Source organism: Agelaius phoeniceus, chromosome 22, assembly GCF_051311805.1.
Source record: "Agelaius phoeniceus isolate bAgePho1 chromosome 22, bAgePho1.hap1, whole genome shotgun sequence".
In the NCBI taxonomy this organism is placed as follows: Eukaryota; Metazoa; Chordata; class Aves; order Passeriformes; family Icteridae; genus Agelaius; species Agelaius phoeniceus.
The window spans coordinates 2,067,390-2,192,897 of NC_135286.1; the positions used below are offsets into that span (position 1 = coordinate 2,067,390).

General features: G+C 61.8%; 5 protein-coding genes and 1 long non-coding RNA gene across 18 annotated transcripts; 3 read left to right on the forward strand and 3 right to left on the reverse strand.

Annotated features, from left to right (window-relative positions):
* Positions 1-4,807: 4,807 nt before the first annotated feature.
* LOC143695592 (uncharacterized) lies at positions 4,808-13,261 on the reverse strand. 3 transcript variants are annotated; one of them, XR_013184972.1, is made up of 3 exons: positions 13,118-13,261; positions 6,192-6,327; positions 4,808-5,928 (listed from the first exon to the last, which is right to left on the reverse strand). It is a non-coding gene; the product is annotated as an uncharacterized LOC143695592 (long non-coding RNA). The 3 variants fall into 3 exon arrangements; XR_013184973.1 differs by lacking the exon at positions 13,118-13,261 and having other exon boundaries at positions 4,808-5,029; positions 5,110-5,928; positions 6,192-12,066; XR_013184971.1 differs by lacking the exon at positions 13,118-13,261 and having other exon boundaries at positions 6,192-12,066.
* On the forward strand, positions 12,814-48,889 carry ADGRB2 (adhesion G protein-coupled receptor B2). 7 transcript variants are annotated; one of them, XM_077189428.1, is made up of 31 exons: positions 12,814-13,028; positions 20,144-20,945; positions 27,211-27,294; positions 28,896-29,060; positions 32,699-32,866; positions 34,835-34,999; positions 35,075-35,176; positions 35,527-35,633; positions 36,276-36,470; positions 36,582-36,650; positions 36,763-36,871; positions 37,609-37,755; positions 38,460-38,535; positions 38,605-38,707; positions 39,593-39,636; positions 41,333-41,459; positions 42,311-42,414; positions 43,039-43,141; positions 43,384-43,534; positions 44,148-44,217; positions 44,370-44,436; positions 44,539-44,624; positions 45,187-45,285; positions 45,943-46,114; positions 46,187-46,282; positions 46,413-46,452; positions 46,592-47,250; positions 47,511-47,546; positions 47,833-47,937; positions 48,080-48,133; positions 48,224-48,889. In XM_077189428.1, exons 2-31 carry the CDS (start codon positions 20,159-20,161, stop codon positions 48,416-48,418), a joined length of 4,485 nt encoding a protein of 1,494 aa, XP_077045543.1. In that variant the 5' UTR covers positions 12,814-13,028; positions 20,144-20,158; the 3' UTR covers positions 48,419-48,889. The 7 variants fall into 7 exon arrangements, with proteins under 7 accessions (XP_077045543.1, XP_077045541.1, XP_077045542.1 ...); XM_077189426.1 differs by having other exon boundaries at positions 12,896-13,028; positions 34,838-34,999; XM_077189425.1 differs by lacking the exon at positions 12,814-13,028 and adding an exon at positions 16,791-18,129.
* A 1,495-nt stretch (positions 48,890-50,384) lies between these two features.
* On the forward strand, positions 50,385-78,861 carry COL16A1 (collagen type XVI alpha 1 chain). 3 transcript variants are annotated; one of them, XM_077189561.1, is made up of 71 exons: positions 50,385-50,685; positions 53,817-53,929; positions 56,181-56,243; positions 56,348-56,465; positions 58,136-58,259; positions 58,342-58,617; positions 59,009-59,089; positions 59,397-59,528; positions 60,115-60,168; positions 61,591-61,626; positions 61,968-61,994; positions 62,708-62,770; positions 62,902-62,943; positions 63,034-63,078; positions 63,415-63,450; positions 63,588-63,650; positions 63,760-63,804; positions 63,893-63,988; positions 64,121-64,159; positions 64,371-64,415; positions 64,910-64,945; positions 65,147-65,266; positions 65,350-65,385; positions 65,465-65,500; positions 65,577-65,651; positions 65,774-65,821; positions 65,905-65,940; positions 66,032-66,085; positions 66,308-66,424; positions 66,510-66,545; positions 66,655-66,762; positions 66,850-66,993; positions 67,081-67,134; positions 67,277-67,318; positions 67,402-67,437; positions 67,587-67,640; positions 68,446-68,514; positions 68,608-68,652; positions 69,441-69,467; positions 69,547-69,612; positions 69,696-69,749; positions 69,823-69,876; positions 69,952-70,005; positions 70,106-70,150; positions 70,237-70,353; positions 70,994-71,029; positions 71,186-71,260; positions 71,380-71,424; positions 71,714-71,758; positions 72,849-72,902; positions 73,003-73,056; positions 73,649-73,702; positions 73,831-73,875; positions 73,967-74,020; positions 74,107-74,142; positions 74,696-74,758; positions 74,890-74,961; positions 75,310-75,363; positions 75,443-75,487; positions 75,696-75,740; positions 75,826-75,879; positions 75,960-76,013; positions 76,110-76,160; positions 76,401-76,490; positions 76,586-76,621; positions 76,726-76,770; positions 76,852-77,040; positions 77,255-77,321; positions 77,424-77,600; positions 78,300-78,377; positions 78,478-78,861. In XM_077189561.1, the coding sequence occupies exons 2-71, from the start codon at positions 53,854-53,856 to the stop codon at positions 78,678-78,680; spliced, it is 4,845 nt and encodes a 1,614-aa protein (XP_077045676.1). In that variant the 5' UTR covers positions 50,385-50,685; positions 53,817-53,853; the 3' UTR covers positions 78,681-78,861. The 3 variants fall into 3 exon arrangements, with proteins under 3 accessions (XP_077045676.1, XP_077045675.1, XP_077045677.1); XM_077189560.1 differs by lacking the exon at positions 50,385-50,685 and adding an exon at positions 52,868-52,995; XM_077189562.1 differs by lacking the exon at positions 50,385-50,685 and adding an exon at positions 52,868-52,995 and having other exon boundaries at positions 65,777-65,821.
* A 684-nt stretch (positions 78,862-79,545) lies between these two features.
* PEF1 (penta-EF-hand domain containing 1) lies at positions 79,546-83,044 on the forward strand. Its single transcript, XM_054648187.2, has 5 exons — positions 79,546-79,646; positions 80,282-80,447; positions 80,996-81,151; positions 81,601-81,744; positions 82,240-83,044. The coding sequence occupies exons 1-5, from the start codon at positions 79,629-79,631 to the stop codon at positions 82,467-82,469; spliced, it is 714 nt and encodes a 237-aa protein (XP_054504162.2). The 5' UTR covers positions 79,546-79,628; the 3' UTR covers positions 82,470-83,044.
* A 2,064-nt stretch (positions 83,045-85,108) lies between these two features.
* Positions 85,109-94,012, reverse strand: TINAGL1 (tubulointerstitial nephritis antigen like 1). Its single transcript, XM_054648185.2, has 12 exons — positions 93,999-94,012; positions 93,035-93,366; positions 92,322-92,385; positions 90,735-90,827; positions 90,539-90,653; positions 89,521-89,644; positions 89,111-89,261; positions 88,262-88,445; positions 87,949-87,994; positions 87,396-87,519; positions 86,220-86,265; positions 85,109-86,105 (listed from the first exon to the last, which is right to left on the reverse strand). The coding sequence occupies exons 2-12, from the start codon at positions 93,354-93,356 to the stop codon at positions 85,965-85,967; spliced, it is 1,410 nt and encodes a 469-aa protein (XP_054504160.2). The 5' UTR covers positions 93,357-93,366; positions 93,999-94,012; the 3' UTR covers positions 85,109-85,964.
* A 2,393-nt stretch (positions 94,013-96,405) lies between these two features.
* On the reverse strand, positions 96,406-119,683 carry KCNQ4 (potassium voltage-gated channel subfamily Q member 4). 3 transcript variants are annotated; one of them, XM_054648078.2, is made up of 15 exons: positions 119,231-119,683; positions 110,128-110,218; positions 109,401-109,527; positions 107,772-107,947; positions 106,805-106,930; positions 106,598-106,735; positions 106,394-106,489; positions 105,430-105,518; positions 104,254-104,409; positions 102,703-102,747; positions 100,925-101,154; positions 100,061-100,163; positions 99,838-99,969; positions 99,261-99,399; positions 96,406-98,378 (listed from the first exon to the last, which is right to left on the reverse strand). In XM_054648078.2, the coding sequence occupies exons 1-15, from the start codon at positions 119,494-119,496 to the stop codon at positions 98,160-98,162; spliced, it is 2,133 nt and encodes a 710-aa protein (XP_054504053.2). In that variant the 5' UTR covers positions 119,497-119,683; the 3' UTR covers positions 96,406-98,159. The 3 variants fall into 3 exon arrangements, with proteins under 3 accessions (XP_054504053.2, XP_077045760.1, XP_077045761.1); XM_077189645.1 differs by having other exon boundaries at positions 106,598-106,708; positions 119,231-119,626; XM_077189646.1 differs by lacking the exons at positions 102,703-102,747; positions 104,254-104,409 and having other exon boundaries at positions 106,598-106,708; positions 119,231-119,626.
* Between the last annotated feature and the right edge of the window lie 5,825 nt (positions 119,684-125,508).

Sequence of the window (125,508 nt, forward strand, 5' to 3'; positions counted from 1 at the left end):
AGGGCAGCGGTGCCACCCTGACCCCGCCGTGTGCCCGGGGTGTCCCCTGGGGTGTCCCCTTGGGAGGACGTGGCTCTCCTGGGAATGGGGAATCGGGGTGGAGGGAAGGGGGTGGGATGCTGGGAAGTGTCCCCAGTGTCCCCAGTGCCACCAGTGCCACCTGGAATGGGGAATTGGGGTGGAGGGAAGGGGGTGGGATGCAGGGAAGTGTCCCCAGTGTCACCAGGGCCACCAGAGACACCCTGAATGGGGGCATTGGGATAGAGGGAAGGGGGTGAGATGCAGGAAAGTGCCCCCAGTGTCCCCAGTGCCACCCAGAATGGGGGAATTGGGATGCAAGGAAGTGTCCCCAGTGCCACCAGTGCCACCTGGAATGGGGAACTGGGGTGCAGGGAAGTGTCCCCAGTGCCACCAGTGACACCCAGAATGGGGGAATTGAGATGGAGGGAAAGGCATGGGATGCAGGGAAGTGTCCCCAGTGTCACCAGTGCCACCAAGAATGGGGAATTAGGATGCAGGGAAGTGTCCCCAGTGCCACCTGGAATGGGAGAATTGGGATGGAGGGAAGGGGGTGAGATGCAGGAAAGTGCCCCCAGTGCCTCCAGTGCCACCAGTGCCACCAGTGCCACCCAGAATGGGGAACTGGGGTGCAGGGAAGGGGATGGGATGCAGGGAGTGATGGGGAAGTGTCCCCAGTGCCACCCAGAAAGGAGGAATTGGGATGGAGAGAAAGGGGTGAGATGCAGGAAAGTGCCCCCAGTGTCCCCAGTGCCACCCAGAATGGGGGAATTGGGATGCAAGGTAGTGTCCCCAGTGCCACCAGTGCCACCTGGAATGGGGAACTGGGATGCAGGGAAGTGTCCCCAGTGCCCCCAGTGCCACCCAGAATGGGGGAATTAAGATGGAGAGAAAGGGATGGGATGCAGGGAAGTGTCCCCAGTGTCACCAGTGCCACCAAGAATGGGGAATTAGGATGCAGGGAAGTGTCCCCAGTGCCACCTGGAATGGGAGAATTGGGATGGAGGGAAGGGGGTGAGATGCAGGGAAATGTCCCCAGTGCCACCAGTGCCACCAAGAATGGGGAATCGGGGTGGAGGGAAGGGAATGGGATGCAGGGAAATGTCCCCAGTGTCCTCAGTGCCACCCAGAAAGGAGGAATTCGGATGGAGAGAAAGGGATGGGATGCAGGGAAGTGTCCCCAGTGCCCCCAGTGCCACCTGGAATGGGGAACTGGGGTGCAGGGAAGTGTCCCCAGTGCCCCCAGTGCCACCCAGAATGAGGCAATTGGGATGCCGAGAAGTGTCCCCAGTGCCAGCAGTGCCGCCAGTGCCACCTGGAATGGGGGGACTGGGATGGAGGGAAAGGGATGGGATGCTGGGGGTGCTGGGGAAGGCTGAGTGCCCCCAGTGCCACCCAGAATGGGGGGTTAGGGTGGAGGGAAAGGGATGGGGAAGGCTGAGTGCCCCCAGTGCCCCCCGCTTTTCTGCCCGGGTGAGCTGCCAGCGCTGCCAGCCACGCTTGGGTGCCTTGACGTGTCACCTCCATCGCGTCTCACTGCAGAGAAGGTTTCAAAACCGCTCCATCAGCTGGGGAGAAAAAAAAAACAAACCAAAAACCACCAAACCGAGCCTTTTCTGCCTCTATCCCGGTGGATAAATGAGCTTTTCCTGGTCCCAGTGCGGGATGGGATTTGCCACTGCCTTCCCATGGCGTCCCCAAAACCCCTCTGAGCTGGAATCTCATCCCGTAGGTTTGGAACGTTGATGGAGGGAGATCCGAGGGGTTTTTTCCCTCCTTCCCAAACCCCTCCAGGCCCCTCCCATTCCCGCCCGGTGCTTCCAGCAGAATGTTTGGGTCTGCCCTGATGGCAGGAGTCGGAACGAGCGAACTCTGCCGGGGCCCGGTGACATCTCTCACTCCGACACCGCATTCCTGCAGGGAAATGCTGGGTTTTGCCTTGTTTTGCTGGTTTTTATCGGTGTTTTTCTTTTCCCCCGCTCCCTTCGCTGCCTCAAAGCCCAGACGGTGCTTTGTCATGGGCAGGAGAGCTCCGTGTGGCCGGTGGGAGGGATGGGGCAGCGCCTCCGCCGGGCAGGGGCTTCAATTGCTCTGTCAGGGGTGAAACCGCCTCTGTTTGGGGCTAAAACCTCCTTATTTGGGGTAAACCCAGGGGGAAAACTCCGTATTTGGGGTTAAACCCTCCTACTTGGGGTTAAAATCTCCCTATTTGGGATTAACCCCCCTATTTGGGGCCAACCAAGGGGCTAAGACTCCATATTTGGGGTTAACCCCCCCTTTTTGGTGTTAACCATGGGCTTAAACCCTGGTATTTAGGGTTAACCCAGCGACTAAGAGTCCATATTTGGGGTTAACCCCCCCTATTTGGGGTTTACACAGGGGTTGCACCCTCATATTTGGGATTAAACCCTCCCTATGTGGGGTAAACCCAGGGGTTAAAATTCCATATTTGGGGTTAACCCTGATATTTGGGGTTAAATCCCCTTATTTGGGGTTAAGCCCTCCCTCCCTATTTGGGGTTAACCCAAGGGTTAAAACTTCATATTTGAGGTCAAACCCCCCTATTTGGGGCTAAAATCTCCATATTTGGGGTTAACCCAAGGGTTAAAACTTCATATTTGAGGTTAAACCCCCTTATTTGGGGTTATCCCCTCCTGTTTGGGGCTGAGTGAAGAGGACAGACCCAACCCACAGAAAATCCACCACGGGCTGGCTTTAGGAACGGCTGGGACTTTCTCCTCCTCGAAATTTGCGTCCAGGGAGGCTCCACGAGCCGGGAAGGAAAGGAAAGGAGATGAAAAAGGGAAACTGAGGCACGGCCAGTGAAATTTGATGTCCTGGCCCCTGAGCCAAATGTCACCGTCACGGCCACTTGACGGGGGCCTAAGCGCCCTGTCCCCGGTGCCAGCAGCATTCCGGGGCCGCCACCTCGGTGAATGAATGAACAACGTGTGGCCTCCGCCGCCGCGGGGCTGCCGGAGCCGTAATTGCTTTTTGGGAGCCGCAATTACCGGGCAATGTTGCGGAACGTGTCAGGGCCTGCGGGGCCGGAGCGCGCTCCCGCCGGGATCCGAGCCCGGCCCAGCCCTGGTGGCAGCTGGTGACACCCCTGGGGACACCGGGACCCGAGCCTGGCCCAGCCCTGGTGACACCCTTGGGGACACCGGGACCCGAGCCTGGCCCAGCCCTGGTGACAGCTGGTGGCACCCCTGGGGACACCGGGACCCGAGCCTGGCCCGGCCCTGGTGACAGCCCTGAGGGCACCAAGGGCACCGGGACCTGGCCCAGCCCTGGTAGCAGCCCTGAGGGCACTGAGGGCACCGGGATCTGAGCCTGGCCCAGCCCTGGTGACACCCCCAAGGGCACCGAGGGCATCGGGACCTGGCCCAGCCCTGGTTGCAGCCCCGAGGGCACTGAGGGCACCGGGACCCGAGCCTGGCCCAGCCCTGGTGACAGCCCTGAGGGCAACAAGGGCACCAGGATCCAAGCCCAGCCCAGCCCTGGTGGCAGCTGGTGACAGCCCCGGGGGCACCGAGGGCACCAAGGGCACCGAGGGCACCGAGGGCACCGAGGGCACCGGGATCTGAGCCCGGCCCAGCCCTGGTGGCAGCCCCAAGGACACTGAGGGCACCAGGACCCGAGCCTGGCCCAGCCCTGGTGACAGCCCTGGTGGCACCGGGACCCGAGCCTGGCCCAGCCCTGGTGGCACCCCCGAGGGCACCGAGGGCACGGTTGAGCCGTGGGTGCTGCTCGGTGGCACCGCCCTGCTCTGAGCTGGGCTCCCTGAGCATCCCAATCCTCTCCTGACCCCACTCCCGGTGGGCTTTGCCCCCAGTAAGAGAAAGGAAAGGATTTGGGAGAGGATGGGGACTGTGATCCTGAGCATCCCAATCCTCTCCTGACCCCACTCCCGGTGGGCTTTGCCCCATAAGAGGGCAGGATCATGGTCCCCATCTCCTCCCAGATCCCTTTCCACATCTTCAGGCCATCAAAGCCCACAAGGAGAAGATTGGGATGCTCAGGATGAGAATCCCCATTTCCTCCCAGCTCCCTTCCCTCTTCTTCCGGGGGGAAAATCCACCTGGAGTGAGGTCGGGAGAGGATTGGGATGCTCAGGGTCACCATCCCCATCCCCTCCCAAACCCTGGAGGCGCTGCCTGGCTCCGGGAAGGTTTTTCCTGCTGGTTTTGGGGTGGTTTGGGAGAAATGTGCTCAGCTCGGTGTGGGGCTGTCCCTGCTCTGGAGGGGGCTGTGGATCCTCCTGGTGGCAGCCAGGGATCACCCCTGGGGTTTGGGGTCCCACCTCCCTCCAGGGCTTTGGATTTTTGGGATAATCCAGTGGGAATCTCCTCAAGATTCCCAGAGAATCCAGCCCAGCCGGGTAGAGGGAGAGTGACAGATCCTGCTGGGAACATTTTTTTTCGGGGGAAAAAACCCCCCCAAAATTCTTAATATTTTTAATATTTTCAATTTTTTTAAATTTTAAATTAAAATACTGAAATAAATAATAAAATTAAAATTATAAAATAATATAATATTTTTATTATTTTCATTATTTTTATATGTTCATATTTTAAATATTTTTATATTTTTAATATTTTTATTTTTAATTAAAATATCGAAATAAATAATAAAATTAAAATAATAAAATATTTGTTCATTTTAACATTTTAATATTTATATACTTTCAATATTTCTACAATTTTTATTTTTAATATTTTAATATTTTAATATGTGAATATTTTAATAGTTTTATTTTTAATTAAAATATCGAAATAAATAACAAAACTAAAATAATAAAAATATTTTAATAATTTTTTAAAAAAATATTTTCCAATATTTTTATTCCTGATCATCCCAGCTCCATTCCTCTCCCGTGGCAGGACACTCACTATGGATTAGCAGAACTTCCCTATTGGAAGCAGCACCCCCTGCCCTGCAGGATGGTGACACTTGGGGACCTGGGACAACCTGGGGACACCTCCCCATCCTCTGGAGAGGCAGCAGGAGCCTAGGGAAGCAGCAGGAGGGCATTTTTGGGATGGAGCTGTGTCCCTGCAGGAGCCAGGGGCTCTGGGGAGCAGCTCCAACCTGTGCCGGGGCCCTGGAACACCTCATTTACCGGGATATTTCTTCTGCTGGAACGGGAGGAAGCAGCTGCTATCTGTACAAACAAAATTAGGCCAAAGGAGGAAAGTAATTTTGTCAAAGAAATGAGGAGATGCATGGGGGAGATGGAGAGGAGACAGATGAATAAACACAATCTACATAGGAACTGATAAAAATTCAATTTCTGCTCACACACGTCCCGGTCTCACTCACACCCTTCCTCTCCTCCTCTCCTCGCGCTCCCCGGCGTTGTCTGCATCCATCTGGGATGTGGGAGGCAAACACAATGATCCTCTTCTGTCTTCAGCATGCTGGAAAATTTTTTCCTTTAATTATGGTGCTTGAATTCCCATCCAGCTCCAGCTTTCTGTCCCGCGCTCTGCCCTGCTGAGCTGGGCCAGCCTGGGAGAGGGGATGGCCCCGGCATGGGGGGGTCCTGGGGGGGTGACCCCGTTCCCACTGGGATCCCAGTACGGGGATCTGGGATTTGGGATTGGGGATGGGAGAGGTGGAAGGAATTGGTGATTCCTGGGAGTTATCCCAGCTCTCCCTGCGGATTCCTGCTGGAGCTGTGGGAGCACAAAGGGCTCTCCTGGATGGGTTTTTAGGGCATTTTGATGTGGTTTATACAAAAAACATCACCTCCAAAATCTTCATGGGCTCACTTGTGCCCCATGGTTAATCTGGAAGCCGGGATGGTGCGCTCAGAGAAGGAAAGATGTTCAGAGGGAAGGACAAACTTGGGGAGTGGGGACTCTGCTCCAATCCCTTCCTGGAGGGTTTGAGAGGCTCCAAATAGAGCTGGGAGAGGAGACAGAGGGTGTGAGGCACCCACATCCCTCCCTGCACACCCAGGTCCCTCCTGCACACCCACATTTCCCCTGCACACCAGAGCATCCTCAGGGGTGCAGGACCTGCATTTTCCCCATTGATCCCTGCTCAGGGGACACCCAGGAGTTCAGACACTGCTCCAATCCCTTCCTGGGGGATTTGGGAGGCTCCAGGGAGAGCTGGGAGAGGAGACAGAGGGTGTGGGGCACTCACATCCTTCCCTGCACACTCACATTTCCTTTGCACGCCGGAGCATCCTCAGGCATGCAGGACCTGCATCGTCCCCAAGGATTCCTGCTCAGGGGACACCCGGGAGCTCAGACTCTGCTCCAATCCCTTCCTGGAGGGTTTGAGAGGCTCCAAATAGAGCTGGGAGAGGAGACAGAGGGTGTGAGGCACCCACATCCCTCCCTGCACACCCAGGTCCCTCCTGCACACCCCATTTCCCTGCACGCCCCCGTTTCCCTGCACACCCCCATGCGCGGGGGCTGAGCTGAGCTGCAGCCCCGTTTCCCTAGGAAACCAAGCAGAGCCCAAAATCCCGCAGGGAAGCGCTGGAGGGGCTCCAGGAGGAGGCTGGGAGAGCTCAGCCCCACTGTCCCAGCGCTGCTGCGGGGACACCGTGACCGTGACCGTGACCGTGACAGTGACAGTGACAGTGACAGTGACAGTGTGGTGGCACTCGGGGACGTGCTGGTGGCAGGCTGGGGGGGTTGGAAAGGGGCATTTGGTGCTGTCCCCACCCGTGATGACCCAGAGGATGCCCTCCTGAGGCACAAGGATTTTGGGGGCTGTCCCTGCCACCCCGAGCCTGGGTTGCTGTTGCCACGGGGGGAATTTTGCTGGGAATGGCCCTGGGTGAGGGGGAGCAAGGAGCGCCTTGTTCTGGGATTGATCCCTGGGGACCAGAGAGGGAAGAGCCTCTCCCGAGGGTGGCAGGGTCACACCTTCACCCTCTGCTGTGCCTCCTCCTCCTCCTCTCCTCCTCCTCCTCCTCCCCGGGCCATTCACACCCTGCCAAGCGAAGCTGCATTTACCGGGGCTGCACGCTCCGAAAGTTGCTCCTCTCCCCTGCAGGCAATTAAAGGGAAGCTATTTCTCCTCAATCAGGCGTATTTGAATATGGAAATGATTTTTAATTACTCAGAGTCAATATCATTTTATCACCCAAATGTGTTTGAACGAGGTTCGCCCGTATTTGCAGGGTGTCTAATAAGCGGAATGCAAATTCCCCCTCGCTCCTCAGGTTCTCTGTGTCCCGCTGAGCCACACGGAGGTGCTGCCCTTTGGAAATTCATTCCCAGGCTCCTGACGGGACAGGGAATCCCGGTTAACCCCTGCCCCGGTGGGAAAATCCAAGGGAAGGGACACGGGGACATCAAATCGCGGCCATCGCCCCGAACATGCCCGGGGTCAGCTCCATGCGGAGCCGGTGACAGCTCGGCAGCCTCAGATCCCCGGCTATTGTCTGCTGATTAATTTGCTAATTATGTTCTGCTTTAATCCGAGGGCCTGGCGGCGGTGTGGAAATGTCAGGCACTTGTTTATGCCCCGGGTTGCTGGCGGCGTGACAAAGGCAGCGTCCCGCAGGTGGCACCGCGCCTCACCTGGCTCTGAGCTCTGCCTCCACCACCTCCCACCGCCCTGGCGCTGCCCCTCTGCCTCAGTTTCCCCCACAGGAGCTGGGAATACCTGGATCCACCCCTCTGCCCGCTCCGGGGTGGGGAGTGCTGGCACCACAGCCTCAGTGCCAGCTGTCACCAGCGCTGTCACCAGTGCTGGGCATGTCCCCACTGCCGTGGCTTTGTGCAGGATTGGCACTGCTCAAAGCTGGCCCTGAATGTCCCTCTGGAGCCATGGGGACATTTTAGACATTAGATTTGGGGCTATTTTAGATCCACACCCAGAGAGGATCGGGCCTGGCTGCTGTCCCTGTGCCTCTGTGGGGCTGTCACCAGTGCTGTCCCTGTCCCCACTGCCGTGGCTTTGTGCAGGATTGGCACTGCTCAGAGCTGGCCCTGAATGTCCCCTCTGGAGCCACGGGGGTTTTGGGCTATTCCAGATCCACACCCAGAGGGGATCGGGCCTGGCTGCTGTCCCTGTGCCTCTGTGGGGCTGTCACAGGGGGTGCAAAGGTGACCAGGGCAGCTTCCCTTGGCTCCCAGTGTCCCCATTTAGGTCTTATCCAGCTCCAGCCCTCTGGGGAGGTGCCACCTCCTCGCTAACAAGGTGACAAAGGACGCGGCTCAGCGCTTTCCCAACATCCAACCTCTGGGTTTTCCTGCTGTGCAAAACCCATCAGGTGTCGGGGTTGAGCTCCTTCCTGCCAGGCTGAGCAGCCGCTGCAGCCGGGCTTTCTGCAGCCCTCATGTTTATTAATCGCCATGAATATTTATGCAAAGTTCCTCCAGCTTCTGGAGCGGCTGCTCGAATGCAGGCGTGATCTGCCGGGCTGGGCAGTGAGATGGCTCCGCTGCAAAAGGGGCTGAGGGTGCCTTTGCTCCATGCCAGGCTGCTCTGGACCAGGGAGGATCTCCCAGGAAGCAGCTGAAGGTGAAAACCCCACGGTTGTCCCACTGGTGTTGTGCTCATCTCTCAGTCCTACAGGCCCAGCAGGGAGATCAGCTCCTTATCTGGCAGAAATTCCTCCAATTTTCCCCCAAATCTCTCCCCAGCATGCCCAGCCTGGCACCTCGGGTCCTTCCTGGTGCCCTGCCCTGTGGCACAGCATCACCTGGCACAGATGGGCAAGGACCAGCCCTGATCCATCCCTGACTGCAAAAAGAGCCTGGGAACACCAGGATGGGGGTGCTGAGCTGAAATCCATCTCCCTGAGCACAGCAACACATCCAGAGGCCCGGGAGCCACTTGGGAAGGGCTTCTGGCCGTGCCCACAGTCTGGAACAACCACAAAGTGAAATTTATTCCATGGCTTGTCCTTCCTCTTGCTTCTCATCACCTCGCTCGTATTTCCTGGGCTTTTCTCCCTGGCCACCAGCGGGAGAAAGCTCCACGTGAAGGTCCCTGGGCAGGGCAGGTCCTTCCATCGCGGTGAGAGCTCCCATCAGAGCAGATTAAATTATCCTGCAACCCCAAACTCCCCTGTTTACGGCTGGTTTTGTTTTCCCGCTGGAGCAATTCGCCGCCGCGTTTACGGGAAGCGATTCCGACAAGCGGCTGTCGTTACCGGCTGCTCTCGGGGGCCGCGTCCCCTCCCGCTTCGCCCCTTCTTCCACCCGAGGTGTTCCCGATGAACCTTTCCGAAAAGCCACAGCTCAGGGGGGACAATCCCTGGGGATGGAGCCCAGCGGGGGCGGGATGAGCATCCCCACCCCCGCGGCCAGGAGCTCTCAACTCTTCCCCGAATCCTCACGGGGGCACAGAGCAGCTGCCACCTCGGTGACTCTCCCTGGCCCTGATTTCTGTGCCAAATGAAGGGGAAACGAGAGCTCTGTGCTGGAAGCAGCAGCGCCGGGTGCCTGGGGAGCCCCTGCCCTGCTCGGCTGTCCCGGTGTGCCCGGTCCCCGCGGCGCTGGAGGCCGCTAATGACAGCGGTGGCACCGGGGACCTCGTGTCAGCCTGGCAGGGTTGTTATGGCCCTAATGGACGGCTCTGATTCCCAGCGAGCCAGAAAGCCCCGGTGTCACCACCTCCGCGCGCTGCTCTAATTACACCCTGCGAGGAGCTCTGCTCAGCCCAGCCCCCCAGCCCCAACCCCAACCCTTCGCACATCCCAGCAGCTCACGGCGGTGAGGAGGAGGAGGATGAAGGCTCGGAGCCTTCACACGCTGGAGGGGGGGGGGGTCTCCATTGCTTTTCCAAGCTGTGCCTGCGGGGCTGGGGGGGTGAGCACGCCCCTGGTTGGGGATTTGGTGGCAGCGGCGGCGCCGGGGGAGGTTTGCAGGGATGCAGCAGCAGCACGAGCAGCTCTGGAGAGCAGCACCCAGTTGTCCTGGTAACAGTGGGTGCCTCCCGCTCCCACAGCTCAGCCCCCCCAGAGCCGGAGCCCCCCAGCTCCTCTTTGCCCTCCCGGGGCAGAGGGGACTGGGCAGGGAGGGGGCACAGAGAGCAGGCACGGCTCCCGGGCTGGGCGGGCAGCAGCAGGGCATGGTGGCCCTGTGGGACAGGGTGACACGAGCCAGGGTGTGCCACAGCTTTGGGGAAGTCCCCATGGGCATCGCATCCATCCTGCGCCACAACCTGTGTGGCATCCACTGTTGCATCCAGTATTGCATCCTGCATCCCGCACTGCATCTCATGTTGCATTCTGCAGTGCATTCCACATTGCATCCTGCATCCCACAGCAATCCCACACTGCATCCTGCATCCCACATTGCATCCTGCATCCCACAGCAATCCCACACTGCATCCTGCATCCCACAGCAATCCCACATTGCATCCTGCATCCCACATTGCATCCCACACTGCATCCTGCATCCCACAGCAATCCCACACTGCATCCTGCATCCCACATTGCATCCTGCATCCCACATTGCATCCTGCATCCCACATCCTGCATCCCACACCAATCCCACACCAATCCCACATTGCATCCTGCATCCCACACCAATCCCACACCATTCCCACACCATTCCCATGCCATGTCCTGCGCTCCTTGCAGGGCAGTGGCAGCCGGTGCAGGAGGTCCCTTTGGAAGTCCCCAGTGCCCTCAGCCGTGCTGGGCTGCTTGGCTGAGGGAGCAAACGCCTCGTGGGAAGCTGGGAATGGCCCGGGGAGCCGTGGGTTTGGGGTTGTTCATCCACAGAGCTGTGCTGAGCTGTATTTACAGAGCCAGGCTCGGGAATATCCTCCAGCTCCAGCGGAGCTAATGCTGCTTTTCTCCTCGGGATAAAGACCAGCCTGAAAAGCTGGTTTGCTTCCTGCCAGCCTTGACCTGCAGGGCACCAGTGCCTGCCTGGGGATGCTGGGTCAGGCACTCAGGGACTGCAGGGAAGCTCTGGGAATAGGGAATGCCAGGAAGGGAAAGAGCTGAGCTCTGGGGTGGATGAGATCCTGCACTTGCAGCAGCACCGAGCTGGATCAGAGCCGGTGCTGAGCCACAGATCCCCAGGGTGCTGCACAGTTGTCCTAGAGCTGCCTGCTGCACTTTCTACCCATGGTGTCCAGCCCGGATAGAGGGGACAGGGGACAGCTGTGAGCTGAGACAGCTGAGAGCAGCCCTGGCAGCAGCAGCAGCACTGGGCAGGATGTGTCCGGCAGAGGTGGACAGGCAGCAGAGGGAATGTGCTGCATTTCCAGCTGCGCTGCTCCCGCAGCCTGGCAGCCAGGCCCTGCCGCATCCTGCTGAGCTCCTGCTGCATGCCCGGGGCTCAGGGGCCCTGACACCCCATCCCCTGCCAGCCAGAGCTCCTGGAGAGCTGCAGTGGAGCCTCTGTGCCTCAGTCGCCCCACGGACCACCAAGATCCTCAAGTTTATCCTGCCTGTGCTTCCCCTCTGGGTGTGAAACCGCAGCTCTGCAGCCCCCCGAGGTCCTGGGGGCCCGGCAGGCTCTGTGTCACCCCCACATGTGCCACATCTGTGGTTGTGGCAGCCCCATTTCTCAGCATCCCTGCGCCCCACACTCCCCTGCAGAACTCCCCGAGGCCTGCACACGTGTGGGGACACACACAGGACACACACGGGACACACACACACAGCTCCACGTGCTTTGCACACGCGTGTGCAAACCCTCACCACCACGGCAGATCCCACCCAGCACTCACACCCCTCCAGCCATGCACACACAGTCACAACCCCCCCGTGCCCGTGCACACCCACTCCACGTGTGTGACACGGCTGGGGGGGGTGAGGTTGGGGACACCCCCCGTGTGCGTGTGCACCGCTCCCCCCCGCCCCCCCAGAGCTGCAGCAGCAGCACCAGAACGCGGGGGTCTCCTCCCCTTGCACACACACGGCGGGGGCGGCGGAGAGGGGACAGTGAGGGGGGGTCCCCGCCGTGCCTGGTACTGTCACACTTGGTGCCCGGTGCTGTCACACACCCGGTGCCCGGTGCTGTCACACTCGGTGCCCGGTACTGTCACACACCCGGTGCCCGGTACTGTCACACCCCGTGCCCGGTACTGTCACACACCCGGTGCCCGGTGCTGTCACACCCGGTGCCCGGTGCTGTCACACACCGTGCCCGGTGCTGTCACACACCCGGTGCCCGGTACTGTCACACACCCGGTGCCCGGTACTGTCACACCCGGTGCCCGGTGCTGTCACACACCGTGCCCGGTGCTGTCACACACCCGGTGCCCGGTACTGTCACACCCTGTGCCCGGTGCTGTCACACCCGGTGCCCGGTACTGTCACACACCCGGTGCCCGATACTGTCACACCCGGTGCCCGGTACTGTCACACACCTGGTGCCCGGTACTGTCACACACCCGGTGCCCGGTGCTGTCACACACCCGGTGCCCGGTACTGTCACACACCCGGTGCCCGGTGCTGTCACACACCCGGTGCCCGGTACTGTCACACACCCGGTGCCCGGTACTGTCACACAGCCGGTGCCCGGTACTGTCACACACCCGGTGCCCGGTACTGTCACACACCCGGTGCCCGGTGCTGTCACACACCCGGTGCCCGGTACTGTCACACCCGGTGCCCGGTACTGTCACACCCGGTGCCCGGTGCTGTCACACCCGGTGCCCGGTACTGTCACACACCCGGTGCCCGGTACTGTCACACCCGGTGCCCGGTACTGTCACACACCGCCCCGCGCCCGGCGCATGCAGCAAGTGCCCGAGCGGCGCGCGCCGCCGCCGCCCCCGCGCCCCCCGCTCCCCCAGCCCCCCCCTCTCCCTTCCCCTCCCCACCGCATCCGCCGCCGCCGCCGCCGCCACCGGGGCCCGGCGCGCTGCGCGCCCGCTCCCGGCCCCGCTCCCGGCCCCGCGCCCGCTCCCGGCCCCGCGCGCTGCCGCCGCCGCCGCCGCCGCGCTCCCCCGGGCGCGCCCGGGCACCGGCAGCCACCGCCGCCACCGCCGCCGCCGCCGCCGCTCGGGGATGGCCAGCCCGCTGCTCGCCGCGCCGCGCCGGGGCTACACGCGCTGCTAACGGAGCGCAGGTAAGGGCGGCCACAACCCGATATCTCCCCCCTCCCCGGTGAACCGGCACCCCCCCGTTATCGGTGAACCCCCCCCCCCTCCCCTCCACCTCTTCCCCGGTGCGGCGGCTCCGCTCCCCCCCCGGCGCGGCGCAGCGGGGGCGGCAGCTCGCCGGCGATGCGGGCTGCGGCGGCCGGTGCTGCCGCTTGGCAGAGCCCCGGTTCCACCGGGGGGATCCCCCCCCGGCTCTCACCCCAACCGCGGCCAACTTTGCTGCCCCGGCGGCGGCGGCGGCGGCGGGGCTGCGGGAACGGGAGTTGCGGCCGCGCCGCGACACCGCGGGTGCCCCGTGCCCGGTGCTCGGCGCGGGCAGCGGCATCCCCGAGTCGGCCCCGGCCCTGCCGGGAAGTTGCGCGGGGCTGCGGCGGCGCGGAGGGCTCGGCACCGGGGCTGGCCGAGAGCCGCGGCGTGCCCGGAGCTGCCGCTCCTTCCCTCGGGGCGCCGCTCCCCCGCTCTCCCGGCGCTGCGATCTCCTCCTCCCGCTCTGCCGGTCCCCCCTCCCCGGTGGTTCCCGCTTCTTCCCCCCTCTGCCGCTTCTCCCCTCGGCTCCGCCGGTTCCCCGGGGACCCCCGTGCCCCCCTCCAGGCTCCGTTTCCTCCCGCGGGGTGCCGGTTCCTCCCGTTAGAACAGTGCCCGGCTCCCACAGCCCCACGGCGGAGGGGCTGCGCGCGTGTCCGCGGGCACACGTGTGTTCCCGGGCACATGTGTGGCACCGCGGTGCGTGCTACACAGCAAGCAAGGCCACGGGTGGGTGCAGGGCTCCCTGCTGGCATCCCCGCTGTGGGCACACGCGTGGATTGTGCCAGCCTGGCCAGCGTGGGTGCTCGGGGGGGTTTGGTCACCCCGCGTTGTCGCCCCTCGGGCAGGCCCCGGGGGCTGCGTGGGCGAAGCCCCGGCCGTGGGTGGGTGGGGGGGTTGTGGGTGGGTTCTCAGCCCTCCCCTGCGTGCCGAGGCTTTGTTCGGTGCCAGCGCGGGGCGGCTGCCGTGCCACGGCACCCGGGGCCCGTGGGCGTGCGGGAGGGCACACGTGGGCACCCGGCGTGTGCCACCGCGGGCACGTGCGGCACGCAGGTGGCAGCCGGGGCTCGGGGGGAGCCGGGGGAGACCTGCGAGCCCTGCGAGCGGTGGCACGGAGCGGTGCCAGGTGCGCCTCCCGCGTGTGCCCGCGCCGGTCACTTGTTGAGGACGGGGGAGGTTTTTGCGCAGCCGGCGCGGGGGGGACTGGCGGCAGCGCGGCGTGTGAACAACCCTTCCCTTTTCTAGGTCATGTCACTGCTGGCTGTGCCGGCTGCCGCCTGGCAGCCGGGGCCGCCGGTGACGCGGGGAGGTGGCCCCGGGGCGGCCGGGCTGTGGCGGGGCGCCCGGCCGGGGGTTCGGTGCGGGGCGCACGTGGAGCCGGTGGCACGGGGCTGGCTCTGAGCTGCGCCGCTGGGACTGTTCCCAGGGCTTGGGGACAGCTCTGTCCCTCCTTTGAAGGCCGTGGCTGAGCTGAGGGGGGTCGTGGGGAGGCACCCGGCTCCGTGGGCTCACACGGGGAGGAGCGGGGTGGCGCAGCTGTTGTCACTGTCACCGTCACTGTCACCTGGCTGCTCTCCAGCCGCCCTCGGCAGGGAGGGTCTGCTCCCCGCTCCCAGCAGGGCTCCTTGGTGATGGCACGGTGGTGGCAGTGGATGTGGAGCTGGCCGTGTGGCAGTGCCAGCCCTGCTGTGCCAGAGCACGGAGCCTGGCAGCAGCTCCTCTCCCAGGCCTGCCCAGTTGCCTGTCAGGCCTTGTCACCGGCCCCAGCTTTGATCCAAGGAGCCAGGATCCTACAAATTTGGGCTGTGCTGGAGAGAAAACGGACGCGGAGCGGGCACAGCGGGATCTCACTCTCCAGCTGGGAGCCGCGTGGCACAGGGGCTCCAGAGCTGGCTGGGACACGCTGCCAGCTCTTCCCAGCTCCTTCTGGTTCTTCTCCACACCTCCAAGGACCTTTGGCAGTGGAATTTTCTCCCTGGAGTCGCTCCCTGCCATGCTGGAGATGGCACTGGGGGAGAGCTCTGCCCTGGCACCGAGCTCACCGCTGTGGGATGAGATGGGATTTCCACCAGCCAGGGTGCCCCCATTGCTGCCACATCCCCACATCCCATGGGGATCTTCAGATGGGATGGGAGCTGCAGGATGGATTCCCCATTTCCTGGAGGAAGATGATGCTCCAGCCTTGCTCCAGCCCTGCGCTGCTGTGATGCCTCCACGCTTCTCCATGGGAATTTGGACTGAGGCCCTGCAAACTCATTTCCTACCACGGGCCCGTCCTCTAATGGGGACGGGGCTGGCTCAGGGCCACCTGGCTCGGTTGCCAAATGTCAGAAGCTCTACAGCTCCTCGCTGCTCACGAGGGCCATCGTGTCCCCCCTGTGCTGCTCCTGTCTGTTCCTTCTTGATGTCCTCCAAGAGCAGGATGGAGCCAGGCCCCTTCTCTCCCTGGAGCACCTTGGAGGCTCACGGTGGGGCTGGATATCATGAGATGATGGGTACAAATAAAAATCCCCTTTTGAGGTGAGAACAGATCCCGCTGCCAGCACTGGAACTCTGAACCCCTCTTTGGAGCCTTCCCGGGTCTCCCAGCCCTCCGGAATGGAGCTGACGGAAAAGAGGGACTCACATCCCAAAGATGTGGAAGAAACTCCTTGGAAGAGGCTGTGGGAGCACCGTGGCTGCTGCAGCTGAGGGGGGGCTGTGACTCCAGGGACCCCCCAAGCCGTGCAGGGCCGGGGGGGAGGCAGCACACGCCGTTCCCTGGCTGAGCAAATCCCCAACCCCGGCGGAGATTCCTCTGTGCTGTCTCCCGGCCTTGCTTTTTGGAGTGGAGTTTTACCAACAGCAGTTAAGTAAAATAAATAAAGGGGCCTGTGCCTGCCAGTGCTCGCGAGGCCGCGCCAGGGATTGGCAGAGCGGCACCATTAATTACAGCTCGGCACCGCTGCCAGCCTGCCGGCTCCAGGAGGGGCCGTGGCAGCGCGCCGGGGAGCCAGAGGGACAAGGGAGACGTGGAATCATGGAAGGGAGGGGAAACGTGCTCCTGGATGCTGAGGGAATTGTGCCAGAGCGGGTGGAAGCAGTGGGAGATCGCTGTCCCCCGCTGGGTGTCTGTGTGTGCACATGCCTGCACACGCGTGTGCCGAGCAGGGATCCGTGTTTTCGGGGGGATTGCAGGGGAGTTTTTCCCGGGAGCGGTGCTGGTGTGTTGGTGGAGGGGCTGGGAAGGCTCAGGACACCCCATGGAGATGCTTTGGGGCAGCTTTGGAGTCCCCGGATGCCTTTGAATGCCGGGGGTTGGAGGGCGGTGGGAATTTGTGGTGCTGCCTTTGTCACTGTCACCTCTGGAGGGGCAGGGATGGCATCCCATGGGATGGAGCCCCACTGCCGGAGAGGGTGGAAGCAGCTGGGAGATCCCTGTCCCCGCTGGGTGTCTGTGTGTGCACACGCGTGTGCAAGCCTGTGCCGAGCAGGGATCCGCGTTTTCAGGCTGGAGGATGGGGTTGCAGAGGAGTTTTCCCCAGAAATGGTGCTGGTGTGTTGGTGGAGGGGCTGGGAAGGCTCGGGACACCCCGTGGAGGTGTTTTGGGGCAGCTTTGGAGTCCCTGGATGCCTTTGAACGGCCGGGGAAGATCCCGAGGATTGGAGGGTGCTGGGAATTGGGAAGAGCCTGGGGATTGGAGGGCGGTGGGAATTTGTGGTGCTGCCTTTGTCACTGTCACCTCTGGAGGGGCAGGGATGGCATCGCATGGGATGGAGCCCCACAGCTCTGCTGTGCCTGTCCCTTTTGTCAGGGAACAGAGGCTGTTCCCTGCTGGATCAACCACCCAGGATGCCCCTGCCCTTCCTCGCTTTTTATTCCTTTATCCTAAGCCATGCTCACGTTAGGAATTTTCCTGCATCAGGTCCTTGGTTTTTTTTTTCCATGGATTTTGTATTTTCTACAGCCTGTAAAAAGAACGGTTGGGTTAAAAACCACATCCCTCCACCCCCAAATCTCCTTTGCTCTGCCATTAATCGTTTCTCAGATTATTGATGCCGAGGGCTTTGGTGCTGCCCATTTATCACTTTTTTGCGGACTGGTCGGTTGTCCTTGGCTTTTCCTGATCACCATCTGAGCTCCTGCCGTGCCGGGATGATGGAGCTGGACGGGGATCCAGCCAAAATCCAGGCAAAACATCCTCAGGGAAACAACCTGTGTGTGCGTGGGGAGCAGTGCCGTGCCGTGGCCGGGGAGAGCCGAGCCGCGGTCGGATCCTGCTTTTCCCGGAGCGATATTCCAGCAGGGATGCAGAGAAACCTCGCTAAGAGCACGGGGGAGCCCGGGCTGTCGCTTCCTCCCGCCCGGCCGCTTTCCCAGCTCTGTGATGGCTCTTTAAAAGCTTTAATTAAAGCTTTAAACCCACCCCCTTCCCTGCGCCCGGGCGGGAACAAAGGCAGATGGAAGGGGCTGGAGCTGGCGCCTGCGGCGGGCGAGCGTGCCAGGCTGTGCCCGCCGTGCTCCGGGTGACATCGCTGTCCCCAGGGAGCACCAGCCGCCCCCAGCGGGGCGCAGGGTGGCCGCCAGCTGCCCCCAGGGACCCGGGTGCTTCATCCCGCCCCGAGCGAGGAGGTTCTGGGGGCAGCGGGGGTGATGCCAGCGCGGCCGTGCCCTGGCACCGCGGCCGGGCTGGGCTCCCCCGGGCCGGGGAGCGCAGACGGTGACGCTGCAGGGCGCCAGGTCCCCGCCGAGCTGATGGCCGGGGGTGATGGTGACCCCTGGGCAGCTCCAGCCGGGTGACTCCGCGGCACAGATGTTAAAAACCTCCTCGGCCCCCTCGCAGATCAGTGAAATATTTTCACTGCAGCGGCAGCGGCAGCGGCGGCAGCGGCGGCGGAGGAGGCTCGGGCGCTGCAGGGAGCGGGGCCGGTGCCCAGCGAGCTCCGGCAGCTCCGGCTCAGCCCCGACCGTGGCTCCGTTCAGGCAGCCGCAGCCCGGAGGTTTTGGGGCTGGGAGGAAGCTCCTGATATCCCAGAACAGCTGGATCATGCGTGCCTGGAGAGGTGAGGCGTGGGCTGTGTCCATCCCCGAGCCTTCCAGCGGGCGGGATGGGTGGAGGATGCGTGGATGGAGGGATGGATGGATGGAGGGATGGATGGATGGATGGATGGATGGATGGATGGAGGGATGGATGGATGGATGGTGCTGCCGGAGCGTCGCTGCTGCTGGCCGAGGGAAGCAAGCACCATCTTGTGTCCCTGCCAGGCTGCGGGAGCCCCAGGAGCTCGCTGCAGAGCAGCAGCGTGTCCCTGCCTGACCTCCTCCTCCTCTCCCTCCTCCTCCTCCTCCTCCTCCTCCTCCTCCCTCCCCCCACTCCCGGCTCTCCCGGAGCAGCCGAGGGGGCCGCGACTCTCGGGGGGACCCCAGCTCCTCTTGGCCGCTCGAGTAGCACCGGTGGGGGATGCCCCGCTCCGGCTGCAGTTGGAATTCGGGGCTTTTGGGTCTCTCCTGTTGCATTTCCTGGGGGCTCTGCCTGGAGACCAGAGGAACCAGAGGGTTTTACTCCGGGAAAGTGGGGTTTTCTTTCACCCCAGATCCCCCTGCTGGCATCGGAGGGATCCAGCCCCGTCTGCTCCTGCTGGATCCCTCCCAGCGCCTCTCCCCCGTGGCCTGGAGGGGGGAACGCCAGCCCCGAGCCCTCCCCTCGGTGCTGCAGGAGCCAGCGCCAGCCTGTTGCATGAGAATCGGGATATTTTTAGCTCTCTAATGTCCCCGGAGTGGCTCCAGCGCAGGCTCGGCCAAGTGTCCCTCCCGATGAGCCGGGGGATGCCCCAGAACCAGCACCTCTGCGAGGGATGGCTCGGGAGCAGGACTTGGTGTTTGAGGGTGACTCAGGAGCAGGACTTGGTGTTTGATGGTGTTTTGGAGCAGGATTTGCTGTTTGAGGGCAGTTTAAGGAGCAGGATTTGGTGTTTGAGGGCAGTTTTAGAGCAGGATTTGGTGTTTGAGAGCAGTTTGGGAGCAGGATTTGGTGTTTGAGGGCAGTTTTGGAGCAGGATTTGCTGTCTGAGGGCGGTTTTGGAGCAGGATTTGGTGTTTGAAGGCAGTTTGGGAGCAGGATTTGGTGTTTGAGGGCAGTTTTGGAGCAGGATTTGCTGTTTGAGGGCGGTTTTGGAGCAGGATTTGCTGTTTGAGGGTGAGGAAGAGCATCCCCCGTGCTGAGCCAACGCTCGGCATCCCCAGCACACGGCTGGGCGGAGACCTCAGCAATTTTGGAATCAACCTCGGCCATGGCATCTGGCCCTGTGGCCACCTCCTGGATGTCCCCTGATGTCCCCAGGGCTGTCCCTTTGCCACCACTGCCCTGGGCACGGGCTGAGTGATGCTGACACGTGCGCGGCAGCCTCGGCCTCTGTAGAGCCGTGCTCCGGGCTCACTTAATAAGGCCACGGCGTGCATTATTTTATTAATGAGGTATTAAAAAGCTGTTCATGGCCATGCTCTGCATTCCCAGAGAGGCATCCAAGAAATCTGTACTGAGCAGTGGCTGCTCACCCTGTGCTTGGTTCTTAGGACAGCTGTGGGGACACCACGCTGCTGGCGTGTCACCGTGCACCCCCAGCACGTCACCCTGAGCTGCCAGCCTGTCCCCACCGTGCTCCAGGGCACCAGGATGAGCTCCAAGGGCTTTTGTAGCCCTGTCTGAAGTTGTTTGGTGGCTCCGTGCCCAGGCTGTGCTTGGCCAGGGGTGAGCTGAGGGTGGGAGGGTCATTGCAGGGAGGACCTGCAGGGCCGGGACTCTGCTCTGGTGGTTTTGGGGTGAAGTCCTCACTCTGTGCTGTGCTGTTCCCAGCCTGGGCACTCATTGGCACAGCAAGGAGTCCCCTGTAACCCTGCAAGGTGGCAGACGGGGACAGGGACCAGGAGGGGACATGAATCAGGAGGGGACATGGGGTGACCGGGATGCTGCTCTCACACCAGCCGGGCTCAGGGCAGGGCACTGACCCCCAGCCCAGCTCCACAGCGGCCAAACCTCCGGGTAAGCCTCTGTCCGTGTGTCCATCTGTCTGTCTGCAGGGCAAATGCCATAGGATGACCGCTGCTGGTCCCCTCTTACTGGCTGTGATTTCGTCTGTCCTGTGGCTCACGCGGGGCTTCGACCCGGCTCCCAGCGCCTGCTCCGCCCTGGCCTCCGGCGTCCTCTACGGCTCCTTCTCCCTCAAGGACCTGTTCCCCACCATCTCCTCGGGCTGCTCCTGGACCCTGGAGAACCCCGACCCCACCAAGTACTCGCTCTACCTCCGCTTCAACCGGGAGGAGCAGGTCTGCACCCACTTCTCGCCCATGGTGCTGCCGCTCGACCACTACCTGGCCAACTACACCTGCGACCCCCGGGGCGAGGCCAGCCCCGCGCCCACCCCCCAGCACCCGGAGCAGCAACAGGAGGAGGACGAGGAGGACGAGGAAGCCGAGCTGGAGCTGTGCGAGGGCACAGGACCGTTCACTTTCCTGCACTTCGACAAGAACTTCGTGCAGCTGTGCCTGGCGGCCGAGCCCGAGGCGGCCCCGCGGCTGCTGGAGCCGCAGGCGCTGGAGTTCCGCTTCGTGGAGGTGCTGCTCATCAACAACAACAACTCCAGCCAGTTCACCTGCAGCGTGCTGTGCCGCTGGCTCGAGGAGTGCCTGCAGGCTCCCGGCGCCCGCCGCTGCGGCTTCACCCACGCCGGCTGCAGCTGCCAGGCCGAGAGCCCCCCGGCCCCCCGGCGCAACGGCACCCGGCCCCCCACGCCCACCCCGCTGCCCGCCGCGCCCGACTGCTGCCCCACCGAGCTGCATCCTGCCAGTGCCAACGAGCTCGAGCTGCCCGAGGTGCCACACGGTGAGCGGGGAGCGGGGATGGGCCCCCGGTGCGGTGATGGGGGTCTCTGGGTGATGCTTGTGATGGTTGGGATGGGTGGGTTCTGCCCGTGCGGGGTCCACGGGGAATGGGCAGGGTGGGAGTTGTGCAGGGGATGGATCCGGCTTGTGTGAGCTCTGTGGGGCTGGAATGTGCCAGATGGGGACTGGGAATGGGGCAGGGAATGGTGAAATGGGTGGATCCTGGGGCTGGAGGTGCCAGCTGGGAATTGGGAATGGGGCAGGGGATCTGTGCAATGGATGGATCCTGGGGCTGGAGGTGCCAGTGTGGCACTGGGAATGGTGAAATGGATGGATCCTGGGGCTGGAGGTGCCAGCTGGGAATTGGGAATGGTGAAATGGATGGATCCTGGGACTGGAGGTGCCAGCTGGGAATTGGGAATGGTGAAATGGATGGATCCTGGGGCTGGAGGTGCCAGTGTGGCACTGGGAATGGTGAAATGGATGGATCCTGGGACTGGAGGTGCCAGCTGGGAACTGGGCATGGGGCAAGGAATGGTGAAATGGATGGATCCTGGGACTGGAGGTGCCAGCTGGGAATTGGGAATGGGGCAGGGAATCTGTGCAATGGATGGATCCTGGGACTGGAGGTGCCGGTGGGACACTGGGAATGGTGAAATGGATGGATCCTGGGGCTGGAGGTGCCGGTGGGACACTGGGAATGGTGAAATGGATGGATCCTGGGGCTGGAAAGTGCCAGTGGGACACTGGGAATGGGGCAGGGGATCTGTGCAATGGATGGATCCCACCCATGCACACTTCTGGGGTAGGATTGCTGCCAGCTGGATGGCATGGAGCAGGGAAATCATGCCATGGGTGAATCCTTCCCACGCACACTCCGTAGGGCTGGGAGGTGCAGCTGGGTGCTCTGCATGGAGCAGGAAAACTGGTGCATGGAGCAGGGAACCCATGGGATGGATGAATCTTCTCCGAGCCTACTCCCATGGCAGGATGGTGCCAATAGGGCACTGGGCATGGAGCAGGGAACCCGTGGGATGGGTGAATCCTCCTTGAGCACGCTCCTTGGGGCAGGAGGGAGCTGTGCATGGAGCAGGGAACCCGTGGGATGGATGAATCCTCCTTGAGCACACTCCTTAGGGCAGGAGGGAGCTGTGCATGGAGCAGGGAACCCGTGGGATGGATGAATCCTCCTTGAGCACACTCCTTGGGGCAGGAGGGAGCTGTGCATGGAGCAGGGAACCCATGGGATGGATGAATCCTCCTTGAGCACACTCCTTAGGGCAGGAGGGAGCTGTGCATGGAGCAGGGAACCCGTGGGATGGATGAATCCTGCCTGAGCATGCTCCCTCAGGGCTGGAAATTTCCAGTGGGACGCTGAGCATGGAGCAGGGAATCCCTGCATGGAGCAGGGAATCCGTATGAGTTCAAATCCGTGGAGCTGCAGCTTGCTCTGCCCTTGCCACGGCCCAGCCATCGCTGGGAACGCCACGGTGACCCCAGCACTGCCAGGGCTGGTGCCACGGCTGCTCTGGCACATCCCACGCACCTCCCTGGCCTCCCTGGCACGGGGCAGGAGCGGGAGCCAACTCGCTCTGCCCTGCTGGAGACGTGGAAAACAATTTGCAGGTAAAATGACCCTTTGCCGTGGCAAATTACCCTTGACTGCTGCAGCCCGGGCGCTTGTTATTCCAGGCAGGGTGTCACGGCCGGGCTATTAACCAGGCGGAATGAGGCCATTTGCTCGTTCCGGGATTGTGGGAACGGCTGAGGATAAAGGAGCCGGCCCCGGGATCCGCCTGGCCCTGGGGTGTGAACGTGTTCACAGGTTGAGGGAAGAGATGAGGATCTGACTCCATGTTTCAGAAGGCTTGATTGATTATTTTATGATATATATTATATTAAAACTATGCTAAAAGAATAGAAGAAAGGATTTCATCAGAAGCTGGCGAAGAATAGAATAAGAAAGGATGATAACAAAAGTTCTGTCTCGGACTCTCTGTCCGAGCCAGCTGGGCTGTGATTGGCCATTGATTAGAAACAACCACATGAGACCAATCCCAGATGCACCTGTTGCATTCCACAGCAGCAGATAATCATTGTTTGCATTTTGTTCCTGAGGCCTCTCAGCCTCTCAGGAGGAAAAATCCTGAAAAAAGAGATTTTTCATAAAAGATGCCTGCGACCCTGGGGTGCTGCCCGTGCCTGCGGTGCCGAGCCCGACGAGGCGATGAGGGGATTTTGGGACACATCTGGCCAGATGTTTTCCCTTCAGCAGCCTCAGGGTGATGTGTGGGCAGGAGCAATCCCCGGCTGGGCTGTGCGGGGTCTTTATCCGGCAGATTAGGTGGCGGGGCCGGGGGTGGGTGTAGAGATAATTTCATTGGGCTTTAGCATTTATTTCAGGAGCTAAATGTCATTACGGGCAGATCCCCCACTAAATCCCTGGTCCCTTACAGCTGCAGGGCTCTAAATCGCCTCATCCCGAGGGGAGCTGCTTGAGCTGGTTTCATTTTTCATTTTATGGGTTTTTTTTCCTGTTTTGTTTTATTTTCCCCCCTTTAAAAGCCACTCCCCGTGGGTGATTAAGAGCCCAGAGCCGGGGTCGGGTGCCAGCCCCAAGGTCAGCCTGGCTGACCCTGTGCCCGAGGGGTGACACCGGTGGTGGCTGGGGCTGCCTGTGGAGAAGGGAGATCAGGATGGGATTGGGAATTGGGATCCCTGATGGAGAAGGAGGATCCAGGATGGGATTGAGATTTAGCATCCAGGATGGGATTGGGAACTGGGATGCAAGATGGGATGGAGAAGGGGGATGCAGGATGGGATTGAGAATTGGGATCCAGGATTGAGAATTGGGATTAAGGATGAGATTGAGAATTGGGATTTGGGATGGGATGGAGAATTGGGATTTGGGATGGGATGGAGAAGGGGGATGCAGGATGGGATGGAGAAAGAGGATCCAGGATGGGATGGAGAAGGGGGATCCAGGATAGGATGGAGAAGGGGGATGCAGAACTGGATGGAAAAGTGGGATTCAGGATGGGATTGAGAATTGTGATCCAGGATGGGATTGAGAATTAGGATCCAGGATGAGATTGAGAATTGTGATCCAGAATGGGATTGAGAAGTGGGATGCAGGATGGGATGGAGAAGGGGGATCCAGAATGGGATGGAGATTTAGGATGCAGGATGGGATGGAGAATTGGGATCCACGATGGAGAATTGGGATCCAGGATGGGATGGAGGAGGATCCAGGATGGGATGGAGAATTGGGATCCACGATGGAGAATTGGGATCCACGATGGAGAATTGGGATCCAGGATGGGATTGAGAACCGGGATCCAGGATGGGATGGAGAATTGGGATGCTCCTCCAGGGGACCCAGCACATCCCCAGGGGTGGCTCTGTGGGGTTGTTTCCCCCACGCCTGGCACAGGGCGCTGGCCCTGGGGGTCTCTGCAGAGCTGGCAGGGCTCAGTGCCACATTCCGCCTCTCCGGCTGCCACGGCCGCAAACTCCGGCTCCTTCTCCAAATTACATTTGACATTCAATTAAAGGCCGGAGCGCCCGGAGGCTCAGTGTTATTGCAGTGCCAGAGCCACGGGGGTGACGCGCTGCCACGGCCGGCCCTCGTGCCACGCCGCTGCCACCGTCCCCGCCGGGTGTCACCGCGCCGAGCCGCATCACAGAGCACCCTTCATGCGGCTGGGGAGGGCCCCAGCTCCCACCTGGCCTCCCCCCAGCCCCCCGGGGTGGAGAATGGTCCCCTTTGAGGGGGATGGATGGTGGCACGCAGGGCCGGGGGCTGAATGGCGCCTGTGAGCCGAGGCTTGGCGGGCGCCCAGCGCTGATCTCAGCGGCTCCTCCGCCGCAGCGACGTGGGGCTGGCGCCCGCCCAGAGCCTCCCCACAGCCCTGACCCCGGGGTCCCTGGTGCCCGCGTCATCCCTGCTCCCCCAGGGGGTTCAGGGATGAGGTTGGAGCTACGTGGGTGAGCTGGAGGTTTGTGGGGTGACTTTGGGTGTGTTTGATGCCCTGACTCCAAGGTCCCCGGTGCCCACGTCATCCCCACTCCCCCAGGGGATTCAGGGATGAGGTTGGAGCCATGTGGGTGAGCTGGAGGTTTGTGGGGTGACTTTGGGTGTGTTCGATGCCCTGACCCCGAGGTGCCCACGTCATCCCCGCTCTGCCAGGGGGGTTCAGGGTTTATGTTCAGCTCCCACCCTGCTAACCCCTTGCTGAGGGATACAAGACCTTTGGTTCCAGCCCTTCTGCCCCAGACCAGGTGTCCCCTGTCTCTGTTCCCCTCTGGGCACCTCGGTCCTGTTCCTTTTATGATACAAATCCACGCTGTATCGAGTCCCATCCTTTTGAAAGGCACTGGGGTGCTGTGAGCTTTCAGAGCCATTGGGGATCCCTGGGATAGCCCTGGGGATGTGGGGAGGGACAGTGACAGGCTGGCAGTGCCCTACCAGCACCGTGGTGACAATCAGAGATCTGTTGCTCAGCGGGTCCGTGACGTTGGGCCCTCGTCCTTTGGGGATTTCTGTGATGTTCAAACCATCTGAAGGGCTCCATGCTCCAACCTGAGAGGAAGCAAAGCAACACAGTGAACCCCCCCATCTCCAATTCCTCAATCCCTTCCTGCATTCCTTAATCCCTGCCTTGCATTCCTCACTTGCTCCCACGTGGGTGGGTTGGAGTTTTGTGGGGTGACTTTGGGTGTGTTCGACCCTGCTGCTCCACGATCCAGGTGGTGTGACCCCTCTGAAGACCCCCCAAAGGTGTGACCCCCCTCTTTTTGCTGTGTCAAGGCCAAGCAGCTCCAATTTTGGGTTTCCCCCACCCCAAACCCATCCCTGCTCAGAAACCAACCCCCAGTGAGGTGCTGCTGGGACAAGGACACAGCCAGCCTGGAAATTCACCTTGAGGTCCTCAAAAAACACCCCCAATGTCCCCAAAATCCCCTCCCATCCTTGTCCCCACCAGCTGTGCTGTGGTGGGGTGCTGGGGGGACCCCAGGGCAGGGCGGGGTGTGGTGTTGGGGTTGGCTGCAGCCTCCTGGTGGTGACAGGCAAGGATTTAGTGCTCTCCGAAGGAAATTGAATTTGGTGTCTCTGTCGAACACAGCCAGGGAGAACGCCCTCGTATATCCTCGGGATTTATGGCTTTCCCCAGGCTCTTGCTGTGCCGTGTGTGATTCTGCTCTGGCGCTCCCAGAGGGGGTGGCCCTGTGGGGAATTCACTGTGGTGGCCCCACAGACCCGCCCTGGGTATCCCCTCAGGGTGCCCAGGTCCCCCCTGTGCCTCCCATGCCCCCGGGAGTTCCACAGTGGGATGTCCAAGGACAGGATCTGAGGGTGCCAGCAGGGAGCCCTGAAGGGTTACCCCGAGTTAAGGCAAAACTCAGTGAATTTGGGGCTTTTTGACAGCACAAGCAGTGCCAGAGCAGGCTGTGCTCCCTGCCTGGGGCTGGGTGTCCCTGCTCTGTGTCCCAGTGGGTGCCACCATGTGCCCAAAGGACGCTGGCAGTGCCAGGTGTCCCCATGCCACCTCCCCTCCATCCTTTGGGGACATGGCTGTGTTTGGCTGGCAGGTGCTTGTGCCATCCCTGGCTGCTCTCCTGGCTGCCACAGCAGTGGAGTGACCACTGCATTTTTGGGGGTGACATCCCTGGGGTGGCACCGATGCTGCTGTCCCTCTTGTCCCCATGGCAGGAGCAGCTGGGATGGATCCACAGGAGCTCCAGGGCCCGGGTTTGGGGACAGGAGTCCCTCTGGAGGACTGGGAGGTGGCCCGGGGGTGTGGGGGAGGCTGAGGGAGGTGTCCCCCTGTGCCTGCAGCCGCGTCCCCCGCCGGGCCCTGCACATGCCAGTTAATTTCACGCCAAGTGCCCTTGATGGATCACTTGTTATTTTTGGTGAGCCGAGCCATAAATTTGTGCCACCTCACTGCAGCGAGCTGATAAGTGGCGACAGGAGAGCGCCTCTGCTTGGCACTGTGGGGACATGGGCACCCTGCCTGAAGCAGGGATGTGGCACCCCGGGCTGGGGTCCAGCTGCCACCCCTGGGACGTTTTGGGGTAGCTGTGACACGTTTGGGGTGCTGGGGGTGTGCTCAGTGATGCTCCACCAGGTCTTGCTCTCAGGGGTGTCAGCATGGGGCCAGGCACCCCTGAATTCACCTGGAATGTCCTGTGCTGGCCTGTCCCCATCCCTGTCCCCATCCCTGTCCCCTGCCCACTCTCACCTGGGCATTTCTCTCTCCTAGGAAATGCAGTCGAGGAGAACCAGAAGGTGAAGACCCAGTGGCCACGGTCAGCAGATGAACCCGGGGTCTACATGGCCCAGACAGGTACCAGGAGCAGGCAGGGGGACACTGGTGACACCAGGCTCGTGCACCTGGGCAGGGGTGACAGAGATGGAGCGACTCCCTTTAGCTTCCTGCCCACGGACTGTCTTAATTCGCTCCATTTATAAATTTTTGCCTCTGCACTTTCCTCTGAGGGTTGTAAAGCAAAAGCAAGAAAAAAAATCTATTAATTGTTTCGTTCAAACGTATTTATTTGGCAAATCCATCTGGGTAATTTGAACGTGCTGCTCCCCCCTCCCCAGCCTCCCTGATTTATGGTCGGAGGGCTCGGAGGCGAGCAGGGAGATGGATGGGCCCCGGCTCTGCTCCACGTGCAGAATTCCCACCACACTCGGCTGCTCACGGGGTTCCTGCCCCACTGGGAGCTCCTGGGTGACCCCGGTGGTGGCCCTGTCCTGCTCCTGTGACAGGGAGCAGCCCCAGCACGTTGTCACCGCCGCGGGTGACGCGGAGCCCACGTTCTGCTTGTCTCCAGGACAAACGGTCCCCTTTGGAGAGCCCTCCCCCATCTATCCCTGTTTAATTTAAACGGATGGGCTCTGCTGCTGGGCTGTCCAAGAGCCTCAGAGACATCATCAACCTTAATAAGAGCCGGTTGTTGTAAATGTCAGCGTGTGACGGGGTGGGGAGAGGGAGCCGCGGAGGGCTGCCCGTGCTGCCTGTGCTGCCCACCCTGCCCATGCTGCCCGTGCTGCCCACCCTGCCCACCCTGCCCTGCTCACCCTGCCCGTGCTGCCTGTGCTGCCCACCCTGTCTGTGCTGCCCACCCTGTGCTGCCCACCCTGCCCGTGCTGCCCACTGCCCACCCTGCCCACCTTGCCCACTCTGTCTGTGCTGCCCACCCTGTCTGTGCTGCCCACCCTGCCCGTGCTGCCCGTGCTGCCCACCCTGTCTGTGCTGCCCACCCTGCCCATGCTGCCCGTGCTGCCTGTGCTGCCCACCCTGTCTGTGCTGCCCACCCTACCCGTGCTGACCGTGCTGCCCGTGCTGCCCACCCTGTGCTGCCCACTCTGTCTGTGCTGCCCACTACCCACCATGGTTGTGTTGCCCACCCTGTCCATGCTGCCCATGCTGTCCACCCTGTCCGTGCTGCCCACTGACCACTGTGCCCACCCTGCCCACCATGGCTGTGCTGCCCACTGCTCACCCTGCCCACTCTGTCCATGCTGTCCGTGCTGCCCACCCTGCTCACCCAGCTCATCCTGTCCGTGCTGTCTGCACTGCCCACCCTGCTCACCCTGTCTGTTCTGTCCGTGCTGCCCACTGACACCCTGCCCACCCCACTCACCCTGTCCCCGATGCCCACTGCCCACCCTGCCCTGCCCACCCTGCCTGTGCTGCCATCCCCTCCCAGGACAGACCCTGTCCCTCGCACCAGCTGCCATCCCGTGCCCCAATCCCTTCCCCACCTCTACCCCAGACCTCACCTCACTGACACCCACACCCCCTCATCCTCCCCTCTGCGCTCCCTGCTGCCACCTCCCTGTCCCTGTCCCTGTCCCTGTCCCTGTCCCTGTCCCTGTCCCTGTCCCTGTCCCTGTCCCCTGTCCCCCGCGGCCTCTCAGGCTCGCTGTCTCCCTCAGGGGACCCCGCGGCGGAGGAATGGTCGCAGTGGAGCGTGTGCTCGCTGACGTGCGGCCAGGGCTCCCAGGTGCGGACGCGCTCCTGCGTCTCCTCTCCCTACGGGACGCTGTGCAGCGGGCTGCTCCGGGAGACCCGCACCTGCAACAACACCGCCACCTGCCCAGGTACGGGGCACAGCAGCGGGGACAGCGCGGGGACAGCGCGGGGCAGCGCTGCCGGCTCCCCGCAGGCGGGTGGGGACAGAGAGGATGCGTTGCTGGGAGGTTTCTGGGGTGTCCCCGGGGTGCTGTGGTGGATGGGAAGGGTGGCTTGGCGTGGTTGTGGTGCCCAGCCTGTGCTGGGATGCTCCGAGTGCTGTTGGCATCCCTCCATCCTCTCTCGGGGAGGTGCCTGGGATGGGTGCCTGCACCCTGTGCCCTGTCAGGGGTGCTGGTGCCAGGGATTTACCTCGGGATCTCCTTTCCATCCTCTCTCCTGGTGAGCTGTGGGCTCCTCCTGGGTGTCCCCGAGGCTTTGTGCTGGAGCCTGAGGGATTTGGAGCGTTCCAAGGGGTTCCCCTTGACGTGGGGCAGGAAGGGGCTGAGCTGCTCCGTGACTCGAGCAGGATGCTGAGGACCTCCTGTCTGTCCATGGTGGTGTCCGTGTGTCTCATGTGGGACACAGGAGGGACCTCAGGGTGCCACAGGGGCAGCCACACTGCCCTGTCCTAATCTGGGGTGTTTCAAGGGGACATTTTCACCCTCGGGACATGCAGTGTCCATACTGGGGAGTGCAGCCCTGTCCTGGCACCCCGAGGACATCAGAGCTGGAGGAGGAGCATCCTTTAGGCTGGAGCATCCTTTAGGATGGTCCCTGGTCCTTCCCTGTGGATGTGAGGGGCAGACGGTGCTGGGTGTGCTGACAGGGATCAGGGTGACCCGTGTGTGTGGCTTTGGGGGGACACGCGCCGCCAGTGCCAGCACCCCACAAGGGAGGCTGGAGCATTGCTGCCAGCTCAGGGATTTGGGATAGCAAATTCGGGAGCTGTGCCCAGCTGAGTGCTGGGGAGGGCACAAGGGGTCTGCTGTGCCAGGACCCCTCGGTGCCAGGGCTCCCCAGAGGCTGGAGGGGCTGTGGTGGCAAAGGGACAGCCCTGGGGACATCAGGGGACATCCAGGAGGTGGCCACAGGGCCAGATGCCATGGCTGAGGTTGATTCCAAAATTGCTGAGGTCTCCGCCCAGCCGTGTGCTGGGGATGCTGAGCGTTGGCACAGCACGGGGGATGCTCTTCCTCACCCTCAAACACCAAATCCTGCTCCAAAACCGCCCTCAAACACCAAATCCTGCTCCAAAACTGCCCTCAGACAGCAAATCCTGCTCCCAAACTGCCCTCAAAAACCAAATCCTGCTCCAAAACTGCCCTCAAACAGCAAATCGTGCTCCTTAAACACCATCAAACACCAAATCCTTCTCCAAACTGCCCTCAAACAGCAAATCCTACTCCAAAATTGCCCTCAAACAGCAAATCCTGCTCCTTAAACACCCTCAAACAGCAAATTCTGCTATCAAACTGCCTTCAAACACCAAATCCTGCTCCTTAAACACCATCAAACACCAAATCCTGCTCCTTAAACACCCTCAAACACCAAATCCTGCTCCTTAAACACCCTCAAACAGCAAATCCTGCTCCCAAACCGCCCTCCAACAGCAAACCCCCCCTGGGCTGTGCTGTGTTGCAGCTGCTGGCGCGTGGGAGGAGTGGTCCCCGTGGAGCCTGTGCTCGGTGACCTGCGGGCGCGGCGCCAGGACCAGGACGCGGCGCTGCGCGGCCCCGCGGCGCCCAGGGAAGGCCTGCGAGGGCCCCCAGCTGCAGGCCAAGCCCTGCAATATCCAGAGCTGCCCCGGTCAGTACCTCCCTCCTCTCCCCACGCTCCTTCTTCCCGCTGGGAATGCCAGGAGATGGTGCCAGCTGAGTGCCAGGGCTGCTGGTGTGGATGGGTGGCACAGCCACGGGCTGCTGTGACACTCGGTGTCACACCCTCCTGTCCCTGCTGGAGATCCAAGAGGAAATTTGGTGCTGTTGGCTGTGCCGGGGTCTCAGGACCCCATCATGGGCAGGGCACCAGAGAGGAGGTGGCTCCTTCCCTCCCCTGTGCCGTGCCTGGCACTGGGGTGGCACAGGGACATTGTGGGGCACAGGGAGGTGACAAAGGGGGTTGGCTGAAGGGTCTGCCTGCACACAGGTGGCAGTGCCACAGCTGTCCCTTCCTCCTGCGTGCCACGAGTGTCCGTGGTGGCGGCTGTGGGGTTTCTGTGCTGATGGGCAGGGATGCCATGTCTCAGATGTTGTCCCTGTGGGGACACCACGTGTGACATGGGGCAGCTGGAGCAGGAGGGAGCGCGGGAGCTGCTCCTGCAGCAGCTCTGACAGGGATGTGGCACCCATGGCACGCAGCTTGGGCCATGGCTGTCCTGTGGAGACGCTGCTGGGTCTTGAGATTGGCAGGGAATGATGCCAGGGCTGCTGGATTTGGTTGGAAGTGATGCCAGGGATTCTGGATTTGGCAGGACTGATGACAGGGATGCTGAATTTGGTTGGACGCAATGCCAGGGATGCTGGATTTGGTAAAAAGCAATGCCAGGGATGCTGGATTTGGCCAGAAGCGATGACAGGGACGCTGGGTGTGGTTAGAAGTGATGCCAGGGCTGCTGGATTTGGCAGGACCGATGCCAGAGACGCTGGGTTTGGTTGGAAGCAACACCAAGGCTGCCAGAAACGCCAAGTTTGGCGCGAGCAACACCAAGGTCCCCACCCTGAGCGTGTCCCTCGTGTCCCAGCCGGCGCAGGGGCTGGTCCCAGTGACAATCCCCCCTCCCAGCACTGCCTGTCCAGGACGAGCTGGCACATCTGTGGCTTGGACCCATTGCCCAGCGAGTGCAGTGGGAGCCGACACCTGTCAGAAAGCAAGGCAGCAAATAATGGATCTGACTCCACTGATATCAGAAGCAAAATTAATTGCTTTATTGTGCTATGTTATTCTATACTATATTACACTGTATTACACTGAATCTGCCAAGCACTCAGCTCCACTTAACTGCCCAAAATCTCCTGATTGTCTGTGACCGTGTTCACAGGGGTCTGAGGATGAGGGAAAAGACGAGGATCTGACTCCATGTTTCAGAAGGCTGATTTATTATTTTATGATATATATTGTATTAAAACTATACTAAAAGAATAGAAGAAAGGATTTCATCAGAAGGCTGGCTAAGAATAGAATAGGAAAGAATGATAACAAAGCCTTGTGGCTCGGACAGAGAGTCCAAGCCAGCTGGGCTGTGATTGGCCATTAATGAGAAACAACCACATGAGGCCAATCCCAGCTGCACCTGTTGCATTCCACAGCAGCAGATAATCAATGTTTACATTTTGTTCCTGAGGCCTCTCAGCTTCTCAGGAGGAAAAATCCTAAGGAAAGGATTTTTCATGAAAAGATGTCTGCGACAAATGTGAATCCCAGTGGGAAGCTGTGCCTCGCTTTCCTCTGTGAAGGGAAAGTGAATCCCCACAAACATCCTGGGGAAGCTGTGCCTCGCTTTTCTCTGTGAAGGGAAAGTGAATCCCCACAAACATCCTGGGGAAGCTGTGCCTCGCTTTTCTCTGTGAAGGGAAAGTGAATCCCCACAAACATCCTGGGGAAGCTGTGCCTCGCTTTCCTCTGTGAAGGGAAAGTGAATCCCCACAAACATCCTGGGGAAGCTGTGCCTCGCTTTTCTCTGTGAAGAGAACCGCGGCTACAGACGCCGCTCTCCTTGTCCCCGCAGTGGAAGGGCAGTGGCTGCAGTGGGGCGCCTGGAGCCGCTGCTCCGTCACCTGTGCCAACGGCACCCAGCAGCGGACGCGCAGGTGCAGCGTCTCAGCCCCCCAGGGCTGGGCCGAGTGCCGGGGGGCCCACGCCGACGCCCGGGAGTGCTCCAACCCCACCTGTCCCAGTAAGGCCCCGCGCGCTGGGGGGGAGAGGGGGAACGGCACCGCGCACCCAGCACGGGACACGGACAGGGGAACAAACAGGGACACGGACAGGGGAACAAACAGGGACATGGACAGAGGAACAGGGACAGGGGAACAGGGACATGGAGAGGAGGACAGGGACGTGGACAGGGGACAGCCACAGGGGAACAGGGACATGGAGAGGAGGACAGGGACATGGACAGGGGAACAGGGACACGGACAGGGGAACAGGGACACGGAGAGGAGGACAGGGACACGGACAGGGGAACAGGGCCATGGACAGGGGAACAGGGACATGGACAGGGGACAGACACAGGAGAACAGGGACACGGAGAGGAGGACAGGGGCAGGAGAACAGAGACATGGACGGGGAGGACAGGGGCAGGGGACGGCAACATGGACAGGGACAGGGGGACAGCAATGCCACCTCTGGGACCATGATGGGGACAGGGGGACAGCAGTGCCAGGTCCAGGACAGGGACAGCGACACAGGGACAGGGGACATGGACAGCGACGAGGGGACAGGGACATGGAGAGGAGGACAGGGGCAGGGGATGGCAGCACGGACAGGGACAGGGGGACAGCAATGCCACCTCTGGGATTGTGATGGGGACAGGGACAGAGGGACGGAAGTACCACATCCAGGACACAGGGACAGGGGACATGGACAGCAACAAGGGGACAGCAGTGCCACCTCCGGGACAGGAACAGTGACAGGGGGACACGGACGTGTGTCACACAGGATGACAGGGGCAGCAACAGTGGGACAGGGACAGAGGGACACCCCTGGGGGTGGGGATGGGGGGATGGCAGTGCCACCCCCGGGAGGGGGACACGGGGACAAGGACAGGAACTGGGACAGGAGGGTCCCAGTGCCACCCCCACAGTGTCCCCGCGGTGTCCCCGCGGTGTCTCCGCAGTGTCCCCGTCCCTCCCAGCGCTACCAGCTCGGGGCCAGGGGCCGGTCCCCACCCCCGGGAATTCCTTGGGAATTTTTCGGGAATTGGGGGGGTCCCCACGGGCTGGGGGGTCCCGGCTGGGCCTTGGGGTGTCCCCGCGGTGTCCTCGTGGTGTCGCGGCTCAATAAAGGTCCCTGTGCCTCCGGAACTGGGAATACTGGGAATTTCGGTGGTGCCAGGGATCACCGGGCACGTCTCAGCTGTAGGAGCCGGGGGTTGGCACTGTCCTCGTCATGGGCCGCGTTGGGGACCCGTCGGTGCCAGGTGGCGGCGGGTCCCGCCGTGCTTTGGGCGTACAAGCACGAGGGAGATGTCACCGTGCACACGGGGCTGGGGACAGCGCTGGGCATGGGGACACCAAGCAGAGGATGGACCATGAGGTCCTCGTCCTGTCCTTTGAGCCGCTCCTTGTTTGTGGGAGAAGTGGTGGCACCGGTGGCAGTCACAGCAGGGGAGGTGGTGGCTGTGTAAGGTGGCTCTTTCTACACTTCCCACAAATTTCTCCTGAGGCAATCCACAATATTCAATTTTGGGACAAAGCAGGGCATGAATTGAGAACCTTGGGAAAGTCTGGGAATGCGTCTTCAGCTAAATTCATGTTGTGGAGTCGACAAGTTCAAGCAGCCTTGCTCAAACAAAGGGAAATGGAGAAAAAGCCAAATAACAAGGAATGTACATGGATGGTGGCAGGGAATGAGGGGCATCTGCAGCAGGATGGGCATCATCTGCAGCAGGATGGGCATCTGCAGCAGGATGGGCATCATCTGCAGCAGGATGGGCATCATCTGCAGCAGGATGGCATCTGCAGCAGGATGCCAGTCTGCTCTAAAAGGGATTTGAGATTTCAATCACTGATCAACGCATTTCACACCCCGCGGGATTGCGGCTCACAGCGCGTGGGGCAGCGCCGAGGGTGCCCCATCCCTGTCCCCACGGGTGCCACTCTCTGTGAGCAGAGCCAGTTGTCCCACAGTGTCCCCATCCCCACAGCAGACAGCAAATGGGGTCCTTGGAACCACTGGAGCCTCTGCTCCAAGACCTGCGACACCGGCTGGCAGCGGCGCTTCCGCATGTGCGAGGGCACGGGCATGCAGGGCTACCCCTGCGAGGGCACCGGCGAGGAGGTGAAGACCTGCAACGAGAAGAAATGCCCAGGTATGGGGTACCCCCCACCCCACAGCGCCCCTCGCCCCACATCTGGGCTGTGCTGATCCCCCCTTCCCTCCCCAGCCTACCACGAGATGTGCAAGGATGAGTACGTGATGCTGATGACCTGGAAGAAGACGGCTGCAGGGGAGATCATCTACAACAAATGTCCCCCCAACGCCACAGGTGAGCCCAAATGTCCCCAGGGCTGGCACAGGGCAGGGGGTGGTGGGTGGCTGGGCACCCCAAACCCCAGGGGCAGTGGGTGGCATGAGGGACAAATGGCCCAAACCCCTCTGGCCTGGAGCAGAGTGCGGGGTGTGGGTGGCATTTGGGTTGAGCTACCCCAAAGCCCCAGGGGCAGGGGGTGGCATTGGGGTCAAGGCATCTGGAGCAGGGCAGGGGGTGGTGGGTGATGCTGGGGTCAAGCACCCCTAAATCCCCTGGCCCCGGAGCTGCACAGGGGGCTGTGGGTGGCATGGGGGTGCCAGGGAGGGGATGGCAGTGCCAGCCCCAATCCCAAATCTCCGTCGCAGGGACTGCCAGCCGCCGGTGCCTGCTGAGCCCCCACGGGGTCGCCTATTGGGGTGTGCCCAGCTTCGCCCGCTGCGTGTCCCACGAGTACAGATACTTGCATCTCTCAGTAGGTGCCCGCTCTGGCACGGCCCCTTCTGTCCCCTGTCCCTGTCCCTGGGGCTCTGTCCCATCCCTGGTGCTCCAGGAGCCACCTGACCTCATTGGCATGGGGAAACTGAGGCACGGCTCCGTGGGTGGGCAGGGAAAGGGGGAAATGGTTCTTGGGATGGGAAGGTTCCCTCAGATCCCCACGGAATCCCCTGTGGGGTGGGAAGAGGGATCCCATCCCAGAGCTGGAGGGGGGTTCTGGTTGGAGCTGTGTTCCTGTGTGTTTGGGAAAAGGCTTTTGGGATGGGCAGGATGCTGGCGTGTTTGAGTTGTGTTCCCACGGGTTTGGGAAAAATGTGGACAATGACCCCAGACCCCATGGATGTCCCCAAACATCTGTGAATGTCCCCAGACCAACCTGGATGTCCCCAAACCCCTGTGAATATCCCCAGACCCCATGGATGTCCCCAAACCCCTGTGAATGTCCCCAGACCCCGTGGATGTCCCCAAACCCCTGCGGACTCCCTCAACCTGCACATCCTTGCACCTGCCTTAGTGAACTCCGCAGTGTCCCCCGGGGCTCTGGGGACAACAAGGGACACTCAGCACCGCTGTGGGGTGGTGGCAGCCAGGTGACACCGCTGTCCCCTCCCCGTGCCAGCTGCGGGAGCACCTGGCCAAGGGCCAGCGGGTGCTGGCAGGGGAGGGCATGTCCCAGGTGGTGCGGAGCCTGCTGGAGCTCATGGCCCGCAAGAGCTACTACAGCGGGGACCTGCTCTTCTCCGTGGACATCCTGCGCAACGTCACCGACACCTTCAAGAGGGCCACCTACATCCCGTCCTCCGAGGACGTGCAGGTAGCGGGCAGGGGGACGGAGAGGGTCCCCCCAATCCCCGGGGAGGTGGCGGTCTGTCGGTCGGCTGGTCCGTCGGTCTGTCCCCAGCCCCGCTGAGCCCCGTCCCCGCAGCGCTTCTTCCAGGTGGTGAGCTACATGGTGGATGCTGAGAACCGGGAGAAGTGGGAGGATGCGCAGCAGGTGAGTACAGGGGTGGTGGTGGCAGCTGGGATGTCCCCACCACGGGGGTGTCCCCACCACGGGGGTGTCCCCACTGTGGTGACAAATCCGGAGCTGCTCCCATCTCCCGCAGGTCTCTCCCGGCTCCGTGCACCTGATGAAGGTGGTGGAGGACTTCATCCACCTGGTGGGGAATGCGCTGAAGGCTTTCCAGAGCTCCCTCATTGTCACTGACAACCTGGGTGAGTGGCAGGGTGTGACAGTGCTCACAGGGGTCTGAGGATGAGGGAAGAGACGAGGATCTGACTCCATGTTTCACAAGGCTGATTTATTATTTTATGATATATATTATATTAAAACTATACTAAAAGAATAGAAGAAAGGATTTCATCAGAAGGCTGGCTAAGAATAGAATAAGAAGGAATGATAACAAAGGTTTGTGGCTCTCTGTCCGAGCCAGCTGGGCTGTGATTGGCCATTAATTAGAAACAACCACATGAGCCCAATCCCAGATGCACCTGTTGCATTCCACAGCAGCAGATAATCATTATTTGCATTTTGTTCCTGAGGCCTCTCAGCTTCTCAGGAGGAACAATCCTAAGGAAAGGATTTTTCATAAAAGATGTCTGTGACAGCAGGACGCATGTGGAGCCATGATATTTTCTGAAAAATCCTTTCCTATATATATTATATATATATATTATATATTATATATATTATATATTTTATATATATACAATGTATATTATATATTATATATTATATATTATATATTATATATTATATATTATATATTATATATTATATGTTATATGTTATATGTTATATATTATATATCTATAAAATAATAAATCAAGTTCAATCCGAAACACGGAGTCAACATTCTCACCTCTTCCCTCATCCTGGGACCACCACCACCCGAGTGTGGGGGCCTGAGGGGACCCAGGAGCGGGGAGGTGACCCCGGTGTCCCCTGACAGTGACCAGCATCCAGCGGGAGCCCGTGTCGGCCGTGTCCAGCGACATCAACTTCCCCATGCGGGGCCGGCGGGGGATGAAGGACTGGGCCCGCAGCTCCGAGGACAAGCTCTTCATCCCCAGGGAGGTGCTGAGCCTCGCCTCGGCAGGTGAGCGGGGAGAGCCCAGCTGTGGGCACATCTGGCGGGGCGCGCACAGCTGGAGGCGGGAATCTGTCCACCTGAATGCTGCTGCACGGCCGGGACAGCGCACAGGTGTGTGCTTGCACATCTGGAGCTGTGCGTGGTGGGAGTGTGCAGGTGTGCGCATGAACATCTGGCTATGCACAGGTGTGTGAGCCTGCACATCTGGAGATCAATGAGTGTGCACATCTGGGAGCATGCAGGTGGGCGCACAGGTGTGAATGTGAACATCTGGATGTGCACAGGTGTGTGAGCCTGCACATCTGGGAGTGTACAGGTGTGTACACATGTGAGAGCGCACATCTGGGAGGTGTACATGCTGGGAGTGTGCACATCTGGGACCGTGCAGGTGGGCACACAGGTGTGAATGTGAACATGGTCCTGCACATCTGGATGTGCACACTTGTGTGAGCCTGCACATCTGGGAGTGTACAGGTGTGTACACACATGAGAGTGCACATCTGGAGGTGTCCACGAGTGCACACCTGCTGCAGATGTGGGCTCACATCTGGCTCCCATTCACACCCCCGTGAGCTGCACCCCTGGGCGTGTGCAGGTGACCACGTGTGCTCTCGAGCCGTGTGCCAGCACACATCTGGGCGCACATCTGGCCTGCCCTGCGTGTCCCCTCCCATGTGTCACCCAGCCTGTGGCTCTCTCTGTCTCTGCAGAAGCCGAGGAATCGTCGCACTTTGTCATCGGGGCGGTGCTGTACCGCACGCTGGGGCTCATCCTGCCCCCGCCCAGGTGAGTGGCGCCGCCCGCCGTGTCCCCTGCTGTCCCCGGGCCTGTCACAGCCCGTGTCACTTCCCGCAGGAGCCCCCTGGCCGTCACCTCCAAGGTGCTGACGGTGACGGTGCGCCCGCCCACCCGGCCCGCGGAGCCGCTCGTGCTGGTGGAGCTGTCCCACATCATCAACGTGAGTGTCCCCTCCCGTGTCACCAGGAATGTCCCTTCCCATGTCATCAACGTGAGTGTCCCCTCCCGTGTCACCAGGAATGTCCCTTCCCACATCATCAACGTGAGTGTCCCCTCCCGTGTCACCAGGAATGTCCCTTCCCACATCATCAATGTGAGTGTCCCCTCCCATGTCACCATGAATGTCCCTTCCCGTGTAATCAACGTGAGTGTCCCTTCCCTTAGTATCATGAATGTCCCTTCCCATGTCACCATGTTCCCATTCCCATGTTACCAGTGTGTCTCTCTCCCATGTCACCGTGAATGTCCCTTGCCATGTCACCAATGTGGTGTCTCCTCCCACGACATCAACCTAAGTGTCCCCCTCTGATGTCATCAGTGTGTCCCCTCCCCATATCATCAGCCTGTGTCCCCCCTGCCACGTCTGTGTGACTGTTCGTGTCCCTCATCATCACTGAGTGTCCCCTCCCATGTCACTGTGAGCGTCCCCCTTTGTGTCATCCACACAGGTGTCCCTTGTCCCACATTGCCATCGTGACTGTCCCCTCCTGTGGCGTTGCCCTTCCTCATCATCAACCCTCCTGTGCCATCAACGAGTTCCTTCACCACCACCATGAGTGTCCCCTCCCACGCCATCCATGTGTCACCCTGCTGTCCCATCACTGTCCCATCACCGTGTCCCCTCCCAGTGCCATGTGGGTCCCTGTCACTGCAGGCACTGAGCCAGGCAGGGACCAGCAGCTCCCAATTCATGGCACGGTCCCTGTGCCCACGGTGGGGACATGCCACCCCTGAGACACCCAGGGAATGTCCCCAAGGGGTGGCATGTCCTTCGTGGGGCGGGGACAGGGCTGGGGGCAGCTCTAACCTGTCCCTGTGTCCGCAGGGCACCTCCCACCCGCAGTGTGTCACCTGGGACTACTCGAGGACGTGAGTGAGGGACACGGGGACACGGGGACACTCTGGGGACAGGCGGGGCTGGCAGTGCCGGGGGGCTGCTGGGGGAAAGGGGAGCAGGGACTGGGAACAGGGATGGGGATGGGGACAGGGAGGGGAGCAGAGATGGGGGAATGGGGATGGGGACAGGGAACAGGGACAGGGAGCAGGGATGGGAACAGGGATGGGGGAATGGGGATGGGGACAGGGACAGGGAACAGAGATGGGAACAGGGATGGGGACAGGGAACAGAAAACAGGGACAGGGAATGGGGATGGGGACAGGGATGGGGGAACAGGGAGCAGGGACAGGGAACAGGGATGGGGGAACAGGGATCAAAACAGGGACAGGGAACGGGGACGGGGAGCAGGGATGGGAGCTGGGATGGGAACAGGGACAGAAAGCAGGGATGGATACAGGGATGGGGGAACAGGGATGGGGACAGGGACAGAAAGCAGGGATGGGGACAGGGATGGGGGAACAGGGATATGGGAGCAGGGATGGGAGCAGGGATGAGGACCAGGGATGAGGAGCCAGGACCATCCTTTGCCGCATCCCAGCCCCACTGGCACGGGTGAATTGAGCTCCCACGGGATCGATGTGGCCCCGGAGCCGCTGCCAGGCTGCCAGATGTGATTTGTTAGCGCTGGCAGGAATGAGGGAAAGTAGGGCAGGAAGGGGGGCGGGCAGCGCTGCGGGCTGGGGGAGGGCACTGCCAGCCCCCCTGCCCAGGTAGCCACGGGAACCCCACAGTTTGGGGTCACTGGTTCCGTTCACCCCCCAAAGCGGTGCAGAGGTGTTGGCTGTGATGAGCATGGCAGGTCTCAGCCCTGCCCCAGGGACGGTCCCCAGCTGTCCCACAGACACAGTTCCCGGTTTTCCTGACGTGCTGGAAGCTGTGGCTGCTCTCCCAGGGCGTGGCAGTGCCACCCCACTCTCTGCCCCCTCACTGGGGACATCCCCTGGCAGGAGGTGTCCCTGTGACAGGAAGGGTCCCCAAGGTGGAGAAATCCCTTTAACAGGAAGGGTCCCCATGGCAGGAGTGGTCCCTGTGACAGGAAGGGTCCCCAAGGTGGAGAAATCCCTTTAATACGAAGGATCCCCATGGCAGGAGGGTCCCCAAGGGGGTGGGTCCCCATTAAAGGGGGGTCCCCATGGTGGAGAGATCTCTCTAACAGGAGAGGCCCCATGACAGAAGGGTCCTCAAGGGTGGGAGGGGTCCCCAAGGCTGGGAGGGGTCCCCAAGGGTAAGAGAGGTCCCAAAGACAGGGGTCCCCATAATAAGGGATCCCCATAATGAGGGATCCCAAAGACAGAGGGGTCCCCATGATGAGGACCCCATGGAGGGAGGGGTCCCCATGGAGAGAGGGAATCATCGCCCCCCTGGGAGGGGACACAGGTGCCAGGGGGCTCTTGGGGCTGTTCCTGCCCGTCCTGGCACTGCCCAGCCTCTCTCTGTGATGTTTCTTCCCTCCCAAATCTCTGTGGGATGATTGAACCCGAAGCCTTCCAGGGCAGGGATGGCTTCACCCCTGTCCCCAAGCTCGGGAGGGTCCCCTGGCAGTGCCCCCTCGGTGCCCTCCCCCTGGGCAAGGCCAGGAAGGGGTTAACTCCGGAGAGGCGCGAGGGGCTGCCGTGTGTTTGATCATTTCAAATTGCTCTCCCTCTGCTCTCTCCTGCCATTAATCAGGGATGCTGGCTTGGGAAACTGGGACACGGAGAGCTGCCAAACCCTGGAGACCCTCCCGGCGCACACCAAGTGCCAGTGCCGCCAGCTCGCCACCTTCGCCGTGCTCGCCCAGCTGCCCAGAGACCTGGTAGGGGACAGGGACGGGCTGGGGACAGCCACCAGCCCACTGGGGACACGGGAGGTGGCTGGGGGGTGACCCCTGAGCTGGGCAGGGGTGGTCCTGAGGGAAGGTGGGGATGGGCACGGAGGATTTCTAGGATGAGCTGGGCACTGGAAGGTGGGGATGGCACGGAGCATTTCTAGGATGAGCTGGGCACTGGAGGGTGGGGATGGGCATGGAGCATTTCTAGGATGAGGTGGGCACTGGAGGGTGGGGATGGGCACGGAGCATTTCTAGGATGAGGTGGGTGCTGGAGGGTGGGGATGGGTGCAGAGCATTTCTAGGATGAGGTGGGTACTGGAAGGTGGGGATGAGCACAGAGCATTTCTAGGATGAGGTGGGCGCTGGAAGGTGGGGATGGGCACGGAGCATTTCTAGGATGAGGTGGGTGCTGGAGGGTGGGGATGGGTGCAGAGCATTTCTGGGATGAGGTGGGCGCTGGAAGGTGGGGATGGGCACGGAGCATTTCTAGGATGAGGTGGGTGCTGGAGGGTGGGGGTGTCCCCAGCAGCAAGGGAAGGGTCCCAGCACCCCCAGCACCCCCAGCACGCCCAGCAGGGTGGGATTGTGTGGGCAGGGGCTGCCGTGGTCCCTAGAGCTCAATACAGGGCACTGCTGTGTGCCAGGAGGGGAGGGGGCACCCATTGCTATTCCTCCCGTGTCCCCTGTTGGCACGGAGCCCCCTCTGGCTGTGCCACCGCTGCCACCGACCCCTTCTGGCACCCGGGGGGCCCCAATGAGGGGCTGGAGGGCACAGAGGGGCTGGCAGGGAGCAGTGGGGAGGGCGCTGGGCTCAGCCTGTGTTGTGTCCCCCCCAGGCCATGGACCCCTCGGGGACGCCGTCGGTGCCACTGATGATCGGCTGCGCCGTGTCCTGCATGGCCCTGCTGACCCTGCTGGTGATCTACGCCGCCTTCTGGAGGTGACCCCAGGGCACATGGGGACATGGGGGGCTCCTGGAGCCTGGGGCTGTGTGGGGAGGGGGTGGCAAAGGGGGACAGGGCACCGGGGAAGGCTCGACATCAATGGGATTAATGGGAATGGAAAATCTGGGTGGGAGAAGATGCCTGGGACTGTCCCTGCCCCAGGACAGTGCCCACCCTGTGGCAGCATGGGACAAGGGATGGGGACATGGGACAAGGGATGGGGACATGGGACAAGGGATGGGACAGGGACAAGGGACAGGGACAGGGACAGGGACAGGGACATGGGACAGGGATATGGGACAGGGACATGGGACAAGTGACAGGGACATGGGACAAGGGGTGGGGACATGGGACAAGGGACAGGGACGTGGACACAGGACAAGTGACAGGGACAGGGACATGGGACAGGGACAAGGGACAGGGACATGGAACAAGGGACAAGGGACAGGGACAGGGATATGGGACAAGGGACAAGGGACAGGGACACAGGACAAGTGACAGGGGCATGGACAGGGATAAGGGACAGGGACATGGAACATGGGACAAGGGACAGGGACAGGGACATGGGACAAGGACAAGGGACACAGGGACAGGCTGGCCCCACGCCGCTCCTGCCGCAGGTTCATCAAGTCGGAGCGCTCCATCATCCTGCTCAACTTCTGCGTCTCCATCCTGGCTTCCAACATCCTCATCCTCGTGGGCCAGTCCCAGATGCTCAGCAAGGTGGGTGCCACCACCCTGCCACCACCCTGCCACCACCCTGCCACCTTTGGCGGGGTCCCAGGCCACTCGCCTGGTCCCCTGCCGGCTCCCAGCTGCAGATTGGATTTGGATTAACTCGATCCCGGGATTAAATCCCCCGCGCCCGCCCCTGGCTTTGACACAAACCTCGCCGGGCGTGGGGGTTTAACCACCGCGGTGCCAGACACGCTGTCCCTGTGATGTCCCCGTGTCCCCCCCTGCAGGGCGTGTGCACCATGACCGCCGCCTTCCTCCACTTCTTCTTCCTCTCGTCCTTCTGCTGGGTGCTGACCGAGGCCTGGCAGTCCTACCTGGCGGTGATCGGCCGGATCCGGACACGCCTGGTCAGGAAGCGCTTCCTGTGCTTGGGATGGGGTAAGAGCCCGGCCTGGCTGGCAGGGGGGCACCCCTCACCTGTGCCTGGTACCCCCCAGGCTCATCAGTGTGACCGTGTTCACAGGGGTGCGAGGATGAGACGAGGGTCTGACTCCATGTTTCAGAAGGATTGATTTATTATTTTATGATATATATTATATTAAAACTATACTAAAAGAATAGAAGAAAGGATTTCATCAGAAGGCTGGCTAAGAATAGCATAGGAAAGAATGATAACAAAGGTTTGTGGCTCTCTGTCCGAGACAGCTGGGCTGTGATTGGCCATTAATTAGAAACAACCACATGAGCCCAATCCCAGATGCACCTGTTGCATTCCACAGCAGCAGATAACCATTGGTTACATTTTGTTCCTGAGGCCTCTCAGCTTCTCAGGAGGAAAAAATCCTAAGGAAAGGATTTTTCATAAAAAATGTCTGCGACACATCAGAGGGGAAACTGAGGCACAGCAGAGGAAAGCACACCCAGGTGTCTCAGCTGTGGCACCCTGGGGAGCTGTCAGAGGAGCTCCATCGCTGTCCCCACGCCTGGGTCTGGCACAGGGGGGACAGTGCCACCTTCCTCCAGCTTCTCCAGCCCTGTGTCCCCTCTCCAGGGTTGCCAGCCCTCGTGGTCGCCGTCTCTGTCGGATTCACGCGGACCAAAGGCTACGGCACAGCGAGCTAGTACGTGGGGACAGGGACCATGGGGTGGGGACAGGGGACACAGGGTGGGGACAGGGGACACAGGGTGGGGCACGGCGGCTGCTGCGGGCTGGCTGGGAGCAAGGGACAACCACAGTGCTGTCCCCTGACACGCCACCCTCTGTCCCCTACAGCTGCTGGCTCTCGCTGGAGGGCGGTTTGCTCTACGCCTTCGTGGGACCCGCTGCTGCCATCGTGCTGGTGAGCCCTGGAACCCCCCAAAACCCACCCTGGGGGGGGCTCATGGCAGCTGCTGCCGTGGGCAGGGGGCTCCGTGCCAGCCCTGAGCCCACCCTCCCGCAGGTGAACATGCTGGTGGGCATCATCGTCTTCAACAAGCTCATGTCCCGCGACGGCATTTCAGATAAGTCCAAAAAGCAGCGAGCTGGGTAAGTGCCCTGCGCCCCACGAGGGCGGGGGGGGGTCCCCGGGGCTGGCCCCCGACCCCCACACCCTGCCGGGGGCTGAGCATGGGGTGCCCAAGCAGCGGGCGCGGGCTGGGGCAGATTTCATCAGTGGGCGGCGGGGCCAAGCCCGGGGTGAGCACAGCCCCTCCTTGTCGGGGGCTGCTGGAGGGGCAGAATTTGGGGGGCAGCCCCTCGGGGAAAGGGGGGGGGGTCCGCAGGCCGCAGCCCCCCCTCCGTGCCCGCCCCCTCCCCTGCCGCTTGGCCACCCCCCCTCGCCATTAACAGCCGCCGCCCTCGACTAACCCGACGCTCTCTTTCTCTTTCTCTCTCTCTCTCTCTTTCTTCTCCTCCTCCCATTTGCTTCTTGCCTGTGTCCGTCCATCCCTCCATCCATCTGTCCGTCCATCTGTCCATCCTCCCCGCCCTCCTGCCTTGCTCCATCCCTTCTCCCCGTGCCTGCATCCCTCCTCCTCCTCCTCCTCCTCCTCCTCCCCGCGTGGCCCGGTCCTGGCCGCGGGGCGCCGGGGGGGCGCTGGGCTCGTAGCTCCAAGCCCCCCCCGTGCGGCAGCCTGCTGCTGAAATGCACCAAGTGCGGCGTGGTGTCCAGCGCGGCCATGACCTCCGCCACCGCCAGCAGTGCCATGTTAGTGCCCGTCCCGCGCCCCCCGCCCCGAGCACAGCGCGGCGAGGGGGCTCTGGGCATCTTATGGGGCGGGCTGGGGGTCCCCGAGGGGAAGCAAGGAAGGAAGGAAGGAAGGGTGACGCTGTGTGCTCGGGGCGGGGTGTCCCATCACGTCTGCATGGCATGGCTTCCCATGGCAGGTCACCTCATCGCTGGGGTTGGGGGGCTCGTCTGGCCTCGGGGTGGGGGGGCAGCAGCTCGGGATGTCCCCTCCTCCTGGAGCGTGGCTGCCAAAGTCCCTGCTCACAACACAGGCAGCCCCAAAATTTTCGACTGAAAATATAAAAAAATCAAAAAAATCCCCTCTGTGCTGTTCTGGTGGCCGTGGGAGGGTGGCGGTGTCCCCCACGTCCCCCCAGCACCCTGTGGCTGTGTGGGAACAGGGACACACCCGGGGGGCTGGAGCCCGCAGATCCCCTCAGCCCTCAGTTCCCAGCCAGCGCTGGCTTGGGGACACCGAGGGAGAGGGGACAGCTGTGTCACACAGCCCCGGCCGTGCTTGCGGGGCGCGGGGCAAAGCTCGGGGGGCCGCTGTGGGGAGGGGGGCGATGCTCGGGGGGCTGTCCCAGGGCAGCCCCACCCCGTGGGCTCACCCCGGCCCCTCTCTCCCTGCGCCAGGGCATCGCTGTGGAGCTCCTGCGTGGTCCTGCCTCTGCTGGCGCTGACCTGGATGTCGGCCGTGCTCGCCATGACCGACCGGCGCTCCATCCTCTTCCAGGTCCTCTTCGCCGTCTTCAACTCCGTCCAGGGCTTCGTCATCATCACCGTGCACGGCTTCCTGCGCCGAGAGGTGGGGGCGGCGCCGGAGGGGCGCCGGGGGACAGCCCTGGCCGCGGGGCCGTGACCGGCTCTGTCCCCGCAGGTCCAGGACGTGGTCAAGTGTCAGATGGGGGGGTGCAGGAGCGAGGAGAATGAAAACTCGCCCGACTCCTGCAAGAACGGGCAGGTGCAGATCCTGGTGAGTGGGTCCCCCCCTGGAGACCCCCGCCGCTGCCCGTGCCCGGCCATGGTGCTTCATTTCCCCGTCTCTGTCCCTCTCTTTCTCTCCTCTCTGTCTCGCTCTCTCCCTTCTTTCTGGATTTTTATAGACAGATTTTGAAAAGGACGTTGACCTGGCGTGTCAGACAGGTGAGCTCCCCTCTGTTGTCACCGTGCCACACCTGGGAGGGACAGGCAGCACGAGCCGGGGGTGGGGGGGGTCTCTCCTGTGCCCCCCACCCTCCGTGGGACCCTCAGGGCCGGCTCTGACCCCACTCCCCGCCCACAGTGCTGTTCAAAGAGGTGAACACCTGCAACCCCGCCACCATCACGGGCACCTTGTCCCGCATCTCCCTGGACGGGGACGAAGACCCCAAGCTCAACACCACCTCGGAGGGCGGCCTGGGCTTCTCCAGCCTGCCCGGGAACATCCCCCCCGCCAGCATCCTGGTGCAGGTGCCCAAGATGACGCCGAACGTGGTGGCGGGTCTGACCGAGCTGGGCGAGCCGCCGGCGCAGCAGCTGGGCCTGGAGGCGCCGGGTCCCGTTTACCTGTGCACCGAGAGCAGCCTGAGGCCCCTGGAATACGGCTGGATCCGGGCTCCCGAGCCCCCCCGAGAGAGCGATTACATGATGCTGCCCCGCCGCACCGGCAGCCTCAAGCCCTTCCCCCGCGAGGAGGGAACGCTCGGTGCCGGCGCGGAGGAGGCGGTGCCCGGCGGGACGGGGCGCCCGGCGGCCGAAGGGGACGCCTATCCCGGCTTTGTGGCCGTGGATCACGTCAATGTGAACCTCAACCAGCCCTACGCCACGGTGAAGGCGCCCTACGGCCTCCAGTTCAAGCAGCACCCCACGGTGAGGCAGATCCTGGCCTCGGAGCTGTCGGAGCGCAGCCGCACCATGCCCCGCACCGTGCCTGGCTCTGCCATGAAAGTGGGGTCCCTGGAGGTGAGCGGGGGGCTGGTGCCCGTGTGTGGGGAGGGATCCGTGTGCCCGGGACACGAGTGCACGTGTAGGGTTGCATGAATTCCCCCTGTGCTGCCCCCTGGCCATCCCAGCCCTGGTGGGATGAGCTCCATGTCCCCGGCCGGGCATGGATTGGGGCTGGCATGAGCCCCTAAACCCTGTTCCCCCTCATCCTGGCCCTGCAAAGAACTTTCCCTTTTCTTCTCCATCTCCTGCCCTGCTCCTGCCTGTCCCCCTGCCAGAGGAAGAGGTTGCGGTACTCTGACCTGGACTTCGAGGTAAGTCCTGCCATGGAGGTGGCACCGGTGCCACCGTGGGGGACTGATCCAGGTTGTCCCCACTCCCTTTGCTCCGCGAGCAGCTCCTGAGCTCTGAGGGGTTTAGACCAGGCAGTATCAAACGTTGGCTCTGGATTCAAACACCCACGATGAGCCTGGAGCGGGCTCTGCTGCTGGTCTGGGGTGCCCCAGGAAGGCAGGGATGGGGACAGGGATGGGGACAGGGGACAGTGCCGAGGGACAGCGGGCAGAGCCGATGGCCACAGGCCCTGCTCTGCCCCCGCAGAAGGTGATGCACACACGGAAACGCCACTCCGAGCTCTACCACGAGCTCAACCAGAAATTCCACACGCTGGACCGGTACCGGGCTCCGTCCACCGGCTCCTCCAAGGTGAGGTCCTGGAGGCCCCGTCCTGCCCTGGTGTGCACCCTGCCAGCCTTTTCCTCCTCCTCCTGCATGGACTGTGGCACCCCGGGGACACTCAGGGCACCCAGGGGCGCCGCCGGGGCTGAGCGCTGGGGTTTTTCTGCAGCGAGAAAAGCGGTGGAGCGTCTCCTCGGGCGGCGGGGACAAGAGCACGGCCAACGTAAGTCCTGGCTCCCCCTGGGGGTGCTGTGGAGAGGGCAGGAGGTGGCAGTGCGACAGAGCCTGGCCACAGCTGCCCCTCACCGTGCAGGATGTGACCAGCCCCGAGGAGCAGCGGCCGAAAGCTCCGGCAGCGCCGCCCAAGCCGTGGAGCACATTCAAGGCGATGACGCTGGGCTCGCTGCCCAGCGCCCAGCGGGACCGGCTGGAGCTGTGCAGGGCAGACTGGGACAGCCCCTGCGCTGGCCTGGATGCGGCCGACGGCGATTTCCAGACGGAGGTGTGAGCCCCGGGGGTGTGAGCCCCGGGGGTGTGAGCCCCGCGCCCGCCGCCGCCGCCGCCCCGTGCGCGGCCCCGCTGGTTTTGCTCCGTGCTCCGGGGCAGCCGGGGGGTCCCTGTCCCCCGACAGAGCCGCCTCCCACTCGTCCTCGCGCGGTTCCTCCTCCTGCCACCCCCAGGACGCGGGTGTGGAGGGGACCCGCGCCCTCTCCCCCCTCCCCAAAATGCTCACCCACGCTCACGCCTGCACCCCAACCCCCGGGGCAGGACCGGCCCGTGGAGGCCCTCAGACCTTTGTTCTTTTCTACCGGGATGTTTCTTCACGCCGTGCACCGTGTGCACGCGAGCGGCCGCCCCCCGGGACCCCCCCCGACCCCGGGAGCCCCGCGGCCGCCCCCTCCCAGCCCTCCCCACCGTCCCCCACCCCACGGGGCAGGTGCTGTCGTTGTTGGAAATAAAAGTTCACTCTCTGTGGTGCCGTGGGGCCGCGGCCGCCGCCTCGTGTTTCGCCTGGGGGTGGCTGTCACCCATTGTCACCCATTGTCACCCAGTGTCACCCATTGTCACCCATTGTCACCCTGCTCTGCCTGCACCCCCCTGCCCCAAAAAATCCCGCCCTGAGCAGGGCTGATCCTGCACCCCCCGTGCTGCAAATGAGCGCCTGATCATGGGAGCCAGGAGTGGTAATTATAGAGTAATTAATCTGTGAGTAAATGAAGGAATTTCGGAGGTCATCACCACGTGGAGTCGCTCCAGGTGGGCTGCACAGCACTGTGGGAGCTTCCAGGCATCCAGAGATGGAGGTGGGAGCTCCAGCGGGAGCAGCAGCTGAGTGTGGGAATGCCCAGAGCAGGAGCTGGGTCAGGACAGCGCTGCTGGTGGCTCCGGGCACATCTGGGATGAGAGATTCGGATCCATGGTGGGACCGCGGCACCAAAACCCTCCTGCTGTGAGTGCCACGGCTGTGCCGTGGTGGGAGCAGATCCCTTTCCCTCTGGGAAAAGCCTCCTGAGCTTCCTGAGGGCTTCCCTTGGACAGGACAGGCTTGGGAGGAGCAAAGGGCACAGGCCAGGCTGGGCTGGTGGCCACTGACCATGGGACAGGACAGGGCTGGGACACTGGGACAGGATGTGACCCTTGGAGTGGGGGTCCCCTCCCCAGCCCCCCCCAGGGCATGGAAATCCCAATTTGATAACCCAGTTCATCCCAGCAGTGCCCAGTTCAGGTCTGGGGCTCTGAAGAAGCCATTTGGGTTCCCACGTGGTGATGGGAGTGACGAGGAGGGGGTGGAAGGAGCCAAATTGTTCCACTGCCCCCTCCTCAGGGGGATCCAGCTGTGTGGGGAGGGGGCTGGCACAAGCACAAACATTTCTGACTGCCCATGCCAGGGGTCAGAATCACGAGTGGCAGATCCTGGCACAGCCAGGGGCTGCTGTGGGGCTCCCAGCCCCATGGAGGGTGCGGGTCAGGGGCACCATCCCCTCCTTGGGGTGTCCCCCCCTCGCTGGTCCCTGTAATTCTGCTGGAAAATTCTGCTGGAAATTAATTCTGCTGGAAATTAATTCTGCTGGAAATTAATTCTGCTGGAATTCTGCAGCCACATCCTCCAGCTCTGGTTTCTCAGAGCTGCCACGCACTGGGATCCCCCTGCCCGCCCCCCCTGCCCTGCTTTGGGGGATCCGGGGCCTGCTCCAGATCCCCTCCTCTCCTTTCCCAGCCAAACACAGCAGCGTCAGGGTTTCCTGGGGCATCTGTTGGCAATTAGCAGCTTTTATTACTCATGGAGACGCCAGATGGGGCGAGGGAACGGAGCCCGGGCCAGAGGCACTCGTGGAGTGTCCCAGCATGAGGGGACAAGGGACAGCCCCCAGCCCTGCTGGACAGCGGGGACAGGGTGGGTCAGAGCAGATCCCAGAGCTCTGGAGCCGCTTTCCATCAGCCGTGCTGAGTCCCCCCAGTGCCAAAAATGTGAATTTTGGGGGGCGGAAATGATGGAGAAGCGGCTCTGAGACTGCGCGGCCGCGGGGGGAACGGGAGCTCGCATCGGAGCTTCTCCCTCCTCTCCCCGTGGAAGAAACTTCACCAAAAAGAGGCAAAAAGTGCTGTTCTAGCACCGTGGCTACAGACGGCCCAGGGAAACTGGAAAGAATTCCTGCAGCGCTTTCCTTCCTGGCTGGAATTAGGCAGGGAGGAGCGGGGAATTGTGCCTGGATTGGAGCAGAAATTAATGCTGAGCCGCTGAAGCCCTCAGTCCTGCCAGACAGGGGGTACGGGGTGAGTCAGAGCAGATCCCAGAGCTCTGGAGCCGTTTTCCATCTGCAGCTCCCATCGGAGCCGTGCTGAGTCCCCCCAGTGCCAAAAATGTGAATTCTGGGGGGCGGAAATGATGGAGAAGCGGCTCTGAGGCTTCTCCCTCGGCTCCCCGCGAGAGAAACTTCACCAAAAAGAGGCAAAAAGTGCTGTTCTAGCACCGCGGCTACAAACAGCCCTGGGAAGCTGGAAAGAATTCCTGCAGGCGCTTTCCTTCCTGGCTGGAATTAGGCGGGGAGGAGGGGGGAATTTGTGCCTGGATTGGAGCAGAAATTAATGCTGAGCCTCTGAAATCCTCACCGCAGGAATTCCCTCCTGTGCCTTGCCCAGGCCGGCAGCTGCCTCTGAGCCAGCGCGGTCCGGACGGCGTCATCCCAACCCTCACTCCATGGATTTGGGGAGCCTTTCGGGGGAGGGCTGAGCTCGGGGTGAGACGTGGGGAGCCCCAGGGTAACAAAACCGCCGCGTTGCTCGGAGGCAAAATTGTCTCCAGCCCCGAAATTGCCGGGCTCTGCTCCGGCTCGTGTTTTTTGGCAGGCGGCGCGGCAGTTTCTTGGAAGCGCAGCGCGCCTCTGCTTTTTCCATGATGGGATGGAGGGTGGGCAGGGGCTGCTTGCTGCAGGATCCTGCTTTCCATCCCCCCGCTGGGCGCCGCTCCAAGCCCGAGGTCTGGGGAGGCGGGATCCGGCTCCTTTCTCCCTCTGGAAATGCCGATCCCGTGCTCTGGAACAGCCAAGGGAAGCAGGAGCTGCACGGAGCCGGGGTTTTCCACGCCGCTGCCACCCCTGGGGATGTCGGGGTCGCTTTGTGCCACCGGGCTGGGGACAACGAACCCAGGGGAGCAGCCTGGGAAGTGAGGGGAGCTCCATTGTAAACCCTCCCAAGTGTTTTGCGGATAAATTGAGGGTCCTGGGAGATGAAGAGGATGGGACGAGGCTTCATCCCTGCTCTGCTCTGGCGTTGGGGTGGGATGTGGGGCCAGTTTTGGGGCCGTGCCCTGCGCCCACAGGACACACAAACCCAAGTTTGTGGCCCCAAACAAAGAACAGCTCGAGGAGAACAATCATCCCAAACGAGAGAACGGAGGAAAATTAGCTGTGTTTTCGTTCCCACTTGCTTTAATTACCCTTAATTACCTCAGCAGGCACCTCGCGGGAGCGTTGTCACCACGTCGCCGGGACTGGCTGGGCTTGCCCACGACAGCTTATTTACTGCCTGTGCACAAGCAGCAGTTGTTAATTAGCGACTTTATTGAGATCCATGCGTCCCTCACGCGTCTCTAAAGCTGCAGCCTGAATAGATCCATCACAATTTGGGAGAAAACGCAGCTGGGCCATCCTGAGGGTCCCTGTGCCGCCCCAGCACGGTGACACAGCCATGGCGATGCCAGAGGATGCTTTGCACCCTCCAGATCTAAAATTGCACGAGCTGAGCTCGTTCCCTGCCTGTTTTTGGGGGATCAGGGCGGCCTGGCACGCACGGGAACGGAAGGATGGGGCAGCCAGACCCTGGGGCAGCATTCCAGGCTGGCACATCCCGGCTGGCATGGCCGGGATCCCTCCAGGGCTTGGCAGGGCTCTGGGAAATCAGCAGGACGCGGGAGCGGCGGCGGTGCCAGCGGCAGGGATGGTGGCAGCGGTCCCGTCTCGTCGCTCTGACCCCGGGCACCTCGCCCTGAGCCAGACTGTCCCCAAGCCACCGCCGAGGCTCAGGGAGGGGACAGCAGCTCCGTGTCACACGGCGGGATGGCCTCGGGGGGTCTGCCCGGAGCTGCTCCCGGGGCCGTGCCCGTGCAGGAGCATCCTTGAGGGACACCCTCCTTCCTTGGGGACACATTCTGGGCAGCGCTGCCACCAGCGCTGCCACCCCCGGGTGCCCTCAGCTGCCTGTGGGCAGGAACAGCCGCTCCACAGGGGGGACAGCCAGGGAATGGGATCCCCCCCAAATCTGGGATTGGGGCCGGAGGGGGGAAGGAGGGCGGGGAGGGAGCGGAGGCGCTGCCGGGGGAGGCGCCCGGAGGAGGAGGAGGAGGAGGAGGAGGAGGAGGAGGAGGGCGGGGATGCGAAGGCGGCCCCCCGGGTTTGGGGGGGGTGCGGGGGGCGGGCAGCGCTTGGGGGGCGGCTCGGGCTCCCCCCGCAGGGAGGCGGGGAAGGCGGCGGGGGCGGCGCGGCGGCTCCCGGTGTCCCGCACTGCACCGGAGCTCCCGGTGTCCCGCGGTGGAGCTGCCGGTGTCCCGCACCCCCCAGAGCCCCGTCCCCGCCGAGCCCCGCGCAGGTGAGCCCCGGGCAGCGCCGCACCGGGGACGGATGGAGCCCCGGCCCTGCGGCGGGACGGGACGGGACGGGACGGGACGAGGGGGATTCCCCGTTAATCCCCGGCGTTAATCACGCCCCGGGGCCGCGGGGACCCGCCGGTGCGGAGGGTGCGGCGCGGGGAAGGCGGGGAGCGGCCGGGGGGAGCTGCGGGGGTGGGCGAGGGCAGTGCCAGGCCAGCGGAGCCGGGGGGCAGCACAAGGGACAAGCGGTGAAGGGGGGTGGAGAGAAGAGCTGGGGGTGCCAGGGAGCCCCGGGCAGGCAGGGCAGGGGTGGCCCCGCTGCCGGGGGTGCCGGGGTCTGTGCGTGGGTGAAGGACGGGGATGTCCCGCTCCGGCAGCAGCTCCGGAGCCGAGGGTGTCCGTCTGTCCCGGCTCCGGGCCCTGCTGCAGCCCCAGCTTGCCTCGTGGCAGGAAGCAGGAGGGAGGCCAGGTCGGGGTGACCTGCAGGGACACCCCCGGGGATCCACACGGGACCGGGAGATGGAACGGGAGGTGCTGAGCCCTTCCCGGGTGGGTACACCCGGTTCCACTCTGGGGAGCTCCAGTCACTGAATTTCTGAGTGTTTGGAGTAAATTCGGGTGCTGGCCTTTGACACCCAGGGATGCTGGGATGCTGTGGCTTGGGCTGGGTGTGGAGCAGAGGGATGGGGACCACAGTGACCCCCCAAAACATCACCGAGCCATGGCCAGGAGGGTCAGTGCCACTCCATGCTGGTGGCTTTCCTGGTGTGGGCAACCTCGTGGGCCACCAGGTGCCCATCTCGGGGTCTCTCCCTTGCAGGTGGCCCTGAGGGCCCTGAGCCTCTGCCACGGGCACCATGAGTGGTCTCTGGGCCCTGGTGCTTGCCGGGCTCCTCAGCGCCTGCCAGGGGATGGAGCTGCTGCCAGCAGAAGGTAAGGACCAGCGGGGGCTTGGGAGCCACCTCCCTCCTCCTCTGTCCCTGCCACAGCTGGGTCAGTGCCAGGGGTGGCAGGGCAGAGATGACAGACACTGTGAGCTGTGCCAGCACCCGAGTGGTGGCTCCAGACTGAGCTCCAGGGCTTTGCTCAGCATCCCCCGTGGGCAGGGGGCCAGGGAGAGCGGATCCGAGTGATCCCAGCTGTGGGGAGCCAGCCTGGGACACCCCAACACCGCCCCCACAGCCTGGCCATGGGCAGGGATGGATGGGGCTGGGCCACTCTGGGGACACTCGGTGACAGCCGGGACAGGGCAGGGTGAGGATGCACGGAGCTCCCGAGGGAGGTTTGGCCATGACCCACACCGTGGTGGAGGGCTGGGGGGGGTCCAGGTGCAGCTGGGGACACGGGGACGGCGGCTGAGGATGGGAAAAGGGATGGGAGCAGGGATAGGGAACAGGGATGGGGAAATGAGGATGGGGACAGGGAACAGGGAACAGGGATGGGGGAACAGGGATGAGAGAACAGGGATGGGGAAATGAGGATGGGAAAAGGGATGGGGAAACGCGGATGGGGACAGGGACAGGGAACAGGGATGGGAGCAGGGACAGGGAACAAGGATGGGAGCAGGGATGGGGAGAGGGATGGGGGAATGGGGATGAGGACAGGGACAAGGAGCAGGGATGGGGGAACAGGGATAGGAATAGGGATAGGGAACAGGGATGGGAGCAGGGATGGAAACAGGGACGGGAACAGAGATGGTCCCGGTGTGGGATGAGCCCCGGGGCCCCGGGGGAGGAGCCACTGGAAGCGACACCGGGGTTGCATCAGGCTCGGAGGGGGTGGAGCGGTGGCTCGGCCCGCGGGGTTTCCCTGGGAGGGGACACTGTCACTGTCACTGTCACTGTCACTGTCACCGTCACTGTCACTGTCACTGTCACTGTCACTGTCACTGTCACCCGCTCCTGCTGCCCGGCACGGTGTGGCCTCGTGTGTCCTGGCCTTTCCTAAGGGACAGAGGGTTGGACAGGCGGGATTTTCCCTTCCCAGGGCTCGGAGAGGCTGCAGAGGGATGGCATGGGGTGGTTTAGGCTCCTTGGTGTCCCCTGCCCTGCTGAGGGTGATGTCAGCGCCGGCGGGAGGGGACACTGTCCTGGCTGTGACATTCTCTGCTGTGACATTGGCCCAGGCATGTCCCCACATCGCTGCTGGCCCCTGGTCAGCCTGGGCCACAAGCCACGGTGGTGCCAAGCTCCTGACAGAAGTGGGGAGGGTCTGGAGGGGGTCAGAGCCCCCCAGGAACATCCTAGCAAGGGGTGGGAGAATCTTTGGTGCCCATCCTGCTCCAGGGCCGCTCTGCATGGAGACAAAACAAATCCTTCCCTCCCCCCTTGTTTACTCCTTTATCTCGCACCTCCCAACATCTGGCGCATCTGGAGGTGGCTCGGTGCTGCCGGGGCTGGGATTTATCCCTGCAAGCAGCAGCAGCACCCCCGTGACCGCTCCTGACACGGCATTTCCTGCTCCTCAGCCTCGGGCTGGACCCTCACGCCTGTCCCGAGGGCCACCGGCTCCGAGCTGTCACCGGGAAGGGGCAGGAAGGGACAGATGTCGATGGCGCTGTGGGTGTCCCTGGCAGCCGTCCCAGTCTCCTGATGCTGATTGCAGCCGCGGGGCTGTCTGCAGGCAAAGCAGCCAGGGCTGGGAAAGCCTTTCACCTGTGGGAGGCAGCAGCGCCAGCTCTGTCCCCTCTGAAGCTCTGTCCCCTCCCAATCTCTGTCCCCTCTGATGCTCTGTCCCCTTCCAAGCTCTGTCCCCTCTGAAGCTCTGTCCCCTTTGATGCTCTGTCCCCTCCCAAGCTCTGTTCCCTCTGATGCTCTGTCCCTCCCAATCTCTGTCCCCTCCCATCTCTGTCCCCTCTGAAGCTCTGTCCCCTCCCAGTCTCTGTCCCCTCCCAAGCTCTGTCCCTTCCCAATCTCTGTCCCCTCCCAGTCTCTGTCCCCTCCCAATCTCTGTCCCCTCCGAAGCTCTGTCCCCTCCCAGCTGCTCCTGGAGCACTCCAGCCTCCTCCTCCCCACTCCCGCGATTGGGGTTTGCTTGCTCAGCGCTGCCTCGGGAAGCTGGGGCTGGCTCCTGGCAGCACCCCCAGACGCTGCTGGGCTTGGGGAGCTCTGTGCGGTGCCACCCTGCTCGTCCCACCGTGCCTGGGGACACGGCAGTGACAGTGATGTGCTGGTTTGCCTCACAGGAGAGCTGTGCCCGCCGCTCTGGGACGAGGATCTGGCTGGGGACAAGTACGAGAATGTCACAGGTAAGGAAAGGCCCTCTCAGGGATCCTCTGACACCCCAGGATGGGCTCTGGGGACTGTCACCTGTGCCAGGGCCAGGTCTCATGTCCCCTGCTCTGTCCTGCAGGTTTTAACCTGGTTAAGAGGTTCGACCTGCTGAAGATCTCGTCGGTCAAGAAGATCCGCAGCGCCCGGGGGCCGGTGGTGCTGCGCCTGGGCACCGTGCCCCTGGTCCAGCCCACGCAGTGAGTGACCCTGGGTGACCTTTCAGGTGGCCTTGGGTGACCTGTGGGGTGGCCCTGAGTGACCCTCAGGTGACCCAAAGCTCCTCCAGGTGTAAATTTGGGGTCTGGGTGCAGCTGGGTGTTCACAGGGGTCTGAGGATGAGGGAGGAGACGAGGATCTGACTCCATGTTTCAGAAGGCTTGATTTATTATTTTATGATATATATTATATTCAAACTATACTAAAAGAATAGAAGAAAGGATTTCATCAGAAGGCTGGCTAAGAATAGAATAGGAAAGAATGATAACAAAGGTTTGTGGCTCGGACTCTCTGTCCGAGCCAGCTGGACTGTGATTGGCCATTAATTAGAAACAACCACATGAGGCCAATCCCAGATGCCCCTGTTGCATTCCACAGCAGCAGATAATCATTGTTTGCATTTTGTTCCTGAGGCCTCTCAGCTTCTCAGGAGGAACAATCCTAAGGAAAGGATTTTCCATAAAAGATGTCTGTGACACTGGGTGGGCTTTGCCCTTAGCTCGTGCCAGGGATGCCAGGCAGCTCTGTGTCACCTGTGGGGACACTGAGGACCCCGAGGCTGCCCCAACACCTTTCTCCTCGAAAGGAAACCCCAGGCTGCCAGGGCTCTGCTGGCTGGTGGCCAAGCCTTGCGCAAGCAGGGCTCTGTGGCTGCTCTGTGGTTGCTCTTGGCAGAGCCTGTGGGGTCCGGACGAGCTCCAGAGGCTCTGAGCAGGCACTGCCGGGTGTGTGGGGCTGCTGGGGGGCACACGGGGCCTGGCCCTTGTCCCCTCAGTGCCCACGGTGCCAGGGCTGGCAGGGATGGTGCAGCGTGGCAGGGCGGGAGCAGATCCATGTCCTCGGGAGCTGCTCCTGCAGGAAATGGCTGTGGCGTGTCCCCACATTGCCCCGGGGCTGGCACAGAGCTGTGCTGGGCATGGGGCTCTCCAGAGGGCCAGGAGATCCAGCCTGGGCAGCCAAATCCTTGGATGGCTGCGGGATGGATGGTGGAGAATCCAGGCTGGTGTTGCTCTTGGCTGGGGCATCCCAAATCCAGCTTTGGGGAGTCTGGAGATGGGCACAGCCCAGGCTGTGAGGTCCCATGGGTGCCCACCCACCTCAGTGCCCTGTCAGGGTGTCCCCGTGCCCCATGGAGAGCAGAGGGCACCGCTGGCCCTGTCCCAGTGCCCATCCCTTGGTCCAGCTCCAGAGCAGTGGCTTGGAAAGCTGCGGGTGCGGAGCCAAGGCTGGGAGCGGAGCGGAGCCCAGAGCAAATATTTCCAGTGGTTGAATGGGCTGTGGGAGAGCTGGGAAAGGCTGCCTGGGCCTCCCTGGGGATGATGGATGCATTTCCTGCCTGCCCTGGGACAAAATTTTGGGATGAGAGCTGCAGCCACACCAGCAGGGGTGACACTGCGGGACAGAACCCACTGTGATGCCATCTGGGGTGCCACCAGTGGGGACAGCTCCTGGCAGGACCCATTGGGGTTGCTGGGGTGGTGCCACCACCTGAAAGTGCCGTGTGGATGGGTGCCACCAGTGGGGACAGTTCATGGCAGGACCCATTGGGGTTGTTGGGACGGTGCCACCACCTGTAAGTGCCCTACGGATGGGTGCCACCCTCCTCGGTGCCAACTCCGTCCCCAGAGCACCCCAAGAGCTGTCCCCACAGGCAGGTGTTCCCGCGGGGGCTGCCCCCCACCTTCACCCTGGTCCTCACCTTGCTGCTGAAGAAGAACAGCACTGGGGAGCACTGGTACCTCTTCCAGGTCACCGACCGCCAGGGATACCCCCAGGTACACCCCGGGGACATGGGGGGACGCCCCAGGAATGAGCAGGAGCTGTCCCTGAGCGCGCCGCTGTCCCCTCTGTGCCCAGCTCTCCCTGTCCGTGCACGGCCCCGAGCGAAGCCTGGAGTTCCAGGCGCGGGCACCGGGTGCCAGCTTCGTCAGCGCCACCTTCGCGGGCAAGGCGGTGGCGTCGCTGTTCGATGGGCGCTGGCACAAGGTGGTGGTGGCCGTGCAGGGCCACGCCGTGTCCGTGCACCTGGACTGCGCCTCCATCGCCTCCAAGCCGCTGGGGCCGCGGAGAGCCCTGGCACCCGAGGGCAACGCCTTCCTGGGGCTGGACGCCGTGCGTGGCACCCCGGTCAGGGTGAGTCGGAGGGGTCAGCGCCACTGAGTGCCAATGGGTGTCCCTGAGTGCCACTGAGTGCCACTGAGTGCCAATGAGTGCCCCTGAGTGCCACTGAGTGCCAATGAGTGCCAATGAGTGCCCCTGGGTGCCACTGAGTGCCAATGAGTGTCCCCGAGTGCCACTGAGTGCTCCTGAGTGCCAATGAGTGCCCCTGAGTGCCCCTGAGTGCCACTGAGTGCCCCTGAATGCCAATGAGTGCCCCTGAGTGCCAATGAGTGTCACTGAGTGCCCCTGAGTGCCAATGAGTGCCAATGAGTGCCAATGAATGCCAATGAGTGCCAATGAGTGCCCCTGGCTCTGCCCGCGGTGTCAAGGCCACCCCTGACCTGTCACCCGTGTCCTGCTGCAGTTTGACATCCAGCAAGCTCAGATCTACTGCGACGCCGAGCTGGCCAGGCAGGAGGGGTGCTGCGAGATCTCGGCCAGCGGGGTGAGTGCCCCTCAGTGCCACTGAGTGTCCCTGAGTGTCCCTGAGCGTCCCTGAGTGCCAATGAGTGTCCCTCAGGGCCCAGGAGTGCCCCTGAGTGCCACTGAGTGCTCTTGAGTGACCCTGAGCACCCCTGAGCACCCCTAAGTGTCCCCACCCCAGCCGCAGACCCTGGAGCTGCCCTGTCCACACTCAGGGTTTTCCCCACAGGGGAAACTGAGGCGCAGCGAGGGCAGGTCTGTCCCCTTTGTGTCACCGCCTCGTGCTGCCCATCCTCACGCCTCCCTCTGACCCCGCTGTCTCCCTGCAGTGCCAGACAGAAACGCCCAAGACCCGCCGGCAAGCGGAGCTGATGCAGAGCAGCAACCTGATCGAGATGGTGCCGCAGCCCGAGGGCAGGGTGTTCACCCGCTGCTTCTGCCTGGAGGAGCCGCTGGGCACCGTGAGCTCTGCCAGTGCCACCCCGGCCCCATCCCAGTCTCCATCCCAGTCTCCATCCCAGTCTCCATCCTCACCCCGTGGCCATCCCGGCCCCTGTTCCCATCTCCATCCCCATCCTGGATCCCCATCCTGGCCCTGTCCCTGTCCCCGAGCTCAGCTCCATCTCCATCCCCAATCTCATCCCAGTCCCCATCCCTGTTTCCATCCCCATTGCTATCCCAGTCCCCATCCCAGTCCCCATCCCATACCTGGCCTGGTGCAGCCACCTTGCTCCAGCCCCTGGAAAATCCTTCCTTACTTTTTCCACCCAGTTTGAGGCTGGGGAGGGAGGGAGGGAGAGAGGGAGGAGTCTGTGACCTGAGGGGACAAGGGACAGGAAGGTCCCACCTGGACAGGGAGGTCCCACCTGGGCAGGGAGGTCCCACCTGGGCAGGGAGGTGTCTGTGACCCGAGGGGCTGAGGGACAGGAAGGTGCCACTGCTGCCTCCTCCTCCTCCCTGGCTTCCTGAGCAGGACAAACCCAGGATTCACGGACAGGCCTGGGATGCTCCAAGCAGGTGCCAGCACCAGCTCTTCCCTCCCTGCAGGAGCCGGGCAGAGCCTCGGGAAGGAGCAGCCTGAGGGACGATGCCAAGGACAAGGTGAGCGTGTGCCAGCCCTGCTGCCCTTCCAGTGCCACCCACGGTGCCACCCTCTGTCCCACACCCAGGCTGGCTCTGTCCCTGCCAATCTGGGATCTCCCAGCGCTGCAGGGACGCCGTGAGGAGCAGCTGCTCTGCTCCCCCTGAGCAGGGATTGAGGCCCCACTGGCTCCGTGCTGCTGCTGGAGCCATCCCAGCTCTGGCCAAGGGCCTCTTTGTTCCCTCCGAGCGACTCCAGAGCACTGCCAGAGCTGGGAAATGTCTCCAGAGCTCCTGTTCCTCATCCCTGAATGTTTCTGGGATCCCTCATCTCACCACAGGGATGTCCCAGGGTGCAGACTGGGGTGGGTGCAGATCTCCAGAGCTCCTGTTCCTCATCCCTGAATGTTTCTGGGATGCCTCATCCCACCACAGGGATGTCCCAGGGTGCAGATTGGGGTGGGGGGTGATACATGGTCTCATAAGCTCTTGGAGATCTATTTCACACCCAAGATAGCTCAGCTAAATTAGAAGGTATAAAATCAGCAGGGTGGCTTCTGTGGGAGTGGTGGAAACAAAAAAGTTTTAGTAAAAGGCAAAATAAAATAATTCTTTACAGAGAAAAACCAAGCCAGGTGCAAAAGGTTCTTGCTCCTGGTAAAACACCTCACAAAAGCAATTAGTTTATTTGTTCTCTTCTTTTTCTAGTAAATTGCTCAGGCACTTTTTTGGTTTCTGTCCAATTGGCCATCCTTAAGTTTGAGGCGAAGTCCCCCAAGTCCTATGAGGTGTCTTTTCAACTAATTAAGGAGAGAAATTTCTGAGCTTTTTTAAGGAGACAAAAGATCGTTTTGTCACTCCTGCAGAGGGGCTGGAGGTCTTGGGGACAGAGCCACATCCTGCCTGTCCCCAGTCCCTGAGTGTCCCCAATCCTATGGATGCTGTGGGTTTTTGGATGCTCTGGGTTGGAGTGCTCTGGGGTTTTGGGGGTGCTGTGATGTTTTGGATGCTGTGGGGTTTTGGGTGCTGTGGGTTTTGGGGTGCTGTGGGGCTTGGGGCATTGTGGAGTTTTGGAGTTCTGTGGGATTTTGGGGTGTTCTGGGGTTTGGGGGTGCTGTGGGGTTTTGGGTGTTGTAGGGTTTGGGGCATTGTGGAGTTTTGGAGTTCTGTGGGGTTTGGGGTGCTCTGGGGTTTGAGGGTGCTGTGGGGTTTTGGGTGTTGTGGGGTTTGGGGCATTGTGGAGTTTTGGAGTTCTGTGGGGTTTTGGGGTGTTCTGGGGTTTGGGGGTGCTGTGGGGTTTGGATTGTTGTGGGGTTTAGGGGTGCTGTGGGGTTTAGGGGTGCTCTTGGTCTTTGGGTGCTCTGGCATTTGGGGTGCCTGGTGTTTGGGGTGCCAGGGGCAGGGCGTGCAGCTGCCCCAAGCTCCCATCCCTGTCTCTTCCAGTGCCCTCCCTGCTCGCCCCAGGTGGCTCCAGGAAATGTGAGTGTGGCACCGGCCATGGGGACCCCGAGCTGGCCAGGCTGGGCTGTGACCTGGGGGTGGCAAAAGCCACTGGGGTGCTGTCACCAGCCCCCCACGACCCCACGGCTCCTCCAGGCCCTGCAACATCTGGAAGGCCCCTGATCCTTTCCAGATGTGGCCCCATTCCTACAGCAACCTCTGGCTGGGGTTTGGGGGGGATGGCAGGGGGTGGCAGCCATTGGGATGCCTCATGCCCCATGGTGGCACTTGGGGACAGAGTGCTGGGACAATGGGAACTGTGCTGGGCTCAGGGCTCTGCTGCTGCCACCTCGGGGGACACCTTTCTCCTGTGTCCACAGGTCACCCTCGGTCCCCCAGGTCCAAAGGTTGGTTTGTCACCTCCCAGGACACCCAGAGCTCCCGCAGGAATGTGGGGATGCTGAGCCAGAGCGTCCCTGCCCGGAGCTGTGGGCACACAGGGGGATGTGGGGACCCTGTGTCTGTCACCTGTGCCCATTTCCACCCATCCTGTGCCCACTTGTCCCCCTCCCTGTACCTGTTTGTCACCCACCCTGTGTCTGTTTGTCCCCCACCCTGTGCCTGTTTTTAATCCACCCTGTGCCCCTTTGTTTGTCACCCACCCTGTGCCCATTTTTCACCCACTCTGTGCCCATTTTTAACCCTCCCTGTGCCCGTTTGTCCCCCACCTGTGCCCGTTTGTCCCCCACCCTGTGCCCATTTGTCACCCACCCTGTGCCCATTTTTAACCCTCCCTGTGCCCATTTTTCACCCTCCCTGTGCCCGTTTGTCACCCACCCTGTGCCCATTTTTAACCCATCCTGTGCCCATTTTTAACCCTCCCTGTGCCCATTTTTCACCCTCCCTGTGCCCGTTTGTCACCCACCCTGTGCCCATTTTTAACCCATCCTGTGCCCATTTGTCCCCCTCCCTGTGCCCACTTGTCACCCACCCTGTGCCCATTTGTCACCCACCCTGTGTCCATTTTTCCCCCTCCCTGTGCCCATTTTTCCCCCACCCTATGCCCATTTTTAACCCACCCCGTGCCCTTTCCCTCCCTCCCTCCCTCTCTCTCTTGCAGGGCACCAAGGGTGAGCGGGGCCTCCCTGGTGCGGCGGGTGGCAAAGGGGAGAAGGGTGACCGTGTGAGTGTCCCCGGTGTCCCCGTCCTGCCTGTCCCCTCCTGCTGGCTCCCTGGCACACAGGGACGCCCTGGGGGTGCCCCTGTGCCCCCAAAGCCCCCACCCTGTCCCTGAGCCGCCTCCCCCCTCCGCAGGGCATGGACTGTGTGCGCACCCACCCCGATGGCCCCGTGCAGGTGAGACCCCCCAAACCCTCCCCAAAGCCCCTCCCCATCCCTCCCTGCCCTCTCACCTCCTCCTCCTCCTCCTCCTCCTCTTCCTCCCAGTGTGCCGAGGGGCCGCGGGGTGAGAAGGGGCAGCGTGGGCAGGTGGTAAGTGACGCTGCGGGGACACTGTGGGGACATTGCAGAGACACTGCGGGGACATTGTGGGGACACTGTGGGGACACTGCGGGGACACTGTGGGGACACTGCAGGGACACTGTGGGGACATTGCGGGGACACTGTGGGGGTCCCCCTGCCCTGGGATGGGGTGGGGGGTCCAGCTCTGCGGTTCCAGCTCCTTGTGGGCATGAGAGGAGCAGGAGGTGACCCTGCAGGAGCCCACCTGGGCACCTGCATGAGACCACCTGAGCACCCACTCAAGCCCACCTGGGCACCTGTACGAGCCCACCTGGGCACCCTCTTTGTCCCCTTTTTCCCATGCAGGGACTCCCAGGCCCAGCTGGCACTGAGGGGCAGAAGGTGAGTCCAGCCCACCTGGGGGTCCTGGCATGGCAGGAGGGACACCTGGGATGGTGGCAGAGATACCAGGACCTGCCAGTACCAACCTTGGGTGACACCACGGGTGACACCAGAGGTGACATCTGTCTGTCCTGCAGGGCCAGAAGGGTGAGAAGGGTGACGGGGGCCTACAGGGCAAGCCCGGGCGCCCTGGGCGTGATGTGAGTAGTGCTGGGGGGTACCTGGGCACCCCTGGGCACCCCCTGGGCATCCCCCAGGCCAGGGGGGTCTGGCCACAGGAGCCTTCAGACCCCACTCCCCTCCTGGCAGGGCCGGCCCGGAGAGATCTGCGTGGTGGGACCCAAGGGACAGAAGGTACCAGGGGGGTTTGGGGGTGACAGGGGGGATATGGGGCACCTGGTGGCACTGCCAGCACTGCCACTCTCCCCTCAATGTCCTGCAGGGTGACCCCGGCCTCGTGGGACCAGAGGGTTTGGCCGGTGAACCAGGACCCCCGGGCATGCCAGGCTCTCCAGGGGTTGGCATTCCAGGGAAGCCGGTGAGGAGCCCTGTGCCAGGGTGGTGTCCCCACGGTGGCATTGCCATGGGACGGGCAAGGTGCCACCCCACAGCCAGAGCTGGCTGGCCAGGGCACCCCAGCAGGGTTCACACCTCCCTTTGTCCCTTTCAGGGTGACCCTGGTGGCCCCCCAGGTCCGAAGGGAAAGAAGGTGAGTGCAGGGAAAGGGGTCCCAGGTGCCCCCCAGTGCTGGGAATCCCATCCAGAGCTGGATCCACCAGAGCTGAGCTGCAGCCTCAGCCACTGTGGGTGGCCCAAGGACCTGGCTTGGGGGGCAGGACACCCCCAGAGGGACAGGGATGTCACACCCAGGGCTGTGGTGTCCCCTGGCTGAGCTCAGGATTTCCCATCTCTGGCTCCAGGGCAGCCCGGGAGCTCCTGGACCCGGAGGATCGCCTGGGACACCCGTGAGTAGCAGAGGCAGGAGCCAAAGCCGGGGTCAGGGCCGGGTTTTTGGCTCGGGGTTGGGGCTGCTTGGCCAGAGAGGGGCTGGGATCAGAGCCCAGGAGCTGAGAGGGCTTTGGTAAATGAGGGAACTGAGAGGACTTTGGGAAAAGTGGGAGCTGAGAGGGATTTGGGAAAAGCAGAAGCTGAGAGGGCTTTAGGAAAACTGGGAGCTGAGAGGGATTTGGGAAAACTGGGAGCTGAGAGGGATTTGGGAAAACTGGGAGCTGAGAGGGCTCTGGGAAAAGTGGGAGCTGAGAGAGCTTTGGGAAATGAGGGAGCTGAAACGGCTTTAGAAAAAGCAGGAGCTGAGAGGGCTTTGGAAAAAGTTGGGAGCTTTGGGAAAACCGGGAGCGTTGCTCGGGGCCGGGATCACCCCGCTGAGGGTGCAGGGTGGCACTGCTGGAGCACAGCGTGGCCTCCCTGGAGCAGCCCCGTCCCTGCTTTGCTCCTGCAGGGTCCTCCCGGAGCACTGGGGCCGAAAGGAGACAAGGTGGGTGCAGTGACGGGGTGGGTACGGTGACACACAGTGACACAGTGGGTACGGTGACACCACGGGTACGGTGACACCACGGGTACGGTGACACCACGGGTACGGTGACACGGTGGCCACGGGCACATCCCCCGGCCCTGGGGCTGCCTGGGACGTCCTGGGGGCCACCACAGGCTCTGTGTCACTGCTGTCACCGGGCAGGGCGAGCCGTGCCAGGCGTGTCCCACCGAGGGGACGCTCGGTGCCATCGGAATTCCCGGGATTCCCGGCCAGCCGGGGCCGCGGGGGGAGCCCGGAGCGCCCGGCAGGGACGGGATCTCGGTGAGTCTGAACCCGATGGGGATGGGGGGCAGAGCGGTGTCACCTCAGCATCCCTGATGTTCCCTCTGTTTCCCCTTTCCCAGGACACACCCGGCCCCGCAGGACCCAAAGGGGACAGGGTAGGTGACACGGGCTGGGCTGGCTTGTCCCCACCTGGGGGACACCGAGCAGCGCCCATCTCCTGCTTTTCCTTCTCAGGGCGATCCCGGCATCCAGGGCATGAAAGGCGACAAGGTGAGTGTGTGACCCTCCGTGCCACCCCTTGCTCGGCCACTGCAGCCCCTGAGCTGTCCCCTGCTGTCCCCACCAGGGGGACTCGTGCCAGCCCTGCGATCATCTCCGCGTCCTCGCCGCGCTGCGCCTCGAGGGGGAGCCGGGGCTGCCGGTGAGCGGCGGGGAGGGACCCCCCTGTCCCGGGCTGGGGTTGGGACCTGGGTGTTGTCACCTGGGCAGGGTGACAACCTGGGGTGCTCTGGGTGCCGGGACAGTGACCACACGTGTGTCCAGCAGGGCCAGGAGGGGCTGTCCGAGCTGGCCGGGATCAAGGGTGACAAGGTGAGTGACCCCTGTCCCCTCTGGACATCCCAGGCTTGGCTGATCCCGAGCCTAATTCTGATCCTGGCCCTGCTCTGTTTCAGGGGGACAGTGGCCATGTGGGACCCACGGGCAGGCCGGTGAGTGGGGACACTGTGGGGGTGGGTCTGGGATGTCAGAGCTGAGTTTTGGGGACCGTGGTGTCACCTGTGCTGTGGATGCTCCGTGCAGGGAATGCCAGGAGAGAAGGGAGACCCAGGTGTGAGGGGGCTCAAGGGAGAGAAGGTGGGTGCAGCACTGGGGACACCCCTGTCCCTGCTCTGTCCCTGCCCTGTCCCTGCCCTGTCCCTGCTCTGTCCCTGCCCTGTCCCTGCCTTGTCCCTGCTCTGTCCCTGCCCTGTCCCTGCCCTGTCCCTGCCCTGTCCCTGCTGAAATCTGGGCTGGAGAGGTCAGGGGGCCGTGTCCAGGTCCCCAAGGCCACCTCCCAGCCAGGATGTCCCCCTGCAGGGTGACCAATGCGGGCAGTGCCCTCCCACCCCTCAAGCCCTCCAAGGGACAGCGACAGTGGTGGCAGTGCCGGGGCCACCGGGTGAGAGGGGTCCTGCTGGCCCCTCGGGCAGAGCGGTGAGTGCCCCCCGTGCCCCCCGTGCCCCCCGTGCCCGTTTTTGGGGGGGATGCCCCACCCTGACCCCTTGCTGCGTTTCCCCAGGGCAGACCCGGCGAGGCCGGTGACAAGGGACAGAAGGTGAGCAGAGGGGCTCGGGGTGGCTCAGCGGTGACAGAGGGCACTGTGACCTCTGTGTGTCGTGTGTCCCCTCCCTCCCCACGCCACCTTTGTCCCCTCTCTTTGCCAGGGTGACGCTGGCAGCCCGGGGGACCCGGGCACGCCGGGCATGGCCGGTGTCCCGGGGCTGGCGGGTGAGCCTGGCATCAGGGGACCAGCTGGTCCTAAAGGTGACAAGGTGAGGACAGCCCCAGTTCTGGGCAGCTGGACCCTGTCCCTGCAGTGCCACCCACCCCTCTGTCACTCTCCTGTCCCCTCCCTGCAGGGAGAACCATGTGAGCCTCACCCCGCCATGCTTGGGCACCTCCTGGACGCCAAGGGCATCCCAGGAAAAGCTGTGGGCATCCCGGGAAAAGCTGGGCCCAAAGGGGAGCAGGGCCCACCGGGCATCGGGCAGCCTGGCAGACCCGTGAGTGTCCCCTCCCCATGGCCACAGAGCCCCATGGCCACAGAGCCCCTGGCACCGTGCCCTCGGGGTGACCCTGCTGTGTTTTAGGGCAAGCCGGGGCTGCCGGGGGTGCCGGGTCCTGCCGGGCCCAAGGGGCTGCAGGTGAGTGGGGTGCAGGGGTGGGGTGCTGGGGACAGCTCAGCGTCCCCTCTGTGTCCCCAATGGGGTCCTGGGGACACCTCAGTGCCCCTCTGTGTCCCCAGTGGGGTCCTGGGCACACCTCCCTGCCCCTCTGTGTCCATAGGGTGAGCCAGGACCTCGGGGGATCAGCCAGCCAGGACCACAGGTGGGTTTTGGGGTGCCTGTGCTGTCCCCTGCTGTCCCCTGCCGGGTGGCTCTGGTGCCTTTCACACCCTCTGCTTTCCCCAGGGAGACCCCGGGAGCCCCGGACCCCCCGGACCCCCTGTGAGTAGAGTTTGGGGTGGGCTTTTGGGGCGCCCAGCCCTGGCTGATGGGGTCACACCCCTGCCAGCCCTCTGTGTGCCTCGTGGTGGCTCTGGGGACAGCATTGTCCCCGCCATGGGGGGGGAACCAACACCCTGTCCTGCCCCCAGGGCCCCCCAGGACCGCAGGGACCCCCGGGGATGGCAGCAGAGAAAGGTGCCAAGGTAAGGGAGTGTCCCCCAACCCTCAGTGTGCCCTCGGTGTGTCTCCTGTCTCACACAGGAAGGCAGGAGCCTCCCCTGAAATGGAGAATGTGAACCCTCCCCACCCCTCTGAATTGCTATAAACTTTAAATTAAGGGGCTCTCAGGCAAAAATATGAGAGCAGGAAACAACAGTTCTTTAATAGGGAAAGGAAAAAAAATAAAAGGATAAAATAAACAATGCGGTGAACTAAAGCAACAGTGCCAGAGTCAGAACCCAGCCTGACACCCTGTGGGTCAGGCTGTTGGCAGCAGAACCATTGGAATTGTGGCTCAGCCCTCCTGCAGTGCCAGGGCTGGTTCTGCTGGAGCAGGGATCCTGGAGAAAGGTGCAGTCTCTGCCTCTGCAGATCCAGGGCAAGAGGCAGCTGCTGTTCCTCTGGGCAATCCAGTGCAGAAAAGCTGTGCTGGCGTTCCAGAATCTCCAGATTCTATCTGGGTAGGAATGTTTGAAATCTCCAGATTCTATCCAGGTAGGAATGTTTGAAATCTCAGATTCTATCCAGGTAGGAATGCTTGGCTCCTCCCTCTGGGCTCCCATCTGCCAATGGGATGCTGTAGTTCTTATCAGCCATGCAGGGACATTCCAGAGCTGTTAACAGCAGGTGTCCCCTCCCGAGGGAGGAGTGATTGTGGTCACTCAGAGAGAGATAAGGCAAACTGCCCACTTGACCAAGGCAATCTGCCATGCAGATGGTGATAGAAAACATCTTGCATTGCAATCTTCAACACCCATGCTCCCCATTCCTGCTGTCCTTCCTCTGCAGGGCTCTCCGGGCCCCAAAGGTGCCACGGGACCCCCTGGGCCACCAGGGAGCAGCATCACAGGGCCACCGGTAGGTCCCGCCCTGGGGCTGGGCAGTGCCACCCTGCTGGCACCTTGATCCTGGTGCAGCCAGGCACTTCCCTCACCCTCCTCTTCCTCGCAGGGCCCCGAGGGGCAGCGGGGGCTCCCTGGCTCCAGCGGGCAGCCGGTAGGTGAGGGGGGTGCCAGGAGGGGGTGCCAGGGGTGTGGGGGGTGTGACAGTGGTCACAGGGGTCCCAGGATGAGGGAAGAGACGAGGATCTGACTCCATGTTTGAGAAGGCTTGATTTATTATTTTATGATATATATCATATTAAATAGATATATATAATATATAATATAATATATTAATATGTATTATATTATATATAATATATATTTAATATATATTATAATACATATATAATTCTATAATAATATTATAGACTTATATATAATATATAAGTTTTATATATCATATATTTAATATAATATATTAAATATATAATATAATATAATATAATATAATATAATATAATATAATATAATGTAATATAATATAATATAATATAATATAATATATATTATATTATAACTATACTAAAAGAATAGAAAAACTATACTAAAAGAATAGAAGAAAGGATTTCATCAGAAGGCTGGCTAAGAATAGCAAAAGAAGGAATGATAACAAAGGCTTGTGTCTCAGACAGAGAGTCCGAGCCAGCTGGGCTGTGATTGGCCATTAATTAGAAACAACCACATGAGGCCAATCCCAGATGCACCTGTTGCATTCCACAGCAGCAGATAACCATTGGTTACATTTTGTTCCTGAGGCCTCTCAGCTTCTCAGGAGAAAAAATCCTAAGGAAAGGGATTTTTCATAAAATGTGTCTGCGTCAGGGGGGCACTGGGGGTTGCCCTCACTGTGATTGGCCATTAATTAATGCCCTAACACCCATCTCTGTTTCCCTCTGGCAGGGGGAGAAGGGTGCCCAGGGAGAGAAGGTGAGTGGGGGTGTCCGGGTGGAGCCATGCCCCCCGTGCCACCCCAAACCCGCCCTGCCCTCACCCCCTGTGCCCACAGGGAGACCCTGGCGAGTGCTCCTGCCCCTCCAGCCCCCGCCAGGACCCCAGCTACAACGGGATGCCGGTGAGTGTCACCCCCCTGGCACCGTGCCACCCTCATGGGCACCCCCAGCCCTGTTCCACCCTCTGGGATTCTCTCACCCTCAGGGAGCACCAGGATTATGGACTGGGATGTCCTGGCAGCCCCAGCCTGGCCCTCAGGTCGGTGCCACCCCTGTCACCCCCTCACCCCTCACCCCTCACCCCTCTCTGATTGGTTTTTGGGGTCTTTCAGGGCCCTCCTGGAGCTCCTGGTCCCCCCGGGCCGCCCGGTGCCCCCGGTCGCCAGGTGAGCGCTGGGAGAGGGGAGCGGGGCCCATCCTGAGCTTTCAGGGCAGGGTTTGAATATTCCCCTGGGATTTAGGGAATGCCAGGACACAACGGCCTCCCCGGACTGCCTGGACCGGCTGGAGACCTGGTAGGTGGTGGCAATTCCCGTGGCAATGTCCCCCTGTCCCCATGGCGGGGACAATCCCTCCCTCCATCCCTCCCTCCATCCCTCCCTCCCTCTCTTCCAGGGACCTCTGGCCGTCATGGCTGAGAGGAACATCGAGGTGCTGAAGGTGAGAGGGTGGGGACGGGGTCACCCTCCTGCCTTTGGGGACCCCTCAGAGCACCCCCTGACTCCCCTTTCCCCCCCCTTTTCCAGACTCTCTGCGGGGACTGTGCCCAGCTGCAGGCAGCCCTGGAAGCTCCCGAGGGAGTGGAGGGGGAGAAAGGGGATGGGGGCATGCCAGGCGCCCCTGGCAGCGAGAACTGTGCCAGGGTGAGTTTCTGAGTGGGGATTTGGGTGCCAGGATGTGCGGGGTGGGGTTGGAGAGACGCCCCCAAGTCCCAGGGAATTGGATTTGGTGGCAGTTGGGGTGGAGGGGGAGAAAGGGGATGGGGATGAGGGAAGAGATGAGAATCTTGACTCCATGTTTCAGAAGGCTTGATTTATTATTTTATGATATATATTATATTAAAACTATCCCAAAAGAATAAAGAAAGGATTTCATCAGAAGGCTGGCTAAGAATAGAATAGGAAAGAATGATAACAAAGGCTTGTGGCTCAAACTCTCTGTCTGAGCCAGCTGGGCTGTGATTGGCCATTAATTAGAAACAACCACACGAGCCCAATCCCAGATGCACCTGTTGCATTCCACAGCAGCAGATAACCATTGTTTGCATTTTGTTCCTGAGGCCTCTCAGCTTCTCAGGAGAAAAAAAAAAATCCTGGCAGAAAGATTTTTCATCAAACGTGTCTGCGACACCGGGGAATTGGATTTGGTGGGATTTGGGGGAAGTGCCGCCCTCTGGGGACACTGGCCCCTCTGGGAGCGTGGGCACAGCCCCAGTGAGGATCCCAGGGAGGAGGGACAGGCGGGTCCTTTGTCACGCTGGGTGACTCCGGGGCTCTCTTGCAGTGCCTTGCGCAGTTCCCGCGAGCGGAGGAGGCGCGGGTGAGTGGCAAGAATTAAATTGTTTAACCAGTCCTGGTGCCCAGGGACGGCCCCTGCTGGGCACCCAGCACCGTGGGGGCTTTGGGGAGGCTTGGCAGGGCTCAGCGTGGGTGGCAGCGCCATCCCGGTGTCCTGACGTGTCCCCACCCTCCGCAGGGTGACAGCCCTGACTGCGCGGGTCACCCCGGGCTGCCGGGAGCGCCGGGGATGCCAGGAGAGCGAGGAGAGCAGGTGGGTGAGCCCCGACCCATCCTCGCCGGCCAGCCCAGCCCTTCCTGGGCGCTGTGCCACGTCCCGTGGTGCTGTCCCCACCTCGGTGGTCACACCTGGCACCTCCATCCCCACCTCAGGGCTCCCCAGGGCTGCGTGGACCCCCAGGACCACCCGGACCCATTGTGAGTACCCCTGCCCGGGCTGGGGGGGGTCTGGGGGGCTCAGAGCCCCTCAAAGCAAAGGTTGCCAAAGGGACCTGGCACCCTGCCCTGAGGCAGAGGGCCATGGCCGTGGTGAGGTGTGACATGGCACGGCACGGATGTCCCCACGGATGTCCCCAGGGAGGCTGGAGAAGGAGGTGACGCTGCTGCCAGCCCGGAGGTGGAGCAGGAGCTCTGTGGCACCCCCAGGGCTCAGGCCAGGCTCCCCAGCTCCTTTTCCAAGCTGTGACCTCCCTGTTTCTCCCCTCAGGGCCCCCCAGGCTTTCCCGGAACGCCGGGCGCCCCCGGACTGCCCGTAAGAACCCAGCACGGCTCCGCTCTGTGCCCCTTGTGTCGCTGCCGCTTGGTTTGGCTGTGTCCCCTGTCCCTGTCCCTGCTGGGGACAGCCCAGCACAGCTGCCCCTCCCCTTCCACTCCATCTCCATCCCACCATTCCCACTCCTCCATCCCAAAGCAGGGGGTCCCGGCGGGCCCGGATTTGTCTGGGATGATTTGGGGATGATCTTCCTCAGCTCAGGGACCTGGTGGTGGCACTCGCCACCTGCTGGGTCCCCTCGGCACCGCGGGAGCTGGTGTGGCTCCAGGGAGGTGCCACCTGGGCCAGGTGACCCTGTCACAGCTCCCCTGATGGCCACCAGGGACACCAGGAGGATCCCGTGTGTGGCCTGAGCTCCTCCTCTGGTCACTCCTGTGTGGTCACTCAGCCTCCACCTCCATCTCCATCTTCATCTCCATCTTCATCCTCACTTCCACCTCCATCTCCATCTTCATCTCCATCCTCACCTCCACCAGCATCTCCATCTTCATCTCCATCCTCATCCTCCCCTCCACCTCCATCTCCACCCTCCTGCTGCCCCCTGCTCCCTGCCCACAGGAGCCGGTGGCGGGGCTGTGCCGGCGGCTCTCGGAGGATCCCGCGCTCCTGCTCGTGTCCCCTCGTCCACTAATGTCACCGTCACCCCAGGGCCTCTCTGGGGCTCTCTGTGGGCCGTGCTCTGCGGTGTGCCAGCGTGTCCTGTCCTTCTCTGTCCCCTCGGTGCCACATCACCCCACTAACCCACCCCGTGGCGCCCCAGGCTGTCCCTGTGTCACCCTGGGAGGACGGGGGGCACCAGGCTGGAGCTGAGGGCTGCAGCCAGACCTGGGCACCCCACACAGCCCCCCCGGGGCTGGCATTTCCATGGCACCAGGGTTTGAGCGTCCCCACCACGCCTGGGCACCCACCCCGGTGCCCGCAGGGGTGGAGGGAGCCCAGGCAGGTCCCAGCAGGCTGGCAGAGGTCACCGAGCCCACGGGCTGTGCCCAGGTCCTGCTGCCAGGTGGGCACAGCCCTGGGAGGGGCTCTGGGAGGACCCCCCTGCATCTCCTCTCTTCTCCCCACCAAGGGTCTGCAAGGGGAGCGTGGCCCTACCGGGCTGGCTGGAGCCAAGGGGGAGCCGGTGAGTGCTGTGGGACCAGGGGACAGGGGGACACTGGTGGCCCGTGGGGTGGCACCTGGCCGGGGCGCTGCAGGTGCTTCAATGTCATCCTCACACACAGGGACCTCCAGGACAACCTGGATACCCCGGGGCCACGGGGCCCCCCGGCCTTCCTGTGAGTACTGGGGGGACCAGGCAGCCCCTGCCAGCCCCCATGCCCCAACCCGGCCTCAAATCCCAGCCCTGCCCCAAATCCCATCCCTGTGCCATGTCCTATCCATGCCCCATATCCCATCCCTGTGCCAATCCATGCCCCATATCCCATCCCTGCCCCATATCCCATCCCTGTGCCATGCCCTATCCATGCCCCATATCCCATCCCTGCCCCATATCCCACCCGTACTCTATATCCTGCCTGTAGCCTGAATTCCTCCCGTAACCCAAATCCCACCCATGCCCCAAATCCCATCCCTGCCCCAAATCCCATCCCAGTGCCACGTCCTATCCATGCCCCATATCCCAAATCCCACCCGTACCCCAAATCCCACCCATGCCCCAAATCACATCCATACCCCATATCCCACCCGTGCTCCAAATCCCACCTGTACCCCAGATTCCCCTCATGCCCCAAATCCCTCCCATGCCCCAAATTCCCCCCATGCCCCAAATTCCCCCCATGCCCCAAATCCCACCCATGTCCCAAATTCCCCCCATGTCCCAAATTCCCCCCATGCCCCACATTCCCACCCCTGTCCCTCCCCTCCCAGGGCATCAAAGGCGAGCGAGGCTACGTGGGTCCCCCCGGCGAGAAAGGGGAGCTGGTGAGTCCCTCAGGGCCCCGCTCTGGGGGCAGTGGGGCCGGGGGCTCCCCCAGGTGCCCCCTCTCCGTGGGCACCGGGGCTGGCACCTCCCATCCGCCTCCACCTGATCCCATTCCCGTCCTTCCCAGGGACCCCCCGGCATGGATGGGCTGCCTGGTCCCGTGGGGCCAGCGGTAGGTGCCCCCCCCGGGGGCTGTGGGGAGGGAGGGGGGTGGCTGGGGGGGTTTTGGGGTGCTCCCACCACCCCATCCCATCTCTTTGCAGGGTCCCAGGGGTGAGCGTGGGCTGCCAGGAAGCGCCGGAGAGAAGGGGGACCAGGTGAGTGTCCCCAAAGGGGACAGGACCCCCAGGAGCCCCCTGCTCCATGGGCTGTGGGGTCCAGCTCAGCTCCTGTTTCTCCTCAGGGTTTCCAGGGCCAGCCTGGCTTCCCGGGACCACCGGTGAGTAAATCCCACTGGGAATTCTGAGTAAATACCACTGGGAATTGAGTAAACCCCACTGGGAGTTCTGAGTAACCCCATTGGGAATTCTGAGTAAATCCTGCTGGGAATTGTGAGTAAATCCCACTGGGAAGTCTGAATAAATCCCACCAGGAATTCTGAGTAAACCCCATTGGGAATTCTGAGTAAACACCATTGGGAATTCTGAGTCAATCCCACTGGGAAGTCTGAATAAATCCCACCGGGAATTCTGAGTAAATCCGACTGGGAATTCTGAGTAAACCCCACTGGGAATTCTGAGTGCACTCCATTGAGAATTCTGAGTAAATCCTACTGGGAATTCCAGCACCCTGGGAGATAGATCTCATTCCTGGCTGTGTGTCCCCGTGTCCCCACAGCACCAGGGATGGGGGGACAGGGGGTTCCACGAGGGCGACACGAGTGGGATGAGGAGCAGGGAGCAGCCCCAGATCAATCCCATAAAATCAAGCCGGGAAAGAGAGGGATTTATGGGCTGGGATCCCCCTTCACTCAGCACCCCTCTGCTCTCTAGGGCCCTCCTGGTTTCCCAGGAAAGGTTGGTCCAGCCGGGCCACCAGGGCCTGTGGCAGAGAAGGTGAGTGCCACCTTCAGAGAAGGTGAGTGACACAGGTGCCACCAGGCAGTGGCTCTGTGCTGTCCCCGCCTGTCCCTCGGGCTGGGACCGGCTTTGGTGGCCCTGCCTGTGACCTCCTGTGGCTCTTGCAGGGCAGCGAGGGCATGCGGGGCCCCACGGGGATGCCAGGGCCCCCCGGGCCCCCTGGACCCCCTGGAATCCAGGTATGACCCCCCCATGTGTCACCCTCAGGTGCTCCTGGGAGCAACACTGGCTGTTCCCATCCCCAGGGACCTGTTCCCACTCCCTGGGGTCTGTTCCCACTCCCTGGGGTCTGTTCCCACTCCCAGGGATCTGTTCCCATCCCCAGGGATCTGTTCCCATCCCCAGGGATCGGTTCCCATCCCCAGGGATCTGTTCCCATCCCCAGGGGTCTGTTCCCATTCCCTGGGGTCAGTTCCCATCCCTGGGATCTGTTCCCATGGCCTGGGGTGCCCTGAGCAAGTCCCTCAGGCACCCCCAGAGCTCCCCAGTGCCACCCTCCCTCTGTCACTGTCACCTTGTCCCCACAGGGCCCTGCTGGCTTGGAAGGACTGGATGGCAAGGATGGCAAGCCAGGGCTGAGGGTGAGGCTGGGTTTGGGTGGGGGGCAGCCACCCTGCACCCCCCAGGACACCCCCAACCCCTGTCTCTCTCTGTCCCCAGGGTGACCCCGGTCCCCCCGGGCCACCAGGGATGATGGGTCCTCCGGTGAGTGACAGCCCTCCTTGTCACCTCTCCCTAGTGCTCCATGCCTGGCATGTCCCTTCAGCCAAGCCAGGCTCCCCTGAGCCAGGACTGTCCCCTGTCATGTTCCTGCTGACACCGAGCTCAGGGTGGTGGCCCTGGACCAGCACTGCAGGGTCAGGGTCACCGGGCATCACCTTGGCACCCCCACCCAGCTCTTTTCTCTCTCCAGGGCTTCAAGGGCAAGACAGGACACCCAGGGCTGCCAGGACCGAAGGTGAGCCCTGGTGATACTGCCTGGTGACATCCCCAGGGACCTCAGGCCTGGCCAGGACTCCCCTCACTGTCCCTTCTCCTTTTAGGGTGACTGTGGCAAACCCGGCCCCCCGGGCAGCGCAGGCCGGCCGGGAGCTGAGGTGAGCGAGGCCTGGGTGACCCCTGGCACCCCCTTGCCACCATCCCCTCTTCCTCCTCATCCTCACCTTGCCTTCCTCAGGGTGACCCCGGACCCATGGGACCCCAAGGCCGGCAGGGACCCCCAGGGCTCATCGTAAGTCTCTGCCTCCATCATGGGGGGATCCATTGGGGACAGGGAGTGGGGACACCACCTGTGACCCGCAGCTGACCCCCCTGTCTCTGTCCCCAGGGTCCCCCTGGCAGCCCAGGACAGCCAGGGCCCGCTGGCCTGGCTGGGGTGGTGAGTACAGCCAGGACTGGAGCTTTGGGGTGGGGATTTGGGGTTTTGGGATCCCCTGATCCCGGTGCTCCTGGTGCTCCTGGTCCCTCCTCCCCGCAGGGGCTTTGGGGTGGGGATTTGGGGGTTTGGGATCCCCTGATCCCAGTGCTCCCAGTCCCTCCTCCCCACAGGGGCTTTGGGTTGGGGTTTGGGGGTTTGGGACCCCCTGATCCCGGTGCTCCCGGTCCCTCCTCCCCACAGGGGCTGAAGGGTGAGCGTGGCTCCGTGGGCGAGCGGGGTCTGCCGGGAATGCCAGGACAGCCGGGACCCCCGGGACACCCAGGACCACCGGTGAGCACAGCAGGACCCTGTACCCTGGAGCGTGGGGACCTCGGGGGTGGCCCCGTGGTGTCACCACCTCATGCTGCCCCTCTTTGTCCTCGTAGGGAGAGCAGGGACCGGACGGACCCATTGGGAAGGAGGTGAGCAGGGTTCTCTGGAGCCTTTCTGCCCTGCTGGACACAGATTTTGTCACCCCCTGGCCTGGGTGGGGTCACACCCCTGTCACACTGCTCCTGTTTTCCAGGGACCCCCAGGAAAACCGGGCATTGCAGGCCCAGCCGGACAGAAGGTGAGGCTGTGACACCTGGCAGTGCCACCACGGCCACCGCAGCTGTCCCAGCACACCAGGACTGACCTTTCCCATCCGCAGGGTGACGCTGGAGCTCCCGGCGAGCGCGGCTACCCCGGGGAGAAGGGCAGAGCTGGAATGCCCGGGGGGCCGGGCAAAAGCGGCTCCATGGGGCTGGTGGGGCCGCGGGGACCCGCGGGGGAGAGGGGACCCCCGGGCTCGCCGGGCCCCGCGGGCAGCCCCGGCCTGCCGGGACCCCCGGGCATGATGGTAAGGACAGTGGGTGGCCGTGCTGGGGGGCAGGACGATGTCCCTGTGGCGGGCCTGGTGGCCGTGTCCCCTCGTGTCCCCTCACCTGTCCCCTCACCTGTCTCCTTGCATGTCCCTTTGCGTGTCCCCTCGTGTGTCCCCTGGCGTGTCCCCTTGAGTGTCCCCTCCTGTGCTCCTGGCGTGTCCCCTGGCGTGTCCCCTCGTGTCCCCACAGGGAGACGTGGTCAATTACGACGAGGTCAAGCGCTTCATCCGCCAGGAGCTGAACAAGATGTTTGATGGTAACGGGGGAGGGGGTGGTGACCCTCCCCGTGTCCCCACCCTGTCCCCACCGTGTCCCCGCCAGCTGAGCTCGGTTTTTGTCCCCATTTTTGTCCCCGTAGAGCGGATGGCGTATTACACCTCCCGGCTGCACTTCCCGGTGGAGATGGTGGCGTCCCCGGGCAGGCCCGGTCCCCCCGGCAAGGACGGGCTGCCCGGCCGGCCGGGACCCCCCGGCTCCCCGGGGCTGCCGGGGCAGATCGGCAGAGAGGGGCGGCAGGGCGTGCCGGGCATGCGGGGTACGCGCTGCTCCCCGGGGCATCACCGGTGTCCCTGTGGTGTTCCTGGTGTCCCCAAAGATTTCCTGCTGTCCCCATCATGTTCTCGATGTCCCTGGGGCATTCCCGGTGTCCCTGTGGTGTTCCTGCTGTCCCCATCATGTTCTTGATGTCCCTGGGGCGTTCCCGGTGTCCCTGGGGTGTTCCCGGTGTACCCAGGATTTTCCCAGTGCTCCTGGGCTGTTCCCAGTGTCCCCATCGTGTTCTTGATGTCCCTGGGGTGTTTCCAGTGTTCCCAGGACCTTCCCGATGTCCCTGGGGCATTTCTCAGTGTCCCTGGGGTGTTCCCATTTTCTCCATCATGTTCTCGATGTCCCTGGAGTGTTCCAAGTGTCTCTGGGTGCTCCCAGTGTCCCCAGCATGTTACCAGTGTCCCCATCATGTTCTCAATGTCCCTTGGGTGTTACCAGTGTCCCCAGTTCATTCCCAGTGTCCCCAGTTCACTCCCAGTGTCCCCAGTTCATTCCCAGTGTCCCAGGGCTGTTCCCAGTGTCCCCAGTTCATTCCCAGTGTCCCCAGTTCATTCCCAGTGTCCCAGGGCTGTTCCCAGTGTCCCCAGTTCATTCCCAGTGTCCCTGGGCTGTTCCCGGTGTCCCTGGCACTGGGATGCTGTGACTGTGCCAGGTTCTCACCCCTCCTCTCCCTCCACCTCTCCCCCAGGTGAGCCGGGTGCCAAAGGAGAGAAAGGCGAGAAGGGCGTGGGGCTGATGGGGGACAGCGGCCCCCCGGGACCCCCAGGTGAGCCCCCTCCCTCTGCCTGGCCCCCAGCCCCACCCTGACCTTTGCTGCCACCCCCTCACCGTGTCACCCCACTTTTCTTTCGCTCCATCTCTTCCAGGTCCCCAAGGGCCACCAGGCTACGGCAAGATGGGTCCCCCGGGCCCCGTGGGGCAGCAGGGCATCCCCGGCATCCCCGGCCCTCCCGGTGCCACGGGGCAGCCGGGCAAGACGGGGCACTGCAGCCCTGCCGAGTGCCTGGGGGCTGTGCCCATGGAGCAGCCGCTCTTCCAGCCCAAGAACGTCAAGGGTCCCTTTGGCTGAGCCCCCCGTGCCCCCCGAGCCCCCCCAGATTTGCTGTTAATATTGTTCATGTTGTTCCCCCACTGTGCCGGGGCCGTGCCCGTGGTGGGGGGCTCAGGGCTTGTACAGGCAATGGTGGGGGCAGGTGGATCCTGCCCCGAAAATACACCTGTGAGTGGACATGGGTGGGTCTGTGCCTCATCCCCTGCCTGTCCCCAGCCTGTCCCCAGCCTATCCCCACCCTGTCACCAAGGGATGCTGCTCGGGCTGGTTCTTGGGCCACTCTGGTTGGGGACATGGTGACCCTGAGCTCCCTGGGATGGATGGGGGAGTGCCAGTCCTGATGCCAGGGGATCCTGGTGCTGTCTCAGGGCAATCCCAGCCGTGATTTGGGGGTATCCCAGCGCCGTTCCTGGGGAGATCCCGCTCTCATCCCAGTTCCAGATCTGGGATGGGTGGGATCCCAGCCTTGCCTCTGGAGGAATCCCAAACTAATTCCCGTGGTCTTGTGGGGATGCCAGCCCTACTCTCAGGCTGACCCCAGCCCTGCTCTTGGATTTTCTGGAATCCCAGAAAATTTTGCCATCCCAGCCCTGCTCCTGGAGGCATCTCGGTCCTGCTGCCAGGGGAATCCCAGCCCTCATTTTGTGGGGTCGTCAGCCCCATTCCCGGGCTGATCCCGGCTGATCTCCCGGGGAATTCCAGCCCCATTCCCGGGCAGATCCCGGCTGATTCCCGGGGAATTCCAGCCCCGCTCCTGGCTTGCTCCCAGCGCTATCCCCGCTCCCGGTGGGCCCCACCCCGCCAAGGCGCCGTTGCCGCTTTAAGGCCTCCCTCGGGCGCGCGCTTCCCGCGCGTCACCGCTCTGCCTCCGCCCCGCCCAGGGGCGTGGTCACAGGCAACCGTAGCCAATGTGTGCGTGGCGGTTGTGTGACGTCATCTGGGCGTGGCCGGGGCGGAAGACCCGCTATGGCGTACCCGGGGCAGGTGCGGGACCGGGACGGGGACCGGGACCGGGACGGGGACCGGGACCGGGACCGGGACCGGGATCGGGATCGGGATCGGGATCGGGATCGGGATCGGGATCGGGATCGGGATCGGGACCGGGAGCGGCGGCGGGGAACGGGAACGGGAACTGGGACCGGGACCGGAGGAGTGGGAGGGGCGGCAGGGACCCCGACCGGGACCGGGGGCAGGGAATGGGGACCGGGGAGCGGAACCGGAGGGGCAGCGGAGAGTGGGACCGGGGAGAGGGACCGGAACCCGGAGCGACGCCGGGAACCAGGGACCAGGGATTGGGACTGTGACCGGGACTGGGACTGTGACCGGGATCGGGAGTGTGATCGGGACCGTGATGGCGATCCGGACTGTGACCGGGATTGGGACCGTGACCGCAATCGGGATCGGGATCGGGGTCGGGACCGTGACCGGGGTCCGGACCGTGACCGGGACCGGGATGTGACCAGGGCGGGGGTCGGACCGGGGGCTGGTCCGGAGGTCGGACCGGGGGAGGCGCGCAGGGTCTCCAGGGTGAGCGACACCAGCTCCGTCCCTGTGCCTATCCCGGTGCCCGGTGCCCGGTGCCCGGTGCCCGCCTCACACCGGCTCTGTCCCCTCCCCAGGGCTACCCCGGCGCAGGACAGCCCCCCCCGGTCGGGCCCTACGCCGGGGCTCCCTACGGCGGGGGGCCACCCCCGGGACCCTACGGGCACCCCCCGCCCGGGGGCCCCTACGGCGGCCCCTACGGCGGCCCCCAGCCCGGGCCCTACGGCGGGCCGGCCCCGGGAGGTGAGTGCGGGGGTCTCCGGTACCGGGACAAGGCGGGGAGAGATGGGGTTCCCAGCCCGGTGCGGGGTCGGGGGGCTGGGGAGTCCCCACCCCGTGCCCGGGTGGGGGTTGAGGGGGTCCCCAGCTCAGCAGAAGCCACCACGAGGATGAAATTGGGTGTCCCGGTTTATTATTTTGAAATCCTGGAGGAGGAGGAGGAGGAGAGGGAGGAGAAGGAAGAGGAGGAGGAAAAAGAAAAAGGGGAGGAAGAGGAAGTGCCAGGCAGCCCTAAAACTTTCACCCCACACCAATCTCCCGGCGCTGCCGGCTTTGTGGGGCAGCACCGTGGCTCCCTGTCCACCCCAGAGCTCCACCAGGCTCCGGTTCCCAGCCCATTCCCGGCTCCAGCTGCTCCGTGCCCATCCCAGCCCTTCCTGCCCCGTTCTCCCGGAATTTTACCGGGCTGTAAATCCCGTGGGAGGAGAAGCTCTGCCTGGCCCTGGGAGCCACCCCCACCCGTGGCCTGTCCGAGGGGAAGGTGACAGCTCCGATGGCCTCTCCCCAAGCAGGGAATGCCCCCCCAGGGGTGGATCCCGAGGCGTTTTCCTGGTTCCAGACGGTGGATACGGATCACAGCGGGTTCATCTCCGTCAAGGAGCTGAAACAGGCTCTGGTCAACAACAACTGGTCCTCGTTCAATGATGAGACCTGTCTGCTCATGATCAGTGAGTTTGGGATCTCCTTCCCCTCTTCTCATCTGGTTTGGTTGGATTTGGGGTGAAGCCCATCCTGGCAGAATTCTCCTTTTTCCCTGGGTATTGTTCCTGGCTGGAGCTGGGCAAACCAAGCAGTTCCCAGTGGTGCAGGACACAGGTGAAGGGCCCAAAATCCTGCTTGGGAAAGGAAATCCCAGCTCTGCACAAGCCCCAGATCCCAGAAAAACAGGGAGGAAAGGGAGGAAAGCCCAAAAAATGCAGAGATTCACCCAAAGCTTGCCCCAACCTCAGCTTTTGGTGCCGATTCTTACCAGCCTTGGGGCTTGAATGGTCCTGGACGATTGCAGTCCTGGTGAGGGGGATTTTTGGGATCAGAGCAGGATTCCAGGGAGCCACGGCGTGGATCCCGAGCTCCCTGGAAGTTTCTGCAGCTTTTCCACTCCCTCCTCCCTGCCCAGACATGTTTGACAAGACGCGGTCGGGGCGCATCGATGTCTACGGCTTCTCCGCCCTGCTGCGCTTCATCCAGCAGTGGAGGAGCCTCTTCCAGCAGTATGACCGGGACCAGTCCGGCTCCATCAGCTTCAGCGAGCTCCAGCAAGGTGGGAGAGGGGCACAGCCACCAGCCTGGCCCCTCCAGGCCCCCCCCATAAGCACTGCCAGGCTCTGTTCCCAGCTGGGAACTGGAATTCCTGCTGGAGTGGTCCCTGCAGCCAGGCTGGAGGGCTCTGAGGTCCTGGGAGGTTTCCTTGGGAATTGTCCACGGGATAAACCAGGAGCTTCTCAGGGGACAGGAGGTGATGAGCTGCAGCAGGGGTGGGGCACAAAGTTCCTTCAGGAAGCTCAGAATTCCCCCTCAACGATGAGTGGCTGGAGCCTGGTTTTTGGGGAGGAGCTCTTGGGTGTGTGTGAAAGGGAAAAATGCCTGGAATTTGTGGCTTGATTCCTCTGGAGAGCCCTGCCCATGCACACCCTGAGTGGGAAGTGTGGGAAGGGGGGTGGGAGTGGGAGATGGGGTGTGTGGGGCATGGGACAGGAGGACACAGCCACTCCCTCTCCATTTGGGAAGGTTGAATCCGAGTTTTTCTTCCTCCCAGCTTTCTCCCAGATGGGCTACAACCTGAGCCCCCAGTTCAGCCAGCTGCTGCTGGCCCGGTACGCCCAGCGTTCCCCCAATCCCAGTGTCCAACTGGACCGGTTCATCCACATCTGCATGCAGCTGCAGAGCCTCACCGACGCCTTCCGGGAGAAGGACACGGCCATGGTGGGGAACGTCCGCCTCAGCTACGAGGATTTCCTCGCCATGGTGGTGACACGGATGCTCTGACGTCCCCACTCCAAAGGCTGGTGACTCTGGAGCTCTCCAGAAGCTTCAGCCGTCCTCATCTTCGCTGTTGGATGATGCTGAGCCCCTCTGAGAGCTCCCCCTGGGGCCAAATTTCCGGCTTGATCCACCCCAAATCCTTCTGGGGTTTTTCCTGGCTCGGATTCCTTGTGTCCGTTTTGTGGGAGTCAGGGTGAATCCCACGCCAAACTGGGATGGCCAAAGCAGCTTAGATCCCATGCCAACCCCAAATTCCAGCTTCATCCCGAGGTGCCTGCAGCAGAACATCCCCGTTTCGGGGAGGAAGAGCTGAGCCTTGGGTCTGGAAGCAGCAGGAAAAGGGGAAAAGTGAGGACAAAGCTCCTTCCTTCCCTCCCTGAGTACCCTGGGAGCGCATCCCACGCTGGGGATGCTTTCCTGGGGGTCTCATCCCTGTTTTTCCAGGGGCTGCTGGAATGGGATGTGCTGCTGCAGCCCCATGGGATCGTCCCCTCGCTGTTGCCAATCCTGAAGCCAAATCCAGACAAAGTTCAGAGCTCAGTTTTTCCAGCTTTGGAATAAAATGTGTTCTGCTCCGAGTGCTCTGTGGTCTCTGTGTCCAGGGGGGGCTCCAGGGGGCGTCAGGTGCCTCCTGTCCCCTGTGGTGGCACCAGGGGACACGTCCCATTCCCTAAAATCAATTCCTAGGAGTTTCATGTCCAAATATAGAAAATAAAGAATCGGGGGAGGCTCCAGAGGCACAGAAAAATCCCATCAATGCCGGAGTTTTCTTCCCGAGTGATGAGCCTGGAATTTACCCTGAGGAATCTCCAAGAGATGAAAAGTCCAAAGGTCTGAGATGAGCAGGAGGAGCCCAGGCTCGGTGTTTTCTGTGACCTCGGTGTTTTCCAGCCCCGGGCAGGACTGGCTGTTCCCAACCATCCCCGAGCATTCCAAGGATATTTTCCCCTGAGCATTTCCAATATTTCTGTTGAGTCAGAGCTCAGCCCTGCTTGGGCTTGAGGCAGAGGGGTTGTAAATACATATAAATATATTTATATGTACACATATATTTATAAAAGTATAAATATCTATTTCATAGATGTATGTTATATATTTTATACATGCATATATGTATTTTTAATATATTTTATGTGCTATATATATATATAATACATATATGTAAAATATATATAAAACACATATAAATATATTTAAAAATACATACCTGCATTATATATATGTATATATATTTACATATAAACACACATACAGTATACATACACTGGTGTACATATAAATACATATATAGGTGTGTATAGATGCATATTTTTACCTATAAATATATATATAGACTTTTAAAAATATATATATATGCATGTACATATATAGGTACACATAAACATATAAAAACCTGTTTACATGTATATATACACATGTAAATATATATAAAGGAATGTGTTTATATATATATTTACATGTGTATATGTAAATACATAGACACACGTTTTGTATATAGTATATTAAATATAAATTATATATAATATATATTATATTTTATATCTTATATAATATACATAATATATATTATATACTATATCCTATGTTATACATAATATATAATACATAATATATATTATATATTTTATATTATGTATATTATAACTGTGTTATTACATGTGCATATATACACATATAAAAATATATACAGGGTGGGTTTTTTTGCATATGTACAAATATACAGGTATATATACACACACAGAGATGTATATATATATAGACATATTGATACATATATCTAGATATATATTGATATATATATATAGATATACAAGGGGTAGTGTTCACGTCTGAACACAAACAGCCACCTGTATATATATAGATATATATATCTAGATATATATATAGATATATAGATATAGATATAGATATATCTATACACATCTGTATCTCTATCTATACATAATAGAGATATTTTTTCATATTTTAAAATATATAAATATATAAATATATAAATATATAAATATATAAATATATAAATATATAAATATATAAATATATAAATATATAAATATATAAATATATACGCGCCCATCCCTGCAGTTGCACGCAGCCACCACCAGGTGGCACCGCCCTCCACCCTCTGAGTGTCCCCTGCGGGGGGACCCGGGGGTGACCGAGGGAGGGGACGCGGACAGGGACAGGGACCGCCAGCAAAACGGGCCTTTGGAAAAGGCGACAACAGCCCCAGCGCCACCCCAGGGAGGGCGCGGGGTGGCTGCGGGGACACGGGAGCTGTGGGGACAGCGTGCATGTGGTGGCACATTTCACTGTGGTGGCACTTGCAGCTGGCATTTGGCCGCCCAGCTGCACGGTGGCTGTGGTGGCACAGCTGGGTGCGGTGGCACAGCTGGGTGCGGTGGCACAGCTGGCCGTGGTGACATAGGTGGCAGCCATGGTGACATAGGTGGCGGCCGTGGTGGCCCGAGTGGCCGCGCGTGGCCAGCGCTGGCCGCGGTGACCGGAGCGGCGGGGCCGGAAGGTGGACAATGAGCGGGGCCTTATCTCACCCCCCCAGCCCTTCCCGAGGCCACGCTGGGCCCCCACACGGGGGTGACAGGGGCCACGTGTCCCCCTCGCAGCACTGAGTGCACCCTCTGCGCTCTGAGGCTTCCATAACTTTATTTACAAACAATAAAAAGCAAAATAAATACAAAAAAATTGTCTTAAAAGAACAGCCCTTGGGTTGGGAGGGAGGGGGCTGTGCTGGCTGCGTGGACCCCATTTGTGCCCCCCAGGACACGGGGACACCACGGGGCTGAGCCCTCCCTTGTCCCTGCTGTCCCCCAGGGGGGTGGCAGGGCCATAGCACCATAGGGACGGGCTGGGGGGGACGGTGGGGACCCCATCCTGGCGACACCCAGCCCTGGGGGCTCAGGGGACCCCCGCCACGGGGTTATTTCACCCCCAAACTCCAGCGCTGCCCTGCTGGGGGGAGCTGCTGGGGCCAGGACGGGAAGGGCAGGAATATGGGAGGGAAAAGGGGGGGGAAATCCCACAGCCGGGATTGGGGAGGGGGGGTGCAGCTGCCTTTGAAGAGCCCCCGGCCACCAGCGCAGCCCAGCCGAGCCCCGGGGCAGGGGGGATTAGCGGGCAAATCCCATGGGAGACGGGAGCAGCCCCCGGGGCACCCCCCTCGCACGCCCCACTGCCCCCAGCCGCTGTGTCAGCACGGCGGAGACACGCAGCCCCTCCAGGGGACACGGGGGACAGCGCCAGTCCTGGCCAGGGGACAGCGCCAGCCCCTCCAGGGGACAAGGACAGCCCCCTCCAGGGGACAGGGACAGCCCCAGTTCCTTCCAGGGGACACGGGGGACAGCGCCAGCCCCTCCAGGGGACAGCGCCAGCCTCCTCCAGGGGACACGGGGGACACGCAGCCCCCTCCAGGGGACACGGGGGACAGCCCAGCGTGCTGTGAGCTGGGCGGGGCCGCGCTGGGGACATCGGGGCGGGGGGGGCTCACTTGTGGGGCATGTCCTCCATGCTGACGCGGCCCCAAACCCCCACCACGAAAGTCTCCACCTCGCACTCGTTGATGCCGCGGGCGATGCGAAAGTGGCCGCCCTCGCCCCACGCCGTGCCCCACGAGTTGGCCGCCGTCTGCAGAGGGGACAGGGGACACGGTCAGAGCGGTGACACCCCCGCCAAAAAAAGCCAAGCATGGGTGCAGGGAATGGCAGCGCCCCCGTGGCTGAGCGTCCCCCCCAAACTCACCCAGTATTTTTGGGTCTGGCCATCAGGGAGCTGCTCCTCTCCCCACCTGCAGAGGGACAGGACAGTGAGGGGGGACCCCAAGCTCCCCCAGACTTTGGGATCCCCCCAATCACCCCCAGACCGTGAGGTCCTCAAGCTCCCCCAGACCATGGAGTCCCCTCCAAGCACCCCCAGACTGTGGGGTCCCCCCCAAGCACCCCCAGACTTTGGGGTCCCCCCGAGCTCCCCCAGACCATGGGGTCCCCCACAAGCATCCCCAAACTGTGGGGTCCCCAAGCTCCCCCAGATTTTGGGGTCCCCCCAAGCTCCCCCAGACCATGGAGTCTCCCCCAAGCACCCCCAGACTGTGGGGTCCCCAAGCACCCCCAGACTTTGGGGTCCCCCCACCCAGCACCGTGGTGGGATTGGGGCACGGGGGGGCTGACCCTGCTCATTTCCTGCTCCCAGCACCTCCCCAGGGCCAGGCCAAGGTTGGGACATCCGCTCCCGGAATAGGGGCAGGAATCTTTAACCACGGCAAGAGGAAGGAAACAGCACAGGGCAGATCCATCCCCTGCCCGGGGTCTGCACCTCCAGACCCCCCCTTTTCCAGGGTGCTGAGCATCACACTCGTGTCCCTTGTGCCACCATTCCCACCCCTGCTCCCTTTCCCAGCTCGGGGACACCCAAAGGGAACATTTTGCCACCCTGAATGGGATAGGATGGGATAGGAAAGTTGTGGGGTGGGATGGGAAGGGAGTGGGATGGGACAGGACAGGATGGGATGGGGCAGGAAGATACGGGACAAGATGAAATGGGAATGGGACAGAATCAGATGGGATGGGATGGGTTAGGGACAGGATGGGGCAGGACGATATGGGACAAGATGAAATGGGAATGGAAGAGAATTGGATGGGGTGGAACACAAAGGAGTGGGGATGGGATGGGATGGGATGGGATGGGATGGGATGGGATGGGATGGGATGGGATGGGATGGGATGGGATGGGGTGGGGTGGGATGGGGTGGGATGGGATGGGATGGGATGGGATGGGGTGGGGTGGGATGGGGTGGGATGGGATGGGATGGGATGGGATGGGATGGGACGGGACGGGACGGGATGGGGTGGGATGGGGTGGGAAGGGGTGGGAAGGGGTGGGAAGGGGTGGCTCACCCCCCTGTGAGCCCCCCAGACCTACCCAGTGATTTTCACCGAGTGGGTCCCGTGCCTCTGGTGCTTCGGCCCCTTCCCCTCGGCCACGGGCGTGTGCCGATAGATCCCGCTCTTGTACATGAAGAAATCCTCGTGCACCTCCAGGATGGCTGTGGGGATGGCCAGAGGGTTTGGGGACACTGCCCCTGTCCCGAGGGAAGGGGATCTGTGTCCCCGTGGGCACAGAGGGGTGTGGGGGCATCGCATTCCAAACGGGAGGGGAGGCAGCAGCTGGAGCCTCCCCGGGGCCATGCAGAAACACTCCCAGGAGGTTTCAAAAAGCACAAATAAAGTTTAAACAAACGCAGCTGCCAAGGCGGTGATTAAATCTCAGGAGTTAATGAGCAACCCAGTGCCCGCCGGGGTGGGCAGCGTGACGGGCACTGGGGCAGCCCCGCCCGGGCACGCAGGGGGAGCAGCTCAGGGGGGTTCTGGCTGCCACCTCAGCTCCCCCAGCACGGACAGAGCCGTTTCCCCCTCCTACTTTGTCCCCCCGACCTTTTGGGGTGCACAGAGAGGTGCCCCTGCCTCCCCCATACCTTGCACGGGGCCGTTCTCCAGCAGCTCCTTCATGATCTCCTTCTCCTGCAAGCACAGAACAGGGTGGCACCGGCTGGCAGCGGGTGGCAGCGAGGCCGGGACCCCCGGCATTGCCCTCCCCAGCCCCGGGGATGCAGCAGAGCAGCTCCAGCACCCACAGGCGGCTGCTGGGGAGGAGCCGCTCCCCGCGGGCTCCGCAGCGGGGTTTTCCCAGCCGCATTCCCAGCCCCGGTTCTCCCAGGTAAAGCAGCCCGAGCCAAGCCCCCTCCCGCTCCCGAGGGCTCCCGCTCCGCCCCCGGGCCCGGCGCTCACGCTGGAGGAGAGGCGGTAGGCGGGGGTGGACTGGTAGATCTCGTTGGAGTGGGTGCGGGGGTTGGGGCAGCGCGCTGTCGCCTGTCGCTTGCCCCGGCCCGTGGAGCGGCTGTGCATCATGCAGGGCGGCGCCGCGGGCTGGCTCTGCTGGCTCGTGAACGGGTAGCACTCGTCTGTCACCACCCTGGGATGCAGGAGGGGAAGGAGCGGCTCCATCCTCATCCCAAACCCCACTGTCCATCCCCATCCCAAACCCCACTGTCCATCCCCGTCCCAAACCCCACTGTCCATCCCTGTCCCAAACCCCACTGTCCATCCCTGTCCCAAATGCCAGTGTCCATCCCCATCCCAAACCCCACTGTCCATCCCCGTCCCAAACCCCACTGTCCATCCCCATCCCAAACCCCACTGTCCATCCCCATCCCAAACCCCACTGTCCATCCTGCCCTGGCAGCCTCATTCCCCAGCTGTCCAAGGCACAGGATGAGCATGGGGATCCCATCCCATCCCATTCCATCCCATCCCATCATGTTCCACCCCATCCAATTCTCTTCCATTCCCATTTCATCTTGTCCCATCCCATCCCATCTGATTCTTTCCCATTCCCATTTCATCTTGTCCCGTATCTTCCTGCCCCATCCCATCCTGTCCTGCCCCATCCCACTCCCTTCCCACAACTTTCCTGTCCCATCCTATCCCATTCCATCCTGTTTGGTGCCCTCCCCTCCAGTCCCATCCCATTCCCATCCCATCCTGTACCATCCCCTCTTATTCTCTCCTATTCCCATTTCAGCTTGTCCCACCCCATTATCCCATTATCCCACCCCATTATCCCATTACCCCACTCACCCCCTCCTGCGCAGGTACCACCAGGCTCCGTCCAGGCGCCCCCCGCTGCAGCCGCGCTGGTTTCGGGTGTCACAGGACAGGAGGTTTTGGGGGGACAGCGCGGGGGTCATGTGGCCCATGGAGTGGATGGAGATGCGGTCCGAGGCCACGGCTGGGGAGGAGCCGCGGCTCAGGGGGAGGCGGCTCCGTCCCTGTCCCCGCTGTCCCCACTGTCCCCAGAGCTAAGAGGGACGTGGCTCTGCCCCTGTTCCCGCTGTCCCCGCAGCTCAGGGGGAGGCGGCTCCATCCCTGTCCCCGCTGTCCCCGCAGGTCAAGGGGAGGTGGCTCTGCCCCTGTCCCCGCTGTCCCCGCAGGTCAAGGGGAGGTGGCTCTGTCCCTGTCCCCGCTGTCCCCGCCCCGCCGCCCCTCACCGGCCGTGGAGAAGGCCCAGGAGCCGGCGCAGTTCCCCTGGTCCAGGGGCTCGTGGATCATCCCGGGCCACTTCTCAGCAGCGTCGAAGTGACGCGGCAGCACCTCATTGGAGTCCATGTTCATCTGTGGGGCAGAGATGGGGGGCTCAGCTCACCGGGACCCCCCCAGCTCCTCCTGCCACCCAACCATCCTCTGAGATGGTCCCCAGTGAGCTTTAGTGTCCCCAGCCCTGCTCCTCCTCCTGCCACCTCTGAGCAGTGTCCCCACCCAGTTTTGTGTCCCCCAGCCCCACTGTGGGACCCCCTGTCCTCCTCCTGCCACCCCAGCCATCCCCTGAGATGGTCCCCAGTGAGCTCTAGTGTCCCCAGCCCCCTATGGGACCCCTCAGGACAGGGATGTCACCCTGAGAGACAAAGATTTGGGTTCCCCGTTATCCCAGAAGGGCCACACCCCTCAATATCCCCTAAATTTGGGCTCCACAGCCCCAGCAGCTCCTTAGAGAGCACCAGCACCCCATGTCCCATCCCAGAGCCCAGCAAGGCCCTCGGTGGCCGCCCCGAGGGTGACCCAGCCCCTCAGGGTGGCCTCTGGCCCTGCCTTTCCTCCCTGGAGCGGGGACAGAGCCCCCGCCCTGGCCTTCCTGGGGAGGACACGGCCACAGCTGCCCGCAGGAAACGCCTCTAAAATTAAACCTCGGGCTCCAGAGCGCGGGGCTGGGGGTGCACCAAGCCCTGCCAGCACCCCGGGGACCCCCGGCGGGTGCCCAGCCCGGGTTTGGGTGCGGGCAGAGGCAAAGAGAGGCGGCTGTGCTGAGTCAGCAGCGGCGGGGCCGGCGTTCCGATGGGAAACCAGCGCGGAGGAGAGGGGGAAAAAACAACACTGGCAGCCCGGGGATTGTCCGGGGGAATTTGCTGAGCTGCTGTCTCCAAACACGAGGGCTGCCCTGCCTGCCCCCCTGCTCTGGGAGCCCCTTCCCAGCCGTGGGCGTGCCTCAGTTTCCCCCCCGGCGGCACTCACGTGCATCTCGTTCATGTTCATGACGGTGGGAGAGGGACGGAAGGTGCCCAGGCGGTGCCGGATCCCGTCCTCCAGGGTCATCCCCCAGAACTGGCTGTAGTTGGCGGCTCTCCAGCTGCGCGGGGAGCGGGGACACGGCTCAGGGGTCACCCCGAAAAGCACCGAGGGGTGCAGCATCCCTGTGCCCGCTCCTTACCCGTAACTGCCCCGGTTGACGGCATCGATGAGCTCCCCATCCATCAGGCAGGCGTGGTCCTCGCACTGCCACTGCCCGCCGGGCCCGCAGGTGCTGCAGAGGGGACAGGCGGCGAGAAATGATGTCCCCAGGGTGACCGGGGGGACACTGGGTGGGCGCTGCCCCTCCCAAACTGGCTGCTTCTGTTAGGGGTCACCAGAGCCTGGCACCTCACAGCGGGGTGAAGCTGTGGGCAGCCCTCTGGGTGACACTGAGTGGCCTCTGGGTGACACTGAGTGGCCTTTGGGTGACACTGAGTGGCCTCTGGGTGACACTGAGTGGCTCTGGGTGGCCCTGGGAGCTGCCCCAGCCCCCGCAGGAGCCCCGAGGGCAGCCAGGCCATGGGACAGAAAACCTGAAAAGCTGCCAGGGCTGCAGACATCAGAGAGGGGCTTGGACAGCAGCCCGGGGCTGGGGGTCAGGGCTGGCTGTCCCCATGGGTGACCCACAGTGACCAGGGCACCCCATGGGGACAGCTGGGCCAAGGGGGGCGCTCTGGGGGTGTGGTGGGTCCCCAGGGGAGCCCCGGGCTGTGCTCCCCCCGTGCACTGAGCAATGCTTGGCATGCTCAGATCCCGGCACATTTCCCTTTTATGGAGCTGAGCGAGGCCGTGTCCCGCCAGACCCCCCCATCCCGATCCCGGGGCAGCACCTGGATTCCAGCCTTCCCCCATCCATCCCTGAGCGCTCCCGGTGCTCTGGGTGACACCTGGGGGCTTGGGAGCACCTCAGGGTGCCACACACACCCTGTGTCACCCCGCCATGGGTTTTGTCCCCTGGTACCCCCCAGTGGGACCCCAGCAGGGACAGGGGTGGGGGTGACACTGCAGAAATTCCTCTTCTCCCAGCACCAAGTGTGGGGAAGGAGGGTTTGGGAGGGTTAGGAAGGGAAGAGATGGGTCAGAGATGCTCCCCCAGCAGCAGAGATGTGACATCCACCTGCGTGGCTCGGGGACATTCCCAGGGGAACGGGGACCTTCTCCATCCCTGAGTGCTCCGTGCCACGATCCCGGATAAACTCCCCAGAGCGGCGGGGAGGCTCGGGCTGGCTTTTCACCCGCAGCCCCAGCGCACACACACATGTTCCCACACGTGCCCCTGCCCACGCCCCAGACGCTGCCTTTGATTTCCGCTTATCTGCAGCAGCATCGCCCCTCGGGCTGCAATCCTCGTCTCCAATCCCCCACCTCCGCATGCCAGCAATACCAGTACAGGAACAGCAGAATTCCCAGTTAACCCCGAGCTCCGGGAGCGCCCGGCAGGAGGCACAGCTGGCACGGAACCCCGGTCAGGCTTGGGCAAGCTGGGCTGGGACCAGCGTGGCCAAAACGCCCCTTGGGCAGCGCCGGGGCGAGCGGCTCCCACGCAGGCGTGCGCTGGAACCCGGGAGAGGCTCAAGGCCCTTTTTGGCTCCGGATTTGTTGGAGCAAAGGCATTTTGGCAGCAGCTCTCGCCACCCAGCTCGGGCCTCGCTCGCTGAGGTTTACGGGAGCATGACACCTTCCTCTGGTGACATGCTGGTGACATGCCACAGGTGCCCGCACTCACCACAGGTTGCAGTTCTCCCGGTACGTGGCTCCCGTGGGATAATTGTGTCCAGCACGGGCACAGCCTGCAGGGGAATGGGAGAGCCCCTGGTGAGTGCTCGGGGTCCCACCAGCCCCCCAAATTCCCCCAAATTTCCGGGGGGGGGCAAACCAAAGGGAAAATCAACGCTGTTCTTAAATCCAGGCTGCACCTTGGCACCCCAAAGTTCTGCTGGGGGTCCGTGGGTGCAGGGCGGCAGCCTGGCTCGGCGCCGGGAGGGTTAAATGTGCTCAGCCTGGCGGGACAGGGGATAAAGGGGCCGGTTGTGCCCGGGAGCTGGCTCTGCTCCGCTGCTGGGACTTCTGAGACTGCCTTGTGCTGGGAGCCGGGGGCTGCCCGTGCCCCCAGCTGCCGGCAGGGTTAAGCCAGGGACAGCATCTGCCTGCCCCAGACGTGACCGGGCAAGCTGGGGTGGTGTCCCCTCATGTCCCCCTTTGTCCCTGCTCTGCCTGCGGGCACTGATGGGAACGGGCTCTGGGATCACCGGCCGCTCCCACACCTCTTTTTGAGGGAATCTGTCCCCATCCCGGACACTCTGTAGGAGCTCCCACAGCTCCGAGGGCTCTGGGGCAGCTCTGCAGCGAGGGCAGGACCGCGGGGTGCCACATCCATCACCCCGAGGAGCAGCAGCAGCAGCACCCCAGGGCTGAACCCCAGCACCTGGGTGCACTCACCGGGGGCTTTGGGGAAAGGGGCTGGAATTCCCAGGCAGTACTCCCAGAAGTCGGGGCAGCAGTCGGACACGGTGCGGTTGCAGAAGAGGTCGCAGTAGCAGAGGGTGTCGTGGTAGGGCACGGTGCAGCCGTCGTCGCGGCCGTGGCAGCACACGTCCCCGCGCTGGCAGTAGGAGCCGCCCGCGTCGTAGACGCCGTGCTGGTACAAACCGGGACCCAGCTCCCGGCGGGCGCGGACCCGCGAGGACAGGGCCACCCGGGCCACCTGGGCCACCTGGGCCACCAGCCAGAGGCACAGCAAGGCCCGCATGTCCCCGCTCATGTCCCCACACCTGCGGAGGGACGGCGGTGAGGGCACGGCGGGGTGGGCGCCGCTCCCACCCTGCCCTCCCCAGGCTCCTCAGGGCATTCCGGTTTTGTAACTGCCCTTGTGACCGCGCAGCTCAAGCTCCAAAACAGCCTTTCCTTCACCCATTCCTTCACTCCCGGCTCCAAAACCAAACCCCCACGGGAAGGGGCTCCCTGGACACTCGGGGCGCTGCCCGGGGCCGTCCCCAACGCCACCCCCAGTCCCCACCGCGGGCAGCGCCATGAGCAGCCAAATCTCAGCCCGCGGGCTTCGGGGGGTGATGGGGGACCCCAAAACGGGGCGGTGGGGACAATCCGGGGGCACACGGGGAAGGACCCCCTCCTGCCGCCTCCGTCCCGCCGCCGTGCAGCCTGGGGGCTCCCGGGACCCCGATAAAGCGGAGAAGGTGACCCAAAACCCCGCGGGGACCCCAAGGGTGGCACCCCCCTCCCCGTTCCCGGCCGTACCTGCCGCGCCCGCCGCGCAGAGACCCCGGCAGAGGAGCGGAGGGTCCGGGGCTGGATCCCTCACGGAACTCATGGGGCGGGACCCCCGTTCTCCTCCAGCCTGGCACCCCCCCAGCCCCACCGCGTCCCCCCGGAGCCCGTGCCGTACCTGCCGCTCCCGCCGCTGCCACCGCCCCGCGCCCGCCGCCGGCCCCGCCGCTCCTTATAGCCGCGCCCCGGCCGGGGGGAGCGGGGAGGCGCCGAGACAGCCGCGACCGGCCCGGGGCGGAGCGCAGCGGGGCGGGGGTCGGGCCTGGGGCTGCAGAGAGGAGCCCCGAACCTGTGGCCCGCTCTGTCCCCGCGGGGCCGGGGTATCCCCGGTTCCTCATCCCCTCCTCCCGGTGCCCCCCGGCAGTGCCCTCGCCAAATGGGGGGGGGTCCCGGCTATCGGGGCAGCCCCCCCTGCTCCGTGCAGGGCCGGGAGCTGTCCTCGGGAGCTTCCCCATTGCCCAGGTGTGCGCAGAGGAGGGGAGGGGGCTGCATTCCTGCCCCTTCCAGGGGTCCAGCTGTGACGGGGACACCCCAGGCCAGCCCAGGGCACGGGGCTGGTGTCACTTGGGTCCATCAGCGCCCAGCCTCGCCCTCAGGGACCACAACAGGGGGGCTCTTGGCCACCCCCGCGGCTCCAGCACCTGCTGCGGGACCTCGGCCGCCCACGCGGGGCTCCGGCTGTCCCCGCCCGGCCGGGAGCGTCTCCAAAGGATTCCTCGAGGATGCCTCACGGCAGCCAGGACGGGAGCACCGCGGCGTTCCCCGGGCGGCCACGGGCCAGGGGCTCCGGGGGGATGCCGCGGCCAGGGTGGGCTTCACGCCGGGCCAAGTGGGGAGCACCGAATCCCTCCGGGCACGGGGGCTGCCTGCTCCCCGGGCTGCTCTGGGCGCCTGCACCGGGGTCCTGTGGAGCCCCCTCGGCAGGGAGCCCCTGTTCCAAGCGCTCTTGGAAGGGCCTTTTCCTGTGAGCGCGTCCTTGGGCAGCGCACGCAACGCGGAGCTGGAGCTGCGCAGGAAGGAACTGAGTCCAGCCCAGTCCGTCTCCAGCATGACTGGACTCGCAGGAATCCACGAGTGAGTCACGAATTCCCCCAAGACCCCCGGAGAACAAAGCAAAGCCACTGGCACAAAGGACATCCCCGGCCGCTGCTCTGTGTCCTTGTGCCCCCGCCAGCTCCCTGACAGCTCAGAGACGCCGCGGGAGCAGCTGAGCGTTCCCGTAACAACCCTGTCCCCCTGCCAGCTGATAAGAGAGAGGCGCAGAGCGGAGGCGGCAGCGGCGACGGTCCAAGTGTTTGGAGCATCCCCTCACCCCGTTCCTGCGGCTGGGCTCCGGCGGGACGCGGCCAGCTGGCCCTGCCAGGTCACAGCTCGCTCTCTGTGTCACTCTGCGCGTCCCCCCGGCGGGGAGTGGCAGCCTCGGCACACGTGGGGTAACCAAGGTGGAGAGGGACAAAGTCCTGCCGGGGCACCTTGCGCCCGTGTGACGGCGGGAGGCAGAGCCGAGGCTGGCACAGGGCCCCTGTCCTGCCTGTGCCACCGTGCTGGGGGAGGGACAAGGTGCCAGCATCGCGTCCCCACTGCTCAGAGCCACGGGAAGACCCCACAGCCGGCTGGCTGTGAAGACCCCACTGCTGCAGGGGTGAATCCCCCCAAACCCACCCGGGAAAGCCGCCCACCCCTCTGGTGGGTGGTGCAGTGCCCCCCAAAGCCAGCCCCCCACGGATCGCACCCCACACATCGTGCTCTGAGCGGAACCGGGCTGCTGGAGCCCCCCCGAGCCCCCAGCCCCGGGCAGGGCAGCTCTGGGGCGCTGCCCCCGCAGGGCTCGGCTCCGAGGCGATCCTGGACAGGATTTCTTGGCAGGAGGCAGCCAGGAAAGGCAGGGACCGAGCCGCGGCCAGCGCCGGCTTCCTCCCCGGCCAGCGGCACGGGAAGGAGCCGCCTCAGCCCCAACATCGCTGCAGGACGTGCTGTCCCCGGGGAGTGAAGCTTTGCTGTCCCCACAGGGGTCTGGGGGCGCCTGGGGGAGGGGGCTCCACCCTCACCTCCCTGGGGTGGCCTTGGGGACATCGCAGCGATGTCGTCATTCGAGGGGGACACACCAAACAGGCAGGGGGGGCACAGCCCTTCCCGGGGCAGCGACCTTGCCCTGTAAGGTGCCAAAAAATCAGGGCACGGGTCCTTCTGCAGTGACACCAACCCTGCACCCCTGCACGGACAGGAGGGAGCTGGAGCTGCGCTCTCAGCCCCATCTCGGTGGCTTTAAGGGGTCAGGGAGGCGTCCGGATATTTGTGTCCCCTGCTGGACATTTGTGCCCCCTGGCCGGACATTTCTGACCCCTGCTGGACATTCGTGTCCCCTGCTGGACATTTGTGTCCCCTGCTGGTCATTTGTGTCCCTGGCCGGACATTTGTGTCGTGTCCCCGTCCGGTCATTTGTGTCCCCTGGCCGCGGCTCGGTGGCAGGGCTGCAGTGCCACCTCTCGGGAGACAGACGGCAGCAGGCGGGCGGCCTCTACTCCAAATTTTAATGAAACAAATAAATTAATAAGTTAATCAAGTGAGGTAACTACCGCTGGCTCTGGGCGGGGGGGATCTGCGGGGCCCAGCCAGCCCCGGCAGGGGGGTTCTAAAGGGTTAAAATTCCTGCGTGCGGCTGCGGGCAAAGCTGTCACATTGTCACATGCACCTCGCCCAGCGCTGTCCCCTGGTGGGCACGGCCCGGGCACCCGCGGGATGGGGGGGTTCGAGCAGCCCTGGCACGGCCCGCGCTGGCCGCATGCACCGATGGGGAGAGGGGACGAGCAGGGTCGGGCACGGGAGAACCTGGAGCAAATCCCGCTGTGCCAAACGCAGAGAGGGGGAGCGGTGGGAGCAGCCCAGGACAGGTCCTGGCACTGTGGGGTGACCACCGAGCCCCCCTGGAGCCGCTTGGGCACAGCGCGGGAGCGGTGGTGGCGCTGCTGTAGGTGACATGCAGGGACACCACCACCCTGTGGCAGGTCCCCTCCAGGCCCGGCCCGTGCTCCCCGGACCACAGAGGAGACAGGGACGGGGACAGGGACAAACTGAGCACCGCAGGACCCAGCCGGGAGGGAATCCCCTAAGCAGGAGCAGGGGCACAGGGGGAGGGACGATCCTTGGGGACAGCGCTGTCCCCACAGCCCCTGCTCAGCTTCCTGGCCCCAGGGCCACCCTCGGGTGGAGGTTTCCCCCCAGCCCTGAGCTCTCAGGGCCTCCAGGGCAGCACAGTCCAGCCCTGGGAGCTGGCAGGGGGTTGCTTATTGCCTATGGCCCCTCGGGTTGCTCTTCCCAGGGGTGTTGCATATTAAGACATTATTGCATAAATATATATATATATATATAATCTATATATATATTGCCCTGGGAGCATGCACGGGCAGGCAGAAAGCTCTGCTGTGCTTCTGGAGAGGTGCAACCTGGGCAGGGGGGACAGTGCCCTGCTCCCCACACTGGGGACCCCCAGTGACTCGGGTAAAACCACCCTGGGTCGTGCCCCCACACCCCTGCACTGGCAGCAACAGGGAGATGGGACCTTGCATAGCTGGTGGTGGCCCCGGCTCAGCTCTGGGGTCCAGGCAGGACCTGTCCTGAGGGCTGGGGATGGGGTTCAAACCAAACCCCAGGGGATGGGGCCAGCCCAGAGCATCCCCACCACAGCTGGGGAGCACCCAGGACCCCAGAGCTGGGGGGGTGTCATCCTACAGGAAGCCAGGAGCACCCCAGGAACATCTCAGGAGCATCCCAGGAGCACCCCAGGAACGTCCCAGGAGCAACCCAGGAACATCCCCAGGAATATCCCAGGAATATTCTAGGAGCATCCCAGGAGCACCACAGGAACATACCAGGGGCATCCCAGGAGCATCCCCAGGAGCATCTCAGGAATATTCCAGGAATATTCCAGAAGCACCCCCGGAATGTCCCAGGAACGTCCCAGGAACGTCCCCAGGAGCATTTCAGGAATATTCCAGGAGCACCCCAGGAACGTCCCAGAAACATCCCCAGGAACATCCCGGGAGCGTCCCCAAGAATATTCCAGGATCATCCCCCAGGAGCACCCCAGGAACGTCCCAGGAGCATCCCCAGGCGCCCGGGCTGGCCATGCCCCAGTGCCACCCTGCCACAGCCGTGTCCCCGCAGAGGAAGACGTGGTTCAAGTAACGCCCTGAGTGACAGCGAGGGGACAGCAAGGGGACAGCGAGGGGACAGCGCCCTGGCTCCCCCATCGCCCCGGCTCCATCCCGCTGCCTCCTGCTCAGTCCATGTTGGCGCTGGCCGACCTGGAGCTGCTGAGGGTCTGTGCAGACGCGGAGATGTCCTCGTGCTCCGCGGGGCTGTGATAGTCCGAGGTGACGTCGGGCTCGCCGGGCGGCGCCCGCACCGCGGCCAGGCTGAAGGAGTTGCTGGAGCCCTTGCGCAGGCACTGCGAGTAGAGGCCGAGCAGCAGGTCCAGCTTGTGCTCGATGGATTGCACCTGGCAGGAACGAGGATTGAGGTGGTTTAGGGCTAGGACGCCCCCCTGGTTTGTTTGGAATCGTTATCTTGGTTTTTTTAAGGTTTTCTAAGCCTTCTGATGTTGACGTTCTTGTAGTGAAATTTCTCACACGCTTTCTGTAAATAACTCATTGTTTTGCATTTCTTTATATAACTTTCTTTATATAGAAAGTTGATGGACTGTTGGTTTGACCAGTGTCATCGGAGAGGTGGCACTGTCACCCTCCAATCCCCTGTCACTCTTGGAAAACTATAAATGTTGGAGTCAGAAAATAAACTTCCCTTTTCCTTTACCTTGAGAAAGCGGTGTGAGCTTGTGTTCTTTCGTGTCCTATAGCAACAGGAATGGATTGGAGGATGGCAAATAGGAATGATCATTCGGGTTTGATGTGTGGAGGAGTGACCAGTGGGTTGGCTGGTGTAAAGTTTGCTGGGTCACCCAAGAGGCTGGGGGAGAATAGGGCCAGGGAGACGAGTAGGGAAAGTACCGGTATGAACCCTAGAATGTCTTTAATGGTGTAGTCTGGGTGGAAGGGGATTTTGTCACAGTCTGAGGGGGTTATTTGAGCCTGTTTCGTGGAGGAAGGTGAGATGGACGACTGTGAGGCCTATGATGATGAATGGGAGGAGGAAATGAAGGGCAAAGAATCGAGTTAGTGTAGGGTTGTCGACAGAGAACCCACCTCAGGCTCATTTGAACTAGTGTTTGCCCAGTGTAGGGGACGGCTGAGAACAGGGGTGTGATTACAGCAGCCCCTCAGTGACCCCCGGCTCAGCCAGGCCCAGCCCCGCGGGAGGGGTGGCAGGGGGCTTGGCTGTCCCTCCCAAGGGACGGTGACAATGCTGGGTGTCCCCTCCTGACCTGCCGCTCCACCTTGACCACGCGCCCCATCATGCTGAGCTCGTCCACCAGCTCCGCCTCCAGCGCCGGCTTCTCCCCCTTCTCCCGAACCTTCTTGTCCGCTGGGAGTGCCCGATCCCTGCCCACGATCTGGTCCACGCTGGCAGGGAGGGAAGGAAGAGCCCACCCATCACTGCCGAGACCCCACCAGGGAATGGCCCAGGGTGGGGAATGCCCCAGGGTCGGGAATGGCCCAGGGAGGGAAGGAAGGGGCAGAGCCCTCCCATCACTCCCGAGGGCTCAGGACTCCACTAGGGAATGACCCTAGGAATGCCCCAGGATGGGGAAGGAAGGGGCAGAGCCCATCCATCACTCCCAAGGGCTCAGGACTCTAGTAGGGAATGACTATGGGAATGCCCCAGGGTTGGGAAGGAAGGGGCAGAGCCCATCCATTTCTCCCGAGGGCTCAGGACTCCAGTAGGGAATGACCCTGGGAATGCCCCAGGGTGGGGAAGGAAGGGGCAGAGTCCATCCATCACTCCTGAGGGCTGGAGACCCCACCAGGGAATGCCCCAGGGTCACCTGCAGGGCACCTCACCGCGTCTGCAGGCTCTTGATCCTGCCCAGCATGTCCAGGTGTCCGGCCGAGTACTGCTCGATGACATCCTTGACGTCATAGGGACGCAAGGTCTCCTTGAACTTCCTCTTGGCCACCAGGAACTTCAGGATCCTGCAGGGACAGTCGGGCTGGAGGCACGGACGGGGTGCCCAGGGTGGGGGGCTCTGTGCACGCTGGGGGACACGGGAGGGGACAGTCTCACCTGACAGCCCGGATCAGGGTTTTCACGGCCGGCATGATGTCCTCGAAGGTCAGCTCGCATGGGGAGCTCCTCTCCTCACCGCTGTCCTCTGGTGGGCAGTCGGCTGTGGGTGACAAGAGGGGGCGGATGGCAGAGCCCCAGGGCTGTCCCCAAACCTGCAGCCCCCCCAGTGTCCCCCAGGGGCTCACTGTTGAAGATTGCAATGCAAGATGTGTTCTATTACCATCTGCATGGCAGATTGCCTTGGTCAAGTGGGCAGTTTGCCTTATCTCTCTCTGAGTGACCACAATCACACCTCCCTCAGGAGGGGACATTGCTGATAACAGCTATGGAATGTCCCTGCATGGCTGATAAGAACTGCAGCATCCCATTGGGAGATGGGAGCCCAGAGGGAGGAGCCAAGCATTCCTACCCAGATAGAATCTGGAGATTCTGGAACACCAGCACGGCTTCTGCACTGGATTGCCCAGAGGAACAGCAGCTGCCTCTTGCCCTGGATCTGCAGAGGCAGAGACTGCACCTTTCTCCAGGATCCCTGCTCCAGCAGAACCAGCCCTGGCACTGCAGGAGGGCTGAGCCACAATTCCAATGGTTCTGCTGCCAACACCACACAGGGTGTCAGGCTGGGTTCTGACTCTGGCACTGTTGTTCTAGTTCACTGCATTGTTTATTTTATCCTTTTATTTTTTTCTTTTCCCTATTAAAGAACTGCTATTTCCTGCTCCCATATTTTTTTTTGCCTGAGAGCCCGTTAATTTAAAATTTATAGCAATTCAGAGGGGTGGGGAGGGTTCACATTCTCCATTTCAGGGCAGGCTCCTGCCTTCCTTAGCAGCCTCCTGGCTTTCCCAACACGACCCTCACCCTCAGTGGGTGTCCGCGGTTTGAGCCTCAGCGATGCTCGGAACCGGGTGCGGTCGTTGAAGCTCCAGCTTTTCTGCACCTTGCTGGGGCTGGAGGCCTCGGGGATGTCCTCGGTGCTGGGGGAGCGGTGCAGGGGCGGGCCCAGGTGCTGCTGCTGCTGCTGGCGGCCGCGGCCGCCCTGGCGCTGCGAGCTGCTCAGCCGGATCCGCTCCTTGATGGCCATCTTGTTGCTGCGCGGGGACAGCGGCGTCAGGGCCGTGGGGACAGGGACAGGCACGGGGTGGCCCCTGTTTGAGGTGGGGGTGGCCGTGCTGAGCTCACAGAGAGCGCCCAGCGGGTGATGGGGCACCAGGAGCCAGGTGGTTCCTTCTGGGCAGCTCTGGGGTTGTTCCTTTCAATCCCTTTTTTTTTTTGGTCCCAAGAGCAGAGGAAGGAGGTGACAGACAGGGAGAGAGGGGACAGATGGGTGTGGCAGCAGGGGACACGCGGCAGAGCCACCGCCGAGCTGAGCAGAGCTCTGCTCCTGCTCCATCCCTCCAAACCCAGCCAAGCTGCTTCATCCTCCTCCTCCTCCTCCTCCAGGCTCTGCTCCTGCCCTACCGCGAGTTCTGCTCCCAAACCCAGCTGCAATTTCGGGTTTTGGGGGGGAAACACCAGGCATTGTTTATGCAGGACCTACTCAAAACCCCCAGATTTTGTATGGTGAGAGACCCCAAATGCAGCTCAAGGGGACGCACGGGGAAGGACCCTAAAGCTGGGGAGGGCACGGAGTGAATCCCACACCCTCTGCAGGACAGGATCCATAAAACCCAGGTGTTTGGGGAGGTTCCTGGATTTCCTCAGGCAGGGCAAGGCAGGGATAGAGGCAGCGTCCTGGCAGGGGTACAGGGAGGGATTCAGGCAGGGTCTTGGCAGGGAAATAGGCAGGGATGGAGACAGGGATACAGGCAGGGATACAGGCAAGGTCCTGGCAGGGATACAGGCAGGGATTCAGGCAGGGATTCAGGCAGGGATTCAGGCAGGGATTCAGGCAGGATTCAGGCAAGGTCCTGGCAGGGATACAGGCAGGGATACAGGCAGGGTCCTGGCAGGGATTCACGCAGGGTCCTGGCAGGGCACGGGGCTCCCAGCCCTTCCCTGTGCTGGCAGGGGGGGCTGCCACACATCCCACACATTCCCAGGCTGGGAAGAGCTGTGTCCCGGGAATCAGGCTGCAGCACACAGCTGGGATTTATGGGATTTATCCAAGTGCTGGAGGTGATTGCCACCACCCCGCTCCCATCCACATTACAACGGGGAAACTGAGGCAGTAAGGGACAGCGGGACGGCTCAGCCCGGGCCATGCACAGCCTCCCTGCCCTCAGAGGGACCCCCAGTCCAGCCTCCACCCCTGTCACGGTCCCAGCCCCGTCCATGCCGCAGGCACGCAGGCAGGCGGTGCATCCATGCATCCCGAGGCTCTCAGCAGGACACGGTACCTCCTTCTCCACGTGCCCCACGTCTGCAAGAGCCTCCTCTTACCACTAAAGATGGGGCTGGAGGGGCAGGGCCAGGAGAAGACACAGGAGAAAAGAGAATCAGCCCCGGTGGGCAGGAGCGGAGCGTCCCGGGGCCACCGCCCGCTGTCCCCGCGGTGCCACCGCTGCGAGGGCAGGATGCTCGTGTAGGTCCTGCATAAACACCTGGGCGCCGTCTCGGCTCGGCCAGAAGGATCTGGGGACAGTCCCCGAGCAGAGGGACCGCGCTGGGGGCTGCCCGCGGCCGGGGGCGAGCGTTACCTGAGGCGTAAACACCTGTGGGGCTGCGCGTCCTCCTCATTCCAGCTTGGGGAGGGCGGAGGGATGGAGAGGAGGAGGAGGAGGAGGAGGAGGGTGAGCGGGAGAGGGGAGGAGAGAGAGAAGATGAGATGTTATGAGAGGTGATGCTCGCGGGGGGACATGGGCGGGCTCAGACCCCCGAGCGGGCGGGGGGGTTCGGTCCTTCCCCTGCCGGTTCCTGGTTGGTCACAGAGCCCAGGGCGGAGCCCCCCCAAACCCCGAACTCACCTGGGGGAGCAGGTGCCGCTCATCCCCACAGCTGCACGCTCAGCCCTGCTGATGGGGCATCACGGGGGAAACTGAGGCACGAGGCCTCTCCCCACCTAACCCTGGCGCTGTCCTGGGGGGTGGCCAGCGTTGGTGGCACCCTGGGATCTCCTCTTGAGGGCACAGGGGACAAGGGACACGGTGCAGAGCAGCCACCGGCAGCAGCAGCAGGGCAGCCCCAAGCCCTCCCTTCTCTCCTTATGGGCTCAGGGAGCCCTTCCCAGCCCCAGGCTCTGGGATTGGCTCCTTCCCAGGCTCTGGGATTTGCTCCTTCCCAGGCTCTGGAATTGGCTCCATCCTGCCAGGATGGCACCGCTGCCCCTCCCAAGGGGTCTCCTGCCACTCTCAGTTGCCCTGTGCCACGTCCCAGGGTCACGGCCACACAGAGAGGGCAGCGAGGTGACCTCACAAAGGTCAAACAGCCCAGAGGGTCCCCTGGGATCAAATCTGCCCCTTCTGGAGCTGGAATGGAGCTGGGTGTCAGAACTCAGTGCATCCCTCTGGGTGTCCAGAGTTGCCAAAGACCCCGTTGGGGGGCTCAGAGACCCTGGCACACAGTCCAGAGCACCTGGGGATTTGATTTTGACCCCTGGAGCAAGTTACCAGCTTTGTATGAGGACCTGAAAGTCACACAGGTTTGAATAGTGCAATAACAAAATAATCACAGGGTGAAAATGTAGATTTTAGGATTTTTGGTGTGGGGGTTATGGGGACAAGATGGAGGGACCTGGGCGTGTCCAGCCTTTCTCCTTCTTCTTCTTGTTCTCCATTTTCTGCAGTGATGTTGGCACTTTGGGGTTGGTTTAGAGTAGAAGTGCACTGTCTAACACAGGTGATAGGCATTGGGAATTAAGTGTAAATATGTTCTATGTAGTTTGTAGTATAAAAGGACAACACCACCCTTGGGGCGGTCACAGTGCCTGTGGCTGCCCTGCTGAGCAGACCTCGGCTGGGCAGAAAGAAAATTTTATAGATAAGAATTAATAAACAACCTCAAGAGTGAAAAGTGAAGAGTCCAAACCCTTCCCTCTCGAAGCAGAGACACCCTGCACATCTCAGGGCAGCAATTAACAACCAAAACCCAAGGGCTGGGAGCAGCAGCAGGGGTGCCCAGCACCAGGGGGAGCAGGGACACTTTGGGGTGGTGGCACTCGGGTCTGGCCTGGCAGTGACAGTGACATCTCAGGAGGGCACAGAGGAGACAGAGCAGAGAGGAGGGAGAACACGGGGGCTGCCCCCTCCTACCTTTCCCCTGAACACACGGCCAGGCTGAAGCTTTTCTGGGCAGGGGTGGAGCAGTGATAGGGTGGTGGGGCTCTGTCAGGCCATTTTTTCACCTCTGAGTTCCTAAATCCTCCGTTGCGGACCCGGTGCAAGTGGTCAAACATAAGGACCAGCTCTCTGAGGTCGGGGTGAAATAAAAACGGGGAGAAATTAAAGTTTCCAAAGCAAACAAAACCAGCAAAGCGAGGCTGAGCAGCGCTGGGTCCTCCTGAGCGCAAACCAAAGCAAAACCAGAGGAAAACAAAACAACAAAACAAAAAAATCAGAATTCTTGTTCAAAAGATGGTTATGGGGCTGGGGAAGAATCCTGGGACAGGATTGCACAGAAGGAAGGGCTGGATGTGCTGAGAGGGATGGATCAGGAAAGGACAAATCTGGGACGGGGTGGGGACATGGGGACCTGTCACCATCAGATCCTGGGCTCCAGGCAGAAGGGGAAAGCTCAGACCCAGCAGGGATGGAATCTGGCTCTGTGTGAATTCCACTGCAGGGAACACAGCTCCTGGCACAGCAGGAGAGGCAGCAGAGTCCCCAGAGATCCCCAGGATCTGGGGTGATGCTCGGGAAGCTGGGACTCAGGGCTGTGGATGTTGAAAGCTCTGCCTTTGGAAAAACTGAGAGTGGGACAGAGGGATGAATTTGTCACAGGGCCAGAGCAGGGCAGGGATTGTTCACAGGGATGTGAGAAACCCTCAGGATCTGGAAGAGAAGTCTGGAAAACCTTTGGGAAGCCTTTGATCCACCCACAGTGCCAAAATCCCAGGGATCACGGGAGGGGCATGGTGCAGGCACGGGACATGGGGCTCCCACTGGATCCCCCCATGTCCACACCTGGAACCAGCTCCTGTCCTGCTGCAGCTCCACCACCACAACCGTGGGGTCCCCGAGGCACCACCCCATTCCCTGTGCTGCTGGAGGAAGGCTGTGGATGGAGTGAGAGGGGATGGGACGGGCGCTGTGAGGATGATGAGGATGAAGGGGGCTCCTTCAGCAGACTCCCATCGTGGGAAGGTGTGGGCGCTGCTCGACCCCACCGAGCTCCTGGGGGTTCCACAAGGTCCCTCCCGGTTTCCCAGGCCGTTCATCCCCGCGGGGAGCCCCGGGAGCCGCCCAGCCCTCTCCCCCGCTCCCGCCTACCTGAAGGCGGGCAGGAGGCTGTCGTAGTAACACCAGGTGGCCGTCAGGTAGCCCCGGCTGGCGTCCGTGGAGTACAGGCGCCAGGCAGCCTGCAGGGAGCGAGATTCCCGGGAATCCGGGTTAATTGGGACGGGAGAACCCTCCCGGACCCCTCCATCCATCCTGGCCCCCGCAGGCGGCAGCAGCCAACCCGCAGGATGCCAGCGCTGTGTCACAGACGTGGTTTCTGAAAAATCCCTTTCCTTAGGATTGTTCCTCCTGAGAAGCTGAGAGGCCTCAGGAACAAAATGCAACCAATGGTTATCTGCTGCTGTGGAATGCAACAGGTGCATCTGGGATTGGCCTCATGTGGTTGTTTCTAATTAATGGCCAATCACAGCCCAGCTGGCTCGGACTCTCTGTCTGAGCCACAAGGCTTTTTTATTCATTACTTCTTTTTCTACTCTTAGCCAGCCTTCTGATGAAATCCTTTCTTCAATTTTTTTAGTATAGTTTTGATATAATATATATCATAAAATAATAAATCCCTAAATAAAATAAATATTAAATTAATTTAATATTTTGATTTGACTTTGATTAATAATTAATTAATATTTTGATGAAATCCTTTCTTCTATTCTTTTAGTATAGTTTTGATATAATATATATAATAAAATAATAAATCCCTAAATAAAATAAATATTAAAAATGAATGAATAATAAATAAATAATAAAATAATAAATAAATAACAAAATAATTAAGAATAAATAAATTTTATAATGAAATATAAAATAAAATAATAAAACAATAAAAACCTTCTGAAACATGGAGTCAGATCCTCGTCTCTTCCCTCATCCTCGGACCCCTGTGAGCACGGTCACAGTGCTGGATGTGGGGCCGGGGGTTTGGATGGGCAGAGCAGAGGAGGGGACAGCAGAGCATTCCTGGGAAGGGGTGGGGTGGGACAGGCCAGCCCTGCCTCACCTGGATCAGGTTGGCTGCTGGAGTCCTCCTCTTCTCAAAGTGCTTCTGCCGATGCTGCTCCTGCACTTTAAGGGCAAAACCGGAGCCCAGGATCCCCTGGGGACAGGAGGGGACAGGGCAGTGAGTGCCAGCACAGCCTGGGCCCCACTCAGAGGCAGCTCTGCCCCTTTCCCCCCTGCTTTGAGCTCTCCCAGCCCTACTCACGGCGGGCAGGGCGAAGAAGGAGATGCCGAGCAGGGCGAATCCGGCCGCCAGCATCCGGCCCAGCCACGTCTGCGGCGCTTTGTCCCCGTAGCCGATGGTGGTCAGGGTCACCTGCCCGGGAGCACAGCAGCCGGGGGCCTGCAGGGCGCTCCCCCAGCACGGCCCCGTCCCCTCCTGTCCCCGGGGAGCCGCGGGGGCTGAGCTTACCGTGCCCCACCACAGGGAATCGGCGTAGGTGGCGAACTGCACGTTGGCGTCCTTCTCAGCCAGGTAGACGAGGAAGGAGGCGAAGATGAGCACCAGGAAACCGATGTACCAGGCGGTGATGAGCTCCTGCAGGGCATGGTGAGGCTCAGGGGGATGTCCCTGGGTGGTTTTGTGTTGTATTGTGCTAAATAGTTACTTATTTGTTTGTTTTGCACTGGGCGATTGGAGATTTGCGCTGAGTGGTCTTTGTATTGCACTGAATTTTATGTTATAAGTTTATAAGTTTATTTTATATCACAGGAGTGTCAGTCACCTCTCCTCCCCTCCCAGCACTGTCTGTCAATCCTGGCATTCCAGAGGGCCTCGAGTGATTGGCAGATGCAAAGGATGCCCTCTACCCCTGGGGGGCATTGGGCCATCCAGGTGTCCTTTGTCCCTTTGTCCCTCCCCTCCTGTCCCTGCTTGGTGCCTCCCTGCCCCTTCCCTGCCCCTCTCCCCGGGGTTAAAGGAGCAGCAGCCACGGGCTCAGGGAGTTCTGTTGGAGCTGGTGCTGCATTCAGAGGCCTGAGGGCCGGAATAAAGCTCTGGATCCAAACCCTCCCTCAGAACTGACTCCTTTCCTTCACCATCCCCTTAAAGCTTCTCTGCCAGAGGGAAACCCCAGGAGCAGCCCCTGTTATGGGGGGAAGCTCCATCCCAGCACCACCAGAGCTCCTGCAGGCCTGGACTTGTCTGCAGTGCCAACTGCAGCACCCAGGCAGGCAAAAGTGTCTGTGGGGTGAAACACCACACACCCAGCCAGCCCAAAGTGTCTGTGGGGTGAAAACACCACACACCCAGCCAGGCAAAAGTGTCTGTGGGTGAAACACCACAGTGCTGCTGTTTGGTTCAGACACAGGGGCCAGACAAGCCAAGGAACCTCCCATCCACAATATTGGTAACAACAATATCTTACAATTTTTCTCACCTTGCTGTGGGCGTAGACGACGGAGCCCAGCAGCTTCCAGGTGCCGCCGCGGCGGTCCATGCGCACCATGCGCAGGATCTGCAGGAAGCGCATGCTGCGCAGCGCCGACGTGGCAAAGATGTTTCCCTGCGTGCCCGCGGCGATGACGGCCACCGAGGCGATGAAGACGATGAAATCTGAGGGGGCAAAGAGGCTCAGGGGGGGTACGTGAGTTATCCAGAATTCCACCCATCAAAAATCGAAGTTGTCGTGTTGTGGTAACGTGTTGTATTGTTGATTTATTATTGTGAGGTTGTCATGTTGTATGAATGTGTTGTATTGTTAATTTATTATTGTGAGGTTGCCGTGTTGTACTAATGTGTTATATTATTAATGTATTATTGTATTAGCTGGTAAAGGGTTTGAACATAAGTCCTGTGAAGAGCAGTGGAGGGAGCTGGGGTTGTTTAGCCTGGAAAGAAGGAGGTTCAAGGGTGATCTTAGCACTCCACCACTGCCTGGAAGGAGATGTGAGGACACAGGAGTCTGTTTCTTCTCCCAGGCAACCAGTGAAGGATCAAGGGGAAATGCCATGAGAAGCTCAGAGGAAAGAGTGAGAAACAATTCTCATCTTAACCTGCTGCACCTGGTGTTGTGCACATGAGGAATGTGTTATGGAGATTTATTTACCAAAGGGTGATTTCTTAATTGGCCAATGGTGACGGTGTTTGGATTCAAGAACCAATTAGATCAAAACTGTATCAGACTGTCTGTAAGGGTGATGGGTTTCTCAATTAGTACATTAAAGTGATTGATCAGCCTTCTGAGAGTCATGGAGTCAATGCTAATTATTGCACATGGTTTTTCTCTTTGTCCCTGATCCCTTCAGCACGCTTTGGAATAAACCTTCACTGAAATACATCGTACAAAAACCCTTCCTGTCCTTCCTCTGCTGAGCTATCCACGTTGTGTGTGTGTGCATGGACTCGAAATGGCTGCTCTGGTGGCCTGACCCTGAGCAGCTTCTGGGGGAGACACCTCAAAGAAAGTTGCAGCATTTCTACCACCCTGCCACGCTGCAGCAGAGAGAGCTGGTCGCACTGGCAGACCGTGTGGTGATAAGCTAGAAAGTTTCAAACTTTTCTGGATTTCTCCAAAACTGAAGCTGCTGGCAACTAGGACCCTGGAAGTCCTTAGAACCCCAAAAGTCACCTTCAAGTAGATACCCAGACCCTGAGGAAATCACTTCTTTTCCCCATGGAAAATGACCTCTGTTTGTGGCCACTCGCCCTGGCAGACCGTGCAGTGCCAAGCTAGAAATTTGCAGACTTTTCTGGATTTCTCCAAAACTAAAGCTGCCAGCAACTAGGAACCTACAAGTCCTTAGAGCCCCAAAGGCCACCTTTAAACTGATACCCAAACCCTGGGGAAATGACTTCTTTTCCCCATGGAAAATGGCCTCTGCTTGTGGCCACTCGCCCTGGCCGACAGGACAGCGCTTAGCTCGAAACTGGCAAACTTTGCTGGATTTCTCCAAAACTAAAGCTGCCAGCAACCAGCACCCTGCAAGTCCTTAGAGCCCCAAAGGCCACCTTTAACCTGACCCCAGAACCCAATGGAAATGAGTTCTTTCCCCGTGCCAGCCCGTACCTATCACGCAGAAGGGTTTCCTGGCGAAGCGGAAGCGCCCGCGCCAGCCGCGGTAGCGGCAGCAGCAGCCGGCGGCCCACACGCGGATGATGTACTCCATGCCGAACACCACGATCATCACAAACTCCTGCCAGGGGGAAAAAAAAAAACGGGGGTAGGGAGAGTGGAGGGCTCCGATTTGATGGGGGAAAAGCGAACGGGGCTGAGCGCGGCGCGGGACGGGCGCAGCAAGGCCGGCGGAGCTGCCCCGGGGGATGAGGGTGATGGGACGGAGCTGTCAGGGCTGTGCGGGAATCGCTGCTCTCTCCTCCTCACCCCGAGCTGGGTCCTTTTCCTCCTCTGTCAGCATTGTCCTCCTACCTCTCGCACAAACAAGCCCCCGTTCTGCTTACTCGCAGGAAAGTCACAAGGACCTTCCCAATTTAGTCTCCGTCACTCGGGAGAAGTCCCTGCGTCAGCTCTTTCTGACAGTTTGGGGGAAAGTTGCCTTTTTTAGCCCCTCGTGCCCTGCCTGTTCCAGCGGTTTTTGCTCGGGGAGACAATGGTGGGGTGGAGAGACAATGGTGGGATGGGCTCTGGTGACACCCACGGCCAGGCCACCCCCGAGGTGCCATCAGCTACTCGTGATGAGGTCACAGGGGCTCTGTCCGTGGTCTTCCCCGATTCTTTTAGGATATAAAGCGGGGAAAAGAAATCTGAGCAGCAGCCCCGCTCGTGCATCACTCACCAGGATGAAGAGGCACTCGTTGGCCAGTTTCTGGTGCTCCTGGATGGTGGAGAAGACCGACAGCACCAGGCAGCTGAAGACGAGGAGGAATCTGGAAGGACAAAGTGTCAGTGGGGGCACAGGGACAGCCAGGAGACCCCAGCCCACAGTGCTACCCCCCTCTCACAGCCTGAACCCCCAGTCAAGACCTCCCCAGGCCGTGGCAGAGCCACTGGGGACACGTTTTGCCTCTAGATGGTGGCATGGAGCCTTTGGGGAGCCCAGGAGCTGCCGTGGGGCTCGGTGCCAGCTCTGCTGCAGCCCTGCAGCTTCTTAATTAAAGGCAGGGAGGGACACGGGGGGTCCGGCACTGTGGAGGGCCCAGGAGCTGCAGGAAGGGCACCAGAGCTGCTCAGCACTGTCCCCAGCATCACTGCCACTGTGGGGACCTGCCAGCAACGCCTGGGAAGTGTCAAAAAAAGGGGAAAAGTCCCCAGGAACAGCTCTGAGGCTGCTCCTCCCCGAGCGCTCAGGCACGAGGGGCTTTGGCCCATTTAAAGTAAGGAGGGGAATTAACAAAATAAAAAAAAAAAAAAAGAAAAGGAAAAAAAAGAAAAGGAAAAAAAGAAAGTCGACTCTGAAGCTGAAGCAAATGAAACCTCCAAAAATACATTTTTTTCCCCTGATCCAGCGATTCTAAAAAAGGAAAGCGGAGGGCTTGTGCCACCGGCCCACGTGACACAAAGGGCCACTCACTGCTCTGTCACCACTGCCCTGGGTGGCACTGGGGACCATGGGCACACCAGGGACCATGGGCACACCGCCCTGGCTGGCACTGGCACAGCCTGGCTGAGCCCTGGTGGCCCTGGCACCTTGGTGGCACCCATCTCAGCCCCATGGCTGTGTTCTCATGGTGACAATGCCCAGGGGCCACCAGGGGTGGATGAAATGTCCCCAAGACAATAATGAAGACCCAATGGGGAAGGAGAAATCTCCTCAATTAATCTGGGGGTTTCTGGGGGCTCATCCCCCCCCTCAGGAGGACATTCCCATCTCTTTGTGTTGTTGATGTGGGATTTTTGGGCAGAATCAGCTGCCTGGGCCATCAGAGGGGTGAATCCTGTCCCAGCTGTCCCAGTGGCACTGGGAAGGCCCCAGGGGACACAACAGAGAGGGGCTGATGCTCTGCCCCTCAGTGGGACCATCCAGGACCCCTCCCCACTGACCCCACAGCCCTGTGTGGGGCTGGGGGCTCTCAAACCCAGCCCTGCCATGAGGGGCATGAGGGTGGCACAGCCTAAAGGGGACCTTCTCTGGGTCCTTTTCCCCAAAATGCTGCTGGAGGTGGGACCCACAGCAAAAAAATCCTCAGGAATGGGAGAAGGGCTGGATGCAGAGCAGGGAAGAGGGAGAACTGGGGCCAGGAAGGGGCCAGGGGTGTCACAGCCGTGTCACCACCCTGTCCTCCCTGTGCTGCTGCTCTCCCGGGCGCTCCCCAGCCGCAAGGCAGAAGGTTGGAGCCAGCTCCTTCTCCCTCTGAATTATTAATTGGGGTTTTTTTTTTCCTCCAGCACAGCAGTTCTGGAGTGAAACCCCACAGGGAACAGCAGCACCCCTGTGGCACGGGCAGGAGGTGCCAGGCTTTGAGCTGAGGAGCAAAACACGGCCCAGGGCAGAGCTCAGAGCTTGGAGCATCATCAGCAATAAAAGATTACCCAGGCAGGATTTAGCAGGCAATTACACGGGCAGCGAAGCACAAAGCAGAGGAGAAGGCAGAAATCTCCCAGCCTGCAAAGATTTGTGCCCCTTCTGCAAAGATTTGTGCCCCTTCTGCAAAGATTTGTGCCCCTTGCCTCACGCAGAGAGCCTGGGCACATGTGGGGACTCTGCTGTGGGTGGCCCTGGCCCTGGAGCACCACCGTGATGGGGTGGGGAAACCTCCCCGGAGTCATCCCGTAGGATTTGGGGAAGGATACAGGCAGGAGAGGCCCCACGGGGCTGGCTGGGAAAGGAACTTTCTGGGAACACATCACCTGCTAGGAATTAACTCGCAAAGCCTGGGCAAACGCCCCGTCCCGGCTGCCGGCAGCGCTTAAGCGGCTTAGGGAAGGGTCAGATGCCTGAAGGCAGCGAGGGGAGCCAGGAACCAGCGTCCCCCGTCCCTCCCGGGCAGGAATTCCACTCTACCAAGCACCCAGGGGCGATTTTTACACCCTCAACCCTGCACCGACACTGGCAGGGCTGTCCCTGTCCCTAACCCTAACCCTGTCCCGCTTTGCCCTCGCCCTGGGGTTGGCATGGGGGTGACACCAGCCCTGGCAGGGCTGTCCTGGTCCCCACTTTCCCAAATCCCTGGGGGTGACACCAGCCCTGGCAGGGCTGTCCTGGTCCCCACTTTCCCAAATCCCTGGGGGTGACACCAGCCCTGGCAGGGCTGTCCTGGTCCCCACTTTCCCAAATCCCTGGGGGTGGCACCAGCCCTGGCAGGGCTGTCCTGGTCCCCACTTTCCCAAATCCCTGGGGGTGGCACCAGCCCTGGCAGGGCTGTCCTGGTCCCCCAGTTTCCCAAATCCCTGGGGGTGGCACCGGCCCTGGCAGGGCTGTTCTGGTCCCCAGTTTCCCAAATCCCTGGGGGTGGCACCAGCCCTGGCAGGGCTGTTCTGGTCCCCAGTTTCCCAAATCCCTGGGGGTGGCACCAGCCCTGGCAGGGCTGTCCTGGTCCCCACTTTCCCAAATCCCTGGGGGTGGCACCGGCCCTGGCAGGGCTGTCCTGGTCCCCACTTTCCCAAATCCCTGGGGGTGGCACCAGCCCTGGCAGGGCTGTCCTGGTCCCCCAGTTTCCCAAACCCCCCATGGGATGGCAGTGCCAGGCTCCCATCCCAGCTCGCTGCTCTTCCCACCCTCCAAGAGGAGCTGGAAAAGCCAGGAATGCTGGCAGGGGAATGGGGAGGGGGCAGAGAGAGGGACAGGAGCTGCAGGGCTGAGGCTGAGCTGGTTCTTCACCTGTCCCAAATAAAATTCCCATCTCCAGCCCCATCCCCACGGGGTTCAGCACGGACACGGGGACAGGACCCAGCAGGAGCAGAGCCCGGCCCCAGCAGCAGCGAAACCTCCCCAAAACAATAATGAAAACCCGGCAGGGAAGGCGAAATCTCCTCAATTAATCTTCATTAGGGTGGGCTTTGCCATCTGCTGCCGCCCGAGCCGGCCCGGGAACAGGTGAGCTGGGAAAGCTGCTGAGCTCAGGGGAAGCAGGGCCAAGTCTGCGTGGGCAGGCGGGCACCACTTGGCTCCCAGTGCCCCCAAAACACCGCTGGGCAAAGGGGCTGCACCCCAAAACAGCCTGGGATGAGCCAAAGGAGTGGGATCCTTGGAGCTGGTGGGGTGGGATGGGGCAGCACAGCCCTCCCAGGATTCATCCCCAAAGCCCCGGGGTTGGCACGGGGGTGACACCAACCCTGGCAGGGCTGTCCTGGTCCTTGCTTTGCCCACGCCCTGGGGTTGGCATGAGGGTGATACCAACCCTGGCAGGGCTGTCCTGGTCCTTGCTTTGCCCACGCCCTGGGGTTGGCATGAGGGTGATGCCAGCCCTGGCAGAGCTGTCCTGGTCCTGCTTTGTCTTTGCCCCACAATTGGCATGGGGGTGACACCAGCCCCATCAGGGCTGTCCCGGCCCCACTTTTCCCACTTTGCCCTCAACCCGGGATTGGCATGGGGGTGACACTGACCCTGGGAGGGCTGTCCCGGTCCCTGCTCTGCCCAAATCCCCAGGACTGGCACAGGGGTGGCGCTGGCCCTGGCAGGGCTTCCCTTGTCCTTGCTTTGCCCTCACCCCGGGGCTGGCACGGGGGTGGCACCAGCCCTGTCCCGGTCCCGCTTTGCCCTCACCCCGGGGTTGGCACGGGGGTGGCCCCAGCCCTGTCCCGGTCCCGCTTTGCCCTCGGGGATGCCCCGGGCAGGGGCACAGGCAGCGATAACTCAGCGCAAGGCAAGCACCATCCAAACAGCTCCGCCGCGGGACGAGCGAGCAAACCGGCTCCGGGAAGGCACGGATCCCTTCCCCGGCAGCATCACAGCACCTAAACCGTCCCCTCCAGCTGTGCCACCGCTGGAAATTCGGCATTTGGCCCAAAACCGCCCGCACGCAGCTCCAGCGGGGATGGGGATGGCGTTTCACCCTCCCGGCTCCCCAGGCCGCGAGGTTCAGCTCGGTCTGCAGCTGTATAAACAGCACATCGCATAAATCCCCGTCCCTCGGCCCCGCAGCCCTCCAGGAGAGGTGGAGCGGGGGGATATAAATAACCGGGCTGTGGCGGCCCTGTTTGCGCCCGTAACCATGGCACGGAGCGTCCCACGCCGCCCAGAAGAGAAGCAGAAAAGCTCCGGGAGTGTTTCCCCACGGGCAGAGGCGCAGCAAAGCCCGGCACACGCTCAGAGCCCGGCCCTGAGGCGTTATCAGAGCTGTTATCGGGAGAGTGATGCTCTCAGAACCCCGGGGAAGAGGCAGCACGGGATGGCCCCCGAGATGTTATCAGAGCTGTTATCAGGAGGGTGATGCTCCCTGAGCCCCAGGGAAGAGGCAGCACGGGATGTTATCAGCGCTGTTATCAGGAGGCTGCTGCTCTCAGAGCCCCCCTCAGCTCGGGATGTCCCCTCAGATGTTATCAGAGCTGTTATCAGGAGGCTGCTGCTCTCAGGCCCCCCCCTCAGCTCGGGATGTCCCCTCAGATGTTATCACAGCTGTTATCAGGAGGGTGCTGCTCTCAGAGCCCCCCTCAGCTCAGATGTCCCCAGCAGCCTGGGGAAGGCAGGCAGCAAAGCCAGGATGCGAAGCCTTTCCCCCACCCCATGGCAGCAGCCAGAGGCTCACACCCCACAGAGCACCCAGGCCCTCAAATCTCGGTGTTTTGGGAGGAGAACCTCGCTGGGGGCACCCCGTGGGCGGCGGGCGGCACCGGCCGGGCAGCCCGGTCACAAGGCTCCTGCGGCCGTGCCAAGGCGCTCACACGGAGCAGCCGGGATAGTTTTGCTCTTGGATCATCTGGCAAGGAACGGGCTGGAGCGGGGGGGGAAGGAGCCAGAGTGTTTTCTGAGGCGCCCCAGCAGAGAGAGAGATCGGGGCTGTCACCCTCTGCCAGCACCTGGGGGGACATTTGGGGCACGGGGGTGCGAGTGACCCCAAAGAGCGGAGGGGAGGTTTGGGATCAAACTGAAGGGGACAAAGAAGCAAAAATTCTCCAGCATCACCCCTGCGCCCCACTGGGGTGCCAAACTGGCACCTCCTGCACTGGTCTGGGGGCTCCAGAGGGAGAGGGAAGAGGGGAAAAAGGAAAAAACCCAGAAGGAAAAATCAATGCACCGTTTCATGTTGCGCCGAAGTCGCTTAATTTTATGCCCCGGTGACACCACATGGGGCTGGGGAAAATGCTGTGCCGGCTTCTCCTGCTGCTGGCGCTGCCCCTGGAGCAGCTCCCGTTTCAGCCCCGGGCAAGGTGGCCCTGGGGGCACAGCCCCAGCTCGAAGGGAGCAGCCCGAGTGCCTCTGGTGTGGCCATGCCACCACCCAGCTGGGGGACACACCGGCGACGGCGAGGTAAAAACCTTCAACGAGCTGAATTCAAAAGGGAAGGGGTCAGAGTTGAATTGAAGAGTTTAAGAGAGGCTGAAGAGTTAAACTCAAGAGTTTAAGAGAGGCTGAAGAGTTAAATTGAAGAGTTTAAGAGAGGCTGAAGAGTTAAACTCAAGAGGTTTTTCCAAGCAGGCGTGGAGAGTCAGCACTGAGCAGGGCTGGAAGGATTTTCCTGCAATCCAGGCCGGCCTCCAGGCCTAGGAATTGCCCAGGGGGTGTTGGCAAGGGCTGGGCACTGGCCATGGTGGCACTGATGGGGCTTTTCTGACTCTCCAAGCGGTGCTGGAGGGATGTGACACGGGGAGTGGCGGGGGTGACAGCCCTGTCCTGCCCTCCACCCCTGGCTGGAACAGGAGCTCAGGGATGCTCCAGGAGGGACAGACTGCCACCACCCAGCTCCCTGGCCACAGGGGGACACGTCCCACTGCCACTGCCCCAAACCAGCCGGGATTTCCCACTGGAGGCCAGCCCTGAGCAGGGACAGCCCGTGCCTGGCACCCCTCACCCCGTGCCAGGCTTGCCCTGCGACTCTGCCACCACAATGCCACCAAATACCCGGCAGGGACAAGGTTCCTGTCCATCCCTTCAGGGAAATTCCTCTCCCAGATGGGAAATAAACCCCAAGAACCAGGGAAATTCCTCTCCCAGACGGGAAATAAACCCCAAGAGCAGCACAGAGAGCTGGGCCTGGCACAGGGGACGCTGCTCCAGGCAGGGGATTGCGGCTGCTCCTGGTGCTTGCTGCTGGCTCAGGCTTCCCTAATTTGCTCCAGGTGAAACTGTTCTGCACGGAAATGCTCCTCCAGGACCGGCAAAAGTGCTGAGCCCAGCTGCTGGTGCCGTTTCATAACCATGGGCACCAGCAGACCCCGGGAGCCGCCGGGAATTTGGGAGCCTGGCGGGTGGGCAGGGACAAACCACAACGGGAATAGCTGGAATTGGACACCTGGGAAAACGCATGGAGCAGCTCCAAGGTGCAAAAAACCCCCTGGCAGGGCAGCCCCTGCCCACGGGCACGCAGCCGTGCCCGTGCCAAGCCCGCAGCAGCTTTGCCGGCAGCAGGGAAGAGCCTTCCCGCCCGCTAGCGAGGAGGAGATTGCAAAAAGGAAGTTCTTATTTTGCCTCCTGGCTCTAAAGCCTCTGGCTTAATGCTCTGGGCTCCCTCCCGGATTTGCTCCGTAAGCTCCAGGGCTGGGAGTTCTCATTCCAAGCGGGCGAGGCGAGGCTCGGTGAGGCCGGGCAGCGCCTCCCTGCATGGACTGGAAGGGCTGGAGGGGCTGGGGGACACCTCGGAGCTCGCATTTCCACCTGCACGGGCTCCCATGTCCTCACCACCCCCCTCCCGGAGCATGGGGGGCTTTGGGGACGTACATCAGAGCCCAAAAGCGGCTCCAATCCCTCCCAGCCCCCAGGGCCAGGAGCTGCTGCAGAAATGATTCAGTCACCAAAGCACGGAGCCCAGAGCAGGTGCTGGGATAAGATTTGGGATCAATTCGCCGAGACAGAAAGAGGCTGAAGTCGGTCAATAAGCGCGATGGGCTCGGCCCCGCTCCGGGGAGGGAAGCGCGTCACTTCTCAGCGGGTATTTCCATTTTTGCAGCTTTCAGCCCTGTCTCGGAGCCAGCCCGCTCGGGGGAGGCAGCGCTGGGGACCCGTTTGTGCCACCAGCGCTGCCCCGACCTCGGGCCGGGGGCTCCGTCCCCTGCCGTGCCTCGGGGTGGGGAAAAGGGGAGGGGGTAACACCTTCCTCCTCTTTTGTTAAAACCCAGGGATTGCGGCACACAAATCACCCCCGACAACTTCAGAGCCGCTGCAACAGCTTCGCAGCTCCCATCTGCTGCGAGAGAGAGAGAGAGAGAAAAAAAAACCCAACAAAAAAAACTTGGAAGAAGCCAGAAATGAGCAACATTACGGGAGAGGCTTCACAGAACAGATGTCTGCACCTTGCACCAACCGCGGCGTCTTCCCACAGCATTCGGGGGGTCCCTGGCAGGACTCTGCCCTGCAGCTGCCTAAAATTAAGCGAGCAAGTGAACAAAAAGCCTCCCCAGCAAAGGCTGGAGACGTTTGGCTGCTGCTGCCGGCGGCTGCACATCTTGTGGAACAAAGCCCAGCACCCGGGAGCTGGGGCCAGGCACGCTGGGGTGGCAGGGGAGGGACTGGGGGGGCTCTGCAAATGGGGCCGCTTGTGCCACGCTGTTGTTTTTGGGGTAAAACAGGCTCAGAGCGGTGGAGGATGCTCAGGGGTCCCAGCTGGGAGGTGAGCAGGGGCACGGCTCTTGCACTCTCCATGTGTGTGTGTGTGTGTGTGCCATCCATCCCCACCGCCTGCCCTGGCAGGGGCTTTGGCCGCCTTTCCCTGCTGGAAAAGCTCTTCCCGGGGTGGGATTTTCCACGCAGGGATTCTGGCGCTGGGAGCCCGCTCTGGAGGTGCGGCTTACAAATGGGCCCCGGGCTCGTGTCCCGGCTCCCTGGGGAGCTCCAGGTGCCCTTTCCTCCAGTGACAAATCCCTGCTGCCAGCTCGATGTGCTAACTTAGGCAAGACCCATTTTCCTGCCTCTTAACGAGCTCCGGCTCCCGCAGCACCCCAGGAACGTCGCAGCCCCGCGGCACCGCTCCAGGTGAGAGGGAAAGAGGCGAAATCTTCCCTCGTGCCCTCACAGAAGGTCCGTGCCCACACCTGGAACGCACCAGGCAAAGAGGGGAAACACGTCCTGCCCCTGCAGCTGTGATGTCCCGGCAGCGTCCCCAGCATGTCCCCAGCTCCTGGCTTGGGACAATCCCAAGAATGGAGCCCCCCTCTGTCCCTGCAGCCTCCAGGTGTGTTGGGGACCTCCCCAGCTCCCTGTCACAGCCCTCCCCCGAGGCAACAAACGCGAGGGGTGAAGCTGTTCTGAGCCCCGAGCTGAGCCCGCACGCCAGGAGCCGCGGGATGCTCGGATCCAGCGGGGGAAGCTGGAGCAGAGCTTAGGAAAACAGCCGGAGCAGGGAAAGGAGCAGGTGCGCTCCCGGGAACATCCCTCCGGCCATGGAGAGGCACTTCCAGTGCTGGGGATCCACGGTGAGCCAGGAATGGGCGCAGCTCTCGGGGTACAGCAGGGACAGGGTCACCCCCGCTGTCGCCATCCCAGCCCAAGGGTGGCACTTGTGCCTTGTCCCAGCAGTGCCACAGGTACAGGACAGCGGAGTGTCCCCGCTCCCACCCACAGCTGTCCCCCCCTGCCTTTGAGGGTCCCCACACGCCCAGAGACCCCGGCAGAGCGGGACGGTGACACCGGGAATGGACTCGGGGCCACCCCGGAGGTTGAGTCCCATCCCCGGGGACGCGCTCCGCTCCTCGCCCCGGACCCTCCGCCACCGACCCGGGAACGGCTCCGGGGCAGGAACGGCACCGGAGAAACTTCCCGGTGGAGTCGGGGGGGGCTCTCCCGGTACCCCCGGTGCTCCGGGCAGCCCCGGGGCTGCGTGGCCCCGCTCGCGGTGCCCGCTACTCACATGAAGACGTGGTAGATGAACGCCCAGCCGCGGGGCCGCTCCAGCACGTTGTACAGGCAGTTCTGGAGGCGGCGGCGGCAGCAGCGCGGGGCCCCGGCGGGGCGGGGGGCGGCCCCGGGGCGCGGCCCCGCCAGCAGCAGCCCCCGGCGGCGGGGAGGGGGCGGCGGCGGCGGCGGGGGGGGGCCGGGGGTCCCCTCCGAGCCCTCGGTCCGCACCGCCGTCAGCGCCGCCCGCCGCTCCCCGCCCGCCGCCGCCGCCCCGGCCATGGCCGCCCCGCTCAGGCCGCCGCCCTCCGCATGGCCCCGGCCGCCGCGGGACCCCCGAGCCAGCCCGGGGCCGCTCCCGGGGCCGCCACCTGCCTTTAGCTGCCCGCCGCCGGCTGCGGGCCCTCCCCCGCCGGGCCGGCCCGCCCCGCCGTACCTGGCCCCCGCCCCCGGGGCTCCGCGGGACGGGGCGGGCGGGGAAAGCGCCGTGCGGGGCGGGGGGGGCGCGGCTGTCACCGCCCGGGCGTGTGCGGGGCGCTGCTGGGGACGGGCAGAGTCCTGGGGCACCGCGTCCCGCAGCTCATCCCAAACTACGCCCTGCACCGAGCGGCATCCCAAAGCGCGTCCCAGCCTCATCCCGCAGCGCAGCCCAAATCGAATCGCGTCCCAAAGCACGTCACTGCCTCCTAAACTGCATCCCAAATTGCATCCCAAACTGGATCCCACAGCACACCCCAAACAGAGGGTGGGGAGCACCTCTGGAGGAGATGGGGCATCCCTGGAGGAAATTGAGCATCCCTGGAGGAAATGGGGCATCTCTGGAGAAGATGGAACATCCCTGGAGGAGATAGAGGATCTCTGGAGGAGATGGAGGATCCCTGGAGGAGATGGAGGATCCCTGGAGGAGATGGAGGATCCCTGGTGGAGATGGAGGATCCCTGGGGGAGATGGGGCATCCTTAGAGGAGATGGGACATCCCTGGAGGAGATGAGGCACCTCTGGAGGAGATGGGGCATCCCTGGGGGAGATGGGGCATCCCTGGAGGAAATGAGGCATCCCTAGAGGAGATGGGGCATCCCTGGAGGAGATGGGGCATCCCTGGGGGAGATGGGGCATCCCTGGAGGAAATGAGGCATCTCTGGAGGAGATGTGGCCTCCCTAGAGGACATGGGACATCCCATCCCCTCCCATCCTCCACAGACTCAGCCTCAAGCCGGGCTCCAAGTGTTTCCCAAGTTCCGCCCTTTGCTCTTCCACCTCTCCCCAGCACAGCGGGGAACTGAGGCAGGGGCTGGGAATTCCCTTTCCAAGCTGGATCCCAGCCGGCTCCGTGTGCTCCCGCACCTTTGGGGGGTCTGAGTGCCCCCACTGCACCCCTCCAGCTCCTCCTGGAGCAGGGATGGAGCTCAGGGCTTTGGGCAGTGAATTATTTAGTGGCAGTCAGAGATCCTGGCGCAGCACGGGGCCCTCGTGAGCACTGCGGGATTCGGGAGGTCTGGGCAATCACACACACAATAAATAGACAATTTTATTGGCTTGGAGGAAACGGTGCTGTTAAAGCCACAATTCCCCCCCAAGGACGCCACAAAAACTCCACACAGGTGGGGTAAGAGCCGTGGAGGCTGAAATGCTGAAATCCAAAGGAATTTCTCTCCTTCATCCATCCCTAACTCCTGCATCCCCCCCAAAAATGCATCCCAGAGCATCCCCAGCTGCTCTGGCCCTGCTCCAGCAGGAGCACCCTGACCTTCATCCCGCTGCCTTTGGAGCAGCACATTCCCCTCACTGGAGGTTTAGGTTTCACCTGGGATTGATTAAAACCTCGGGGCTGCGGGGGGAGCAGGGTTGAGGTGACCTGGGAGGGACTTGGTTGGGTATTCCTGGGGCTGGGGGTCACCACACGTGGTGGGCAGGTGCCATTCTCACCTTGTCCCCTGCCCAGAGCCTGGGAATCTCCATGGATCTGGGAGCTGGGAGGTTTTGGGATGGAGCCAGGCAGTCTGAATCAACATGGCACCAACCCATCCGTCAGATGGGCGGAGGTTTTGGGAAGGCATCCCAGGATTTGCTGATTTTACCCCACAGCTGCCCGGTTTTGGGGGTCCCACAGAGCCACTCGTGTCCCCAGCCCTGAGGAGACTTTGAAGAGGATTCCAGAGGCCGGGAATGGCGAGGGGGAGGCCTCTGTGCTTGGAGCCTGCTGCCCTCTCGGGATTGCAGCTCGAGTTCCTGGCACAGACCGGCGGCCAGGATTTGCATCCACAGGATTTCCAGTAAGTTTTGCAGGCTTGGAATGCGGCTGCAGGGCTGCGGGGCTGGGGACAGGGGCTGTGGCACCAGGGACAGCCAGGACCCCTCACCGGGACACAGAGACCGGGGACAAAGCCCCAGTTTGGCTCCCTGGGCGGGGGATACCGGGAGGACACCGTGGAGGGGAGGATTCACCCATTGCGAGCGGGGCAGCCCGACTGGGGTGACTGGGATGGGCAGAGCTGGGCACAGCGGGCGCGGGGGTCGCAGGGGTGGCATTGTCGCGGTGTGGGGAGCGCTGGTGACAGCGGTGACAGCGGCGAGGGGAGCGGGGAGGGCTCAGCACCTGCTCGGCCTCATCCCAGGGCAATCAACCCCTGGCAGCGGCGCTGGGACAAAACAGCGCCCGGGACAGCGCGGGATGGGGAACCCCGAGCAGGGGATTGGGGGCTGCTCTGCCCCAAAGCCACCCCGAGCTGTCCCCGAGCTGGGACAGCTCCAGCGGCACCGCCCGGAGCTCGGGCACGGCCGAGGAGGGGCAGGGAGGGGGACGGGGCAGGGCTCGGCTCCGCAGCTCCGGAGGCGAGGAAGGAAGGAAGGATGAGGACGCCGAGCGCTCGCCAGCGCTGGGACCAAACCCCGCCGGTCGTGCCAGGCCCTGCGGAGATGGAGCAGAGCGGAGATGAGGCAGAGCCGATCCCCGGGGAACGGGACTTTGGTGGCGCTGGCTGCAGGTGGAGACTCCAGGACCTTCACCAGGAGCGCCCTCCCCTGCTCCAGGGTCCCTCGGGGGTCCTGCACCCACAGCGGCAGCAGGACCCCCACGGCAGGGAGAGCTCCTTGGAAAAGGGTGGCCGGAGGTGGCAGATTCGGGTGGGGGGACAGCAGCCCTGGAAGGGACAGCAGCACTGAGGGGACAGCAGCACTGGAGGGGACAGAAGCCCTGAAAGGGGACAGCTGCCACCAGCCAAGCCCGCCGCAAACCGAGCGTGGCCGCGGCCGGTGCTGCGCTTATCACCCCGGTGAGAAACGGGATCTCGAGCCGCTCCTTGGCAGGGAAGCGCTGCCTCCTCCTCCTCCTCCTCCTCTTCCTCCGCCTCCTTCTCCTCCTCCTCCTCCTCCTCCTCAGCTTCATCCCGGGTCCCTGGGGGTGTGACCAGCTCTGCTCCTGTCGCACTTGCCCCGCAGAGAGGTGGCACTCACAGTGTCACACACAGAAGGGCCGGTGTCCCCGCCGCGGGTGCCACCGCTCTCCGCAGGGACGCGCGTTTGCCTCGGTGCCATCCCACGGCGCCCGATTTGTCACCGCGGTCCCCTGGGCAGATCGAAGGAACCTTCCTCGCAGGGAAGGTCTGGCGCCTGTCGATGCCCCGGGTTCCAGTCCCTGTGACAAACGATGCTGGCTGTCCCCGAAGCACCCATCCCGTCCCAGTGTCCCCTGGGAGGGCAGGCAGAGCTTTCCCTCTGTTATCACCTAAATAAAAAAAGAACTTTCGCCCCGTTAAGGTTTATTTAAATATTAAAACCCACATCTTCTATATGCTAATGAGGTTAATTAAATACGCACTCTCACGTCCGTGATTATTGCTCAGCTCTCTGCCCAGACCCGTGAAGGAGGAGAAGATTCCATCCTGAAACTCTTTCTGTGCCTTCAACACACCCTATTTTTGTGCATCTGATCGGGAAGTTTTTTATTGAACATGACCACATTTCCCCTGCCCAATTCGACACAATCAGGAATTAAAATAATCATCCCAGCCACCCCCAGCCCCTCTGATCCCTCAGAACTCAACAGGGTTTATTTCCAGCCAAATTTCATTCACTTCATGCAACAGCTGGAAACTCCCTTGGGGGAGCAGCGTCTCCCTCCCATTTCCTGTCCTTTAAACGATTTATTCCCATTCAAATTTAACCAATTTCCAGCAAACCCTGCGGGTAAAGAGCTTTTCCCCAGCAGCCGGGGGCTGATAAAGGCGAGCGGCGCCCGTTCCGCTCTCCGGCTCTGCCTTCCAGGTCTCTCTCCATCCCCACAAGCGGATTCCCAGCTCTCCCAAACCCGAGGGATGCTTTTCCAGAGGGGTTTTGGGGGGCACAGGAGGTCACTCATCTCCTCTGGCTGCGGGGAGGGCGGTGGGGCAGCCCCCGATGGGTGGGATCAGCTCTTGGGATGGGAGATCCAAAACCCCATCCCTGGAGCAGAGACAGGGCTGGGGCTGCCGGGAGAAGGCACCTCCGAGAGCCCAGATCCAGGAAAGGAGGGACCTCTGAGCCCCCAAATCCAGGAAAGGGACTCTGAGCCCCCAAATCCAGGAAAGGAGGGACATCTGAGCCCCCAAATCCAGGAAAGGAGGGACCTCTGAGCCCCCAAATCCAGGAAAGGGACTCTGAGCACCCAAATCCAGGAAAGGAGGGACCTCTGAGCCCCCAAATCCAGGAAAGGGACTTCTGAGCCCCCAAATCCAGGAAAGGAGGCACCTCTGAGCCCCCAAATCCAGGAAAGGAGGGACCTCTGAGCCCCCAAATCCAGGAAAGGAGGGACCTCTGAGCCCCCAGATCCAGGAAAGGAGGGACCTCTGAGCCCCCAATTGCAGGGAAGGGTCCTCTGAGCCCGCAGCTCCAGGGAAAGGATCTCCAGCACCCGAATTCCAGAGAAAGCAACTCTGAGCCCCCATCCCGGGTGTCCCATCCCCACTGTCCCATCCCCGCTGTCCCATTCCCGCTGTCCCATCCCCATTGTCCCATCCCCGCTGTCCCATCCCATTGTCCCATTCCCGCTGTCCGATCCCATCCCCATTGTCCCATTCCCGCTGTCCCATCCGGGTGTCCCATCCCCATTGTCCCATTCCCGCTGTCCCATCCCATTGTCCCATTCCCGCTGTCCCATCCCCACTGTCCCATTCCCGCTGTCCCATCCCATTGTCCCATTCCCGCTGTCCCATCCCGCTCCAGCCCTTCCCACGGGGGCCCTCTCGTGGCCAATCTCACGTTGGGAGTTTTCCCGAAAAGTTCCTTTTCCACCCCAAATCCATCTTTTCCCAGCCCAGGGGATGCTGCTCCAGCCTGGCACATCCCGGCTCTGCCCCGCACACCGGCGACGCTCCGGGAGCTGCAGCTCCTCCTTCCTTTCCTTTTCCTTTTCCTTCCCTTCCCTTCCCTTCCCTTCCCTTCCCTTCCCTTCCCTTCCCTTCCCTTCCCTTCCCTTCCCTTCCCTTCCCTTCCCTTCCCTCCCTCCTGCTGCTCCCAGGAATCTGGGAAAATTTGGAGAAAAAACCTTCGGGAATCAGGAAAAGGGATATTTATAAATATTTACAAATATTTACAGATATTTACAAATATTTACAGATATTCCCCAGGAGAGCCAAAGGCTGAGGCAGAGCTTTGCTTCCCTTCCTGCTGGGTCTGGCAAGGGGCACCTGTGCCAGGTAAAGGGGACATCGGTGATGGGGTATGGGGGACACCTGGGCCAGGTAAAGGGGGAAAACTGTGGCACAAGGTGGCACCTGTGCCAGGTAAAGAGGGCACCTGTGCTGGGACAACTGTGCCAGGAAAATGGGGTCAATTGTACCAGGGAGACCTGTGCCAGGTAAAGGGGACACCTGAGCCAGGTAAAGGGGACATTGTGCCACACCAAGGGGGCACATGTGCCAGGTAAAGGGGACACCTATGATGGGGTATGGGGGACACCTGGGCCAGGTAAAGGGGGAAAACTGTGGCACAAGGTGGCACCTGTGCCATGACAAGGGGGACACCTGAGCCAGGTAAAGGGGGAAAACTGTGCTGGGACAACTGTGCCAGGAAAATGGGGCTAATTGTACCAGGGACACCTGAGCCAGGTAAAGGGGGACACTGTGCCACACCAAGGGGACACCTGAGCCAGGTAAAGGGGGACATTGTGCCACACCAAGGGGACACCTGAGCCAGGTAAAGGGGGACATTGTGCCACACCAAGGGGGGCACATGTGCCAGGTAAAGGGGACATCTATGATGGGGTATAGGGGACACCTGGGTCAGGTAAAGGGAGAAGACTGTGCTGGGACAACTGTG

Excerpts from the sequence above, each read along its gene's own strand:
- KCNQ4 (XM_054648078.2), bottom strand. The coding sequence starts at position 119,496 with ATGGCCGGGGCGGCGGCGGCGGGCGGGGAGCGGCGGGCGGCGCTGACG. Across the intron at positions 110,219-119,230 it reads TTCATCTACCACGTCTTCAT|ATTCCTCCTCGTCTTCAGCT; the intron begins GTGAGTAGCGGG and ends TTGTCCTTCCAG. Across the intron at positions 101,155-102,702 it reads CACAGGTGTTTACGCCTCAG|CAACAAGATGGCCATCAAGG; the intron begins GTAACGCTCGCC and ends GTCCCCGCGCAG.
- PEF1 (XM_054648187.2), top strand. Across the intron at positions 80,448-80,995 it reads CGGCGGGCCGGCCCCGGGAG|GGAATGCCCCCCCAGGGGTG; the intron begins GTGAGTGCGGGG and ends CTCCCCAAGCAG. Across the intron at positions 81,745-82,239 it reads CTTCAGCGAGCTCCAGCAAG|CTTTCTCCCAGATGGGCTAC; the intron begins GTGGGAGAGGGG and ends TCTTCCTCCCAG.
- COL16A1 (XM_077189561.1), top strand. The coding sequence starts at position 53,854 with ATGAGTGGTCTCTGGGCCCTGGTGCTTGCCGGGCTCCTCAGCGCCTGC. Across the intron at positions 67,438-67,586 it reads CCGGACCCCCCGGACCCCCT|GGCCCCCCAGGACCGCAGGG; the intron begins GTGAGTAGAGTT and ends TCCTGCCCCCAG. Across the intron at positions 75,488-75,695 it reads CAGGGATGATGGGTCCTCCG|GGCTTCAAGGGCAAGACAGG; the intron begins GTGAGTGACAGC and ends TTCTCTCTCCAG.
- ADGRB2 (XM_077189431.1), top strand. The coding sequence starts at position 20,159 with ATGACCGCTGCTGGTCCCCTCTTACTGGCTGTGATTTCGTCTGTCCTG. Across the intron at positions 35,634-36,275 it reads ACAGATACTTGCATCTCTCA|CTGCGGGAGCACCTGGCCAA; the intron begins GTAGGTGCCCGC and ends TCCCCGTGCCAG. Across the intron at positions 45,286-45,942 it reads GCCACCGCCAGCAGTGCCAT|GGCATCGCTGTGGAGCTCCT; the intron begins GTTAGTGCCCGT and ends TCCCTGCGCCAG.
- TINAGL1 (XM_054648185.2), bottom strand. The coding sequence starts at position 93,356 with ATGAGCGGGGACATGCGGGCCTTGCTGTGCCTCTGGCTGGTGGCCCAG. Across the intron at positions 90,828-92,321 it reads CGGGAGAACTGCAACCTGTG|CACCTGCGGGCCCGGCGGGC; the intron begins GTGAGTGCGGGC and ends TCCCCTCTGCAG. Across the intron at positions 86,266-87,395 it reads CACTCGGTGAAAATCACTGG|GTGGGGAGAGGAGCAGCTCC; the intron begins GTAGGTCTGGGG and ends GTCCCTCTGCAG.